Here is a 144179-nt window from a genome sequence, read left to right as displayed (position 1 = left end):
ACACGTCCCTAATGTACGTATAGTGTGTGTTTGTGTGTGTGTGTGTGTGTGTGTGTGTGTGTGTGTGTGTGTGTTTTGCTTACCATGTAGAACAAACATTGAAGAATAGGAATATGTGGGTTTTGTGGCAAAATAAATATGTTTGGGTGGTGAAAATAAGCCGAGAATACACTTTTTTGGAGTGTGCAACGGGCGGGTGGGAGGGGAGAAAAGCCGATGCGGCATGGCACAGAAAACTTATTAACTTATCTGCGCATAATAGGGTTAACATACTGATTTGTCCTAATTAACCCATTCTGCACAGATCTGATGTACGTCTTGGTAGTATTCATGCCAAGTTTGATTGTTACACAGCCTTAATCTCAGTTAATAATTATTGCCAAAAGGACCCTCCACAGCTTCTCATAGCTTAAGGCCTTGTCATATGTGAATCTGGATCTGGAAGTGACTACTCTGTGAGCCTGAGTCAAAGCCCGTAACTCACATACTGTAATATGTCACCGACTACCCCAGTTATATGGGCACATGACCCATTTTCCTGAGGCAGACCCTGCCCACAGGGTGATCTCTGAGAAAGTTAACGTGGAGTCAAGGAGACCAAGGGGAAGGCCACAGAACTCTTGGATGGAGCAGGTTAATTGCTCATGTCAAGAGATATTTTGAGGAAGAAGAGTCACTGCCTGGGGGGTTGCATGAGGGGACCCACCATGGGTGGAGTCAGAGGGCGTAAGGCAATGCGCCCCATGGCGTTCCCCCCCCCCTCCCAAGAAGATGATGATACGATAATATGGAAGGATGCACAAAACGACACAACTTGCAAAGATTAATATGGTCTAAAGAGTTCTGTCATAATCATTCCTATTGGATGAATCTCTGGTGAAAGATTTGGTGGAAACATAGGAGAAAGTTTACTGGCCTCTCATGGTTTAGTGCATAAGTAGCTCAGTACTGTGGGCCAAGGTAAGCCTCCTATAGTACCTAATCACTCTAACAGAAAAGAAAATCATACTGATGTTGCAGAAACATCAGCCAGACACAAAGAAATCATTTGCCTTTACCCTTTTCCCTCACTTCTGCTTCCTGGTGAGAAATGAAGAGGTCAACTTGCATGGGGCAATTAAATGGCTGTTTTTTTACAGCCATTGCTCAGTGTTTGCCTTGTGAAGACCTCCTTGTACTGGTTTTGCTTTTGTTGCTCAATTAAATGATCATAAAGGATATTGTGCCTGAAAAGTTATACTGTATATTCATACCATGACCAGACCATGACCTCTTATGTTCTTGTCACTCCAGTTGAGCCTAAACATGGTGAAGCAATACACCCTGGGTGGAGCAGCTACAGCATCCACCCAGGACCCAAGCCTCCTCATATTTCCCTGCTGAGGCACTGCCTAACACAGGGGAGTGCTGGGTCCCTACACATTGTACTCATATACTGTTCTGTGCCAGTAGGATGGTCTCACAGAAGCAATTGAGCTTAACTGTGCTTTTACAGTCTGCTTGACCAGACGGACTGGGGTTAAACAACAACAATAACAAATTGCACAAGAAGTCATCTCACAATGGGATGTCACTGCCTGCGTAGCCGGAAAGCTTCTCCATGGCACATAATTTTGCACCTCCATTTCTGATTTGTCACAAATTCAGGATGTAAAACACACACAAACAAAGCCAGCCAGCAACCTCTCAACTGAAAACAATACTATTCTGCTCGCTTCGCGATGCGGGTGGTAAGCGAGCTGAGTGGTAAGATTTTCAGTTGTTAGGTTGGCTGGCTGGCTTTATTTGTGTGTGGATAAACAGGATATCTCATGAATGGCTTGAGCTATCAACATGAAACTTTCAGAGTATCATGATATGGCCAAAATCTTGGATGTGTTCGAAAATGAGCACTCGGGGTCAAAGTCAAGGTCACCAAAGGTCAACTAGTTCACCTTTGACAGCCAGTTTGGTGACCTGGACCTTAACCCCGAGTGCCCTTATTCGAACTTATCCAAGGTTTTGGCCATATCTTGATACCCTGAAAGTTTCATGATGATAGCTCAAGCTGTTTGTGAGATATCTTGTTTACCCACACACAAACAAAGCCAGCCAGCCAACCTCACAACTGACAACCCTAGCACTCAGCTCGCTTCGCAGCACGGGCGGATATATATTATAATTAACGCCATTTCACAGCATCTACTGGGCATTCAAAATCCTCTTGGAGTAAACCTCCCCACTAGATAACACGTCCTTGTACATGAGACATCCATGTGCAACTTGCAAGCTATTTGTCTCTGATATTATTCTCCCCGAGTAACTTACTGCCTGCATATTCTTGAGGGATTTATGTTTACATTTATGTTTGGAGACTACTGATCATACTAGTAAGTGTATGTCCTTTCACCTGATGGCTGCTTTTTATGTGTTGCAATCCTGAGCCATTTCCTTGGTCAGTCCTATATCCCAGAGGTCTCCAGGCAGGACCTCATCCCATGTCTTCCTCGGTTTTTCTCTGGACGTTCTTCCCTCCACACTCACACCAGTGACTCTCCTCCTCCTTCCTCTCAAGACGTCACAACAATCTCTACAACCGTTTGTATCACTTTTACTATTTCTTGTGCCAAATTCTGCACATGTATTGCAGACTGTACCCTTGGTACAATGGCACAGCCCCTTTATGATCAGGGGAGGCAACATTTCCTTAAACTTCTTCCAGTCTCTCACCGTAGCAATGGAGTTCACCATCACACACCAAAATTCTCCTCAGGTACTGGTAGTACAGAAACTCCATATTTCAAAGGCAACGTGTTACAAATAGCAACATTTTATTGTTTCAGCTATGATCCTCACCCTGCGGTTTTGGTGTCCAATCCCAGTACCTGGTGCCGAAAGACTTAGTGCTGGAGAGGGATACCTTCACATAGTTGCACTGATTAACTGCAGCTCTTCTGCCAGTTTATACACACAACCTTCAATTCCCTCCCAATTCCCTGAAAGAGGGATGGTGGACAAGAGCAACTCCAGCTAGCAGTTTACTAGGTTCAAATCCAGATGAGCCAGGCGACACAACAACTGAAAGACTTCAGTAAGAGACATCAATTGCCTTAATGTCTGTAAATTTTACAAAGAGTCTAATCATCTCTTGTCACAGATCTTGAGACAGGTCATCCTCCAGGACTTGTACTTTTCAACCAGAACCCAGTATGAATAGTATTGGAAGGCTTTTGGTTTTTCATTGGCATCTGGTGGTCTAGTGGTTACATGGCCCGTATCTGAGTGATGGCCTTACACAAGTTCAATCCCCAAAATGTGACCGGAAGTTATCAGTCCTACATTGTTACCATGGGGGGTAGGCTGGGGATCTACCCTTAAATGTACTGAACTACAAGAGCTTAACATCATGCCCCTTTTTCTTTTCTTGGGTCTCAACATTTTCCAGGTCAGCTGGCACTACCAAAATGCCCCCTCCCACATTATGGGAGGGAAGAAAGGAAGGAATAATGCAGAACTAGCACCAAACCATAATATGGAGATATGGTACTCAGGCAGAAGGGAGCGGGGGAAATATTTAAATTAAATGTACGATGTGAAGAGCAAAAAGAAAAGTGATAATACTGGAAACAGAAACAGTGGGAGGACACCTAGGATATCTGTAAGCAATGGGGCCAACAAAGTGTGGAAAGGAAAGAGAAAGCTGAGAGATCGTGTCGGAGTGTAGACAAGCAATAAAAAAAAAAAAAAAGTAACGGATAGTCATGGGGCAGTTACAGTGTGAACAAAGTGACTGAGGGACATGTTTCACTAATTGACCATGATTGAGGTGGGTATAACCCAAGTGAATAGTCTCCCATCGACAATTGGGGTGAGTTGATGTGTAGCCTACCAGGGAAGAACTGAGAGTTTAATACTATTAAGTTTGTTAACCTGCAGGTGCCATGAGGACTATCGCCAATATTCACAAAAGAAATGGGTCAGAAGGGGAAAACAATTAAGAGCAGGAATGGAGGAGACAGAGGACCTAGAGGCTAGAGCAGCAGAACGAGCCATATGAGGATTACCAGTAATCCTCATGGCTAAGGACCCAGCAGAAGCAAATTGTAGTATCTTTTTTCTAAAAAGAAGGACAGAACAGCCACTCCTGATTTTGGGTGATCAGAGGATGAGGGGAAGACAAGGTGTGTAACGAAGTGAATGCACTGAGACAGAGAAGAAAACAAAGGTAATGGAAGAGAATCTGAGAAGAGACTTCACAGCAGAAAGAATAGCATTCAGTTCTGAAGTAAGAATAGAATACAGTAATCTCTCGATTATCTGGACGGCCATTACCCGGACAATCCATTACTAAGACCTGTGATCTGGCTGTTTGAAACCATTATTCATAAATTTTTTCACAATATCTAGACAAAATGCATGCTTCCATGTGGAAATAATGGTCACACGAACATTTTTGCCCACCCAGGTAGGAATAGCCTGGTGGTGCCGTGCTGTCTGGCTTGGTAGTTCACCCTGTTTCTGCTACAGATCCCCTCAGATGTTCCCAGTTCCCGCCCAGTGACAGTGTACAGTAGCGAACAGCTTCTCTCGGACAGTTGTTATGGCAGCACAGATGGTGGCTTCTGTAGTTTTTCCCTACCCTATCAGGGTAAGCCACTAGACCACACAGGATGTACTATATTGTCAGAAATTTTTATACACTCCTTCGTCTGACGAGTGTAAGTCTAACACGACCTTAAGTAAATTCATATAAGTCTCTTAGGAGGATTAGGTGTAATTGATATTCCAACTCACCTATTTATTATTATCCCATCTCCTTAGCTAATTCCCCATTGATTTGGCCAAATCAAATAGGTTATTTAGCTAGAAAGAGTCGGACAACATATGACGATGAGCCTGATGTTTAGGTCGGTTGCCTGGGGTTCCAAGCATCCTTGAGGTGCGTATTTACAGTTTGCAACTTGAACCAGATCTAGCGGCAGAGTGACTAACGTGGTGATCCTTTGATTCCTCACAAAATTGTAGAGGTGCCAACTATTAGTTAACTACAATGCAAAATACAGTTAGATTACATCATGATATATACAAGGTGAATCTAACTAAAATCAATCTTAGTTTTACTAAAACTAAAGCCAAACCAAATATTCCTTTAATCTATGTAAATATGTATTAAACCCTCATTCGTTTTTCACGTGACGCATTTCATAGTCATCATGCAAGCAACATGAGGTCAATGGAAATTTCCTAAGTAATTACATGTATTTACAATATAGTTGCCCAGAAGGGTTAAATGCAATAGCATTTAATTTATTACTAATAAGAATTATTAAAGAGAACATAATCTCTGGGTTATATGACCTCTTGAATAGTTATTAACGCTCTCCAGGTTTTCCTCTGCTTTTAACAAGGGATGATTATTTTAAAAAGTAAAGAGTACAGCTGTTCTGGGGGAAAATATTTCCCACATATGCAGACAACAGCTTTGCCAGCTGCAGTGCAACAGGCAGAGTGGAGCTAGCGGGATATTCAGCACACCGCCCTGCAAGGACAACGTGAGTGTTGACAATTTTATTCTAGTTTGCTGTACTGTACCATGATTTTATTATATTTTATGGAGATTTTATTACATTTTACTATTATGTTTTTTATGCCCACTGCATTTTTCTTGTGTAGCCATTTTTTTTTCATGCTTCTTTTCATGTCACTGTAGGTATGGTCCTGCAATGGTGATTGCTTGTCTGTGGTTGATGGGTCCGCATGATCATGGTACTTGGTTACCTGTGGTTTATGGGTCTGTTAGACCAGATAGTGTTAAACCACAGGAACAAGTGTTGTACAATGTACTGTTGTGGCCTTTTACAAAGGCTTTCAAAGTTAGGTTTTGTACAAAGGGGGGCCAGGGGAGAAGTCCATTATCCAGACAGATCCACTTTCCAGACATGCTTTTGGCTCTATTACGTCGAATAATCGAGGGATTACTGCACTAAGGACTCTGCCCTGGGGGACACTTTCACGTTGGGGAAAGGCATGGGAAAGGTGATCTCTCAGTCGGACATGAAAGGTTGGGAATGAAAGAATTAGAAGAAAAATGCTTACAGTATGTTGGTATGCTGACCAAGGGAAAAAAGATAACAAAGAATATGATACCTTCATTCACTTTCTGGGGAGAAGGAAGATGAAATGCAAATCTTTCGAAATTTCCTTGACCTCTGCAACACAGGGTTGGGAACCTTTTCTGTACAGTAATTCTTAGACTGCTGAGAAATTTTCCTGTTTGTGAACATCTTACTTCACTGACCATGAACTCCTTCCATCAAGAGGAGAACTCAGCTGTTCAGGAACTAAACCCTATGAAGCCAATAAATTGACAAGTTTTACAAGAATAAAACCCTCCTCTGCAAAGATAATGGATTTAATGCCTTTTGCAGTTCTCATTCCATTCACCTTCCCTCCATCACATCTACACTTTGTCTTTTTTTCAGGGAATTTGGGAACTGTTGTGGCCCCAAGATCATTTGGATGTGAACCTGGTGGATTTATTTTTTAATATGTCCGACTCTGGGCATTGGCTTGTCAGCATGTTCCCCGTGGCCAAGTAGTACTCCTGCATACTTCACCTCCGTGTCACCACTTCGGCACAAACACCCACCATCCATATTGAATACATGCTAGGGCTGTCTTGTATAGGACTGGTGTGTTGATGCTTGCAGGCAGCTACTATTTCTGCTGCAATCGACTATCCTCCTTTTGGAATATGGGGAATGAGTTCAAGGATGTTTGCATGTCAGTTTCATTTTGTGAAGGCATTTCACTCCAGCACCACATGGGAATAAAGCTGTGGTACAGTATGTGAGAGAAGAGGGTCAAAGTGGGGCCTAGCCTAGTTCTTAAAGTAGGGCGGTCAATAATGCACAATTTACACACATCCAGTACTGTAATTTAAATTGGGGTACACAGGCCCCCAGTAGCTACACCACTGGAAATGAGTCTGAAAAACAAAACACTGGCACATTGCATTATAAGTGCAGTGCTGTCTTTCAGGATGCGGAACGAACAAGAGAAGGTGCAACCCATACGGTTTCTAAGTACCTGGGTGATGCTTCTTGGATACTGATGAAATATGTAGCCAGCTTCATGCTGCCCTAATGGTTAGTCGCATTTTCTTTTCTTTCTTTCTCGCAATCTTTCTCTCTTGTTTAATTGTGGCAGGTACTTCTACCCTTCACAATTAACCGATTCTGACCAACTTGGACACAATGGGCAACCTATAACCTAGCTGTGTCCGCAAGATTTTGATTGCTAGGTAGCAAGTCGTTGCCTAGCAACGGCCAAAAACCCGTTTTTTTTCGTACTTTTCACGTTTTGAGCTGTAGACGCATTACTAATGGGTGTAGAAAGCTCTGACTTCTTTAGCCGTAATCTTAAGGTCATTCCCTATTGAAAGTGTACCATCCATTTTCCCCCTCTCTCCTCTAGTTTTCAAGTGGCAACCATGCGAAGCTTGACCTCAGCATCCCTAGCAACCAGTACCGGTTTTCAAAAATGACCCCCTGGTTCCCAGTGGCTCAATGGAATTGAATGAAAGATTGAATGCTTATAGACACTGACTAGTAATGCAACTTTCTACGTAAACCCATGTGCTACATTGGCCAGGACAGGGGTCAAAGATCATCAAATGCAAAAAACAGCTAAAATCACTACTATGCTTGCGTGAAATGCTAAGGCTCCAAAGTTTATTAAGCCAGGACCATGATTCTTGGGCGGAATGTTTCACTGGAGTACTTCCATACAAAACTGACAGTGTCGAAACTCACTTCCAGTCACTGGCAGCAGCACCTAGAAGTTGTACCTCCAGTGTGACAGTCTGCGAATTTCAATTTCCCTAGCTCCACAGTGGGAGGATGAAATCGAATGAAACTTTGCATGCTTACAGATGTTAATTAGTACTACAAGTGTGCTTTGTACATGCATGACCTACATTTGCCAAGTCATGGGTCAAAGGTCATCAAATGCAGAAAATATGGAAAATGCTAAAATTACGACTTTGCTCAAGAAAAATGCTAAGGCTCCAAAGATTATTAGACCAGGGCCATGATTCTTGGGTGGGATGTTGCACTGGAGTACCTCCATATAGAAATGACTTTCAGTGCTGAAACTCACTTCCAGTCGCTGACAAAGCTTGATCTGCTTAGAGGTGGCCATCGTTGCCTCGAGGCTTATCTTTCTGCCAAAAGGTAGTATAAAAGAAAGCACAACACCCACTAGGGAATACAGTAAGTGCTCAGTGTAAGTATATTCACCTTTTGTTGCTATTAAACCCTCAGTAAATGAAGGAAAAAATTGCCTATTGAAGTTCCACTGCTGTATTTGATGCTGATGTGACACTTCTTCCGATTTATAGAACCAGCCGTATGTAAAAAGCCGTTATATTTTAGAGCACATTCCCTTACACTGTATTAAAACTCCTTGTACTCCGTTACTCCAGCTTTAACCCACGATAGGCGAGTGAAATGAGGGACATAAGTGGTGTGGAAGAATATAAACATTCATACATGAGACAAGAAACATTTGGGATGGTGGAAAGGGTAAAACATGTAGTCTCATAAAAAAAAAAAAAAAGTGCCCAAAGACCTGGGTACAATGGAAGTGAAAATGTGCAGAACTTAGTGTTTCATCTCAGAATTGCTGTCATGCCTGACTTTGGAAGAACGTTATGAAAACATTCTGCTGGTGTATTGTGCAGCAGCCACTACTGACACAGATGTACACAAAGAGGGCTTTTTTCACATTCTTTGATCAAATATTTCAAAACACATGGTGCTTACAACATATAGATATTTTTTGGTGAGACTGCACACTAAAGACAAAGAGGGTAAAGAAAATTTTGTAATGGTAGTCTCCTGCTGTCTCGTTCTCTGGTGGGAGATGAAAATGACATAAATATGGTGGGGAAACTTCACAGGAATACTCTGATGTGATCTGATAATATCAAGTGGGTGGAAAGAATGGACAATGAGAGATTAGCTAGGAGTGTGTATGTGAGGACGAGGTGGAGGGATGGGGTGAAGAGCTATATGAATGAGGGTGGTGTGAGCTGATGGGATGGGAACTCGATAGCAGAGTAGAGGGTGACATGGAGGTGATTAAGTGAAGGCCCCTCTCAGATGAATTAGGCATCTAGAGAGAATGATGTGGAGAATGGCAGACTGTTTAATGGGGGTGGGCGTATCAATACCAAAATATCGATATTTCGATACCAGTTGTTACGCTAGGTGTTTTTAGGTCGACTTCTTGTCCTAAGGACACGAGCTACTGAGTTGGGGTTCTCTTTCGAGGTCGGAACTAGAATACACTGTGAGAGGAGTAGGACATAAAAACTCTGGTCAACCAACCTTACACGTGTATTATCTCAAATTCACACAGCACTGAATTCGATGCAAATATAATTTGGGCATAATACGCTATACAGGTTCAAAAGCCACTGTCTGGACTGGAGGACTCTGTCAAGGCTGCTGAAGTCTGGGGCTGCTTATAGGTGTCGGCAAGGTGTGGGAGAGGTCCCGTCAGGTGTGTCTTCCCTTAGAGGGCACGGCACTACTCTCGGGGGCCGCGTCTTCTGGAGTGGGCTGCTGGGCGACATGGAGAGGGCCCCGTTTCTAGTGGAGCCTTGGTGGGGAGTTCCGTCCTTATGGCTGGAACCGAATAGGGAGAGAAGGCGTGCTTGTCCGCCGCCCACTCTGAAGAGGTTGTCGTCGATTGTGACTGGGAAGGTCATGCCCCAGGTTCTGGGGGCACCTCGGGGAGTCCGGGGACTGTGGTCTCCCTCGGGTTGAGTCGCCGTCAGGGGTGGTCTACTGCGTCCTCTCCACTAGAAGTGGTCTCGCCTGGGTGCTGGCTGCACTGCTCGAACCCCCGGGGTCACGATGGGGCCTTGCCAGACGTCCTCCAGGCATAGCTCCTCCTGGGGGTTGCCTCTGTGGGGAGAATGGGAGGGGCATCCCACTCGCCTACAGGAGGGGTGGGCCAAGCAAGGGACGTCCTCCAGAGGGGAAGTCACAGGGGACGAGAAACGGGTGGTGTCTGTTCTCTCCCTGGTGTGACTAGTGGCCATCGCCGAGGTCCTGAGGGCAGCAGGGGTAGGGAGGCTAGTGGCCATCCCTCTCCTGTCGGTGTGGCTAATGGCCGTTACCGGGGCCCAACTTCCTGGCAGGACTGAGGGCGAGATGCAGCTAGTGGCTGTCACCTGTCCACTGGTGCAGCTAGTGGCTGTCACCGGAGCCCTATTGGACGAGGTGCGGCTAGTGGCCATCACCTGTCCTCCAGCGCAGCTAGTAGCCATTGCCAAGGCCTCGTTCCCCGAGTGGACTGTGGGCTGGGTGCAGCTAGTGGCCGTCACTCGCTCATGGGTGCAGCTAGTGGCTGTCACCAAGGTCCTGTGAGGGGAGGGGACGGCAGACAAAGTGCGGCTAGTGGCTGTCACCTGCCTGCTGGTGAGGTTTATGGCCATCACCAAGGTCCAACTCCGAGGCAGCTGCAGAAGGAGAGCGAGCGGTGGCTGTCTCTCCCGTAGTGCGGCTAATGGCCGTCACTGGTTTCTGCAGAAGGGGGGATGCAGCTTTAGAGCGGTTACTGACCGTCTCTTGCCTAGTGCAGCTAGTGGCCATCACTCAGGTGCTGTCTGAGACCGAGATATCAATCTTACCCCGAACCTGGTGAGGGCTGGTCCGGCTGGAGAGTAGTGCACCAACACTGTGTAGGTCTCGTTGGGTCCATTGAGGCAAAGAGGGGCACAAGGTAGTAAGGGACATAGGCCCGTCCTGCCTGGTCCTTATGCATGCCCTAAGTGCCTCTCCATGGTCTTCCCCTGGGGTGGGTGTCGCGACATCCCTTTCATGGTGTTTCATTATGGTGGGCATTTCACCACTGTCTTGGGGGGAAAGTCACGTCCCCGTGGCAGGAGACAGTAGGTGTCCATGGTGGTGGTACTGTGGGCTGGTGTGAGGTGATGGAGGAGGGTGGTCCAGTGAGGGGTGGTTATGTCTGGGTCTCAGTGATGTGCATAGATGATGTATAGGGTGGAGGTTTGGGATGTCTCCTGAAGGAGATGGAGGAGGTGGTGCATCCCACGGATGCGCCGTTTCTTCCCATAGGCTGGGGCCCAAGTGATACGCCATACCTTCATGACTGGTGGTGGTAAGTGGCCGGTGTCTCCTAGCTGAATACCGGAGACTGGTGAGGTGGTCGGGGTTTTATGAGGTTGCCGAAGGTATGTGCAGCTCTTCTCCCTGGGGAGTGGGTTTGGCAAAAGTTTCCATTGGGCCTGGTGTAGATGCAGTGTTATGGGGGATGTGTTGGGTGTGTGGGGGGCGGGGGTGGGCTGTCCTTGTGGTGTGGGTGATACTGGGGGACTAGGTGAGGGTGTGATTGAGTATCTGGCCGGTGGGTGTGAGAAGCGGCTGGATCTGATTGTGGTGGTGATGAGGTGGGTGTGGGTGGTAAGGGGGAAATCCGGCCTCGTGGTGCAGTGGCAGGGCGTGCTAGTGTGGTCCAGGTGTTTGATGGCGGAGCGGCGGGGATGGTGGTTTGGGGGTGGGCTGTGGGTGTGGAGCAAGGAGGGAGAGAAGGAGATGGTGCGAATGTAGAGGCGGTGACAGGTGGTGGTCGGTGCTGGAGATGTGGTGGGGTGGCCGGGGGTGGGCTGGGGGTCTCTGGGACAGGTGGCTGGACTTGCAGTGGTGGTGTGGTGGGTGTGGTGGCGGGAACTGAGGTGTGAGATGCGGCGGGGGAGTCGGCTGGAGAGGAGTAGGGGAGGATGGTAAGGAGGAGGAGGGTGAGAAGTAGCAGGTGTATGAGTCCAACGGGGAGTCTGGAGTGGTAAGTGGTGGTGATGTGTGGCGGGTGGGAATAGGGGTGTGGTGTCGTCGGGAGGTGTCAGTTGGGAATGGGTGTATGTGACAGTTACAATAAGTGCGTGGAGTGTTATGGTAGTCGATGGTGACTTGGTAGGGGTTGGGGATGTGGGTAATGGTGTAGGGTCCCACGAACCGTGGTGAGACTTTGTTGGGCGTTGGTAATTTGGTCACTGCTACTGAGTCACCTGGTTTGTAGGGGTTGGAGGGGGTGACGTCCAGTTGCAGGTCCCGATGTTTCTGCAAGTGGTGTAGCCGTCTCTTGAGGTGGTGAAGGGGGTCAGACATAGAGGACATGGAGGGGGGCTGGAGGTGCTGTCACAATGGTAGGAGGAAGGGGGTCTCCCCAAATACCCGTTCATGTGGGGATATGCCATCATCCGTTCCCAGGGCAGGAATTCATCCCCTACTGCACAATCTTGACATGAGCTGGCCAGTCCTCGTCTTTGGTCTCTTCTATTCGAGCCTGGACCTGGTTGAGGAGGGTGCAATGGCTCCTTTCACATATTCTGTTCCCTTGGGGCCAGCAGGGAGAGGAGTGCGAGATGCGGTTGCCAAAGATGGTGGCAAGTTCCTGATATATAGTGCTGGTGAACTCTAGGGCGTTGTCTAACTGCAGGGCTTGGGGAATACCAAAGTACGGGAAGATATAGCGGATGAAGGCGTCGGCCACGGCGACAGCATGGTGTTCCTTGGCCGGACAGGCGATGAGGAATTTCACATATGTATCCACAAAGGTGATGATATACTTGTAGCCAGCTTTAGGTGGTAGAGGGCCTACTATGTCCAAGGACAACAGTTGCCAAGGTCTGTGAGTGGTGATGCTTCCCGATGGGCCAGGTGTGCAGGTGATGTCCTTGCCTAGCGCGCAGGCCCAGCAGGGCTGGGTGGCTTGTTTGGCCAGGTTAGAGGGGCCGGGCGTCCAACAGGTATCGTTGAATACTTGCAAATGTTTCTTAGTGCCGAGATGAATCCCGTTGTCCGAGTGAAGGTGGGTCATTGCGTCGAGGGAGGTTTTGGGGTCGAGCACCATATGCCCCGACTGAGTGAACAGGTGATCACCCTGTTGGTGGAGCTTGGAGAATACTTGTGGCGGTATCCAGTGGGGGCGATCCTTGTTGCGCCACTGTTGCAAGAGATTTGGCTCAACGTGGACAGAGTTAATTGGTACTCTGGACAGGACGTCAGTGTTGGCGTGCAGTTTGCCGGGGAGGTAGAATATCTCGTAGTTAAACTCCTCGAGAGTTTCCCTCCACTTGATGAGTTGGGCACTGTGGGTGCTGGACTGGCGTAACCATTGGAGTGATTGATAGTTGGCGATAATGGTAACGTGTGTACACGAGAGGGAGGCTCAAAAGTACTCCACTGCCCATACGATGCCTAGGCATTCTCGTTTGGTGGCAGTGTTGTTTCTCTTGGCTTGGTTGAGGGTGCGGCTGGTGCAGGCAATGATGTGCTCCCGCCCTTCTTGCACGTGGGCGAGGACGGCGTCGATCGCTACTAGAGACACTTCTGTGTATAGGCGGAATGGCAGGGTGTAGTCAGAGAATGCGACAATTGGGGCAATGATGAGCCTGGCTTTTAGGGTGTGGAATGCTGCGCTCTGCTCGTCGGTCCAGGTGAAAGGCTCCCCCTTTTTGGTCATATCATCGAGGGGCTTGGTGATGTTGGTGAACCCTTTTATAAAGCATCGGTAGTAAGAGGTGAACCCAAGGAAGGCACGGACTTCATGGACATCTTGGGGTAGATCTGTGATGGCACACAGCTTGTCAGGATCAGGTGCTATTCCTATATTTGAAATAGTGTGCCCCAGGAAGGAGACGGTCCGTGCATACGCATTTCAACAGTCTGAGTTTGAGGCCAGCCTGGCGGATGCGCAGGAAGACCTTTTTAAGGTGTTAGAGGTGGTCTGTCCATGTCTGGCTGAAAATGATTATGTCATCCAGGTATGCCAGGCAGACTTCCCAGATGAAGCCACTGAGGACTGACTCCATTAATCTGGAAAACGCAGCGGGGGCGTTACAGAGTCCGACTGGGAGGACGTTGAATTCATAGTGTTTTCCATTAATGCTTGAGAAACCTGTTTTACCCCTATCCTCGGGGTGTATAGGGACTTGCCAGCAGCCTGATTGCAGGTCCAAGGTGGAGAACCAGGATGCTCTGTACAGGGAGTCAAGGGAGCCGTCTATCCTGGGTAGGGGGTGGCATCCTTGGTGGGCACATCGTTCAGTCATCTATAATCCACACAGAAACGCATGGTGCCATCTTTCTTCTTGACCAGAACGGTGTTCTGGTGTCAACATCTTTTTCCATAAAAAGTTGTAGTATCACACATTTTACATAATAATTTTCAAAGCTGTTTAGTCATAATTAACAGTGTGTAATGAAGTGTGAATGATGAACTACCAAATATCATTTCGCTGTTAGCTGTGGTATAGAAAGAAGGTGGATGGCAGACCACAAGTGCCACCCTGTTTCAATTATAAAATGAAGGTTAGGAGAAGTGAAAAGATATCTGAATTGTGCATACGTGTAAAGTCCTGGGGAACCATTTATTATGTTGGTATATGTGAATGTACTTAATACCATTCTATAGAGGTGTATAATGTGCTAGTAGAGTTGTCATTTATCTCTACTTTTTGCATAAGCCCAGAGTATATGTAAATGCTTGGCACCTCACTTTTAGCTGACCTCAGCACCGCGCCCAACTCAGCACGGTGAGCATACAGCATCAGAAGAAGTCATATAGTTATCAAGGGAGGTGGTATCGCTCTTACATATCTCTCGGGTCGCAGTTGTATTTATTCTGTGCCCAAAAAAGAGAGATTTAATCTCCTCATTTCTGTCACCTTACGCTACCACTTAATACAACAGACCAGCTTCCACCTTCTAATGGCAGAGGACCTTTGGCGGAAAGTGTCAGGAAGTGACGGCGAGTGGCTGACATGTACTACAGACAGTGTCGTCGATCTCCAACATGGTGGTCTAGTTATACTATAACAGCAGAACACATAATATGTAGTCAGCTGTGCTATTCCATATAACGGCTACACAAATTGGTGGATCCGGTGGAATTAGCAGCTAAACTGACACATAAATATGGTGCTAGTGGTGGCACGATACATAAATTGGTGGCAGCGGTGGGATACGATACAAGTGCTAAAGGGATTTATGCTGTGAACCAGTAACCCTTGCAATCGCTCGTTCCTGAAGGGTGAAACAGAAAATCTTACTCTACTGTTGTAAGGGGACTAATTACCAGTGAGTTAAGTGGAGCAGATAAACTGGAGTGGTGAATATTAATTCCTCCCATTATTCTGCCAGTGCAAGATTCCTATCTTAAGCACAAACTGGCAGTTATCTCGCCCTGTGATGTGCGAGATATCTCCATCTTCAAACACAAACTGGCAAGAATCTCGCTCTCGTGTGTGAGAGGCGAGATAAGGAGAGATCAAGCCAGTGCGGTGAGGAGTGGGTCAACCAGCGACTTCTAGCAACTCCAGAGGCGCGGACGGCCAAGGCAAGCTGAGGGGGAGCGAGAGTGGGCTGCGTGGGGCGTTGTGTTGCGTCACTGCCTGGCGTGTTGCGAGGCTAACCAGTCGCTTGCTAACTCCCACAGCGAGCGGGCTGCCGTGTATGGTTGGAGGAGTCTGGTGGAGTGTGGAACGTGGAATGTGGAACATCATCCTGGACTTTCATATCTAGGTAGTGTCCATGCATTAGTAATCCACACTTGAATCAACACACGTTAGTTAGTTAATGTGTGGAAATAAAAGTTTCTCAGAATTCCCTTGAAATAAATATACTTTCTGTGTATTTTACATGTGTTCTGTTCTCTGTCACTTACCATAACTATCCTTTTTTTATGTCAGTTTATCTTTCTGTAACTGGGAGGAGAATAATTACTGACAAGGTTGGATGGATACAGTGAAAAAGTGGGGACGTAGAATTAGGGGAAATAGAGATCAGCCAACCCCACTTGACTCAGAATTTTATGAGTGGGTTGAAACATCAAATAAAAGTGCTCAGACATATAAAATGAGTGAAGGACATATTGAGGATCAAGGTGATGAGGATATTTCTGAAAGACTGGATGAGGATTTGAACGCTTTGTATTTGCGTTCTGGTCATACTTATTCAACAGTCCCAGAGCAATCAGTTAGACCCAAAATGGCCACTAGTCGTGCTAATGAGGGTATTCCTAGTGAGGAGACTGTGGAAGTTGAGACTACAACAGTACCTTTGGTCACTCAGGATATGCAAAATCCAGTCATTACTGATAGTACTACAACCACTCACATACCTGTGTATACTTCTGATGTTTTCAGTACACCACAAGGTTTTGGACAGAATTTATTTTCTGTTCCTTATTAAAATGCATGGGGTATAAACACAGATGGTATTGGCATGCAAACCCAGAATCCTAATCAATGGGGCATGAATACTAATATTGGCATGCAAACCCAGGGTCCTTATCCAAATACCTGGGGCATGACTAACAATATGGACGTGCAAAGTCAGACTAACCCTCCTCCTTTGTGGCAGATACCTGTGCCATACATGGGCATTGTCCTCATGAAACGGACTATTGCCCCTTTGTCATTGAAAAGAAGAAGAAGCTAGGGAACCAAGCTAGTTCGGGGGAAGCTCAGGGCCGCACGCAAAAGTAATTAAAATAGTACAATCCACCGATGTGTGTGTGGCAGCTATTACTAAGGTGGACTTATTATCTATTCCTTGGATCACAGGGAAAAGCCAAGTGTCCCTGATCGTAGATACAGGGGCCTATACAGACATTATTTCTAGTAAAGCGCTGGAAAGACTTAAAGGTGAAATGCCTCTAACAAACTGGACATTATCAGCACCTGATGTAATGTTGACAGGTGTGACAGGGAGTAGAATGAAGATTGTAAGCCAGGTGCCGTTGACATTGAGGGCAGATAAACGATCTCCTGTGTTACGTGCTATATTTTATGTGGTTGAGGATTTTCCTCTGCCAGCTGATGGGCTGTTAGGCTTTGAAACCATGGAGGAGTATGACATAGTAAGACACCCTCAAAGACATCCATTTCCTTTAATGGGAAAGAGTTTGTAGGCCTTAATCCCTCAGCGACACGAACTGGAACTGGCATCCAATCAGGAGCCGTTCAACCAGTTGTGACCCCGACAAGTGAAGCATCAAGGGAGTCCCCGGATGCACACGAAGCGGAGGGTATGGTCTGGAAGAAAGTCAGGGCTATAGTGAGTGGTAATCACCACTTACCCAGTCGAACTGTCTGTAAAATTCCTGTCCGAGTACCCCCGTACCTGACGTGTCGGTATGAACTGATGTAGCATGCTTAACTGAGACTGTAAAACATAAGGCATTGTCACTGGAATCGACTCTGACTAGTGTTGGGCAAGACCAGAAGATGCCCCTCTTCATCGCAAATATGAGTGGTGGCGCAGTTAAGCTCAGAGATGGTTGTTATATAGGCGACTTGATGTGCTATGGTGCCCCCATAAAGGAAGTCGATGACGTGCCGGTGATCTCTCCTGTAGTTACATCTCAAGCAACGACTCAGTCGGAACCCGTACGTCTGGCTAAGGAAAAACAGCTGGAGCAATATGTGAAGGTCATGGATAATGTAGACCATAAAACGCGACTCCTAGCCCTCCTTAGAGAATTTTCCGACATAGTAGCACTTCCAGGAGAAGGGCTGGGTAGGACATATAGGGTGAAGCATCATATTGGTTTGTGCCCTGGTACAAATCCAGTTTATGTGCCCGCATACCGTCTACCGCACAGCCAAAGGGAAGCAGTGGATGAGGAAGTTGAAAGGATGCTTCATGATGAAGTTATCCAGCCTTCCTCCTCACCTTATGCACCACTCTTTCTGGTGCCTAAGAAGGACGGTGGTGTGAGAACTGTTGTGGATTTTCGGCATGTGAACAAGGTAACGTACCGGATCGTTACCCGATTCCCCATCTGCGAGACTTACTTCAATCATAGGTAAGTGAAATACTGTGTTTACTTGTCTGGATCTGCATCAGGATATTGGTAGGTGGAGCTGACCGAAGAGTCGCATCCCATTACTGCTTTTAGCACTCACCGTGGGCACTTTGAATTTCTCCAGATGCCTTTTGGACTGAGTAATGCTCCTTTAACATTTCAGCGGATGACAAACCAACTGTATGGCGAGATGTTAGGGCAAGACGTCTTAGCGTATCTAGATGACCTAATCATCGTGAGTAACAACGTTAACAGTCATTTTAACAAGTTAAAACGAGTGATGGAAACCTTGAGATCCGCAGGTCTGAAAATCAAGCTGTCAAAGTGTGACAAGTCCAGTATCAGATTTTAGGACACCTCGTTGATGGTAATGGCATCAAGACTGTGCCGGACAAGGTAAGGCCAATGTTAAATTTTCCTACATCACAGAACAAGGATCAGATAAGATCGTTCCTAGCCCTCACTGGCTTTTATAGGAGTTTTGTCCACAGATATGCCAACATAGCATCACCTTTAACGATGCTACTTAAGAAGGATGCTGCATGGAAATGGGGACCCTCGGAAGAGAAAAGCTTCAACGAGCTCAAACAAGCCATGTCAGAAGCACCCGTATTAGCGTTTCCTGATTATACTCATCCTTTCTATCTGTGCACGGACGCCTCAGGTTTGGGTCTGGGAGCGGTGTTACAGCAGAAGGATGAGCAAGGCAAGACACATACCATAGCGTATGCTAGTAGGGCACTAAGACCCCCAGAGAAGAACTATTCGACGACACATTTGGAGACATTAGCAGTCATGTGGGCGTTAGGACATTTCCGGGATATTATCTTTGGTTACCGGATAATTGTTTTAACTGACTATGCACCCATATGCGACTTATTTAAAGGAAAGAACTTGCATGGTAAGGTTGTGCATTGGTTTAGCAAGGTAATGGAGTTTGATCCAGAGGTCAGATATTTACCGGGCCGCCAAAATGTCGTAGCCGACACGCTGAGTAGAAACACTGCTGCTACCATAGTTGAGGATGTTGCTCTTGCTGAGTATTCCTCAGACACGGTAAATGCGGAACAACGTAAGGATGCGATGTGGTCTCAAGTCATCTACGCCTTGGAGTCTGGCGACGAGACTTGTTTTTTTTTTTTTTATGCGAGGAAGAAGGAACCAAAGGCCGTGAGCCCGCAGTAACAGTTCCCTCCAAGAGAAAAACACATTACAATAGAGAGCCAAATTCAAGATCCGATCATTTTGAGATGCCAGGACACACTGCGTCTGAAAGACTGGAGATCATAGGCAGCAGGAAATACAGACAGAGGGAGACAGTTCCAGAGTTGACCTGTTGCATAAATGAAGGACTGGGAGTAACGGTTAACTCTTGCATTAGAGAGTTGGACAGAAAAGGGATGAGAGTTTGCTGCCAGACGAGTGCTACGCGCCCGTCGTAGAGGTGGAGGAATGCAAGCAGACAGTTCAGAGGAGCAGTGACCATTAAAGTAGCGATAGGAAAGAGATAAAGATGCAACAGTGCGGCGAAGAGACAGAGGTTGAGTCAGTAAGAGGAGGAGAGTTAATGAGACGAAAAGCCTTTGACTCCACCCTATTGAGAAGAGCTGTATGTGGGGAGCCTCCCCACTCATGAGAGTTGTACTCCACACAGGGGCGGATAAAACTCCTGTATAGAGTCAACAATTGTGCAGGGGTAAAGAAAGAGTGGAGTCGGCTTAGCACACCCAATCTCTTGGAAGTAGATTTTACAAGAGATGTAATATGATCTTTCCAAGATAAGTCCCGAGTAAATGAAACCCCAAACATGTTCAAGGATGATGCAGGATTAAGCTGAATATTATTAAACATTAGTTGGTATACCTGTGGAAGATTTTGTCGGGTTGATAGGTGTAAGAACTGAGTCTTAGATGCATTAAAAACAACCATATTATTTTTACCCCAGTCAGAGATACGAGCCAAGTCAGACATTAGGTGTGCCATAGCCTCATCCCTTGTTTGTTGAAGTAACTGTTGAGATGGGCGTTGCGGGAACCGAATGGAAAGGTGAAGGGTGGAGTCATCAGCGTATGAGTGGATAGGGTTAGATGTACAGCTTAGAAGATCAATGATGAATGAAAGGAAGAGAGTTGGTGATAGGACAGAGCCCTGAGGAACACCACTGTTGATAGATCTAGGAGAAGAACGATGGCCGTCTACAACAGCGGCTATAGAACGACCAGAAAGGAAGCTAGCGATGAAGGCACAGATAGAAGGATAGAAACCGTAGGAGGGCAGTTTGGAAATTAAAGATTTATGCCAGACTCGATCGAAAGCCTTTGAGATGTCAAGTGCAGTGGCAAAGCTTTCGCCAAAGTCCCGCAAGGAGGATGACCAGGAGTCTGAAAGGTAGGTGAGAAGATCGCCAGTGGAGCATCCCTGACGGAACCCGTACTTATGATCGGAAAGAAGGTTGTGATAGGAAAGATGCCTTAAAATTTTTCTATTGAGAATTGACTCGAAAACTTTTGAAATACAGGACGTTAAAGCAACTGGACGATAGTTGGAGGGTTGGGAGTGGTCACCCTTCTTTGGGACTGGCTGAATGAGAGCAAACTTCCAGCAAGAAGGAAAGGTACAAGTTGACAGACAAAGGCGAAAGAGTTTGCCTAGGCAGGGTGTAAGCACAGAAGCACAGTTCTTGAGAACAACAGGAGGGACCCCATCAGGCCCATATGCCTTGTTAGTACTGAGGCCAGTGATGGCAGAAAATACATCAACTGAAGAAATTTTAATGTCAGCCATGAGGAAGTCAGAAGGGGGAAGTGATGGAGGAACAGCACCGGAATCGTCTAAGGTGGAACTGGAGGAGAAAGTGAATGCGAAGAGATCTGCTTTATCAGTAGAAGAAATAGCTACAGAACCATCAGAGCAGAAAAGAGGAGGGAAGGATGATGAGGTAAAGTTGTTAGAAAGATTTTTGGCAAGGTGCCAGAAGGAGCGGGAAGAATTCGAGTTGGCGAGTTGAGAGCATTTAGTATGGATGAAATTATTTTTAGTAGAGCAAAGAACAGACTTAGCACGATTCCGGGCAGAAACGTAAAGATGATGTGATTCAGGGGTGGGTTGGCTCCGGTACCTTTTGTAGGCCCTCTCCTTGTTGCGGACAGCATTAGAACAAGTGTGATTAAACCAAGGCTTTCTTGCGTTAGAACTCCCAGTACCGATGACTCACTTCCATCTTCAACAGGGTCTTTTGTATAAGCAACCCCCAAGGAAGGACACTGCATATCAGTTGGCTGTTCCTGCTGCCTTACAGCAAGCCGTGCTACAGTTAGTTCATGACGTACCTCAAGCGGGTCATCCCGGTCGTGATAGATGCATACGTGAGGCGAGAAAGAAATACTATTGGCTGACCATGAGGAAGGACATAGAAGCCCACATCAGTCAATGTGTCAAATGCGTGGAAATACGAGGAACGACGGGACTTCCGACTCCCATCTTAGAGTATCCTCTACAGGAAAAACCCTGGGATACAGTCTCCATTGATCTCTTAGCATTGCCGAGAAGTCGTCAAGGTTCGAGTTATGTACTGGTGGCAGTGGACCATTTCTCACAATTCACTGTTTTAGCACCTTTACAGACGAAAACTTCAGAGGAGGTGGCGCACGCTTTTGTGACTTCAGTGATTTGTCCATACTCTACACCTAAGGTATTGCTCAGCGATAATGGCAGTGAATTTCGTAACCAGGTGTTACAAGAAATCTGTCGTATGTATGGAGTAAAGCAAGTTTTTGTAACGCCTTACAGTCCTAAGAGCAATGGCCTGGTGGAGAGGACAAACAGGAAGATACTGGAAGTCTTGAGACCAGTAATAACCTCAAATCAAGAGGATAACTGGGAAGACTGGTTATCACATGTAGCGGTGACCATCAACTCCTCAGAAAATTCATCAACTGGGAAGTCTCCTTATATCCTTTATGGAGAAGAGAAAGTGTTACCCTACGATTTGTTGGCTGGACCTCCTACTCCAGTATACAATGAAGAAGACTACGCAAAGGTACAGTTGTTGAAATTTCAACGTATACACAGTGAAGTACGGAAAAGATTAAAAGCCCCACGAGCGGAGATGATGGCGAAACAACACAAAGGTAGTCAAGAAAAGACGTTACAGGCAGGCCAGAAGGTCATGATCCACAACCCTGAGAGAATTTCCAAGCTCAGACCTAAGTTCCGCAGACCATATACCGTTGTGGAACGAGTACGTGGAAATACTTATAGAATAAAGGATGAAGCTAATGGAACTCAGGAGGTAGTACATGCTGATAGGATCAAACTAGTAAGTCAAGAGCTAGGCCTAACTAACCATTCGTCTGATGTGTTGTCCCCTCTGTCTTCATCACAGTCTATGTCGTTGTCCGTACCTGTCCCTAACCAAGAGTATCGCAGCAAGCTACGATCCCACAACAAGAGTGATTAAGGGAGTATCTACTCTTGCAGAAAAAAATGTGGCTGTAGCTCATACTCCTCGTGCGTTGCTTGGGGTAGACCTATGGAACGATGTCGGACACGTACACGACTGCATTAATGCCAGGAGCACTGAAGAGCCCACTTGGAGAAGTCGTGGTAGTGGAAGATGCAGTATGCGTCTACTATCCAATGGAAGGCTATCTCCAAACGCCAGATATTGTCAAGGAGGTCTCCAAAGGCTTGTCGAATCTCAGACAGCAACTCTTGGAAGTGGGAAAGATGTTTAATCGAAACCCACGATTGACGAACTCTGACACTGAAGCTTTGGAACGAACCTTGCATGGAATTGTTGAGCTTCAGACTAGGCATTTAGACAGGCTCACCGACAGGCTCACTAACTTGCATGTAGCTTTACCTAACGTACACTCTGATCTTTCCAAGCATGTCCATGCACGTACTAAGAGAGGACTTGTGGATTTTCTAGGAATCCTGTCTCAATAACTCTTTGGTACGGCATTAGATAAGGACGTAGTGCAATTGGGTAGACAGATGCATGACTTGACACTGGCCGCTAAAGCCAATAACAGATTAATCATGCATGTGTATAAACAGTTAGATGAGTTCACTAACAAAGCTAACGAGATAATTAGGACTACCAACCACCTAGAAGAGGTTGCGAACAACATCCAAATTAACCTACCAGCCCTAGCTAACTTGGTGTTATTCTCTGAGTACTTACATGCTCTCAACGAGTCAACCACTGCCTTGGAGAAGCATGCAGCCAATATGGTGGACGGCTTAATCGATGCAAGTTTGAACAGGGTTAATGCTTTATTGCTTCCTACTAATATACTAACAAATGCACTTGATATAGCTATGTGGAAGCATGGACTTATGCCACTCTTTGATCTGAGTCAACTGGAATATTATTACCCATTGTTAGAAGCCCAGTTGACCCATGAAGGCATCCTGATATTGGTACCTATGAGGAATGCTGTAACGTACCAGGCATGGCGGTTCATTTCCTTTCCTTTTGCTACTGCTAATAATACACTTGTTGTTATTGAAGAGGGTCCAGAGGTGCTGGTTGTCTCAGATGACAAGAAATATGTAGCAGAAACGACTGTGGATGAATTTGAGAAGTGTAAGGCCTCATTTCTTGATCTCCATGTATGTCCTGCTTTCCATTTTGTCTTCGTACCATTAAAGGTAGAGGAGTGTAAGAGGGCCTTGTTGGACACAAATACTTCCTCTGCTCTGCAATGTTGCACCTTCCAACCCATTCAATTGAAGTCAGTTTTCCATGCTCATATTCATGCGAAACAGTACTTTTACTTTCCTGAGACAGAGGACGTAACTGTGACTTGTGCCTCACAGAATCAATTCCTTACAGTAAAGGGGTACTATGTTGCACCTGATTTTTGTGAGTTACACAGTAGAGATAGCAGTTCTGCCTAGCAAGCATCATCTAGCTTTGTCAGTGAACTTCTCATCCCAGTTACGACCCTTTTTACCTTCATTCAATGTTACTTCCTTGAATGTGAATAGGCTGTCTCATGTATTAAAGGAGCTTACCTTCCTCTCCCACCTGAACAGGACCGATTTAGAGCCTTATTTACTATCTTCCTTCATACCTTTCTCCTTCCTATTTTGGTCCTGGCATTGGTCTTCTACTTATTGTGGTCTTGTCCTGTGTTTGTGGTTTAGGCTACTATTTAAGGCTCCAATTAAGGAACCCACTGAGACCACGTGTCCATACTCGCGGATTGCAAGTGGATGTTCCTGAATAGTTAGCTACCCTACACTCTGGTTAGGCTACACGGTAGTTAGGACAACAATGTCGACGAGGACGTCAATGGTGTGGCCGAGCGATGTTCTGGTGTCAACATCTTTTTCCATAAAAAGTTGTAGTATCACACATTTTACATAATTTTCAAAGCTGTTTAGTCATAAATAACAGTGTGTAATGAAGTGTGAATGATGAACTACCAAATATCATTTCGCTGTTAGCTGTGGTATAGAAAGAAGGTGGATGGCAGACCACAAGTGCCACCCTGTTTCAATTATAAAATGAAGGATAGAAGTGAAAAGATATCTGAATTGTGCGTAAGTGTAAAGTCCTGGGGAACCATTTATTACGTTGGTATACGTGAATGTACTTAATACCATTCTATAGAGGTGTATAATGTGCTAGTAGAGTTGTCATTTATCTTTACTTTTTGCATAAGCCCAGAGTATATGTAAATGCTTGGCACCTCACTTTTAGCTGACCTCAGCACCGCGCCCAACTCAGCACGGTGAGCGTACAGCGTCAGAAGAAGTCATATAGTTATCAAGGGAGGTGGTATCGCTCTTACATATCTCTCGGGTCGCAGTTGTATTTATTCTGTGCCCAATAAAGAGAGATTTAATCTCCTCATTTCTGTCACCTTACGCTACCACTTAATATGACAGACCAGCTTCCACCTTCTAATGGCAGAGGACCTTTCGTGGAAAGTGTCAGGCAGTGACGGCGAGTGGCTGACGTGTACTACAGACAGTGTCGTCGATCTCCAACACGGTGGTCTAGTTATACTATAACAGCAGAACATAATATGTAGTCAGCTGTGCTATTCCATAACGGCTACACAAATTGGTGGATCCGGTGGAATTAGCAGCTAAACTGACACATAAATTTGGTGCTAGCGGTGGCACGATACGACAGGGGAGGACCACGGGCTGATGGAAGGTGATGTGATGCCGGCATCAAGCATTTCCTGGACCTGCCGGTCTTCCTCAGCTCGTTGTTTGGGGTTTTTCCAATGTGAAGGTTGGCGAACAGGTGGTCCAGTAGTGTGGATTTCATGCGTCAGGTAAGTGGTGTGGCCGACGTCTGTGGGTCCTGACGCGGTGGTCTTGGAAGTCCGGGAGGAAGCGGCAGAGGCTGTCCACTTGGTGAGGTGAGAGATGTACAGGTAAATGGGGTAGGGTGGCAGGGGGCTGTAGGGGGGGTGCACATGGCTAGGCCTTCTCCATTTCTCCCACCATTAATCCTTTGGGGAGGGTGAGGGGGTTGGTGGAGACATTTGCGATGTGTACTGCCCCGAGGTGGGGGAGGAAGGTGGGGGACAGTAGGCAGGATGAGAGGGTTCCGAGTGGTAGGTTGGGGGAGAACAGGACGGAGGCTCCGGTGGGCCTGTCCAGGTGGAGCCCGGCCTCGTGCTGAGGGGGGATTGTCAGGGTGGAGGTGGTGGTTGCTGGGAAGGTGGGGTGTGAAGGAGTGGTGGGGGGGTAGGGGGCAGGGTGGAGGACATGGGGGGAGGAGGGATAGGGTTAGGAGGGGTGGGACAGGGGTGTGCACATGCAGAGTGGCTGGGGGGATGGGTCTGGATGCTTCTAGAATTGGAGACGTCGCTTGTGACAGTTGATATTTGTATGCAGCTTCTGCATGAGGTCCAGCCCCAAATAACCATCATATGCACGGCAGGTCGAGTCAAAAACAATGAACTTGTGTTGGGCAGAGACTTGCTGGTGGGTGTCGGCATGCAGGGCCCGGGTTTCCCCACGTATGGGCAGGGGGCCATCCCCCCCATCTACGAGATGAGCTGAGGCAGGGAAAAGCAGGCTGAAAGCCGATTTGTGACGGGAGTAAAAGTGGCTGTAGAGGCAAGACCTAGCTGCTCCCATGTTGACCAGTAGCCTCACCTTCACCCCATTCAGTCTCATCTTACTGTAGACTGCGGGGCAGTATTTCTGTGAGGTGGCCCCCACCACCATGGAGAGGTGCGGGGGCAGGCCTAAAAATGCAGCTGCTACGGGATCTCGTCTTCCTCTGGCTCCATTTCCCCGGGGTCAGGCATTCGACCAATGAGGTGTCATCCTTGGCACCCTCATTATCCAGGGAAGAAACCTTTTGGCGCCCCTGGGTGGCTGCCGTGTGCCGGGCAGTTTTTAGCTGCTCTTGGATGTCGTGGAGGGGACATCTGTGCCAGCAGCAGAGAATTCCCACAGGTTGATGGAAATGAAGTTTGTATTTTCCTTGGGGGTGGGGCGTCTTTTGGTGGGATGTGCCCTTGGTAAGTTGGGCATTGGTGGAGGGCTTGTGTGGGCTGGGGGCATCCATGGATTGTGGTGTGGTGCCATCTTTTGAGTGGGGAATTTACTCATGGTGCCGATGTGCTGCGGGGTGGAGCAGGCAGCTAGGAGATGTCGTACCAGTTGGATATCACTATCTAGGTCTCCCGTCGGGTCATGTATTGTAGAATGTTCTCTGATGACACTGGGGAGGATCCTTAGGAGTATGTTAAACATGTGTTGTTCCTGGGTTGCTGCACTGGTTTCTGGGTACATGGTGGTGACGAGCCGCTTGACCTGAATGAGTGTATCATCCAGGTTGCCGTCATAAGTCAGAGTGTCAAGCTGTGATAATGTTACGACTTTCCCCAAGGATGGCGTGATGGCTTGGGTCACAATTTGAGTGAAATTCGCCCATGTCAGCTCCAGTACGATCTTGGGTGCAATACTTGCCATGCTTTGCCAAGGTGAGGCAGGGTAATTGCTGTCATCTGCCTGTTGTCTTCAAACCCTATGTCCAGGAGTGGTTTGACCATGGATAGGTATGTGTTAATATCACATTGCTCGGGGTCGAATTTGGGTAATTGCACGTGAGGTTTGGTTGCCATTTTGCTAAACTTCCCTGTTTTGCTCCTCCCTATATTCTGATCGGGTCAAGTACCATCGCTGGCCACCAGTGTTATGCTAGGTGTTTTTAGGCCGACTTCTTGTCCTAAGGACACGAGCTACTGACTCGGGGTTCTCATTCGAGACCGGAACTAGAATACACTGTGAGAGGAATAGGGCATAAAAACTCTGGTCAACCAACCTTACACATGTATTATCTCAAATGCACACAGCACTGAATACAATGCAAATATAATTTAGGCACAATACACTATACAGGTTCAAAAGTCACTGTCTGGACTGGAGGACTCTGTCAGGGCTGCTGAAGTCTGGGGCTGCCTATAGGTGTCGGTCAGGTGTGGGAGAGGTCCTGTCAGGTGTGTCTTCCCTTAGAGGGCACGGCACTACTCTCAGGGGCCACGTCATCTGGAATGGGCTGCTGGGCAGCATGGAGAGGGCCCCGTTCCTAGTGGGGCCTCGGTGGGGAGTTCAGTCCTTATGGCTGGGACCAAATAGGAAGAGTAGGCGTGCTTGTCTGCCATCCACTCTGAGGAGGAGGAGGTCGTCCAATGGGGCTGGGGAGGTCATGCCCCTGGGTCCTGGGGGTGCCTTGGGGAGTCTGAGGACTGTGGTCTCCCTCAGGTCGGGTCGCCGTCTGGGGTGGTCTGTGGCGTCCTCTCCTCTGGAAGTCCGACAGCGGGTGGTCTCGCCTGGGTGCTGGCTGCTCTGCTCGAACCCCCAGGGTCGTGATGGGGCTTTGCCAGACCTCCTCCAGGCATAGCTCCTCCTGGGGGTTGCCTCTGTGGGGAGAGCGGGAGGGATGTCCTGTTCGGCTGCAGGAGGGATGAGCCAAGCAAGGGATGTCCTCCAGAGGGGAAGTCACAGGGGGCGAGAAATGAGTGGTGTCTGTTCTCTCCCTGGTGCGGGTAGTGCCCATCGCTGAGGTCCTGAGGGCAGCAGGGGTAGGGAGGCTAGTGGCCATCCCTCTCCTGTCGGTGCGGCTAATGGCCGTTTCCGGGGCCCGACCTCCTGGCACGACTGAGGGCGAGATGCGGCTAGTGGCTGTCACCTGTCCACTGGTGCAGCTAGTGGCCGTCACCAGAGACCTATTGGACGAGGTGCTGCTAGTGGCCATCACCTGTCCTCCAGAGCAGCTAGTGGCCATTGCCGTGGCTTTGTTCCCCGAGTGGACTGTGGGCTGAGTACAGCTAGTGGCCATCACTCGCTCATGGGTGCAGCTAGTGGCCGTCACTGAGGTCCTGTGAGGGGAGGGGACGGCAGATGAAGTGCGGCTAGTGGCAGTCACCGAGGTCCAACTCCCAGAGGCAGCTGCAGAAGGAGAGCGAGCGGTGACTGTCTCTCCCTTAGTGCGGCTAATGGCCATCACCCGTTTCTGCAGAGGGGGGGATGCAGCTATACTGTAGAGCGGCTAGTGGCCGTCACTCGGGTGCTGTCTGGGACTATCAGCCCCACCCCAAACCTGGCGAGGGCTGGCCCGGCTGGAGAGTAGCACCAGCACTGTATAGTTCTCGTCGGGTCCGTTGAGGGGAAGAGGGGCGCAAGGTAGTAAGGGACATAGGTCCATCCTGCCTGGGCCTTATACGCGCCGTAAGTGCCTCTCCGTGGTCCCCCCTGGGGTTGGTGTCGCGACATCCCTCTTGTGGTGTTTCGTCGTGGTGGGCATTTCACCAGTTATTTAAGTTTAAGTATCGATACTGGTGTCTAGGTGTTGATATTTAGATTAATAAAAAAAAATGTTCCAATTTGGGAATTTTTAAGGAGAAATTTAGTAATTTCAATATACATATAAGTAATTATTTAGTACGCTGAAAGGCAGGGATATTTTTCTGTCTGGCACCCCAGTGTCTTTGTCTCCTGTCGTCCCACGTCACAGGTCGTGTGACCGTACTGTATAACAAACACTCAGTCATACCAGTGACCTTAACCGGTAATCATTGTCACAGCAGTGCTGGCATCCCTAGGCTATAGATATAAAAACAGCATTAAGCAAAGGTTGAGGTATCGGTATTGGTAATTGATACCGCAGACACTAGTAAAAAAAAGTAATCGGTATAGTATCGATATGAAATAGCTGGTATCACCCACCACTACTGCTTAACCCACCCCGTCCCGTCGACGTATGGGTATGTTGCAACATTTTACATTTGCCAGTCCCGACGACATACTGGTACATCGTGCAATTGCAAGGTCCCTAATCTGCGCAATTTTCAATTTTTGCGCGTGATTTTTCATACGTATACACGGGACACCTTCCTCTATTCCTCTACAAGATGCCAAGCAGGGACAATGCCTTACACCGCATAACCTCTCCCCCCCCCCCGCATGCCATTGTCTCGGCAATTCACCTGTTACCGGTGACCTGGCCAATAAAGACATTCAGGGCCAGAGTGATTCCCCAATCGATGACAGTGTGGAGGACAAACTTTACATAGCATTAGAGGAAGAAACAGTCAGAAATGATGATCAGGTAATGTGGCAAAAGAAGGTCAGGTATGGTGATGAGTTAGTGAATGAAACAATGCTTATAAAGCCTATATTACTGTTTGAAAACCAATATACTCTCGTACTACATATAAATTCATAACAAGTAGCATTTATGAGTGGTGTGAAATAGTTACCCTCCCATAGAACTCGTTTTCTTTGGTGCCAGCCTGTTAGAAAGCCCAGTCAGGTAAGGAGGTACTGCTACCTGGATCGAGTATTTTAAACCCCAGGTGAGCGATTTCTCTATGAAATTTCGATGTTTTTCACCAAAAGCGGAGGTTTTAGCCAAAAAAAAAATTTTCTGAAAATACCTCGGGATTGGGGGGTGTCGGAGGTGCAACATAGCTCGGGACGTGACAGCTTAAGAGAATGCAGGACTTGGGCGACTTAGAAAAGACAAAAGACAGAGGAGATGGAAAAACAAGGTGATGAAGTAAAAATTTCACTGGTAATCCCTAACATTGTGTCCTGCATTCCATACTTCCCTTTCCTCCCTCAACATCAAAGCGTATCCTTCCTCCTTCTCATATTTTTTTGCAGTGTGCTTCATACTGCTATGATGTAAAATATTTTGTGTTACACCTTCCACAGACACTGTCCTCACATTAATTCATCTCTCATGTGATATGGCAACTGGCAATACACATCAGACAACTATTTAATGGCTTATTCCTTGTAAACTAACTACAGTATTTGCATATTCAATAAAAAATGTCAACTATAGCACAATATAAAAGGGTAAGAACTTCTTTTAATTTGTACTACACATGCAAACATAGCAGGGTATATTAACCTGTAAAGTGCTACAGGCCTCTCAAGAGGCCTGTTCTGCAAGTGCTGCAGGGCTCTTGGGTGCCAGTGTAATAAATTTCTGAACCAAGTTTGACGTACTCTTTCATTCTATAAGGCAAAATATGTGATTGGAGCAAATCAATGTTTTGATGTGTTTTTGCGCCTGGGGAGGGGGTCATAAAATTCCGAAGGAGCACTTGTTAGATTAAGTAATACATAAAGAAAAATGCTTTATGTATGGTATATGTGAAAAAAAAATGTCATGCCTAACTGTAATATCATTTTTATCACCATTCAGATCTTATTTCCTACCTAACAATGGGTGAAGTAATTCATTTAATAAATACGGTAAAAAAAAAATGCGGTCACTATCTGATATAAAAACAAACAAACTGTTCAGAAAGGCTAGTCACCCCTGCTTTATATGTCGGGACTGAGTTACCTTGCCTCGGGTCCCTGTGCTGCTGTTTACATGGGGCAAAATGGGATTGGACAATAAATGAATGATGGAACAAAATGTTAATATATGTAATCCTATAATACTAAATGTAGATGTATTTTTCAAAACCAATATCCAACTGAACTGTAGCTCTAACTCAGTAAACACAGAAACAGGAACAACTACAGTAATATCCCGATATACGATACCCCTAGATGCGATACCCCGACTTAGGCGGTACAAATACCACCATGCCTCGATACCTGATGGGTGAGCCCTGGTTTAACCCGCCCCATCCCGACCACTTTTCCACCACTGACTCCCCCCAATCCCGACCATTTTTGGAAAAAAAAAATTTTTGGCTCAAACCTCCGCTTTTAGTGAGAAACATCGAAAATTCATAGAGAAATCGCTCACCTGAGGTTTAAAATACTCGATCTAGGTAGCAGTACCTCCTTACCTGACTGGGTTTTCCAACAGGCTGGCACCAAAGAAAACGAGTTCTATGGGAGGGTAACTATTTCACACCACTCATAAACGGTATTTATTTATTTACTTGGTATGAATTTATATGTAGTAAGAGAGTATATTGGTTTTCAAACAGTAATATAGGCATTATAAGCATTCATAGAGAAATCGCTCACCTGAGGTTTAAAATACTCGATCTAGGTAGCAGTACCTCCTTACCTGACTGGGTTTTCCAACAGGCTGGCACCAAAGAAAACGAGTTCTATGGGAGGGTAACTATTTCACACCACTCATAAACGGTATTTATTTATTTACTTGGTACGAATTTATATGTAGTAAGAGAGTATATTGGTTTTCAAACAGTAATATAGGCATTATAAGCATTGTTTCACTCACTAACTCATCGCCATACCTGACCTTTTTTTGCCACATTACCTGATCATCATTTCTGACTGTTTCTTCCTCTAATGCTATGTAAAGTTTGTCCTCCACATTGTCATTGATTGGGGAATCACTCTGGCCCTGAATTTCGTACCATGGCATGACATGGCTTTACTGGCCAGGTCACTGATAACAGGTGAATTGCTGAAACAATGGCATGCAGGGGGGAGGAGGAGGTCATGCTGGGTAAGGCATTGTCCCTGCCTGGCATCTTGTAGAGGAAGGTGTCCCGTGTATACGTACCAAAAATCACTCGCGAATATTGAAAATTGTGCAAATTAGGGACCTTACAATTGATTCGCGTTCATGTACGTCAATGGGATTGGCAGTGACAATACGTGTGGACGTTAATTCACGTTGACAGGACGCCGCGGGTTAATGATGGGCCTTCTGATGTTGTGCCCACAGACGACGGACTGAAATTTTGAATCGCGCACGTTCCTGCAGCCAGCTGAGCCTGCCCACCTACCAAGACGTACAGAAACACTCGCACAGGCCCCATAGCTATCGCTCACCCCACACTCACCCATATCTTTCTTCTCACACCGGTCATCTCAGAATGAGGATCTCCCTTTCGCTCACCCACCATGCATCGTGTTGCACCACCAACGTTGTGCAAGTTGCTATCGTAGTGCATCGTGACTGTGCTCGAGCAGTGCCGTGAGTAGAGAAGTGATACTAATCATGTGTGGAGTGCAATATTATATGATTTTGGGCCCCAAATAAATGTGATTATGTCTGGTAAGGGTGCTGCACATGGTGGGGCTAGCGATGATGCTAGTGGAGGCCCTAGTCATGGTGGCAAGCAGCCTGGTAGTGGTGGTGATGGTGATGTTCCCGCGAAGCACGTGTGTAAGGCTGTGTCACTAGAGGTGAAATTGGACATTCTTAAGTACTACGACAAAGGCAAAGGTCTGTGTGCTATCACCTTGGCTCTCCACCTGGCCAGTCAACTGTCTCCACCATCATAAAGAAGGCCATTAAGGCTGATGCTGGTGAGGTTGCAATCTTATCTGCCTCCTGTATCATCTGCCAGTGAAAGCCTGCAATGGAGGAGCTGGAGCAGATGCTCTGCACATGGGTGGAAGATCAGAACTGGCACAAGGCACCCATGAGCCAGGCAATAATATGCACTAAGGCTCTTTCTCTCTGGGACGAATTAAAGGTTACGCGTGATCTTGGTGAAAGAGAGGCCTTTAAGGCAAGCCATGGGTGGTTTGACCGGTTCAAGAGGCAGGCAAACCTCCACCATGTGAAGATGTATGGTGAGGTGGCGAGTGCATATACTGTGGCGGCGGCTGCGTTTCCTGACAAGCTGAAACGCATCTTTGCTGAGGGTGGCTATAATGTGAATCTGGTGTTAAATGTTGACAAGACTGGGCTGTTCTCCAAGACAAATCTTGCATTGGAGGAAAGGTCTACGCCAGGATTCAAGGCCTCCAAGGACTGGCTGACTCTGCTGCTTGGGGGCAATGACGAGGGCAACCTCAAGTTGAAGCCGCTCCTTGTCTACCACTCTAAAAACCCCTGGGCTCTGGTGGGGTATTGTCATGAATCAATTCGCGACATTTCCCTTTTGTGAGAAGCCACGAACTATTAGTGGAAAACTCACTGCGTATCGCTCAGCTAACCGTTTCTCCCTCCATTTCGGGGTACACTTTTCAAAACATTCGTCACTGTTTTCAGGAGTGACCGATTTAATGCACGTCACTAAGTGCTGTACTGAGCGATACTATAGTTTTCTTTATTGTTCGCCCCTGCTTGCACTTGACCGTTAAAAATACGGCTTAGTGCTCCGCTTTTCTTTCCCACGATTTGAACTCAGTCTTGTGTTTGCTGTGACGGAGAAAGGTTCTGTGCTCAGAAGTGGAGAGGTCAGCTAGCACCCCAAGCTCCACTAGTTCAGTAATCCCAGTACTCCCACCTTAGTGGTGATACATAGCATTCATCGACTGGTATTTCTTTTGTGTATTTTGTAGTTTTAAGAGCTTAGTTAAGGTGTTTTTCCCTAGGCGTAAGTATTTAGCTTCTGTGTGAGTGAGCGAGTGCGTCTCATTGATTTGATTTGAAATGTAATGTTAAATTTATTTTTGTAATCAATAAATTTAACAGTTCTATTTCTTGAGCTTAATGTAGAGTAAAATCTTGTTTCATTTCTCCATAATTAAGCTTATTTTCCATATAGCTCCTAGCTTGCATAAACGTTTGCTTTCATAACTGGTACTTAGACCAGTCTTGTTGTATTAACTTAAAATCCGTTGTGCCAGGAGTTAATGCATCAGCAAGAACCTGATGTTATTATTATTAGTTATTTATTGTCAGGGGTGATGTAACTTTCTCCAGAGGCTAACAGTACAGTAATTCAGCAATTGTGAGTAATTAGTCTCTGCTGTGTACTGTTGAGAAAGTTTATAAATTCTCGTTCTCAGAGAATCGTGCTAAGCCAGCGTAAAGTAATCGTTGCTTGATGTAGCAAGACAACCATTGTCTCTGCTCTTCAATATTATTGAATATTATTATCAAATTAAATAATATTTAACCATTCATTTCAAAATTACTGTGATATTATAAAAACCCCGTGACAGGTATGTTCAGGAGAACCATGGGGTTATCTGGAAGTCGAACAAGATGGCTTGGTTGACTTCAGATATCTGTTCATCCTATTTCCACTCATACCTCTCTTGTGCGCTACAGAGGTATCTGTCACGTGATAATTTGGCGAACAGATTTCTCACGGTGGTGGATAAAACGTCTAGTCGCCCGCCTGCAATGAAGGAATGGGCCAGCAATATTGAGGCAATGTTCCTGCCCCCCAATACCATGTCTTTGTTGCAGCTGAAGGACCAAGGGGTGATAGCAGTGTTTAAGGCTTACTACCTCTGCCACACAATGAAACAGTTGGTAAGGGCCTGCGACGGTGATGACAGGACAACAGTGCGGCATTTTGGAAGGGGTACAACATATGCCACGCCCTTGAGAATATAACTGCTGCATGGAACGAGGTTAGCCAGGCAACAATGAACGGTGTGTGGCAGAAGCTGTGGCCAGAGTGCGTCCACTCCTTCACTGGCTTTCCTGATGGGGTGCAAGCTCCGCCTGTCAAGCGTGTGCGGCAAGACATAGTTGAATTGTCGCATGAGGCGGGCTTCGGGGAGGTCGACGTGGATGACCTAGAGAAGGTTCTCAAGAGCCACAGGGAGGAGCTCAGCAATGAGGAGCTCCTCAACATGGAGATCCAGCGGGCACACCAGGAGGCAGAGGAGGAGGAGGTTGTGCCAGAGGTCCAAGCTCCGAACATCATAATCCTGAAGAAGATGCTACTGAAGCTGGACGAGATTATTGACCTAATGCGAACACACGACTCCCTCCCAGGACGATGCAGGGACACAGCTAATTGGCTCGAGGAGGGGATGAAAGGCTACAGGACGATGCTTGAGGAGAAGAGGGCGGCCAGGCAGACTATAATCACAGCCTTTTTCAAGCAGGCCCCCACCACGCCAGCAACCCAGAAAGGATCTCCCCAGTCCTTGACAAGCAGAGTATCTCCCCAGCCTTCAACCAGCAGAGCATCTCCCCAGCCTTCAACCAGCAGAGCATCTCCCCAGCTTTCAACCAGTAGAGTATCTCCCCAGCCTTCAACCAGCAGAGCATCTCCCCAACCTTCAACCAGCAGAGAAACATCGAGGGGCACCTCTCACCAAGGACATGCTTGGACCATCGTGCTGGACCTAACCTCCAGCCATTTGCCATCTCCCATGTCACCTGTCTCCATTAAGGCACTCTGCCACTCCATCGCTGCCTTCCTTGTCCCAGCCTCCATCTCCCACACCACCCCAGCCACTGTCTCTGTCTCCCTAGCCACGACGAGAGCCACCGCAACTGACTCCATTGCTACCTCATCATTCATCACAGCAGTCTCTCTCACCACCTCCTCTATCAACGCATTGCACTCCCAGACCCAGTGCATCGCACCTCATCACCACCGCCTGAGCCAGCCCATCACACCCCATCGCCTCCACCTAAGTCATCGCATTGCACTCCATCGCCTCCCCCCCTCTGACCCTCCCCTGGAGATGGGGTTTGAGGGCTTTGAGGAGGAGGATTGAGTGTTGGTGAGCACCATATGTCCTCTTGCCTCTGAGGGGATAGCAAGGATAATGACCAGGACCGGACATGACCTACAAGAAGTAAGTAATGAGAGGCGTCTGATATTTTCTAACCTATTCCTCATGATTTTCAGGCTTTATTTGTTATTTTTAGTGAGTTATTTACAGGTGTTAGGCTTAGGTTAGCCTCTTAACAGCTGTTAGGCCAATTAGACTGCCTTTAAACCTGTTTTTGGGCTCATATCGGTGGGTTTTGGACTTGGCTTTGGGGGGAAACCCAAGGCTGGTAAATGCTCCACATTAAAATACATGTTAAAAGTACCTTGACATATGATACCCCGTCTAAAGATGGGGTTTTACCTAACTAACCAATCAGGTCGTTAAACTGGGGTATGCCTGTAATTGCTTAGCTATGATTTATGGATTATTAAATTTTACTTAGGCACCCATCAGATAATTTTTATTCGTTTAGGGGCTGTAGTAGTGAAAGGATTAATAAATGTTGTTATCTAATCCCCCTGGTTTGGAAAAGCTTCCATAAGCTGAATAAAAACATCTGGAGCTAGCAAACAAAATACTGTACAAACATGTCCTCATAGTGAAGGGATGAAATATGACTAGAAATCTATTAAGCAAAAAATAATGTGCAGAGAAAAAAATTGTGGAAGTGAAAGGAACCTTCGCCACAGCAGGAGGAAATATATTTATCAACAAATATTTCAAGTGTGTTAAAAGTTGAAGATACTTTTTTTCTATTCAAATATCAAGTTTTTTTCATTAATCCCATCAAAATGGAGACATCCTTTACAGTATATTCTTGCTACCTACAGATTAAACTGGAGGAGTTAGACATACAGAAGCCTGCACTAACCCCTTTACTGCAAGCTGTCTCCCTACAGAATAATTAAACTGTCTGAATAGGCTTTTAAGATTGCAGGGATTATATCATGGAGGCAACCTTAGGAGAAGGGTTTGCCTTCATGCTCTAGTCATACACACTGGCCAGTGGAATCAGCGTCAACATCTGCATGTGATTTTGGTATTGAAATACTTGCAAAATCACAAATGTTGTTCCTGTGACTGCAGGCTCATCTGAATGTAAACCCAGTTGACTGCCCTTGTGCAGTTCATCACCCCTTCTGGGAGATAAGGAGAGAGTTGAGGGATGTTTGTATAATTGAGCTTCTATATCTGTGCCACTGCACATGGGCATTCTTCTCCAGCACCATCCACCCTTATAAAGACATAACGTACCACACTACAGATGCTCTGCTCCTCTCAGACATTCTCTATGTGCATTAAAGCCCACAAAATATCAACCAATGCACACTTCCTATAAATACTCCAACATATACAGTAACTACACATTCATACATTTTTTGCTCCTCTTTGATGCGCTCTATAAACATTCAGTGCTTTAACATCATTCTATACAAACCCCCCCCCCCACACACACAATGCAAACTCCAACATATATAACTATACTCTCACACATCCAACACTTCTTTCAGATGCACTGCAAATGTCCTCTTCATTCTAGAAATTACTTTGTGCATACTCTGGCATAAACATTCACACACTGCATGAGTCTCTCAGCCATTCCTGTGCTCTACTGTAGATATCAACCTACAGTATGCACACTCCACTACATAAAACAACACACACACACACACACACACATTTTCTCAGATTCTACAAAACATTCCATACACACACACACACACTATGCTCAATGCCACACTCCATGTTCTCGTACTCAGAGGACTGGTGGGACATCCACCAGAGAATAGTTTTTCAATCAATTCACTGCAGAATTGAAACTGAACTATAATACCAGTGCAAATTCTAGCAGAATCAGCCTACTGAACTGGAACCTGATCAAATGGCTACAATCAGATTTTTCCGGAGTCAGTATATTCACTTATCCTCCACTCTTTCCCCTTTTAATGCCAGAACATGGTAAATTTTGCAAGACTTAATCCGCGGCGTGTGACGCCCCACTAAGTCAACCCTGGGGGCATGTGACTTACCTCATATGAGGGAGGATTTTAACGCACTATAAAGTTTCCTGTAGGAGTTGTCACAGTTTGTATGGGATATTAGACTATCATCTTTCATCCCCACCCCTTAGGTTCAGCCCTGAAACAATGTAACAACAGCTTCTATGACGAAAATTTGTGCACTTCCTGCTCCACTTACCATGGTGTTAAAACCCTAGGAAGGCTCTAATTTGTCTTGAAAAAACGGCTTTTGATGATAAAATTGAATGCATGGCCAACAGTGGCTAAAGGTAATAAGTAATAAGGACTAGCACCAAGCCCAAGAGGACTATATGGCACTAAAACTGCTGAGTAAAAATGACGGGTATGTTATGGTGGAACAATGGTAGAGGGAAAGGAGGGGGAAGACACTAAATGTGGGGCAAGATAAGGGTTTGAGATAGGAAGTGCATGAGGCGTGTGATGGAAAACACAGGGGATTCACCAAGAAGATCGGCTAAGGTAGGGGGACATCCAAGGGAATAAAGGAACGGGAGAGTCCGTCCGCGCACGGCATGGAACCGAGGGCAGTCAAGCAAAAGATGGTGGACCGTGAGGGGGACCTGACTACAATGACAGATCGGAGTAGTGCCTCCTGACATTAGAATGCCATGTGTGATCCGCGTGTGACCGAGGCGCAGACGGGCTAGGGCTGTTTCCCAACGTCTGTTGCGATGGGAGGACGACTGCCAGGGGGTGATGGTATTTTTGATGGAGCGGAGTTTGTTATCAGTTGTAGACGTCCATTCTGCTTGCCACCACTGGCCAAGGAGACGGGTAAAAGTCGGGAGATAATCAGTTGCTGGGATAGGATGAGATGTGACAGAGTGAGAGGTGACAGCTGCACGTGCCAGGTAGTCAACCCTCTCATTACCCGGTATCCCAACATGGCTTGGGACCCAACAGATGGAGATAGACTTCAATCTGGTGTTAATACGGAACAACCATTCCTATATCTCCAACACTAGTGGGATGCTGGCCGGGACAGACTGAAAACCATGTAGTGCACTGAGTGAATCTGTGAAAATAACAAAGGTGTGTAACCTTGATCGGTATATAACACGAAATGCTAGTAAAATGGCCAGCAGTTCAGCAGTGATAATACTGGTGACTGGTGGAAGGCAGATCTGATAGGTATGGTCTGGGAAAAGAACAGCAAAACCCGAGCTCACAGAAGACTTAGAGCCGTCCATGTACACTGCGGTCGCTAAGGAATGACAACACATATGATCCAGAAAAAGACGGTAAAGTTCCTGTGGGGTGGAAGAGGACTTTGGACGAGAGAGCAGGGCATCACAGATAGTAGGGCGAGGAAGAAGCCAAGGCGGGAACATAGAATCTCGCAGAGGGAGAACTGAAATAGCAGAGAAAGAAATGGATGCAAGTAAATTGGAGACCCTACGAAAAAGATGAAGCTAACGAGTGTGGAAAAGGAGGCGAGAGGTGCGTAACAGAGGAGAGGAAACCTGCAGATGGTTGTTGAAGAAGGTAAATGTGATAACGGAGAGTTAGCTTGTCACGTCTGGAGGACAGAGGGGGCATACCAGACTCGACATACAGGCTCGTAACCGGGGTGAAGTGAAAAGCACCCAACGCCAGACATAAACAATGATCGTTAACAGAATCAGGGCGCTGAAGGGAGGAAGATGAGGCAGATGGATAAACCTGACAGCCATAATCAATCTTCGACAAAACTAAGACAGTATGGAGCCAGAGCAGAGTTGTACTGTCTGCACCCCAGAACATATGACTGAGAGTTTGTAATAGCCGATGTCTGAGGGAAGCAGAGGGCAGAGGTCTTAACGGAAGTGAGATGCGGGAACCAAGTCAGTCGAGAATCAAAGACAAGGCCAAGGAAAGGGGCTGATAATCAGTACGGCAGGGGGTTACCATATAGCGTAAGAGGGGGTTGAGGGATTGAATGACGGGTCATAAAAGTTATAGCACATGATTTCGTGGGGGAGTATTTAAAGCCATGATCCGTGGCCCACCCTGCGGCGGCATCTATAACTGATTGAAGTAGGGCTTGTAAGGCCAGGACATCCACTCCAGCTGCATATATAGCAAAATCATCTATGTACAATGAAGCACGAACACCATGCGGGGGAGATGAAACGATATCATTTATTGCAAGGATAAAAAGAGTAGTAATAAGCACACATCCCTGTGGGACACCCTCGTGCTGTACATAAGACCAGGATAAGACATTCTGAAGCCGTACACGGAAGGTCCGGTTACAAAGGAAGTTCTGTAAGAAGACCCCCATATTGCCATTAATTCCAGAGTGTTGTAGGACACGGAGAATATTATACCTCCAGACTGTATCATAAGCCTTTTCGAGATCAAAAAACACTGCTATGACCACCTTTGAGTTAGTGAAGGCTTGTCGGATGAAGGTTGCTAGCCTCATCAGGGGATCTAGGGTACTCTGCCCGTTGCGGTACCCATATTGAAAGGGCGAGATCGCACTGTGTGATTCTAAATACCACCTTAGGCGACTTTACCATACGTTCCATCAGTTTGCACAGACAGCTAACAAGAGCAATTGGGCAATAATCTCCAGGTGACGAGCCAGAATTGCCAGGTTTAAGGAATGGTAGGAGGTAGGCCTGTCTCCATTCATTAGGGAAGTTTCCATTGGACCATATATTATATATTCTAAGCAGAAAGTGAAGGGCTGTCTGGGACAGATGTTTTATCATGTTGCAGTGTACACCATCGGGTCCCTCACAGGTAGAACCGCAAGCAGTTAGAGCTGCTTTGAGTTCCAAGCTGGAGAAAGGGGCATTGTACGCAGCAACTGACAGTGAACTGTAAGGGCGTCCGTTCTGAACATCTTTTGGTTGTTAAAAAAGTAGGGGGAGATGGGACCCACTGCTAATCTGGCTAAAATGGTGACCCAGAATATTGGCGACCTGAAAAGCAACGCCTATGGCTCCATCACTGGTAGTGAGGACTGGAGTCGGGGTAGGTGACCATTTACCTGCTATTTTCCTGAAGCGGGACCATATACGTGGAATGGGTGTGTCCGAGACGATAGTAGAGACATAAGACATCCAGCTGTTCTTTTTTGCTCGACGGATTGTGAGGCAAAGGAGAGAATTAGCTTGCTGAAAAAGTATAAAAGCTTGGACCTCCAACGCAGTGCCCTTTTTTCTGTGGAAGCTCTTCCACCTGGCCCTCTTGACCCGGAGTGCTGAATTGCATTGATCATTCCACCATGGCATACAATTCGATGACACAGGTCGGGAGGTACGCGGAATAGAGGCTCGGGCAGCCGTAAGGAGAAAGGCTCGGAAGCAGGAAAGCAAAGCAGTTGGATCATGGGAGAGCAGAAGAGGAGTGGGAGGAACAGCCTGGGATGTAAAAATCATCCAGTCTGCCCTATTGAAGCCCCATCGAGGAGGGCCGGGGACCGGATAGTAAGACATGAGGGTTGGGAGGATTGGGAAATGATCTGTCGCACAATAATCATTCAGGACCATCCAAGTCAAGTCCAAGGAAATCGTTGGGGTGCAGATGGACAGGTCAATGGCAGAGAAAGTTCGAGTACAGCTGTCAAAATGGATTAGGGAATCAAGAGTTAAAAATGTAAAAATCATGGGCAAGGAGGAAATCCTCTAAGGAGCGCCCACGTGCAGTTAAAAAAAAGTCACCCCAGAGGGGGTTCCGACAGTTAAAATCACCTAAAAGCAGGACAGGAAGGGGAAGAGTAGATAAAAGTTGATCGAGATCATTATAATTGATAGGTACTGAAGGGGAGAGATACAGTGAAACCACTGTAACCCACCTGGACAGAAACACTCTGGCAAAGGTACATTTGATAGTAGTCATAACAAAAAGGGTTTGAAAAGGAATGTCAACATATATCAGGAGACAGGTATCATATTGGGAATGGGGTAGACATACTGTAGATATGAATAAGACGGAATGGGGGGACGGGGGGTGGTGAGGCGTGTCTCTTGTAGGCAAAGAATCGGTGGGTTATACTGAGATATTAAAAACCGGAGGTCTGGCTGATGTGTGGTAAAACCGCGGATATTCCACTGTATGATGGGAACCACGGATATTCCATTGTATGATGGGAGCCATGATGTAAAATAAAACTAATACCAATTAGGAAGATCGAGGTCTGGTTTGGGAAGTTTATGAATGGGCCGTAAAACTACATATGGTCCATTATAAGAAAGACATACTAAAACTTTAAATAAAAGCGAACTTATGGTGGACGGGTATCACATATTATCAAGTTGGTCCGATAGTTGGAATAGGGGCGGAGGGTGGAAGAGGCGAATGAGCAGGACGGTCACTATAGCCCGGTGACATTGGCAGGGATAAAGGAGAGGGATTAGGACAAGAAGAGCGGGGGGCAGAAGGGAAAGGAGGGATGGGAGTAGGAGGGAGATCAGGAGCCGAATGGATTTCTGCCGTATGGAGCATTTTTTGTGGACTCAATGGTTCCTGTAAAGGAGTCGCAAGAAACTCCATAATATCTGTGATGGTTTCACTCTCAGTGCCCGTTGGGAGTGTCACCTGTGGTGTCGACTGGGGAGTTGGAGCCTGTTGTGGAGTTGAGGTAGGGTTGGAACCAGATCACTGAGCCGAGACTGGAATCTTTGTTGGAGTAGGTGTCGCGGAGAGCAAGGGATGAGCTGTACGCAATTTACGAGTTGGGGGAGAATGTGTGGGTTTTGTGGTACCCTTGGCATCCGATGCTGTGGGAGGCAGCCCACGTTTGCCAGAGGGAAGTGGACGGCGGGCACCATGTTGTGGCAGAGGGAATAATTGTTGGCGGAGAGAAGAGGAAGAGCAAGGGGGAGCAGCAGAACCGGAAGGATGATGAGGAGAAGAGAGAGGAGTGGACAAGAAAGGCGACATGGAGGAGGTTGAAGTGGAAGAGTCTAGAACAGGGAAAGTGTTGGAAAGAGAAACTGGAGGGGCCTGACAGTAGGAAGTAAAACAAGAAGAGGGAGAAAGGGAGGTGGAAGAGGGAAGAGCAGAGACAGAGGTAGAGGAAACAACAGTGACAGTCGGAGGGGTAGGTGAGGAGGAGAAGGCAGTAGAGGAACCAGGGACTGGCGAGACCAAGGGGGCAGGTGTGTCAGATAGGGAGGTGATGGCAGAAAAGGAGTTAGAGGCTGTAGTGGCTGCCATGCGGTGGGACTGAGAAACGGCAGAGGTAGTGGGGACAGAGCGGGCCACTCGAGCACAAGTAGAACGGGAAGAAAATCCCATGTCACGGGCATGTTGACGGGCTGCACGGAGGGAGAGACCTTCTTTCCAGTGAATCCTGGAAACTTCGGATTCGAAAACATATACTGGACAATTCCGGGACGAAGCAGTATGAGAGCCTTGGCATGTCGGGCAGTCTTGGATCTTTGCTATGCAGGCTGAGGAGGTGTGGCCGGGTTGGGCGCAGGTAGGGCACACTGCCTCTGATCTACAGTATTTGGCTGGGTGGCCATAACGCCAACAAGAAGAGCATTGTCGAGGACGAGGCATGTACTTTTTAACCCGGAGTCGTGTGCCACCAATAATCACAGAGGTGGGAAGATCGCGGTCCTTAAAGATGATTTTGGCGATGTTAGCCGAGTATTTGCGACGCCCCTGAGGGGTAAGCGTGTAGCACTGGACAGAGAGTACTGGAAGGTGTTGGGCTGACAAGATTGCTTGTATGTCGGCAGAACATTCTGAAAAGTTGCGGTCTCCTATGGCTATATATGATGGGATCAGAACAGTTCCGGTGGTAGAGTTTAGGTGGATATCTGGAACTGCCGAGATAGGGAGACCAGAGGGATCAGTAAGTGATAACACCTTCTCTGCCTGCGCAGCAGTCTGTACGGTCAAGAGGCGGTCTCCATTATAGTAGCCGCAGCGAGAAATGAACGCTGTGGTGGGGCAGCCGGGATGACCGGGGATTCCCCCACTCTAGCCATATCTACATGTCACCGACCATCGGCCACCGCTGCAGCCCCGCTCCATGATCCTTACCCTGTGTCTCTGGCTTTCTCTTTCTCTCTCGGTTTCTATATAAACTGGTGTATTTCCGAAACTAATTATGAAATTATTATGACTTTTGTTCCACACCACCTTTGAGGTAAAAATCAAGGAGAGTTTTCTGTATAAAGGTTTCCCCCCCCTCCTAAATGTGGCATATGAGCGGGGGAGTGCGGCCTTGCCGATACCTCCGCCTGACCTATAATTATACACTCGCCAGAACTGACCTGCCCTCAGACAAGGGGGGGGAAACCTTTATACAGAAAACTCTCCTTGATTTTTACCTCAGTGGTGGTGTGGAACAAAAGTCATAATAATTTCATAATTAGTTTCGGAAATACAGCAGTTTATATAGAAACCGAGAGAGAGAAAGAGAAAGCCAGAGACACAGGGTAAGGATCATGGAGCGGGGCTGCAGCGGTGGCCGATGGTCGGTGACATCCTACCTCTATGGTCGGTGACATGTGGATATGGCTACAGTGGGGGAATCCCCGGATGACCGGCTGCCCCACCACAGCGTTCATTTCTCGCTGCGGCTACTATAGGACGTGATGTGAATGTGACATCGGGACCTATTTGTCGAAGGAGAGAGAGATGGAGAGTGAGGTGGTTTGTTGTTGGTTGGATGTTAAAATACTTGGGCCACATCTGGCGACCAAAAATTGATGTTAATGATGGGGGATTTGGAAAGAGGGGGGGAGGAAGGAGAAGGGGGGGAGGAGAAGAAACAGAAGAATAGGAAGAGGAGGAAAGAGGCAGAAAAGTGGGGGGGGGGTGGATCCGCCCGTTCGGGAGAAGGTTTTGGAGGAGCATCTCCCGTTGCTCCTTGAATGAGGGGTGAAGATTCATTACTGGCCATGATGAGCCTAACTGTATACAATGGGAATTAAACTGGTCCGCTCCTGAGAGCCCCAGTCAGGAGTAAGGGCAAAAAATATAAGGGCTACCGTACCCATGGTTCCCTGAGGCCATTTGCGACTGACACAAAACAGCCAGCCTTGCATCCCATCAGCATGGCTCTCACACCTTAGGAAGGTGAGAAGAAAAGAAGATAAAAGAAGAGAAGAGAAGAAAAATGACCATGCAAAATTAGTAGGGTCAAGGACTGGGACCCAAGGGCAGGTGAAGCAGGGCATAGCGACACCACCCCCACCGTCAGGCCCCAGCCCCAGACCCCTGAGCCCTCCCACGGCTACAACAGGCTTGGTATTAGGGGGGTGGATAAAGGGAGGAGAGGGAAAGATTATAAAAATTATCAGAAGCAGCATGTCTCACCCATGGCATGGCTTATTAGACTGACTGGTATCTCACTGAGGTTTTGACAGGACTGGGTCCTGCATGTATAGTTGCTGGCTTCCTGCCAAGTGGGAATTTCTGACCATAATAACTTCATTAATATGGTGAGTTTAGCAAAAATATTTCCTGGGTTGGTGTGCAATATCATTTCTAAGACAATGATGTACATCTGATGTCATATTGCAATGGTCAGTAAATTAGTCATTTTGCTGCAACCCCCTGTTGCAGCCCATGGGTTAACTTATTGGACTGAATAACCTTAATAAAATATGAGTATTACCAAAATTAGCCTACAAGATCAATAAAACCAGATTCAGACAGGACGACAGTGTTGCGGTGGAGCTTGGGTACTCACAGTATGATGTAATAGTGACAGCCAATCACTTATTATCTCTATGGGTCCCAGAAGGCCTGAGATATGAGAGGAAAGGCCTGAAATGCAAAAGGGCAGGCCTAGGATGCGAGAAGGCAGGCTTAGAATGTAAGAGGAAAGGTCTGGGACATTCGTGAGAGTACAGTCCTGGGAGGTGAGAGGAAAGGCCTGGGACAGGAGAGGAAAAGTTTGGAATGCTAGAGGGACCAAGGCTAAGCTACCATAATCTAGAACATTTAACCCATAGAATCCAATGACATCTTTCTTACTTTATTCTTACCATTTCTTAATGATTTACACAGCTCAGGACATACAGTAAACTCTCAATTATCCGTTGCTGCAGTATCTGGCCCAACGTAATATCCAGCGCTGTTGGCTCAGCTCTATTATGCAATATCCGGCAAAATTATGCAATATCCCATGCCAAAATAGGACAACCGGCGGTTCTATGCAATATCCGGCGCTGAAATGTACCAACCGGCTCATAAACGGTAGCCAACTGGTGCTGTATTACTGTACCGTATCATTACTTTACCATGCTTAATTTTCATCTTTTACTTATGGGAAAGCTTTTAGGATTGAGGTTTGAGATGGATAATAATGCAATATCGGGCTCAACACTGAATGACGAGCCGATGGGGGGTACTATGCAATATCCAGCGTTTTACTTTAACCAGCATTGAGCTTGGCTGAATTACACCAAATAACTGAGAATTTACTGTACTTTGCAAACCTGAGGGTTACAGCCTTTATGAACCCCTCCAATATGAGGCACTTCCTCCTATTTAACTAAACTCATCAGGTACCAGCAATAATAAACTAAACATGGTTGTCATTAAGAGTCCAGATGTTAAACACGGACAAAGCCATCACCTTGTTTGGACCCATCATCCAATCAAGGATGACACGGCATTTTCAAAAGTCAGAAAAGGGGGAACCAATAATTTGGATCCATGACCTTCATGGAAGCCTCCTGGCAGACTCATTCACCTCCAAGTATTTCCCAAGAGGAACAATAGACTTGATACAGCAAAGAGTTTTGCAATCTTCCGCTTGGTCTCCTCCACCACAGACTGACAGACATTAACCTGTGAGTAGGATTGCTCTTAGGGAAGGTACCATGGGTCCATATAACAAGCTGGCACCCACCTGTTCTGTAGGTAACATACTTTGTTTCTAGGAATAACTGCTTGTTATACACCCAGCTGTATAGCAAAGTCCTAGATGCAGCAAACCTGGGCAATAATAAGGGATTTTTTTTTTTTTCATTCTTGCTGCTTTCAAAAAATTTATTCACACTAGAAAAGCCATCTTTTTTTTTTTTTTTATGTGAGGAAGAAGGAACCAAAGGCAATGAGCCCGCAAAACTGTTCCTTGCAAGAGAAAAACAAAATACAAGAGAGAGCCAAATTCAAGATACATTCATTTCGAGATACCTGGACACACTGCGTTTGAAAGACTGGAGATCATAGGAAGCAGGAAATACAGACTGAGGGAGACAGTTCCAGAGATGACCTGTTGCATAGATGAAGAACTGGGAGTAACAGTTAACTCTTGCATTAGAGAGCTTGACAGAAAAGGGGTGAGAGTTTGCTGCTAGACAGGTGCTATGTGCCCATAGTAGAGGTGGAGGAATGAATGCAGAGAGTTCAGAGGAACAGTGACCATTGAAGTAGCGACAGAAAAGATATAAAGATGCAACAGTGCGGCAAAGAGACAGAGGTTGAAGGGACTCAGTAAGAGGGGGAGAGTTAATGAGACGAAAAGCCTTTGACTCCACCCTATTGAGAAGAGCTGTATGTGGGGAGCCTCCCCACACATGAGAGTTGTACTCCACGCAGGGGCGGATAAAACCCCTGTATAGAGTCAACAATTGTGCAGGGGTAAAGAAGGAACGGAGTCGGCTTAGCACACCCAATCTCTTGCAAGCAGATTTTACAAGAGATGTTATATGATCTTTCCAAGGTAAGTCCCGAGTAAATGAAACCCCAAGCATGTTCAAGGATGATGCAGGATTAAGCTGAATATTATTAAACATTAGTGGGTATACCTGTTGAAGATTTTGCTGGGTTGATAGGTGCAAAAACTAAGTCTTTGATGTATTAAAAACAACCAGATTATTTTTACCCCAGTCAGTGAAACGAGCCAAGTCAGACATTAGGTGTGCCATAGCCTCATCCCTTGTTTGCTGAAGTAACTGCTGGGATGGACGTTGTGGGAATCGAATGGAAAGGTGAAGGGTGGAGTCATCAGCGTATGAGTGGACTGGGTTAGATGTACAGCTTAGAAGGTCACTGAAGAATAAAAGGAAGAGAGTTGGTGATAGGACAGAGCTCTGAGGAACACAACTGTTGATAGATCTAGGAGGAGAATGATGGCCGTCTACAACAGCGGCTATAGAACGACCAGAAAGGAAACTACAGATGAAGGCACAGATAGAAGGATAGAAACCGTAGGAGGGCAGTTTGGAAATTAAAGATTTATGCCAGACTCGATCGAAAGCCTTTGAGATGTCAAGTGCAATGGCAAAGCTTTCGCCAAAGTCCCGAAAGAAGGATGACCAGGAGTCTGAAAGGTAGGTGAGAAGATCGCCAGTGGAGCGTCCCTGACGGAACCCATACTGACGATCAGAATGAAGGTTGTGATGGGAAAGATGCTTTAAAATTATTCTATTAAGAATACATTCGAAAACTTTTGAGATACAGGATGTTAAAGCAATTGGATGATAGTTAGAGGGTTGGGAATGGTCATCCTTCTTTGGGACTGGCTGAATGATAGCAAACTTCCAGCAAGAAGGAAAGGTACAAGTTGATAAACAAAGGCGAAAGAGTTTGCCTGGGCAGGGTGTAAGCACAGAAGCACAGTTCTTGAGAACAACAGGAGGGACTCCATCAGGCCCATATGCCTTATTAGTATTGAGGCCTGTGATGGCTGAAAATACATCAGCTGAAGAAATTTTAATGTTAGCCATGAGGATGTCAGAGGGGGGAAGTGATGGAGGAACAGCACCAGAATCGTCTAAGGTGGAATTGGAGGAGAAAGTCTGAGTGAAGAGATCTGCCTTATCAGTAGAAGAAATAGCTACAGAGCCATCACAGTAGAAAAGAAGAGGGAAGGATGATGAGGTAAAGTTGTTAGAAAGGTTTTTGGCAAGGTGCCAGAAGGAGCGGGAAGAGTTCGAGTTAGAGAGTTGAGAGCATTTTATATGGATGAAATTATTTTTAGCAGAGCGAAGAACAGACTTAGCACGATTCTGGGCAGAAATGTATAAAAGATGTGATTTAGTGGTGGGTTGGCTCCGGTACCTTTTATAGGCCCTCTCCTTGTTGCGGAAAGCATTAGAACAAGCGCGATTAAACCAAGGCTTTCGTGCATTAGTCAAAGGATATGAGAAAGGAATGTATGCTTCCATGCCCGAGAGAATAACCTCCATAATGCGCAAGGCACTCCCAGATGGCTCCTGGCCATGGAAGCAATAATCATTCCAGGGAAAATCAAAGAAGTACTGCCTGAGGGCCTCCCAATCTGCAGCTCCAAAGTGCCACAGACGACGTTTCTTTGAAGGGTCCGCAGGCCGTACCGGAGCGATAGGACAGGTCAAGGTGATAAGGTTGTGATTGGAGGAGCCAACGGAGAGAATAAATTAACAGTGTAAGCAGAAGGATTAGTTGTAAGGAAGAGGTCAAGTATGTTGGAGCTCTCTCCAAGGCAGCCAGGGATACGGGTAGGGTGCTGTACAAGCTGCTCCAGGTCATTAAGGATAGAAAAGATGTAGGCTTGTTCACCAGGTGGATCAGTGAAAGGAGAGGAGAGCCAAAGGTGGTGGTGAACATTGAAATCTCCAAGAATGGAGATTTCAGAGAAAGGAGAAATGGATAGAATGTGTTCCTTCATAGAAGTAAGATAGTCAAAGAATTTTTGATAGTCAGTAGAATTAGGAGATACATAAACAGCACAGATATATTTAGTCAGAGAATGACAGGAAAGCTGAAGCCAGAGTGTAAAGAATTCAGAAGAATCGAGTTCAGGAACATGAGAGCAAGATAAGTTGTTGCGTATATATATACACAACAGCCACCTTTGGCTTTGAAATGAGTATAGAGAAAGTAGGAGGATACAGAAAAGGGTCTGCTGTCAGTTGCCTCAGACAGCTGAGTCTCAGTTAGAAAAAGAAGGTGAGGTTTCGAGAAGGAGAGGTGGTGCTCAACAGAGCAAAAGTTAGAGGAAAGGCCACGAATGTTGCAGAAATGAAGAAGAGAGAGTCAGACAGTGGTTCCAGGCATCTTGAGTTGTCACCGGGTGAGGGGCAGAAGGTGGGGGCATTTATGGTCCTCCCCCCCTGGGACTCCGAGGATACGTTATTCGACGCCATTTTTTTAAAATTTTGAAAAGGAAATGTGGTGTGTATTGTGCATGTAGTTTGGTGTTGATAGTTAAACTTGTATTGGAGAGCATGCTGGCCTACTCTCTGTGTTACTGAGACACTGAAAAAGTTCAGCAAAGGGGGATGGTCGGGACCTAGTCCCAAAAGCTGATGAAACGGGAGCTCCAGCTCTCCCTGTCATCAGCTTTCCATCCACCTTGGGAGTACTGCCCTGCTCGACTGGTGCTACAGTCTACTCCCTCTGGTAGGGAAGGGGTAAATGAAGGATGAATCTGATCCCTCCAGTTTGAAGTATCTCCTGAGGTTGAATAACACTGCCTAAAAGCGACAAGAATAAAACAGTAAATGATGTCCTCATCCTGACAGGGTTTAACCACAGATGGCAACACTATACTCTTCGTGGTTTCAAGAAGGGGGGGGGGGGGACTTCATTCATCTCTTGGATTCAACTGCAGTGCATTAATGCATGGCATCCTCTAACCACAACTGTAGGTAAAATTCTTAGATTTTTATCATTAATATCTGGTCACCATCATCTAAATCTCTATCCTACCCAAGAATGGATGGGGCAGGATCTAAAATAAAAATGAGAGAAAAACATGACAGATGAACAACTAATCAACACCAGTACAATGAAATGGGCCACACTCATATACTCACCATTCAAGCCCCCTAGAATCCTGATTCCACCTCTCATACCTATCCTTAATTTTCTTTTAAAAATAACTATACTTGTACTATTTATTAACTATGTGTAAGATTTACTGAAGAATAATACTGACTCAAACTATGCAATTTTACAATCATCATCTTGACCTCTTTTTCCCAACCAAGGATGGGGTGCTGTGGAGTCACAGAGTAAGAAAAAACCTGAAAGAGGGACTCAATAAACAATCTCTAGTTAACACCATTTTGTTCCTAAAGATATTGCAAGATAACAAATAAATCATTATTCTGAGTGAAAATGAGTTATCTGAGAGTTAGTTGCATGTGATGTTATATAGAGAAGAATGTGACTGATATGAAGAGACACAGACCAACAGACAAATGAAACCTCAAGATGTTGTTGTGTAGATGTGGAAAAGCTGGAAACTGTTAGGAGTATCCTGAGATGGTTTAGCTATATGATGCAAGTGGAGAGTGACAAAATGAACAGGAGACCGTACAGCAGAGGAGGTGGTGGGAGAGAGGGAAGAGGGAGACCAAGCATGAGGTGGATGGAAGGGATGGAAAGGTATGAATGAGAGTGGTGTGAGATTGAGGGAGGTTCACCTGACTGTGAAGGACATGGCAACATAGACAATTTGTTTGTGGTCACCCCCTCCAGGATTATGCCATCTGACAGAAATTAGGAAGGATTAGTACTCATGAAGTTTTACTGTACATAGGACTGACAGCTTCTGAGTTTACTGAATGTTTATATATTTATAGTTTTAAAAATGACGCCTAAAGAAAGATATTAATATATGACACAGCCAACAATAAGTAAATTAATGTTCTGTTTGTTACTGCTACACTCTGACATGTCCGAAATGATTTGTTTAACCTTATGGTTGGTGGTGCTGTGGCCCCAAGTTCAACTAAATATGAACCTGGACTTCAGGCTGAAGTTACCCTGCTGAAGTGCACCATCCTCCTTTTGGGGGTTACAGGTGGAGTAGAAACACATTTGTAAAACCAGGCTGCATAGCCACCTGGTTATATAGGAGACACTACAGCACCTAATTTTATGGTGACTGAGTGTATAATTAAGTCCTGTACATTGGTAACGTAGCTATTGTGTTAATCATGACTTCTATTCCATATACAGTATTCATTACCATAGTCATATAAAATACTGGAACGTTAAAGTAGTTCATCTCTTATGAAATCCATCCATCCATCATCCAAGCCTATGTTGCCCCATGAGAAGCATAGGAGCCTGGGGCTAGGCAGCTGGTCCTGACATTTAAGATGAGAGTAACCAGCCTCACTCATCCCTGAGTGGCATTATGTGAGCAATAAACCCCAACCACCACCTGGATATAAACATTCACCTGCTCAGTCCAACTGGAGTGCAATAATTACTCACTATCATAAACAAAAACAATACAGACAAAAAAATAACAGTGTATGCTTCCACCATATATTACTTTTATAAAACATAACATCTGAGATCTTAACTCAGATACCGATATATAACTCTTCAATGGTGAAAACTAATTTAAAAAATAAAAAGATATGAAATGTCATACCGTGCATCAAAGTATTACATCAGCATTCTCATCTCATCCTGACCTTTTTTCCCAACTCTGGATGGGATGAGGCAGGATCCATACAACAATGAAAGTACAATAAACAACATCCACACATATGATGTCCTTCAATTTCCTGATAACTAAGAAAACATACTACACTACTCAACATTCACACATTCAATAAGACTCATCCTTTTCTTTCATGATAACTGAAAAATACTACATTAATCAACATTCATACTTATGACTCACCCTTCTCTTTCTTGAGAACTGAGAAAACATACTGAACTACTCAATTTTCACACACAAGACCATCCTCCTCTTTCCTGATAACTGCAAAAACATACTACAGTAATCTACAAAAAAAAAGCAAAGGTCACTGTTACAACATATTACACTCACAGTAGTCAGGCCACGAAAATAATTTGGATACTAGCCTATCGTCTTATCGTCTTAACAGAATTTACAATGAAAGACTTTTACTCAAATTTGGAAATGTCTGAGAAGGCTGAATAAAACTGACCCAATCTGAAGAGGTTTCAAGAGGGTTGAATGTGTTTTATCTTCTCAATCAATGACATTTCTATGTGTGTATAATTGTTTCTTTGAACAATAAACAGTATTTACAAGTGACTCTTGTAATAAGTCAGGGACGTGTCTGGCAAAACAGGGTTAAAGGGAACAATGGAAGTTTTTTACTGGACATGATGGTAAATAATCAGCATCATCATCATCCGGACCTCTTTTCCCACCTTAGGGCTGGGTGAGGAGTAGCAATGTCCAGACAGCCCAAACCAATGTGCCACACTTCCAATCATTCACCATTCATAACAATAATAATAATAATAATAATCTTCATCATCATCATCATCACCATCATCATCCGGACCTCTTTTCCCACCCAAGGTAAAAATAATAATAATAATAATAATAATAATAATAATAATAATAATAATAATAATAATACCGTAATAATAATAACAATAAAAGATTACTTTTTTGTAACACTCTTCTTTAGTGATTTACGCTGCACATTACACCTCAATATCCACTTGTATGCTACTAATGTCAACTAAGCTGATATAAAAACAATATGAATAACAGACAATGTTTATGTGTAATATGCAAAATAAATCGCTAGTGAAGAGATGATATGAAGTCTCCAATGCCACTGATGATACAAGCCTGTGAGTCAGCCCTGGTAATGTTCACAAACTCCTAAGAGGGTTACCGCTTACTCTTATCGGATTTACCGCCCCAGGTGAATGACTTCATGCTGCTTTTGCCCCTCCGACTCCTGGAGCCCTGTGGGAAGTGCACAAATGCATCATCATCATTATCTTCATCATCATCCCAACCCTTATTCCAGCCTTAAGAAAGGGTGAGGTTATTATTTGCTGTTGTTGCCCCAGGCTCATCTGAACGTGAGCCTAGTAGATTGGAGCTCAAAGTTACCCTTCTGTGGTCCATATGCTCTTTTTGATGGGAAGGGAAGGAGATGAAGAATGTTCATAACTGGGCATTACTGCCACCTGGTTATACTGTTTCCACATGAAGGTGTCCCTTTCCAGCACTAATGGGTGGGGAAGGATCCAGAAACAAGAAAAGAGAAAGCATTAAAGTAGGAGCACTAACAGCATCATGCACAGTGAAATGGGAAAGTAAAAACTGGAACACAAACTAAACGCAAACAGTATTGTATACAAAAATCAAGACGATGAAAAGGATCTTTAAAAACTAAGCTTGTTATCTGAAGACATTACAGATAAAAAAGCAAGAAATATGAAAACAGCGTTTAGTATTTAGATACATACCAATATATGAAGATACAGTAAGCAGTATAATTACTACACTCATTATGCCAACAACTGAATATTGTACAGTTGAACAGAACCTCCCTCCCCCACCCAAAAAAAAGATGGGTCCCTAACACGAGGGATTTAATTTGCAGAGACAGGCTGCAAAAGACTGAATTTGTGTTCAGTGGAGTTAGGAAGAAACAGTGGAGATACCACAATGTTGTACAAGTGTCTAAATGGAAGGACAGAAATTGACAAGAAACAGCACAGCACCTGCAAATAGGTCAAGTGGGCAACATTATCATTATCCTCACCTCTTTTCCCATCAAAGGAAAAGGTCAGAGAACACAGCCATAAACTGCATAAGAGAGATGATAAAGATGCAAGCATGTAGGTTTCCAGTGATAGGAATTGACTCTTGGGTCTGCACTCCACATAGCATCATATGAGGCTTTGTAGTAACTATTCCCTATAAATATATTTTCCATATTAAACTTAAACAAGGGCCTATATATCTTTTCTTAGGTTACTTTAATACTGACAGCGCATGCATTAATAACACACTGTACAAAAGGATACTGGAATGTAATAAGAAGAATAATCACACTTAGGAAAAGGTGCTATGAAATATCCAAAACCACTTAAAATACATTCACTCATCACCTAATCCACTGTTGCCCCATGAGCAGCATAGCAGCCCAGGACTAGGCAAGTTGGTCCTGACATTTAAGATGAGAGTGACCAGCCTCACTCATCCCTGAGAGACATTACGTGGCCATTAAACCCAACCACCTCTTGCATAAAAACCTGCACCAGCTCAATCCAATTGGAGTGCCTTAATTACCCACTAAACCACCAGGTGCCATAATTTGGTTATATGATTACCACCAAGCACAGTAAATGGTTTCCTGGTGTACAGGAAACCATTTAGCTTGTCACTCAGCGTAGAGTTACCCATAGATGGAAGGAAGAGGAAGGAATGGAGGAAAGAAGGAGAGGAAGGATGGAAAGAAGGAAGGAAGAGAGGAAAGGACAGGCACCTGAGAGCAGCACTACATCGAGTGAGTGGATGGTGAGCGCCCCCACCAATACAACCATAAAAATTAGTTACTAAATGAAACTGTGAGTGCAAAACGCGCTCATAAATTTAAACATGATCTGACATAAAAGTAACAGAAGATGAAATACAGTATTACATGTCCGAGTCATTCCTGCAATTATACACCTACTGTACAGTATATTCTGTTCAGTTTTAACTAGGTACAAAAATGTCATCCTTCCATCTTGAATGTGGAAGTATAACATGAAATTGACACTAGAAAATGGTGGCAGTCAAGAAGTGCTATGAAAAGGATACACAGCCACAGTAGTGTCTTGGTCTGCCACCGACTTGCGACATACATGCTGCAAAGGGACAAATATCGGTCAAGTTAAAGTGAAAGAACCATAGAAAAGAATTCACAACTCAAGTCCCTGGAATCCACGTTATTCTTACCTTTCCTTTAAAATTCTCCCTGATCTTTTGCCTACTGTCCTGGAGTTTTCTCTGTGCCTTCAGGAATATGGAGAAATCTGCTGCATTGTAATCGAAACCCTGGATACTAGTTCCCTCTGCATTCCCAGCTTCTTGTGTATCCTTAGTTTCTTCAGCATTATCACTGTCCTCTGCATTCTCGGCATCCTCTGTGTTCTCATTCTTGGTATCCTCTGCATTCTCATTCTCTTGTGCCTCTTCTTCTTTTGTTTCAGGCTGTTTGCCTTCCTCTTCTGCCCCTGTCTTTTGTGCTTTATGTGGATATTCACCTTCCTTTCCTTCCCCATCTGACTTTCTTTTCACTGACTTATTTCCTCTAGTCTTTTTAATCTGTGAAAAAAGAATGACAGTCATTATCATCACGACCACCATCACAATAATCATCATAACATGGCCTTCTTTTCTCATTAAGGATGACAAGAAAAGAGCTTTCATATTTTATTCCACCAACACCAGGCAATTTTACTCAGATAAGAGCCATATGAGGCTTAGGGTATTAATGATGGTATCATTAACCTTCTCGGGGTCATACAATCCTATTACAGCATTCTATTTCAGCTATTGCCATAAGATTTGATTCAGCTGACAATGAGTCACTGTAGCCTGAGTCTTAAAAATTCCATAGTTACCTATAAAGGTGATACGGCAGTTTCTCTAACTTAACAGTATGTTATACAAAAAAAAAAGTTGTGATATCTGAGGGTAGATGGCCTGCTGACTTTCCTTGATGGCATTACACGACTGAAAAACCTCCAATCACAGCTTAGGGGCTGAACCTACGCAAGGCCATCAGTATGACTGGGTGTTCAAACAACTAGATTATCAGGCACCACATTACAACATGGATTGCCTGTATATGTGGAAACTAACTGACCAACAATTCCTTTACCTAATCAATCAACCCAATGATGTCATATGTACTCCAATGGAATCCCCATACTGAGGTAAGCCATGGTAACTCTAGCTGATGTTTTCTATCAACTGCAAACTAAATTATGTAACAAAGCTAGCTACCATTTATTACTTCCCGACAGTTTCTGGAAACTTATGGGAAACAACTGCAAAAGTGCAAGATAGATGTGGTAGCCTCAAGGCCCTAATATAGGTCTTTACGAGTCCCTAAACTCTCTGGGTAAGAAGCAAAAGCTTCAGAGCCTTACCATGGAGCTTCACTAAAGTTACTCAAGTTTACAGAAGCAAAGCACCTCCACTGGCAAATGACACATGGACAATGCCACTCCTAGAGCTGCTCTCAAATCCTAAAAGAAATCTAAAATGCATAGTAAGATTGGAAACAATGTGAGAGTCTCAGCTTTAACTCTGATTTTATTTACTTATGGGTAGACTTCTGCCTTACAGTAATGATTGTGTTGCTTGTTACCTAGCTTGTAGTCACCCATCACTCTAATGCCAGTACCTCCCAGTCAATGGTGGCCCGGCCTCACCTGTTCGTTCATAACAAACTTCTGATGCCGTGCGTTCTGTTTCTTCTTCTTCTTAGTGTGTTCTGCAGCTTCATCCTGCCCTTGCTTTTCCTGTTCTTGGCGCTGTAAGTTTTCACCGTCAAACTGAAGCAAGGATCCTTCTGCTATCACTTGGGTTTCTGTTCCTAATTCGTGGTTTGTGGCCTCTCTTGAAATTTCTTTGTGTTCAACTGGTGTGTTGTTGGTCAGAGTGAGGAACATCTCTTTTACCTGTGGCATTAAGAGGTGTTATAATATGGAGTATCAATACTGTACAGTATCAGTATTTATATGAGAAAATTAATATGTTTTTGGTTGTTGCTTATGTTGTGGCTTCAGGATCATCTGAACATGAACCACGTGGAATGAAAGGCTGAAGATGCCCTTCTCCAGCAACTATGGATGGGATAGGGAGTTGAGGGATGTTTGTATAACAAGGCAGCACAGCCACTCAGTCATATCTGTGCCACCAAGTCCCTCTCCTGGATCATGTGCTTGGTGATTAACAGCAATACATTCCTGATGGGGCAATAACTGATGGTATGATAAATGGATAGCTGCCCCCCTCCCCCCCTTCAGCTCCCCCCCTCCCCCCCTTCAAAGTGCCATTTCTGACTGTGGAATTTTGCTGGTGCTCACAATCATGTTCAAAATTAGGGATGAAAGATATCTGCAACACATTGACATTAAATAAAGTGAAAACTAAACTAATGCATATAAAAAAAAACTAGAATATACAAAACATACATAAATGCATATTTGACAACATTATTTAACAGAAAAAAAAAAAAAAATCACCTAATTACAGAATCTATCTATCTATTGCCAGACGCCATAATCTCGTAAGGGGTGGCCATTTGACTTTGAGTTATTTGTTTTACGGGGAGGGGCACTAACCCTCCGCCAACCCACTTGCTGACACGTAGGGAGCACGTATGGTTTGGTTATATGGTTACCACCCAGCGCTGTAAATGGTTTCTTAGCTTACAGGAAACCATTTGGCTTGTCACTCAGTGTAAAGCCACCTGTAAAGGAAAGAAAAGCAATAAGAAGTGAAAGGAAACATGGGAGAAATAGGAAGAGAGGAAGCCAGGCACAGAAAAAGAGTGATAAAGGCTAAGGAAGAAGTAGGCAGCATTACATCAAAAGCTGCCCTAAAATCTCCAGTTTTCTTAGATGATTTTGTTTGTACTATTATATGCTAGGGTAAAGATGAATCATTACAAATGCCTTGTTATCACCATTATCATTATTATTTTTTTTATTACATCATCATCTCTTTTCTCCACCTAAGAATGGAATAAGGCAGGATCCAGAAACATGGCAAGAGAAAGCATTAAAGAGGGACAATTACAGTGGAATCTCCTAAATCACACACTTCTAAACAGCGGATTCATAATATGCAGCAACGTCACACAACAGTTTGCGTTATCAGTAATTAGCAGAAATTATGGCTAATTCGCAACTGCAAACTCGAAAGTGAAGGTTTTCCAATGCGTTTTTAAACATCTGTTATGCTATGTTTGCATAAATGGTGGTTTCTTAACCCCTAAGAGCTGGGGGACGGATATAGCTCCCGCAAAAATGGTGGCTGGAGAAAGCTGGGTGACAGGAAGAACCACAAGTACAATCCCGCCACAGTTTGAACTGGTTGCCATCTGATCTCGTCACCAAAGATTATGGAGAGACTCCCGCCACCTAACGCAAATGCACCTAGGTCTTCTCTGTGATTTAGCAAGGTGCTGAGCAATGTTTTCTGAAACCTCCACGCCCAATTCTGTTCTCGCTTCATGATGACCCCTTGCCTCATCCACCCCTGCCAAGCCTTTGCCCAAGGATACTAGGAAAGGGCTCAGTGATAGTGCCATAGGGCATGCCTCGGACGCGACTGTGTCTACTTTATCTAGCAGTGAAGAAGTTATCACGCTGAAAGCGAAGCCAAAGTCAGGGCCACACGCACATGCACAAACACATCCTGCTTTGAGCACCAGAAGTTACTCATCTTCTTCACGTCCTTACTCATCGACACGGCCACCTGCAGACCTGGGGATGCTTTCACTTGCAAGAAGAAGAGTTAGTGAGTAATATGGTCTTTAAACTGTTTCTCTAACTGCTATACTTTCCCAGATATGAAGGTTTGTAAAAAGGCTATTTTGGGAAATATCGCCACAGGGAGGAGGTGACTGGGCCCAAACCATTCCCAGTGTCTAGGAGTTAATAAGTAGTATAAAATGAGATTTTCCTCTTTGTATCAGGTAAGTCAGACGATGCTAAATCGACCTGCACCACCAGTGTTTACTTATTTTGTCTGTGGTTTTTAACTTTGATGGAGTTTTGGTTGAATTTAAAGATTGTTGTTCTGCTTGATATCCATACCAGTGGTAAAGTGGTGTCCACTGGGATATTATCTAGGCTTACCTCCCTATGTGGATGTGGGCCAAATAAAACTTGCCTTGCAAAGCCAACAACACTCACTCAAAAGGCCAGCTTGCTCTCATCACCTAATATCCCATAATTTCCTTCTTGGTGGATCGCAAGGGAGTTGGAAAACTTGCATAGAAGGTCCATCAGTGTTACTGCACTTAAATGCAGCACAATCAAACCATTAATAAAGACAAAAAAAGCACCAGTAAATGAACACACCACCTCCCATTTTGCAGCTACCAACAGTTTGCTTTGTCAGCAATATAATTCAGCAATTAACTTGGTGTTTACATGTGTAGAGATGAGAATCAAAATGGAAATCTTCAGTAGCTGAAATTGACAAAACATACTACAATTAAAGCATTATTTCATCCATTAACCAATCATGTATCAAGGCAGGTGACATTGTGTATTTTTAGACAAACATGCAGTCAGCCAGCACCCGGGCTATGAGGCATCTTCACCAAAATGCCAACACATCAGCCAACCAATCAGCAAGCAGCTGAAATGTTGGCTGTCCAGTCTCTCTTTCTATTACGTCTCTGTTACTTACTAAACCAATCATATTCAAGCATAGCACTTACTCTAAGCCAATCACAACGCTTTCCTCCCACATCAAGTATGAAGGGTGCACGTGCGAGAGCCCCACCGGCCGGCTCATGCTCAGTGTAACTAGGTGCGCACATTTCGAGCCAGTTTGGGTGACTTTGGAAGGTGATTTATGCTTAAATTTGAACAGCTATGCACTGTGCCTTTTTGGGCAATGGTGAAAATAATTAAGAGTGTATTGGTAATTTTGTGTTATGGATATGGTATTCATATAAAAAAGTAAAAAGACATGGTGTATGGCCCAGTATTCCTTACTCAACCATCCCTCCAGACACTGTGAAGCCTCAGCTAATTAGCACCTCCACCTGACCTGACCTTGATTGACCCGTGTGTGTGTGTGTGTGTGTGTGTGTGTGTGTGTGTGTGTGTGTGTGTGTGTGTGTGTGTGTGTGTGTGTGTGTGTGTGTGTGTGTGTGTGTGTGTGTGTGTGTGCATACGTGAGTGAGAGAGAGAGAGAGAGAGAGAGAGAGAGAGAGAGAGAGAGAAAGGATGGGGCATAGGGAGATAACTTTGCACTGTTAGTAATTATGGGATCAGGGTTGTGCTGGACCAATATGGTAAAGGGAGTGAGGGCTTCAGACGAAGTGATAGATACGGTGGGGGTAGGGAGGGTACAGTGTGGTCATTATAACTCTGGTGCTAATTGTATTACACATCAGTGATGGAGTGGTACGTGGGGGCACCCATCATCCACTCACTCAGTGTAGAGGTGCCATATGATCTCTACACTGAGTGACAAGCCAAATGGTTTCCTGTACCCCAGAAACCATTTACTATGCTGGGTGGTAACCATATAACCGGGGATTTTGGCAGGGTTAAGTGTCCCCCAGATTCCCCTATCCAAAATCACTTAATCATGGCAATCGTTTCAGACAGCCTCGGAGTGTCCAATATCTGCACAGGGCCCCAACCAAATGGGCAGACTCGTGTGGCCATGTGCAATGTGATTAGTGTGAATGCGGAAAGCAAGACGGTGGAAGTGGTGAATGTGTTCAAGAGTGTGAGATATGCCATGATGGCACTGTGTGAAATGAAGATGAAAGGGTGCGAAGTGGAGGAGTGGGAGGGTGTGAAATGTGTAAGATCGGGAATGAATGGGCGAGGAAGATGCAAGGAAGGAGTCGCATTGTTGATGAATGAGGTGTGGCAGAGTGGAATGAGAGACTATAAATGTGTTAGCTCGAGGTGTATGTATGTCAAGTTCAAGTCTGAGATGGTGAAAGTGGCAGTGATTGTAGCATATGCACCATGTGAGGACAGGAGTGAGAGAAAGACAGGTTTTGGGATGAATTGGGTTAAGTAGTGGGAGCAATGCCCAGGAGCTATAAAGTGATTGTGATGGGGGATATGAATGGAAGAGTAGGCACTGGTCCTGAGGATGACAATGGGTTGTTATGGAGTACCAGGAGAAAATGATAATGGGAAGAGACTAAAGGATATGTGTCAGGAGAGGAGGTTGTGTAATTGTAACTCATATTTCAAACACAGAGATGCACATAACTATACATAGTATAGAGGGAATGAGGATCGTGTTGAAAGAAGCCTGATTGATTACGTGCTCGCAGAGAGGTCGATGATGGGAATGGTTGCTCATACAAGGGCTGTGAGAGGACGATGTGGAGGTCTGTCAGATCATATGATGGTGGTATGCAGGATCAAGCTGAGAGGAGTGAGGTGGATCAGGAGAGAGAGGAGCAGTCAGGGAGAAAGACTGAAAGTTGAGAAGCTGAGGATCAAAGAGATGGCAGACGAATACAGGACCAAAGTAGAGGACGAGTTAGAATTACTGAATTGGAATGAAATGGATCTGGACAGACTGTGAAATGCATATAGAGATTGCTTAATTAGGAATGCTAAAGCGGTGTGTGGTGTGGCAAGAGTAAAAACAAAGAAGAAAGGTACAGCATGGTGGGATGAGGAGGTAAAGAGAGTGGTGGAGGAAAAGAGGAAGAAGTGGCTAAAGTGGTTACAGGATAGGGGTTCAGTTGAAATAAGAACTGAATATGTTGAGACCAAGAAGCACATAAAGACTAGTGATGAAGAAAAAGAAGGAGGTAAATGAGGATCTAGGAAGAAAAATGAATGAGAACTACTCTGAAAATAGAAAGTTATTCTGGAAAGAGGTGCAGAAATGTAGAAGTGAAAGCAGAAAGAAATGGGATGGTGTGAAGGATGCAGGTGGTAGATTATTAACCCATGGAGATGAAGTAAGGACCAGATGGAAAGAATATTTGGAAAGCCTGATGAATGGGAACAGAGAGAGCAGAGCAGCTGTAAACATGATTGGTTTTGGGGGGGTGCAGAGAAGGAATGCAGTGTCAGGAGACGTGACACTAGCACAGGTGACGAGTGCTGTGAAGCGGCTGAAAAATGGGAAAGCAGCTCGGGTTGATGAGGTGTATGCAGAGATGTTTAACCCCTTAAGACCGCAATTGTTTCAGGCGGGGTACCTCCCACAACCGCAATTCGGGGGTGTTTTGGCGACTTTTACCAAGGGCAAATTGACTGTGTTCTGGCTAAAGAGGAAGAATTTACATACCTGACAATGCAATCCATACCCCCGTAGGCCTAGTGGTTACCGCACAATCGCGCGTCAAATTAAAAAAAAGTTTATGATAGTTACCCCTCAAAAACAATCAAAAACATGAAAATTTTGATAACTATCTATTTTTCTTATTGAAAAGGTCATTTCAAATTGTTTTTTCACACCAACAACGAAAACTGGTGTATGTAGGTGTAGGAAGATTGCTAGACTGTGGGGAGATAAAGTGGGCTGTGGAGAGTAGGCCTATAGGTACGGGGGTTGGAAATAACCAGCTTTTCCCATGAAAAGAAAGCCCTTCAGTGTGTTCTGTAACATCTACCATGAAAACAGGTGTGTATGTAGGTGTGGGGAGATAACTAGTGTGGGGAGTAGGCCTACATGGCCTTGGTGGTACTTGAACACAAAAATTTTGGCAACAACCAAATTCTCTCGTGGAAACCCTCCATTTCAATGGGATTTGTCATACCAGCCATGAAAACAGGTGTGTTTGTAGGTGTGGGGAGATAAAACAGGTGTGGAGAATAGCCCTACAAGGCCTCAGAGTCATTCCAAAACTAACAGAGACATATATAAATGTTTATAACCATCAAGGACATCAAAATAAAGTTGAATAATGCTATAAATGCATGCATAAGAAAGGAAAAAAAGTAATAATTTGTTTCCAATTTCTCTTTTTACTCTTCCAACTTCTCGTTACACATTTATAACACCATTACAATTATCACATTATCATTACACTTTATCACACTTATCATTACAGTTTCGGCAACAACCAAATTCTCTTGTGGAAACTCTCCATTTCATTGGAATTTATCACACCAGCCATGAAAACAGGTGTGCTTGTTTGTGTGGGGAGATGAAACAGGTGCAGGGAGCAGCCCTACAAGGACACATAGTCTTTCGAAAACTAACACAGACGGACACTACTCAGAGGTGCTAATCTGGGCAGGTAGGGAGAATGAAAAAAAATGTAATAAGATGTGTTGTATGTAGTACAACATACAGCATTCTCCAACTACATATGTACAGAAAGTAGTAGGTACGATGTGAGAAATGAACAGAGTGAGGTGTAAAAATTTGGGAAGAAGTAGAAATAATATGAAACAGGTACGTTCATCAGGCCCTGACACTCGGGGGCCTGTTGGGGGCTGGAAGGGTAGTGAGGGACAAGGAGGGAGAGATGGAGTGGGGTTTGGGGGGGGGGGGCGAGGCTAGCAGAGAGGGAGGAGGGGCAAGGGAGGGTGGGAAGGGACGCAGGTTGCTGTGGGATGATAGATGCAGTTGCGTGGAGGAGTGGGAGAGTGATGGGGGACAAGGAGGGCGTGAGGGAGTGGAGTAGAGGGTGGCATGGAGGAGGCCGAATGGGGTGTGCCCCCCCACCCCCCAGGTTGGTCCGATCCCCCCTCACGCCACATCAGGGGTGAGTTCTCATTGGCCTGAAGCCATGTACGTCATAATCGGTGTGGAACAAGAGCTCCGCAGTTTTTTATAGGCCGCATTCAATTGATGTGATTAGGCATTTTGGCATAAAACTCAAATCGCATCAATTGATGCGATTAAGACTTAAGGGGTTAAGTGTAGTGGAGAGAATGGAATGAAGTGCTTGTTGGAGATATGTAAGAAGGCATGGATGAGTGAAACTGTGCCTGCAGAGTGGAAAAAGGCTGTGATTGTACCCCTGTACAAAAATAAAGGTAAGTGAATTGAGTGCAAGAATTATTGTGGCATAAGCTTCCTGAGTGTGGTACGGAAGGTATATGGAAGAATTATCATAGAGAAAGTAGATCAGAAGTCCTAGTAAGTGATGAACAGGGTGGCTTTAGGAGTGGTAGAGGATGTTTGGACCAAATATTTGCAGTGAGACAGATAGCAGAGAAAGCTTGTGAGAAGGACCATAAGGTGTTTATGGCATTCATGGATCTGGAAAAAGCATATGACAAAGTGGACAGAGAAGGACTGTGGAAAGTTTTGCGCATGTACGGTGTAGAGGGTAAGCTGCTAGGTGCTGTCAGGAGTTTTTATGATGGTAGTGATGCATGTGTAAGGGTTAATGGGCATCTAAGTGAATGGTTCAAGATCAGTGTGGGCGTGCGACAAGGTTGTGTGATGTCCCCATGGTTGTTCAATATGTATATGGATGGGGTGATGAGAGAAGTAAAAACACGAGTAATGGAGAGAAGGATGGCGCTGGTAATGAATGACCATGGACTGAATATCTCAAATTTGTTGTATGCTGATGATGCAGTACTGCTTGCAAGTACCGGACAAGAACTTGGTAGGCTAGTGCAGAGTTTTGCTGATGTCTGTAAGCGTCGTTCCTTGAGAGTAAATGTAGAAAAGAGTTAAATGATGGTTATTGAGACAGAAGGTGACTCCCAGCACAATGTAACAGTGAATGGAGAGAGACTGGAATTGGTGAGAGAGTTCAAATACCTGGGTACAGTGATCGAAAAGAGAGGAAAATATGCAAAAGAAGTTGAAAGCAGAGTGACACAAGGAAGAAAAGTAGCTGGTGCAATGAAGATCTTGATAAGAAACAGAGGCTTGAGTGTTGCAGCTGCACGAGGCTTACATGAAGGAGTGTTAGTACCAACTTTAACATATGGATGTGAGACTATGGTGTGGCATGAAAATGAAAAGTCAAGAGTAAGAGCAATGGAGATGGGACTGCTGAGGAATGTATGTGGAGTACAGAGGGTGGATAGGAAACGAAATAATGTAATTCGTGAAAGATGTGGAGTGAGGAAGTCGGTGGACACCAGAACTGAAGAGTGTACTGAGATGGTATGGTCATGTGGAGAGAATGGATAACAATAGAGTGGTGAAAAAGGTATATCTGAGTGAATTCGAAGGAGGGAGGAGGTGAGGTAGGCCAAGGAGAAGATGGAGAGATATGGTGGATGAATGTGGGAGGAAGAGAGGTTTGGAAGTCGGTGAGGCTAGGGAACTGACAGGAGATCGAGCTGGATGGATGAATTTTGTGAGGAGAAGTGCATGATCAGGGATTTTTGGCACCCCTTTTTAACATGGCAGCGTCTGGATTGACTCTGTCAGATACGATTATGTGAAGCAACAGAATGTGGTGAATGTTTTTGGCGTATCCGATAGAGCCAGGATTCCGGGGGCTTGAATGATGAATGAATGGAAGCGTGGTCCATTGGACTGGGCAAATTTGGGCCGTCTGGACACTGCTACTCCTCACCCTGCCCTAGGGTGGGAAAGGAGATCCGGATGATGATGATGACGATCAGTGATGGACATTAGCACTGTACTGGCAACCTAATTTTCTGGAATTCCCTAAGACTGTTGAATGGGAAGAAGGCTGTGACGATTAACAGTACTGCACTTAAAAGTCCAAATGCAGGATAAAATCACAATAAATAACAAATAGTATCAAGGAACCTTTAATCACAAATGCCTATCTATCTATCTATTGCCAGATGCCTCAATCCCGTTCGGGGTGGCCACAAACAAATCGCTTCCACGTCACCCTGCCCCCCGCCATTTCACTGCCCCGCTCCCAACTCACCCCCCCCTCTCATATACCTCTCCACCCTATCCCTCCATCTCATCCTTGGCCTCCCCCTCTCTCTTCCCCCCTCCACCTCACTCACATACACTCTCTTCATCAGTCTTTCACCCTCCATCCTCTCCACATGGCAAAACCACCTCAGTGTATTCCTCCTAACGCTTCCTATCACATCCACATCCACACCACAATGCTCCTTTATATCCTCATTTGTCACCCTCTCTCCATGTGACTCACAATAAATAACAAATAGTATCAAGGAACCTTTAATCACAAATGTACTTGAGTTAAATGACAGTTTGGGTGCTATTTGGGTGCCATTTCGGGATGGACTGGACACCAACAGCACCCACTGACCTGGCAACACTGATCATGCTCATGCATTGTCTCCTCTCTGTTGACTGAGGGTGGTTCCAGTGTGGCGTAAGAGAGGATCCCCCTCCCCCCATGTTTCCTCCACCTGCCCAGTGTTATCATGGCCAATCGTAACCCTCCTAAGCCTGCAACTTCTTTGAGAATGGGGAAGATGATGAAGAAGAAGCCAGTGTTAACTTACAGCCAGAAGTTAGATGTAATAAGGAGGAACCCCTCCCCCTCCTCTGTCCATTCAAGCAATGTCGTCAGTTAAAGTTGGGTAGGAATCTTACTATATTGTTCATTTCCATTAAATGTTTTATTAATTTCTTTTCCAGGTTGTTAGTGTTCGCTGGTGACTAGTTTGATGTAGTCTGGAGGTAAGGGGGGCAACTTTTCCAAAATGACAGACTCATATGTAATTTTCCCCCCAAGATTAGTTATTTCCAAATTGTGGCATGTGCCCAGTCTCGCAATACCACAATTTAGGAAATTCCACTGCAATAACACATGGCCAGTGAAATGGACCATGTACTCATTCACACACCATCCAAGTGACCATTGCTACACAGGCAGATTATTCATTTCCATTCATCCCATAGCAGAAGAAAGTCCAGGTTAGGTCAAAACTGCTGTACCCTCTGAATACAGTAGACAATTTTTCAATACATAGGAATGCTGTGGTCCTGGGCTCATCTGGATGTGATCACGTGAACTGCAGGGTGAAGCTGTCCTTCTTCTGCAGTCCACCATCCTCCTTTTGGAGGATAGGGAGCTGAAGGGTGTTTATGGTTTTATTGGTGGGACTATGTAAAGGTGTTCCTTTCTTGCAACAACTATACAACAGATCTATCACCAGATAACAGGAAAAAAAATTTGCAATGTCTGGTTCACTTACCCTGTTCACTCTCTCTAGGTCTTGGACGTTAACCTCCTTATTCTTCTCTTTGTCTCCTTCTAGATGCGGCTTCATTTCTTGATAGGCAACGTACCTCTCATAGGGACTCATGAACATCTGACTTGCATCCAGGGGTGAGACATATGATTTTTTAAGGTCTTTCTGAAATACAATGATATTTAAATAAGTAAAAAAAAATAAATAAATCATCACCATCATCCATACATCTCCTCCCATATAATAAGAATACTATTACAGGTGGTAATAAAGGAATGGTTATTACTATATTATCTGTTGTACAGTGCATCCCCAAGCAATGCAAATCACCTACGATGCGAGGTCAACCCGGAAAATGCTTGTTTTTATTGAATGTGAAAATCTGCAAATCAAACTTCCCAACATGCGAATCGGCTGCATGATTCCAAGGCAAAAATGGACTTCCGCCGTTACTATGAGTGTTGGGCTGGACAATGCGAGTCAGTCAAACGAAGGCAGGTGACTCGAAATGAGCCAAATTCAAAATGGCGGGTGGCTGGCCAGCTATCTGCATCCTGTGGTCCGTTTTAGCATCATAGCAGTACCCACCTGTTCATCATGGTCTCAGCTGTTGACTTTGAAAGCTTTAAATCACCTCTAGGAGACCTCAGCAGTACCAGTGAGAGTGACAGGGTGCACCACCCCGCAGGACAAGAGTAGAGCCTCGGATACCCATCCCCCTCCCTTCTTAACAAGCCCAGAAGTCACTTAAGTAAAGGTACAGGGTGTTCAATTTCTTGTTTTATTTGTTGGTCCAACTACAGTAGAAGTACTATTAGACAAAGTATTAGCAGAGTAGAGTAGGCTGGAAGGGGACCCGAAGACCAAGCTCTGGGTGGGCTGTCCACCATACCGGTAAACCATTTTCCCCTTAAGTTCTCTGGTTCACACATGCGAAATCATAGAAAGCGAGGGTTTCTGTCGCCCATAAACTCGCATTGTGTGAGGGTACACTACTTTTTTATTATATCCCTGCTAACATCATACAATTTTATTTAGACCAAGGAGAGAAACCAGATTGTGAGTGGGTTAAGTGATGTATCACCATCACTACAAACTAAAAAAAAAAAAAATACCAAAATCATCTGGGGGTAGCAAGAAGAATACCTGAAAAGACATTACGGGACTGAAAGGGTTATAGATTACCACAGTGAGACCTTGTTGTAACAGACTAATTAGGGGGAAAGGCGGATGGTATATTGTCCCATGCAGGACAGTTATAATCTATCTATAGCCAGATGTTTTAATCCCATAAGGGAGGGCCACAAACAAATCACCTTCATATCCCCCAGTCCCCCACTATTTCACTGCCCTCCCCCCAGCTCACATCCCCTCTCTCATATACCTCTCCACTCCATTTCATCCTCAGCCTCCCCCTCCCTCTCCCCCCCTCCACCTCACTCGCATACACTCTCCTCATTAGTCTCTCGCTCTCCATCCTCTACACATGGCCAAACCACCTCACTGTATTTCTCATAACACTTTCTGTTACATCCACATCCACACCACAACGTTCCTTCACTTCCTCATTTGTCAGTCTCTCTCCATGTAACTCCACATGCTCCTCTCAAATAACTTGTTTCCACTCTCTCACTCTTGACTTAACAACCAAGGTGACATTGCACATCCCTGCCGCTGCCCCACTCCCACAGGAAACCCATCACTCACAGCATTTCCCGTTGTTACACATGCTCTACTATTTACATAAAACCTTTTCACTCCTTTTAACAGCCTACAACCTAATCCATACTATCTTAAAACAGTCCACCGAGCTTCCCTATCACTGCTATCATACGCTTTCCCTAAATCCATGAATGCCCAGAACACATCCTTGCCTTTCAGCAAATACTTTTCACACACCTGTCTCACAGCAAACACCTGATCCATGCATCCCCTACCTCTCCTAAAACCACACTGCTCATCACCAATCATTCCCTCTGTACCCTCTCTACCTCTCTTAACCAACACTCTACCACTCTACAAAAAAAAAAAAATAATAATAATAATAATAATTATAATAATAAAATAAAATAAAATCTTCTTTATCAGCTCATTATAAAATAATACCAGTTATTCATTAAAATACATGAGAAACAGTACTGTAATGGGGACTGAAATACATTGGAAATAATACTTTTACAGACACACTAAACCCTTTTTACTCTCTATTGGCCTACAATTGCCACCTCTCCATCTTCAAAACTGAGCTGTAACAAGGGACTAACACTACTATATGATGCTAATCATGATGAAGTGCTATGGAGGGAATGTAGAGCTATAGTTTTGTATTATGCTGCCACTGTGCTGCATGAAGCAAGCCATGAAAGGATGAAAATCTGAGTCAAGTTAAGGTACAAGGACTATACCTGTGTCAATCCAAGTAATTTTGATGAGCGCATAACTGGCACACTGGGGTTGGATGAAGATGCAGAATTCTTGAACTGAGATGTCTTGGTGTTGAGGAGGCAGGGAAGGTCTGTGGGGTTCTCGTCACACTGAGAGAGGTCATGTTTGCACGTGAGACTCTGGTCTGACTCCGTATGCAACTCTTCAATGTTGGCTGGAAACTGCTGGACTAGATTCAGGGCCTTGATCTGTGTGAGAAAGCAGAGAAATTATTATGCACCTCAAAATTTATCAATGTTTATCACTGTAACTCTGGTGCTGGTGAAGGGTGCCTTCACAAAGTGGCACTGATATCACTGGGCAGTTGAGCTGCTTGCTTATACAAACACCCCTGCATCCTTAACCCCCCCCATCTCCCAAAAGGAGGAGGATGGTAGGCTGCAGTAGAAAGGCAACTTCATTCTGCAGTTCACCAGGTTCATGATTCAAATAAACTTCAAGCTACTATTACTACTACTGCTATTATAATTCTACAAAAAAACTGGCAACAACCAATCTCATATTACTCTTTCTAAGGTGTAGGGGGCCCCAAGGCTAGGCTACCATTGTCCAATACATTTAAGGAAAGGTGATCAGCTCACTTACCTTGATAGTATTATAAGACTGATAATCCCTCTGTCACATCTTATGGATTGATCACATGTGCACAGCTAGACTGTGACTCTGACTAGAGTGCTCTAACCACTAAGCCTCCTCTATAAGCATGTTTCAATAATTATTCATATGGGAGCTATGTCATTCTTCTAATTGTATGTGATTTGGAGTACAGTAGTCTAGCTTCAGGTCCCTTTACACCCTGAAAGTAGTAATAAAGGACGTACACAGTATTATGGGACTGACTTACACATCATCTACCCACTTAATGTAGAGCTGCCTACTTCTTCTTTCCCCTTTCACATTCTATCTGTGTCTGCCCTCCTTTCTTTCAATTTCCTTTCCTTCTGATCACATTTTCTTACTCTTCTTTCAACTTCAGGTGACTCTACTTTGACAAGATTAATGATTTCCCGTAACCCCAGAAACCATTTACAAGCTGGGTGGTAACCATACAACCAAATTACGAGATGATGTGGAGCCTGCTATGGCACCCTTGTCAACTGGGTGGAGAAACTCAAATGCAGCATCCATAGATGAACCAAACCTCCATACTATTCCTTGTGCTTCACTGTGGTGAGGCACTGAGTGTGGTGTCCATCCAGGAACCAAACCTTCAAACTATTCCTTGCGCCTCACTGTGGTGAGGTGCTGTCAGTCGCGAGGGAATACTGGTTCACTGAATGGGACAATCCTGTTAGGGGCGGTTGCCTGCAAACGGTTGATGGATCTGTTCACCCAGAGAGATTGAGGCTGATCAACAACAACTGTGCTGGGAATCAAACCTGGGTGTCTCGGATGAGAGCCAGCCAGCTTTCTTCTGTACCACAACCATGTACAAGTTGCTTCACCTTGTCACAGACTTGTAACTAAGGTATCCCCAACCTACCCTGTGGATTTCAAAGGGAAAAGACAGCCCCCTGGCACTCAGGGCTGTAGAAACTTTTAATCTTACCCACAGGATATCTGGTAAGTCAGTATGATGGGAGAAACCTGTACTAACACAGGAAAATCAACCAATATACTGTATTACCAATAATGTGCCAGGAATCAATCCCAGGTCTCTCAAATGAAAGCCAGCCAAGCACTGGCTATGTGTCAGTTGGTTTTTCCTGTGTTAATACAGATTTCTTCGGGTTCACCAAATGTGCTTTTGGGTACGATTAAAAGCTTTTACTTGCCCAAGTGCCAAGGGGTTGTCTTTTCCCTTTCAGGCCCACACTGGAGGTAGGGGTATCTTGGTAACAAGTAAGTGACAATGTGAGACAACTTTTACCTGTTCGTGATACAGTCGAAGAAAGCCTGGCTCTTATCTAAGAGGCCCACATTTGATTCCCAGCACAGCATTGATAATATGTTTGTTGAGTTTTCCTCTGTTAGTACGGGTTCCTTTCTTCATCACAGGACTGACTACTAATTTACACCACACAATTCTTTTTATGCAAGAAATTATTGTGTCATTTAACACACTTTTATTATCCTGTCAGTAATTAGAAAGTTTGAATATTAATGACCAAAACTGAATTCCTTTAATACTGCACAGTGATGAAAGAAAACCATAATTCTTTCATTCATTCATCATCCAATCCTACGCTGCCCCATGAGAAGCTTAGGAACCCAGGGCGAGGCAAGTTGGTCCTGACATTTAAGATGACAGTGACCAGCCTCAATCATCCCTGCGTGGCATTACTGTACATGAGAAATAAACCCCAACCACTCCTTGGATATAAAACTTCACCGGCTCAATCCAATTGGAGTGCCATAATTACCCACTAAACCACCAGGCGCCAAAATTTGGTTATATGGTTACCACCCAGCATAGTAAATGGTTTTGGTGTACAGGAAACCATTTGGTTTGTCACTCACTGTCGAGTCACTCACAGGCAGAAGGAAGAGGAAAGAATGAAGGAAAGAAAGACAGAAGAGGGAGTGTAAAGTCACCCATAGGCAGACGAATGAGGAAAGAATGAAGGAAAGAAAGACAGAAGTGGATAGAAGGAAAGAAGGATGGAGAGGAATGGGCAAACCATAATTCTACATACACTTTCATCCCACACTGCAAAAGGATCACTTCTCCAGTGACAACTAGTGTTTCTTGGACCAGCAGATCAGTTGCCCTTTAAATACAGCTTAAATGTGTGCGATGCTTCCCAAAAGTACCAATATTTCCCAATCTTTACATCTGGAAACCATAATCATCATCATCATCTTGTACTCCTACCCCCTCCTAAGGATGGGCAGAGGGCTGGGCCCAGAAAGTGAAAAAAGGGAAAACAATGAAGTGGGAAAACCAATCAACAGTCTGTCTAGTTATATGGCCCACACTCTGATTAACACATTTAAAAACAATGGATGAAATTCTGAAATAGTTTCCATTAACTCATTATTAATGTGTGTGCCTGCCATTTCCATGACATTCAAATTACAGAGCACATTCAGAAATATTTATCATGCACATGTTACACGGACTTTGTTTAACCAGTGATTTCATGAAATCCCTGGGGAATTTGTGAAATGAGTTTAAATTAGGATGGGTTACTTAAGGTTAGGTTAATTTAGACTGAAGTTAGGTTAGGCTGGGATAATCTAAGTGTAGGATAGGTTAGGTTAGGCTAGGTTAGTTAAGTTAGGTTAGGTTAGGCTAGGTTTAGTTAGGTTAATTTATATAATTGCTAAGTTATCTTATGCATTCATATAAATTCCCTGACCTAACCTAAACTTAACCAAGATTATTCCAGCCTAACCTAACCATCCATCCATCATCTAAACCTGTGTTGCCCCATGAGGAGCATAAAGGCCCAGGCCTAGGCAAGCTGGTCCTGAAAAAAGAGTGCCCAGCCTCACTCATCCCTGAGTGACATAACGTGAGCAATATTACCCCAACCATTCCTTGGATATAAACCTACACCACAGGCTAAATTAACCCAACCTTAATTAACCAATCCTAATTCAAACTCATTTCGCAAATTCCCTACGGATTTTATAAAATCACTGGTTATACAAATTCCCTGTGACATAATAATATTATGTTACAGGGAATTTGTGTATATATATACAGTAGAACCTCTCTAGTTCGGACAATACGGGGGGAAGGGTTGTCCGAATTAGCAGATTGTCCAGACCATCAGGGTAATCTCATTCAAGAGTTTTCCTGCAGGAACACCAGCCTCTAGTTTATCCAGTATTTTCACTTTACTTGCAATACTTAGTGTTACATGCTTCCTTTTAACACCTTTATTCATTGCAGAAGCTACACTTGCATTAGGGGGCACGGTAAGGAGGATTAACTTTTGAAATACGGCGTAAAAATATAAATGGTCGGTAAACTAGATGATGGAATGAATGCTAGCATGTGTTTAAACAGGCACCCATGTTACGACCTAGCATGATCTGAGACTAAACAAGTGACGATCGCTTTCCGCACTGATACTGAAAATGACTTTAGAATTATTTTCAACATATTTTTGGAATTAATTATTTTTAAATTTTGTCCGAATTAACAGAAATCCGGATTAACGGGGTCCGGACCAAAGAGGTTCTACTGTGTATATATATATATATATATATATATATATATATATCATCATCATCATCATCATCATCATCATCATCATCATCATCATCATCATCATCATCCGGACCTCCTTTCCCACCCAAGGGCAGGGTGAGGAGTAGCAATGTCCAGACAGCCCAAGTGTGCCCAATTCAATGGGCCATGTTTCCATTCACTCATCATTCAAGCCCATAGAATCCTGGCTCCATCAGATAGGCAAAAAAAATTTCAGCATGTTCTGCAGCTTCACATATACCTATCTGATAAGAGTCATTCTGAATGCTGTTATGTTAAAAAGGGATACCAAATTCCTGGTTATGCGATTCTCTGCACAAAATTCATCCAGCCAGCTCGGTCTCTTGTCAGTCCCTTAGCCTCACCAACTTCCATACCTCTCTTCCTCACAAATACATCCATCATATCCTTCCACCTTCTTCTTGATATACCTTGACTCCTCCCATCTTCAAATTCACTCAGATATACCTTTTTCACCACTCTATTTTCATCCAATCTCTCCACATGACCAAACCATCTCAGTACACTCTCTTCGATTCTGGTGTCCACAGACTTCCTCACTCCGCATCTTTTACGAATCATATTATTCCATATCCTATCCACTCTCTGTACTCCACAAACATTCCTCAACAGTCCCATCTCCACTGCTCTTATTCTTGACTTTTCATGTCACACTGTGCCTCACATCAGTATGTTAAGTTGCCCTTAAAACTCCATCATCTAAGCATCTGTACAACCATCAACCACCTAGTCAGGTAAGTACATTAGACACTTGATTTAACAAACTAAATCAGCCAACCCCCATTCCGTTATCTCAAATTTTCAGCTAAATCGGGTTCAGTAACCAAGGCTCAATATAGGGAAAAATTTTCTGGTATTTCAAGCTACTTTCCGCTAAATCCTTGAAACCAACCCAAAGCTAGCAAACTAAGCTAACTCTTAACGTTACACTCAGCAGTCTGAACCCAATACCCCCAGAAATGCATTATTGTGTATGGAATTTCCTTAACGGAATTATGCTCAATTTGACAGAAATTTTCCGTTAAATAGGGTAGAAATACCGGAAAAAAAAAATTCTGTCACCTTAGGCTTCTGTTACATTGGAATTTGTTAAATCATGCATCTATTGTATAATTTTTTGGCACATTATAAATTCTGTGTTGTGTTGGGAAGTGGCTTATTTTCTGTTTCTTTGTAGACGTAGTTCTTGCTATTCTTGATGACCAAGGCTCATCTGAACTGGTTAGGTTGTCCTTTCCCTTCAGTGCACCACTTTCCTTTACGGCAGTAGGGAGTGAGATGAGACATTTTTATAACTGGGCAGCAAAGCCACATGGATATGTCAATGCCACTCTGTGAAGTCATTCCTTTCCAAGGGGGTGGTGTAGAATAAAAGTGCATTTTTTCTCACCTCAAGAAGTGGCTGCTCCCTAGCCTCTCTGATGATGTTGTGTAGGGTGAGCAGCTCTATCTTCACCAATGGAGGGATGGGGTTACAGCACGCCAAGATTCCTTGCATCTCCTTTGGTAGAACTTCAGCTATCTGTAGCAGCATGTGTTTTGGCAAAACATATCTGCGAAGATGGGATCATCATCATCATCATCATCTGAATTTACTCAAGCTGTCATATTTATGGTGGGTCTGAGCAAGAAACAACAAAAAGCGTGCAAAATTAGTTATCTGGAGTAGCATGTGAGAACAGACATGACCATCATCATCATCATCACTGTCATCACCACTGGACTGGCACAGGATCCATATCTAAGATTATGATCTCTCTTGTGAGAGAGAGATAGAGGCAGGGGTAACATTCTCTCTCTCAGGCCCCAAGGATTTGGTTGCAAGGTGACCCACTCATGTATGCTGAATAGTTTCCTAATATGCACTGAAAACATATAGTTTTTACTCAGTACAGAGTCACCTACAGGCACTGTTATGTTAAATGAACAAATGGTGGACACCACCACCTACTAACTACTACTACTACTGCTACTGTTACTACTACTACTACTACCACCACCTACTAACTACTACTACTGCTACTGTTACTACTACTACTACTAACAGTTAATCCATAATCAACACTACATGACAGAGCCACAGACAGAGATCTAAAGTGGCATTACTGCATGTACCATCATGTCATGTTATTCTCATTTCCTATACTGTATCTGGTTGATAAAAGTAAAATGAGAACCTGTTAAAAATATTGTACAATATATGAGAAATAATTAGCGTCAGCCACAAGAAAGAGGTAATCTGGCAAAAAAAAAAAAAAAAAAAAAAAAGAGAGAGAGAGAGAGAGAGAGAGAGAGATTCAGAAAAAGAAGGAAAGAAAGAAAATGCAACTAATAATAAGGGCAACACGATGCTGGCCAACAAGAGCTAAAAATTATAAACGCTGACACTCTGCATACTACTTGTTTCAGGCTACAATGAATGCCTGGGAAAATATACAACCATGTACAGTACTTGAGGAATTGTCACAGTATCCTTGAAATGATGGGATACAATAAATGGTGAATTTAAGAAAAAATACTATAAGTTAAGAGATTCTGCAATAAACAAAAATGTGGTAACTTATGCCTAAAAAACAAAATGCAGTATATATGCACAAATTATTGGGAAAAAAATGCAATCTGAACTGATAATACACAAACTTTAAAATCAAATAAGAGACTTGGCAATGCTGTGCAACAATAAAAACAGAAAAGATACTTATTACAAATACGATGCACTACCTGGAAAAAGTTGTCATCTATTCATACATCATCTCACCTTGTGCTAAAGAAACAAAAAACATTAAAATATGACTGACAAAATTTTTCAGATAAAAATGTACATGCACAAGAACAAGGACATGGTCAATACACGTGCATTTTTTTACGTACAGTGCAGTAATGGACAATCTATGGTTACTATCCTTCCATTATACTCAAAATGGGCTTTCATCCTCCTCACGTGCGACTCTGTCCCACCAGGGATGGGGAAACTGAAGATATCGTAGAGGAATGGGGTGGAGATGTAATGTGGGTGATATGAATTATGGGGGTAAGCAGCGGGACTGAAGAGGATGGTGCAAAACGGACGTGATTTGCTTGTGGCCACCCTCACCAAGATTAAGGTGTCTGGTTACAGACAGACAGATACTGAAGACGGATATATAAAGATATTGTAGGTAGACAGAGACAATAAGATAAACTATTTTCCAGTTATACTCACTCTTGGCTTTCATCCTGCTCACGTGCAACTTTGTCCCGCCAGAGGTAAAGTGCTCGCAGTGCAAACATCTGGCGTGAGTTGAAGGTCTTCCGTGAGTGACGGTACAGATTCATGTGGCTCTCACGATCCACCACCGGCTTTTCATATCTCTGTAGGGAAGAACAGGGATGGTTTAAAGAGGGAAGAGTTGCATATGGAGACAGGTGTTGGCATTTTATTTCACCTCTTCCACTTCTCACTTTCCATGCTAGCTATACTTACAGAAGCCCATATGATCACCATCATTCACACCTCTTTTTCCACCCTCGGATGGCATGAGGCAGGGTTCACAGAACCAATATAAGACCGGACAGGAGAAGCTAACCAAAGGCTGTTCAACTGAAAAGATCACACATTCATTCACCTGCCAATCAAGCTCTCAGAATCCTGGCTCCAGCTTTACATCACAACACAATATCTAATCTCTGAATAATGTGAAGAGTTGTGCACTGGGAGGGGTGAAAGTTAGGGCCATATTATAGGTGGCATATAAAAATTCTTAGCATCTTTTTCTAAGTGCTTTATTCAACAAATTATACATCAATATTCATTTTTATGCTACTTAACTTTTTCCGGTACTGACACTGTTTGCCTTAGTAAAATACATGAAGATAAAAAGGTGTTATATGCAGATTAAATTGCTGTGGTACATGCACTATAAAATTTCCTCTGTCACCTAGAATATGACCATTAATAATAATAATAATAATCTGGCCTTTTGTTTCTCAAAAGAGCCACTTCTTCCTTTGGGAATTCACTAGCGCTCAACACACATACATTATTTTTACAATTACAAGAATTGTGACATTTCTTGTATATACAGTAATACAAGCTACATCATATATACATGAAAGTGGCAATAATTAAACCCTATAATCATCCGTCATAGTATCTCTCTCCAGGTCATAGCATATTAAAAAAAGAAAGGCTTTCAGCTGTCTCTTAAAGGATTCAACAGTAGAGAGCTGTCTTATGGACAATGGCAATCTGTTATATAATCTAGGGGCTCTATACGCAAAAGAACGATCAGAGAAAGATAACTGGTTAATGGCTCCTGGCTCATCAAGACACAAGGAATCATCTTCACTGCGTAACATCACACCCAGGCGTGCCGAAGGGAGTTTTAACAATTCAGCAAGATACTTCAGTTCATCAAACTTAAGAACCTTGAATGTAATAAGACACAGTTTAAATTTAATTCTGGCCTTTACTGGTAACCAATGAAACTCAATCAGAAACGGGGTAGTTGAGGTTCTAGGGGGGAGACCGAAGATAAGCCGTGCTGCCCTGTTCAACACAGACTGAACTTTTGTTAGTATATTATTTGGAAGACCAACCCACAGTGAATTTCAATAATCAACACAAGACAAGACCACTGCACGGACCAATGTTACGAGGCACCGTCTATTCAGGAATTTTCTCACAGAGTACAGACTTCTAATATGCAAGTTACACCTTCTTACAACCTAATTAATATGTTCTTTTTAATTTAACTCAGAATTAAAATAAACACCCAGATTTTGAACACAACTGACTGGATGAAGCTGTGACATGCCAATGTTCAAAGCCAGGGCACTGTCAGTGTCATCACCCCTTCTGTTTCCTCTGATGATGATGATCTCAGTTTTACCATCATTCAGCTTAAGTTTCCTCTTAGCCATCCAAATCTTAATATCAGACATTAGAGATTCAAACTTTGTCTTAGTATCGTTGGTATCTGACATCTTAACATACAGCTGAGTGTCATCAGCATAAAAATGATAGGACACATCAAGAGCATCAAGTAGAGACGATAAACTACTTGAGTAGATAGTAAATAGAATTGGACCCAAAACTGATCCTTGAGGGACTCCAAATAGAAGTGGAGCAGAATCAGAGCTGGCGTAATCAACAACCACTCTCTGAGATCTGTCCAACAGATACGACTTAAGGAGCAAAGGGGCACTATCACGAACGCCATAAAAATACAGAACATCCAACAATAGTTTATGATCTACAGTATCAAAAGCTGCAGACAGATCCAACAGAACTAGGAGAGAGGACATCCCACTACAAGTGTTTGCCACCAAGTCACTCTGAATCCTTATTAGTGCAGTTTCAGTTGAATGATATTTTCTGTATGCTGACTGAACAACAGGAACAACTCTGTTGTGTTCCAGTAGTGGTACGAGTTGATCGAATATGGCCCGCTCAATAATATTGGATAAAAAAAGACAGGTTAGAGATGGGACGATAATTTGTCATGCTCTCGACATCAAAGCCTGGTTTCTTAATTAGGGGCCTAAGCAAAGCACATTTCTCAGACTGCACAAAATTACTTTCTATGAAGCATCTATTTATTATATTGCAGATAAAGTCTGCGGTGTGCTCATACACATCAGGCAGTTGTGACATGTTACACGGATCGAGTGAGCAAAATGTTTTATTAAGTTCTCTGATGTAACATTTGACTTTGTTTACATCCAGCAGATGAAATGTTGAAAGCAAATGATCATCGGTGCACCGTGGCTGGAAGTCAACTGAGTACACTTCACTGGGAGAACTGCTGTCTAAATCACTTCTTATGCGAGAATTTTTTACTTGTGAAAAATGAAGCAAAATCAGAAGCCAACTGGGCATCAGATACAGAAGTTGGTTTAACAATTACATTCCTCCGACCAACCAAATTGTTCACAACTGCAGACAGTTTTTTTTTATCACCACCACATGAATCAACCTTACTTTGATAATACCTAGCCTTTTGGGCTTTTACCATGTGAACGACTGCTCTTCTCGCAAAAACATAACACAAACGAGTTACTTTGGTCCGCTGCAGGCGCCACTCACGTTCTGCCCTTCTACGCTGTCTACGCAAAGAATTAATGGATGGACCATACCACGGAGAATTATCACGTACAGTGATTGTTTTTACTACCTCAGGACAATAATGGTCAGAAATTAACCTAAACATATGGTTGTAAATATCAACCAAATCATCAGAAGAAAGATTGGAAGAATCAATGGAGTTTAAACGCTGATCAATTTCAAGACACATCAACTGGTGGTCAACATTCCTGTAATTTCTGAACCTGATGACCTTTTTATATGAAGGGGATTTCAGGACATCAAAACTAAGTGGTCAGAGCATGATCAGAGATGAGGGGGTCAAATGAGTCAACCTCCACATCTGATACGCACCTGCAACCAACAGGCGACAAGATCAAGTCAAGGACATGTCCTGAGACATGAGTTGGATTACTCACATGATTGAAAAAATTGTTCTGGGTGATCAATTCAAGGAATTCTAAGGAAAATGGTTTTGACTTTGGACTGTCCATCCAATAATTGAAATCACCACAAACAAGAAGTCCTCCAGGCTTAAGAGAAAACCCTTCAAGAAACTACCCAAACTCCTCCATAAAACTTCGATCTCTGCCCGGATGACCTGGTCGATAGACGATTGCAATTTTAATGGTATTCTGATGGAAATTTATTAATACTTCCATAAATTCAAATGAAGATGGGGTCAGGTCTGAGTCAATGAGAGAAACGTTTGCAAGTGCTGCTGAGTAGATAAGTGCTACGCCTCCTCCTGGACAGTCAGCAGCAGGCCTGGGAATACTAATAATAGAATGTGTCTTAGGCAAAGCATTATGGATAATATCGATATCAGACTCATACAACCAGGTTGCAGTCAAGCACAAAATGTCAAGCTCGTGCTGATTTAGAGTTTCATTAACCCTTAAACCGCGGGCTTGTTTTGCTTTGACTTACGGCTCCCGCAGGCATATTCGCGCTCCGACAGACTCTCTACAAATATTTGCCAAAAATCAGTTATTAGTCCTAGAATATTAAAATCACATATACTTTTGGCACATACCTTCAGCTTTCTCCCTGGGTGTTTTTTGAGCCTTCGGCGAGTACCGTAGGACTTGTGGAGACCTCTGAAGTTGGGTAACGAAGTCTCCACTTTACACTTCCCAACAACTCGTAATATGATTACCACAGCCTGATATTATCACTAGAAACACTATTCTATGATTCTCAAATAGTTTGGAATCCATACTCCAAAAAAAAAAAAAACACTGTGAAAGCAATGAAAATTACGAGGGTGTATGACCATCCCACTTCCGATCATTCGCCGCTAGTGTTGTCAATTATTCATAAAAACACTCACAGTTTATATTTCTGTTATTATATAACACATATATATCTACAGTCTTTATCCATAAGTTTCCTTCAGTAATAGTAGTTTATTCACTGTAGGGATTCAATTTCTTTCAGTAAAATACGTAGCATTCACTTTCTCGTAGCATTGAGAGTGAATGTCACTTTCACCTTCACTCTCATAACTCATAGTATTCATACATGCTAGTGAAACTTTCACTTTCATTATTCCTAGTATATATACTCGTATTCTTATAATACTACTCATTTACATTTCTATTTACGTTCTCTATTTTATTTACATTATTTACATTTCTATTTTATTTACACTGTGTTATGCACTGTCACTTGAAGTAACTTATAAAACTATTTTCCACTGTTCACTTATATTTACATTCATTACTTTCACTTGCTGTTTACACATTATTTACACATTATTTACAATTCCACTTGCACTGTTTTACTCAATAAGAAGAACGTAGTCACTCTCTATCAATATTATTGTCAGACCTTTACCTCTTTCCACACGAGGTTTAGTAGGGGGTAAAGGTCACAGGGCCCTTTGCATGGGGATAAAAAGCAGCGGAAGTTAGCAGGAGCTAATCAGACATACTCCCACTTTCAAAGACGACAGTGAACTGATAGTAGTGGCCTCCTGCTGCCTGGCCAGGGAAGGTGCAATACTACCAACTTCAGCCCTGTGAGACCTGATAATATATAGCAATGAAATGATTGGTTGGAAACCAAGACAATACATAATAAATCAGGTAGTTCCAGGTGAATTTAAATATCACTTAGGCTTCTCCCTTCCCTCCTTATGTGTATATTTATTACGAAAATAGATTATACGGCATATTTCAAGGGGAAATAAACAGCGAAAATTAGCGAACGAGTGCACGTGAGGTGTTGTCAGGTGATAATTAGCCAATTCCAGGTGTATGGCACTATCACTTACCTTATTTCTTTTTTGTATATATTATTTGGTATAAGAATAGGGCATAGGGCTTATTTCAATGGATGAAATCAGTGGAAAATTCCAGGGAAGATTTACTTAGCATCAAATACAGTGTGGTGGCCTGCAATAATTAGGTAGTTCCAGGTGAATGTAAATATCACTTAGGCTTCTCCCTTCCTTTCTTATATATATTTTTATTACGAAAATAGATTATACGGCATGTTTCAAGGGGAAATAAACAGCGAAAATTAGCTAACGAGTGCATGTGAGGTGTTGTCAGGTGATAATTAGCCAATTCTAGGTGTATGGCACTCTCACTTACCTTATTTCTTTCTTGTATATTATTTGGTATAAGAATAGGGCATAGGGCTTATTTCAATGGATGAAATCAGTGAAAAATTCCAGGGAAGATTTACTTAGCATAGCACGGCCGGGCAGGCGAGAGGATAGGGTAATGGAGGGGAGGTAGGGAGGGGAGTCAAGAACGGGGAGAAATGCCTAAACTGTCAACAATGGATGGGAGTACAGATGAGATTAGGAGTGCTGACTAGTGTTGGACATTAGCAGTACTGATAGATGATACAAGCCACCGCTTGAAAGGCCGGGCGAATTCAAAATAACAAAGAATCACAAAAGTGTCGCCCCGCGGTATGATCCCTTGCTCCCAAGCGTCACGAAAGTGACACCCCGCGGTTAAGGGGTTAATATAGTCTATCTTATTAGGGATTGAATGAATATTTAACACGTTAACTGCTCTATACAGCCTGGGATGTTCCAAGTGCGACTGCTCAATACAGCCCTGGCTGCGCAGGTGAATTTTGAATATAGTGCCATGGTGACCAAGGCGGACCCATGCAAGCATTTTTAAGCCTTCAAAACCAAAACCGAAACCGAAAAAGAAAATGAAAACCAAACATTCCAATAGGGAATCAGACACTTCGATGTTCATCCATGGCTTTACCAAGGTAAATATTGAGCTAATATTTCGTTACTATATACTATGGCATGTGTTCTCTCAATTCCTAAGACAAAATTTGGCCTTTGGGAAATTTAATTTTTACCCCTATGTCTGCGCACCATGGACACCTCCAAAAAAACGCCATGCGCAATTAACGGGTTAAAAGACCCATCCTTAACTGGTTCAAGAGGGACGTACTCAGTTTTTTGAATGGTCAAAATTGGTGTTTTCAATCAATCTATTCCTATGAGAAATCATAATTGGACAGTCTCTACTTGATGCAAAATGGGCAACCGACTGTGAATTTGAATTAGCATCTTGATGTTGGAAGGACACAAGTCAAGAGTGAGAGCAGTGGAAATGAGTTATTTAAGAGAAGCCTGTGGAGTCACATGGAGAGACAGGCTGACGAATGAGGATATAAAGGAAAATTGTGGTGTGGATGTGGATGTGATAGGAAGCGTTATGAGGAACACACTGAGGTGGTTTGGCCATGTGGAGAGGATGGAGGGTGAGAGACTGACGAAAAGAGTGTATGTGAGTGAGGTGGAGGGGGGAAGAGGGAGGGGGAGGCCGAGGATGAGATGGAGGGATGGGGTGGAGAAGTATATGAGAGAGGGGGATGTGAGTTGGGAGCAGGGCAGTGAAATGGCGGGGGACAGGGCGACGTGGAGGCGATTTGTTTGTGGCCACCCCAAACGGGATTGAGGCGTCTGGCAATAGATAGATAGAAAAATCTTGATGTCTTAAAGAAGAGCAGTTGATGCATTTGGGAGAATTTCTGTTACTACAATCCTTAGATCTATGGGCTCCAGCACAAAAGACGCATTTAGGTTCATCATTTTTCCTAGAACATCTCTCAAATATATGATCAAAGCCTTGACAGTGATGACACTGTGTAACCCAGAATCTATTGAAGGCGCAGCATCTTGTAAGATCTACATAGATGTAATTGTCCTGTTCTACTATGGAGGATCTCACCTCAGGCGACATCTCCAAGACAGCAGTTTTGGTGTCATTCCTTGCTCTTGTGAAGAGAAGGTTGAGGGTACAACCTCGATCAACGAGCATCTCAATTTTATTGTTTTTTCTCAGAATGTTTGGGATGAAGTCAGAGTCACCCAAGGAAGAGGAAAGGCCTGTCACGGTCATTTTAGGCAACATTTTCTTTGGTTCTGATATGCAAAAAGTGCCCTCAGAGCCAAAATGATCAGTCAGCACCCCAGTTCCCTCACCTTTGGCCTCAGCTGATGGAAACTTCATTACCAGCCTACCAGCCTTGGTCTTAAGGCAGCTATCAACCGATACCGAGTAAAGTACACCTCTGATGTCTTCTGGTCCCATCTGATTTGTCAGGGTATCAGCGCCGCTCTTTGGTTTCACAATCAGTACATGCTGACTATGAATAGCTTTTTCTGGCCATGAGCACTGATCTCAATCACGCCCTCAGGCAGATCCTTCCCTTCCCCCACAAGAGACAACCGAACAGCATCCACAAACGACTGGCCTGGTCTTGCGTGACTGCCATGGGTGATGAGACCTTGGTCTCTAGTGCCTCCAGTCTCTTTGAAACGTTTCTAATTGCCTGAAAGATCGGCCCAATAACTTTATCTTCAAACTCCTTCTTGGTACTATTTCCTCCACCAGCCAAGACCTCGTCCGCTGGTGCAACACATTGGCTACACAGCCAGCGAAAGCCCAGCTGGTGGCTCTTCTTCATAAATGGATAGTCACCTGCGTCCAAATTTTCACAAGCTGTATGAACCCACTCACTGCAGTGGGTGCACTTCAGTGTTTGTGCACTTTTTCCTACAGACCTAATGCAGCGAGGGCACTGGTGTTGTTTGCTCATGGTTAAAGAACAAAAACAAAACAAAATGACAACAACAGCAGCAAAAAGTATATACAATACTACCCAGGATAAACCCGGGTAGCGCCACCCCCGTTTGTGTCACCCTAATTTAGGAGAAAAAAAAGAAAACTGAAAAAAAAAACAAAGAACAGAAATGGAAAAAAACAGGGTGTCTGTGAGGTCACCACAAGCAGGTAAGGTACGACTTGACTACCCTTCTAGGAAAGGTAACCCAAACCGAGCTGCTACAATGACATGGTATTGACAACTTTTCCCAATTCGACCTTTATACAAGCAGCAAATACATCACTTAGGCAAGACCTCATTGGTTATGATACTGCCACTGCGCAAAGCATTTTTTTGCTTCTAATTCTCACTCTCCTCTGCTGGCTTCTGGTATATAATATCAACATAACACTACATGATGGGATAGGGCTTAATGTTTGAGCCCACCCAAGACCCACTGGCTGCCATTAGGAAGTGTATCTGGTCTCAATGTGCTAGAAGCTCAATTTAAAAAAGTCCTCTTCAAATGGATGATGCCACTGCCCCTCAGGAAGCGCATGGGGTAAAGTCTCTCTCTCTCTTTCTCTCTCTCACATGCATGCACATACTCACGCATTCACATACACACTAATAAAGGACAAGATGTCAGGGTGAAGGGAAGTAACAAGTGGAGTCCTGCAGGGCTCGGTGCTGACACCCGTAATGTTCCTGATTTACGTAAACGATATGGTGGATGGAATGAACAGTTATGCAAGTCTGTTTGCAGATGATGTAAAGATCATAAGGAGAGAAGTTTAAGACAACTGTAAAATGATGCAGGAAGACCTGGACAGGATTTATGAGCGGAGCCAGGTATGGAAAATGAAATTCATTGCAAAAAAAGGCAAAATATTGGAAATGGGAAAAAGTATTAAGAGGCAATCACTGAATTACTCGATGGGAAAGGAACCAACCACAAAGTGAGAGAAGAGAAGGGCTTGGGAGTGTTGGTCCTGGATAATTTGTCAACCGAAAAACACATTAACAAGACTGTTGGAGAGACATATAAGCTCTTGACAAACATAAGAGTGGCTTTTCAATACATGGATGAGGAGATGATGAAGAAATTGAGAGTGACTATGATCTGTCCCAGGTTAGAATATGCAGCAGTGGTGTGGTCCCCACATAAAAAGAAAGATATAAACAAGATCTACAGAATACAAAGGACAGCAACCAAGATGGTCTGAGCCTGGCAGATCTATTGTCCAAGGAAAGACTAGAAAAGCTGAGTCTGCTTTCCTTAGAAGAAAGAAGAGAGAGGGGTGACATGATTGCAAGGTTCAGGGCCATAATGGGAGTAGACAAAATTGACAGAGAAGATCTGTTTGTATGGGATGGGGGAGCAACAAGAGGACATGGAAAGAAATTGAAAGAGTTGCTTGAAGGATATCAAGAAATACATTTTTTCATACACAGTAGATGCACTGACCTGTGGAATAGCCTGAACAAAGTGATCGTCCAGTCCAAAAACTTTATTGAGTTTAGAGCAAACTTTGACTGGTTGGGACAAGGGGAAGGGACCCCACAAGTAGCTCATTTCCAGTATATAACAACTAGGTAAACACACACACACACACACACACACACACACACACACACAGCTAACTACATAATGTGTCTAAACTGTAAATTACTCTGATCACAGCACAGGTAAGATCAGGGCCACATTCTCAGTGGCTTTGGAGATTTCAAAACATCTTTCTTAGCCATTTATTTTGCACATTCCTCTTAATGGCTTCTTTTACATTACTGATGCAAACTACGTCAATAATAAAATTTTATTCATAACATACAAGAGAATGTTAAGGTGTAATAAACAAAATAAACTGCTAAGGACAATATGCTATGAAGCCTCCTATGCCACTTTATAATACAATTCAGAAACACCACACTAGCAATGAAAGAGTTACAATAATAAATAAATCAATAACTTGCCACTGACTAACAACTTATGGACTGGGGTATAATACACCAAAATCACATTATGAATTGGACTGAATGCAAGAGATACCAGACTCTGCATAACATTAAAGAGTAGGGGTCTGAGGTAAGGCCACATTAATCCAGTAAATCTGATGACCAGTATACTTCCCTTGATTATATTAAACAACTAAAAAGGTAACAGCTACCTATTAGGGCTTAAACCTAGGGAAGGCCATCACTCCGACTGGAGCGTTATGACCACAGGGCCTTGACTTGTTGTGGTCCCAGGCTCATCTGGCTGTGAATCTGATGGACTGCAGGCTGAAGCAACCTTTTTCCTGTAGTTCATCCTCCTCCTTTCAGGGGTCAGTGAGGGGGCCGAGGGACATCTGTATAACCACTGCTCACCTATTTTGGTGCCACCATATGAAGGCTTCCCTCTCCAATATTTATTAACACCTTCTCATTTTTTTGAACACACTCTGCATCCAAAATATAACCATTCACTGGACATATGCTTGCATCAAAATGCAAAATAACATTACTCTTGCTGTGCATTGTTCCTAATAAAATTTGCATGGTGAGGGCAACTGGAAACCTAAGCCATCCAAAACAGTTAACAAAGGAAAGGGAAATTAAGAAATGTAAATAATTATACACTGCACTGCACCATGTGATGCATTACATTTAACTTACCTTAAGACACAACTCTCTGGATCTGTCATAAACAGCAGTGATCAAGTTCTTCAGATGGTTTCCTTTCTCCAGTAGTTCATTTCTTAAACAGTCATATATGTACAGCAAGTAATGTGTATCTTCTCTTGCATATTCAATGAACTCTTCTGGTAGAGGTCTGGAAAAAACAAAAAAAAATATTTTAAAAAATTTCATATATGCATGCATCCACGTCCTATGCCACCCTCCCTTCTCCCACCCCACACACAAGCACACACACACACACACACAAATGCCTGTCTATTATTAAAAAATAAATAAATAAATAAAAATAACATCACCTTTTGGATACAGGGCTCGGAGCATTTCAGCCAGGGGCAAGCAGCCTTTTCAGAGCGAGAGCCAGATGAGACTTTTGGGAGCAGCCCGCAGGCCGCCATGAAAAATGAGAACACAAAAGTTACTATATACAAGAGTTTTACTGGAAAACATGCAAATCAGTGAGATGGCTGGTGCTGCTGGCCATGAAGAAATGATTCAATGTCTGGCTTGATGGATGAAGTCGAAAACAGAAGAATGTCATCGAGGTGATGGTCAGAAAGCTGGGAGCGTACGTGAGACTTCATGTACTTCATTTTGGCAAAGAGCTGTTCGCAACAGTAGGTGGTACCAAACATGGCCACAATGCGCTGAACATGCACAATGTATTTCGGAAAATTGCTAAAAGAGAGAACGAGATCACGGAAGAAGGACAGCAGAGAAGAGGTGCAGAACTTCACCTTCAGTTCATCGTTGCACTACAGCTCCACCAACTACATCTGCAGGGAGACCGGGGCGTCATCCACTGAGTAGTCAAAAGGGGTGGTGAACAGCATGAAATCCGCAGCCAGAGGTCTGAGTCCTGCGAAACGGGAGGCAAATTCCTCCCACAGAGATGCAACGACACGGACGCAAGTATCCAGATCCATGTCTTCAGAGGCACAAGCAGCAAAGGTGAGGAAAATGCATAAATTGACCAGCAGTCAACTTAGCCTCCCACAAACGCAGTTTAACCTCAAAGGAGGAGATGTGTACGTGTATGTCTGTCACGAGGAAGTCTTTGCTTTGTCAGAATTAAATTTGTTTTGGCTGAGGTTTCGCAGGCTGCATTGCTACGCTTATGCCAGGCAGGTTGGCGGGCTGGAGTTTACCCGCCCTTGATTTAAGGGCTGGAGACAAACCTATAGTACAGTTGGTTTTAGCCACACTTTTCATGGAAATGACCTAAATTGATATGAAATATAGTGAACGGGTAAAATGCACAGCATATCATTAACAGCACGTAACATGACAGAAAAGCCTCCAGTCACCCTCTATGGGGGATTAAACTGCTGCACACAAGGCAAATTTTTCACTGTAAACTTAACCGTCGTACCACTACACCACCATATATATCCTCCTCCTCCACATCATCATCATCATCCTAAAGTAGAATCCAGAAAAAAAAAAAAAAAAAAAGGACCAAAATAAGATAATTAATATACATCAATCATTTTCATTCATTCATTCATTGCCAGACGCCATGTATCCCAAACGGGGTGGCCAAAGGCTTAGAGTTAATTGTTTTACAGGGAGGGGCACTAATCCTCCACCAACCCCACTTGACACGTAGGGACAACGTTATGCCAACAGCATCTGGTGTTCCCAGGCGGTCACCCATCCAAGTACTAACCAGACCCAACGTTACTTAACTTCGCTGAATAGACCACACAATCCTGCATGCATCATTAATGCCTTGCCTTTAACTCCTTCATTCCCATGACAACTCTTTATTGTTTATTCTTTCAATCTCAGATGATTTTGTTCAGCTTAAAGGAGACTTCCCGAAATGGTGATGGAAAAAAATATATATATACTTAAAAACTCATCTCATCCTCCTCTCAGCAACCTGATACTCTTTATTACTCCGGGTGCCATATAAAAAGACACAGAAAAAGCAACTTCCCTCATACAAAACCCTCTTACTACAGCTGATGTTTTCTATGGACTGGAAGCTAAATTATATGCCAAAACCAGCTAATTACTTTTTAACAGTTGAGAGGGGTGAAGTCAGTGAATATACAGTGAGGTTGGATGGTGAGGGAATGGAAAATGTGAGTTACATTTAAGTACTTGGGTAGTGTGATGAGTAAGGATGGAAGTTTGGAGAGTGAAGTGCTTGAAAGGGTACAACAAGGAAGAAAAGTAGCTGGTTCCTTGAAAGCAGTGATAAGAAACAGGGAAGTGAGCATGGAAGTGAAGCTTGGACGTTGTTGGAAGGACACAAGTCAAGAGTAAGAGCAGTGGAAATAAGTTATTTAAGAGGAGCCTGTGGAGTCATATGGAGAGACAGGCTGACGAATGAGGATATAAGAGAGTGCTGTGGTGTGGATGTGGATGTGATAGGAAGCGTTAGGAGGAACACACTGAGGTGGTTTGGCCATGTGGAGAGGATGGAGGGTGAGAGACTGATGAGGAGAGTGTATGTGAGTGAGGTGGAGGAGGGGAGAGGGAGGGGGGAAGCCAAGGATGAGATGGAGGGATGGAGTGGAGAGGTATATGAGAGAGGGGGGTATGAGTTGGGAGCAGGGCAGTGAAATGGCGAGGGACAGGGCGACGTGGAGGCGATTTGTTTGCAGCCACCCTGTACGGGATTGAGGCATCTGGCAATAGATGGATAGGTAGATAGTTGCAGGAAGCTGTTGGAAAAAAAAACTGAGATGTATACATGTAATAAGATTTGAAACAATGTGAAAGTCTCAGCTTGGACTTGACTATGTTATGTAGAGTACGCAGAAGAAGGGTCACTGGGTGACTGTCCTTGTGGCTGAATGTGTTCTGCCTAAGCGTGATGATTGTGTGGCTAGCTATCAAGCATGCAGCCACATTTAATTCACATGGTAATACAGTACCTTTCAGGGTCAATGGTAGCCATTCATCGTTTCGTTTTCGTTTATGTTTTAAAGGCTCCAACATGCTTGCATGCATCAGCCTTGGTCACCTAATGGTGGCTTTCCATGCTGCTCGATCTCTGGCAGCTTCCCTGTTCAGTCCCTTATCCCTGAGGTCACACTCAGTGATCTCATCCCAGGTATTTGTCAGTCAGCCTCTCACAACTCTTCCCTTAACGTTAACACTACTCACTTTCTGCACCCAATTATCATCTCCCATCCTCTCCACACGTCCAGATCACCTCAATCTACCTCTCCTCATCACAACACCAATACACTCCAGTCTCATCCTACCTCTCAACTTTTTCATAGTAAACCTAGCATCCCCAGGCCTTGCACTCAAAGATGTACTGCACATCCACCTAATCATTGTCATTTCTGTACATTTGAGCCTGCAAAAATCCTCTTCCTTTACTACCCAGGTCTCACTACCATACAGCATTACACTCCTAACACATGCTGCATACAAAGATCCCTTAGCACAGAGGGAGAGCCCTCTCAGTGTCAGGAGAGGCAACAGCTCCTTGAACTTCTTCCAACCACTCCTCACTCTATCCACAAATTCCATCCCCACGGGCAGCACATAACATGTCTCCCAAATACCAAAACTCTTCGACACACTTAAGAGACTCACCAGCAAGATCAATTCTTTCACGTTTGACAATCTCCACATACTCTCCCTAACACACCGAGCAAATGAAGTCAGCATTATCTCGCAGTCTACCTCTAATACCACTATACTGTATTTCTTATGCACCCACTGAACACAAACACTGCACAAGATGGAATTACTTCCCACACCTTTGTGGCAAATTGCATATGGCCACTCTCCTTCTTCTTTGACAGTACCACCACCAGCCCTAGATACCTTCCCTTTTGTTTTATCCACATTTACTCTTATGCCCTTGTGCCCCAAACCATCTTTCCACTTCCTAAATCTTTCCTCTGCATCCCTTTCATTATCTGCAATCAACGCCAAATCATCGGAATACATCTCCCATGGGAGTCCATTTCTGAAGTTACGTGACAGGGGTTCAAGTCTCATAATACACAACAAGTGGCTCAAGACTGATCCCTCATGCACACCAACATTCATGGAAAACTCATCACTCAAATCTCCATTCACCCTTACCTAGGTGCGAGCACCCAAAGACAGCAATAATGGTGTGAGCACCCACATACATAGCCATAACCACCCTCACCAGCCACTTCTTGATCCCAAGCTTTCTCACTGCCCACTTCACCACCTGCCTACGGAATCTGTCAAAGACCTCCAAATCAACAAAAACAAAGTATAGATTTAATTTCTTTCCTATATATTTTTCCTGACGCTGTCAAATAATGAATATGCCCCAGGCATAAAGCCAAACTGCATCTCATCAATATCCACTCTTTCTCTAGTCATACCTTCTAGAATTCTCTCCATTACCTTCATTATCCGGTCCAAAAGCTGTATGCCTCTGTAATTCCCTCTATCCAGGCATCACGCTTCCCCTTGTACACATTTACAATTACGCTCTTCAACCAATCATCTGGGACAACACACTCATATAAAATCGTATTTATCAAGTCAGTAACTAACCCCACTCCTATATCTCCTGAGGCTTTCAGCATTTCAGCAGTCAATCCAGACACACCTGCTGCCTTCCCCACCTGAATCCTACTTATTGCCCTGTTCATAGTGGCAGCATCAATCAAAGGCCATGGGCCAAACACTGGATCTGCTGGCTCCAAACCTTCCCTATTCCAGTAACACTCCTCATTCAACAACTGGTTGTAATGCTTTCTCCAGATGTCTTTAACTCTTTCACATTCCTAAGACGGCTTTGCCCATCATAGGCTTCTGAGGCTCAGACATTCTGAACGTGTTCCTGTTAATTTTCATTTTTCTGTGGTATTATTGCTACAAATACAATAAATTTTCCATCATTGGAAAGGAAATTTATTCAGCTATGTTATGGAGCAAAAAGCACTATTCTATCTTAATCTTTTTTTTTCCAATTTTTTTATTAATGTGTAAAATTTTTTAATGTTGGCTAAATTCTATTAGCTTTTTTTGCATTATATCTCGTGTATATTGCTTTTCTGAACATAGCATGATAAAGTACAATTACTAGGCTTCAAAATGAGACCAAACTGAACTCTCTACATTGAATAGCACCTTTGCTATGGGCGGTAATAGTAACACATCTCTAGGCGACTGCATGTTGGCAAAATTCTACACTTTTTTTTTTTTTTTGCATTTATTTTGCGAATGTTGTTTTTTTTAACATACTGAGATAAAGTACAATTACTATGCTTTAAAATGCGACCAAATTGAGCTCTCTACAATGAATAGTAACTTTGCTACAAGCGGTAGTAGTAAAACATCTCTACGGAACTGACTGAACAGCGCTCCAGCTAAAGTCACATGTCACAGCAATTTTTTTAAGCACCCCTGAAGGGAAAAGGTTGATATCCCCACTGTTCACTACTTCCTTTCCTTCATTATTCTTCCCACACTGGTCATCTATGATATCCTTGTTTTCCCTCTTCATCTGATTTGCCACCTTAAATATCATATTCTTCCTTTCCATAATATTTAGGTTATCAAGTAAAAGTCTCAGAGACTCAGATTTTGCCCTGTAACCCACTTTCCAGCCCTATGCTCAGAAACCAAGTATTTGCCTTTGTTACCAAGCGTTTTCCATTCCCAGAAAAGCCTTCTTTTCTTCTTAACAGCAGTTCTACACCCTCACCCCACCACCAAGTTACTTTGTCTTAGGACACCCCTTGTCCATCCACGCACTGAATCAGTATCAGTAACTCAGGTGATTGTTCTTGAGAGTTCTGCACTGTCCATTAACACTTTTGTCAACAGCCCCCTGTTCAGCCACCACTACTCATCTCACTATAGAAGGGATTCCTTATTGCTTGATATTTCAACTTCACATTTTCCTCCTAGGGTCATAGGTCATCTTTTTCATCACCCACTCCTCAAGCACCATGTCAAATATTAATAACTTGTGTTGCTGCACACACTCCTTACTCCCTATAACTTTAACATCCCCCACCAACCTCCTATCTGCCCTCCTGACCAGGAAATAGTCTATCTGGTTACTGTTTCCCCCAGACTCGTATGTAATCAAACTACTGTACTCTATCTTTTAGTAAAATGTATGTTGCAAACAATCATGTTCACTGCCTCCCCAAACTCAAGCACCCTTCCCACTTCCTCATTCCTTGTAGCCTACCATATGCACATCCCATATATACCCTTCATATCCTTGAGCTGCTTCACCTACATGACCATTTAAGTCCTCTCCCAAAACTACAATTCTCTCATCTCCCATACCACTTACTGCATGTATTAAGTCATCTCAGAATCTATCTTTTTCTAAATCATCCAATCCATCCTGTTGAGTATATGCCAACATGTAGAAGTGTATGGTATGCAGGAGGATTACTGAGCCTTGGGAACAGGTTGTGAAGCCTATGCCCAGAGTCAGGGGAGGAATGACAATGTGACCTCAGCGAACAAAATTATCACTACTACTGTATTATCCTCTTACCCACTCTCAATACATTCATGACATATTCCACCCATTTCTCCTTAGCCAACAAACCCACACCACCATATCCATCTGCCCTGCCCTGCCAAAATATCTTGTACAGTACTGACAATCCCTCCCGGCAATCATTCTGGCTGATCCTCCCCTGTGTCTAACTTCCTGCACACATCCAACGTCCACCTACCTCCTACTAAATGCCTCAAACACTTCCCCCGCTCTGCCTCTCAAACTTCCATATCTGATCCTCTTGAATGATTTAGTTTCCCCGGGCCTGATTTGATTTTCAGCATTTTGTCATAATCGGTAATACAATAATTGGGAAAGACAGACCACAGGCGCCACCCACCCGCACAGTCCCCAGTCCAGACACGGAACCTGGGACCCATAGCCAACCAGCCATGACTGGTGACTATGGCAGTGGCCTTGCGGCACCCTGCCAGGACAGCTAAAGGGACACCCTCCAAGCGCACCTTGGCACTGTAACTGCCCTGCTATTATAAACCCACTGATAGGGTAGCCTCCTGGGGTGCTACTCCCCGGTTAAGGCCTCTCTCTGTTGGACGGAAGTGGCAGCCTGGGAACTGCAATGCTCTGTACCCTCTAAAACAGATCTGAGCCCCATCCCATCCCGGCCCCCAAAACTATGCTGGTGGAGCCCATGTCACATCCCCCCTAAATAGGTCCAGCACCAGGTAGTGAGGTCAAATTTTCTGGCCGCATGCCCTTGCTGGCGTCAACCCCTGTAATGCAGTGGGGTACTTTGTGTGATATGTAAAGCGCATGTAGGGTAGTGCATGAGATAGTTAGAGGAAAGAGTTTGGGAGAGTATGCTGGTCTACTCTCCATGTTAGTGTCACACTGAAATGGTCAGCAAAAGAGCATGGTCAGATATTTCGGTAGCTAGTGAAACAGAAGCTCCAGCTCTCCCTATCACCAGCATTCCCATTCTCCTTGGAAGTACCACCCTGACTGGCTGGTGCTACAGCCCTCAACTAAAACCCACAAATACCCACTTCATCGTCTAGTCAGCCCTCCGGTATACCTTACTGGCATGAATGGCACAGAGGTGTAGAAGTAGTAATCAAGCTGCCTTCTCTTCAACTCACATTATCCTCATTCATACTATGTATTTCTCCACCCCATACCTCCAACTTATCTCAGTCTCCCCTTTCCACATTACTCATATACTCTCTCCTAATTAATCTTTCACTTTCCATTTGCTCCACAATAAATAAACTCCATAATAACCATACCGTATCATCCATTCAGCACACTGGTTGGCTTTACTGACCTGGATGACACAGAAGCATCATAGAAGTGCAGCCAACAATCAGTGTGAGTAAGCTAATGCTGAAGTTGCATGGTGTGTGTGTGTACTTTACTAGCTTGGATACCACAATTAATAATGTTAAAACCCACCTAATCCTCCAGTCAGCTCTCTGGTACACCTTATTGGCCTGGACATCACAGAAGCGTTGTAGCAGTGCAGCCAATGAACGGTGTGGGTAGTCTAATGTTACAGCTGCCTGGTGTGTGTCAAACATGTTCACCAGGTATACACCACAGTCTCGCTGCAGCCACAACACATCATAATCACTGCCGTGTATAACCTGAAAAAGGTAGCAATGTACAATGTGCAGGATAAATTGCAAAGAAAGATAAGCTACCATACAAAACCTCAAAGGGCATTTAAAATATGACCCTAATTGTTGCTACAGTTTTGGAGTAAACTACTGACATAATGATATACTTCTACACCTTCAATTCACTGATATATTTAACATTTAACTCAAGTTATCCCCAAACAATTCTACTTAACGTCCGAGGAAAGGAGGGCTACATTTGACCCCTCCACAATCTTAAAAGTTTCTCCTAACCAGAAACTGCCTAGTAACAGCAAGATAATGAAAAATATGTCACTGGACTGAAGGGTAGAAGTACTGAATCTCTATGCAAGAACTTCATATTAGACACAGTGAGGCTCAAGGCTCACCATTCATGTAACAGCCAAATTACATTAGACTCTCAGTTTAGGAGGGACCAATCTGCACTAAACACATCTGGTGCAGACAGATAAACCTTGACCCAGCCCAGTAAATGGGTGGGGGGGGGGACGTGCACAAAAATCTGAGACGTCAGCCCCTATCCATAACAACAGTCAAAGGTCCTACGCAGTGATGTATGCCAACATGGCTAGCAATCATGGCTGCTGCGCATGTGCACTCTTTGTCATCTTCCCTTTCCCCACTGTCTCTGCCAACCAACCCTGAACCCTGCATTCCCTGTTTGCATTAAAATCCCACACAATCCCTGTGCCATGTAACAATCTTAAAGCTCTTTGGTGTGTTACAGCTTCCCAGTCTTTTGCCTTGCCTGCCAGTGGTGCTAGTGAGAAGCCTCATCATGTGCCTTTGTCTCTTGAGAGAAAAAGAGATTCTCTGTTGACTCAACACCATTGAGCACATGGCCGAGATTGCAAAGAACATAAACAAGTCAACAATATACACAGTGCAAAAGTGCCATGAAAATATTGAGTGCACAGTCCAACTAGGAGGTGACAATGATGCAAGAAGGCGTTCTTTTACGTGAAATAATGTGTTAATGGTAACAAAGAAATAGCTTTATAAGTTCATCCATGTTCTGAAGGAAGTGAATATGGCAGTGAACAGTAATATCATTCACCAAAAGGGTGCTGAAATTTATGGAAAAATTGCTCAAACGATGTGAGCTGAAAATCCTCCACCCATCTCTTCTAACAAATGCTTGTTTGCAAGATTCTGTGAATGGAAATGGGAGGATGGGTGTGAGCTGAGGCAAGGATTGTGGACATGCTGGCAAGTGAGGTTTTTCCTGCCTCCTTTAGGAGCGCGGTTACAAATTAGATCATGTGTTCAGTATGGATGAAACTGGTCGTTTTTGGAAACACTCTCCCTCTTCCACCTTCCTGATGAAGGAAGAAAACTTGGTGCACAAGTACAAGGCATGGGAGGAGGATGAAACGTCTTTTTTGGAAACACCCTCCCACTTCCACCTTCCTGACGAAGGAGGGAAGCTTGGTGCATAACTACAAGGCACAGGAGTAGACCACTATGAAGGAGAGATACTCCCCCCCCCCCCATTTCTACTTATGCACCGAGCTTTCCTCCTTCATCGGGAAGGTGGAAGAAAGAAAAGTTCCCCAAAATGACCAGTTTCATCCATACTGAACGTATGATCTAATTTGTGACCGCCTTCCTAGAGGACACAGGCAAAACCTTGGTTGCTGGTACGTCCACAGTCCCTGCCTCGCCTCACACCCATCTTCTCATTCACAGAATCTTTCAAAGAAGCCTTTGCTGGCAGAGAAGGGTGGAGGATATTCAACTCATCACTTGAGCAACTTCTCCATAAATTTTCAGCAGCCTACACTTTTGGTAAATGATATTACTATCCACTGCTATATTCACTTCCTTCAGAGCACAGACAAAATATAAAGCTTTTTCTTTGTTTATATTAACACACCATTTCACACACAGGAATGCCTTCCGGCATCGTCGTAACCTCCTAGTTGGACTGCACACTCGATCATTTCATGGTACTTTTGCACTACATGTACTGTTGATTCATTTATGATAAAGTTCTTTGCAATCTTGACAATGTGCTCTCTATCGTTGAGCCAACAGAGAATCTCTTTTCCTAAGTCTCTCTCCTTCAAAGTGGTCTTACTTAAAGACAACTGTCTGGGCCATCCGCAATATCTTGATGGCTGTCACCCATGTACTTTTTTCCTGCCACCCAATATCTCTGGTGCTATTCAGCCTTTTGACCAGGCTGACCAGGAAGTTCTCATGACCTGCACCTGATCAAGGGACTGAGGTGGCAGCAATGGTATCTGAGAAGTCAACAAGCTTTGAGGTTGACTTACTAGCATCTCTGGCAGCAAACCCTCTAGCAATGGGGAAGGGGGGGGGGGAATCAGTCACCTGGGGACAATGATAGCAAGGAGGCTATTCAGCATGGGTAAAGGAAGCTGCATCTTTACCCTGTTGTGTTGGCAACACCAAATGTAGATGTGCCGCACCAGGCAGCAGAGGTAGCCCAGCAAGTGCCGGGGAAGGATTCTGGCACCATCACTTGTGACAACATCTTCGCTTTATCGACACTGCTCCCAAAATGATGATCGACCACCTCAACAAAGAGGTTGAAGAGAAAGAACATCTGACACATAAGGCAAGAGAGCAGGAGCGAGCAGCAGTCGAGACACAGCACGCTGAGGGACCCACTCACCAGCAGCTGAGCCGATCAGCTCAAGAACACCCTAACAATTATGGTGCGCAACACAGATAAGCTGAAGTCCCTCCAGAATGAAATTACCTGCATATTATGGGTGCAGAGGGAGCAGCTTGTGAAGAAAAGTAATGAGCCATCCCAAATCCTCATCACTACCTACCTTGCCCTAGTTCCAGTGAATGCCCTGCCATCTCAGTCTCCCCAGCCTAGCTCCTTTGCAGTCCCCAACTACCCACAACATACCAGTGACAAATATTGGGGGACTGACTTTGAGGGGTTCCAGGCCTAGGCTCAGCCCTAGAGGGGTTAGAGGCACTGCTCATTCCCCCTCCTGTAGTCCCTCAGGCTCAGATACCTCCTTTCCTGACAAACATTGTTCTGTCACTTGTCATAGTAGGTGACCACCACTTATTAACCACTCTGTACACTTTAATCAACTCTTTTTATGGCCAGTGATGTTCCTTGAGGTTGTATGTGAATGGTACTAAAATGAATTTTATGTATGATCAGGAGGGGGTAAAAATATTTCAAGAGGGTCAAAGGAGGGACTTTGGGCAGTACTCCCGATGTGGATGGCAAGCTGGTGACAGGGAGAGCTGGAGCTCCCATTTCATCAGTCCTCAAGACCTGATCCTGACCATCTCCCTTTGCTGAACGTTTTCAATGCTTTCATTTACACATAGAGTAGGCCAGTATACTCCCTTAATACCTCTACATACAACTGTCTACACTACACTACATACATTCAAGATATCACACCTATTTCCATTCCCTCTTTGCAATGGCCGCTTCATTAATATCACCAAACGAGGTGGTATATCAGACTGCCACCAACGGCAGGGTAGGGCTGGTGGCGCAGGGTCCTCCTGGTTACAATCAAGCGACTGTGCTGGAAGAACTGTTGCAAATTCCATTCATGCTCATCAGCGGAGAAGTACAGGTGTGCCCTTATTGTTCACCAATATCCATGGTCTCAGTACCAATTTGAATTCAGTTCATTTTTTCCTACAATCCATATCCCCTCTAGCTCTGTTCCTCAAAGAACCCCAACTCTCTAACTGTACCAAAATATCCCCTTTTTGTGTTCATGGTTACCATCTCCTCACAAACTTCCATAACAAGGGTTGCACCTGTTGTTACATCAAATATGAATTTGCAGTTGACACTGTTTTAAACTTCACTTGAACTAATTTTGATTACTCACTGTATAAATTATCTAAATATTATCAAAATATCTGCGCAGTAACCAGTCTATGGGAAGAAGTGGCTAGAGTGGTTATTGGACAGGGGTTCCATTGAAATAAGAACTGAATATATTGAGGGCAAGAAGCAGGTAAAGGGACTAGTGATGAGGAAAAAGAAGGAGGTAAATGATGATCCAGGAATAAAAATTAATGCAAATTACCCTGAATGATAGTATTGTGATCCCTACCCTGACGTCTGGAAGCGAGGCATGGACCTTGCAAGAGGAGAACAAGTCAGGAGTGAGAGCAGTGGAAATGAGTTACTTGAGAGGAGCATGTGGAGTGACGTGGAGGGACAGGTTGACGAATGAAGAAGTGAAGGAATGCTGTGGGGTGGATGTGGATGTGGTTGAGAAGATTAGGAAAAATACACTGAGGTGGTTTGGACATGTGAAGAGAATGGAGAATGAAAGACTGACTAAGAGGGTGTATGTAGGTGAGGTGGAGGAAGGGAGAGGGAGAGGTAGACCGAGGATGAGGTGGAGGGATGGAGTTGAGAGGTATATGAGGGAGGGGGGGGTGAGTTGGGGGGAGGGTATTCAAATGGTGGGTGACAGAGCGACTTGGAGGCGTTTTGTCTGCGGCCACCCTTTGTGGGATTAGGGCGTCAGGCTATAGATAGATAGACTCTGAAAATAAGAAGTTATTCTGGAAAGTGGTGAGGAAATGTAGATGTGACAGCGGAAAGAAATGTGAAAGGCTGAAAGATGTAAGTGGTAGATTAATAACCCATGGGGATGAAGTAAGGATCAGATGGAAAGAATATTTTGAAAGCCTGGGAATAGAAAGAGCAGAGCCACTGTAAACATGACTGATTTTGGGGGTGTGCAGAGAAGGAATGCAGTGCCATGAAACATGACACTCACACAGGTGAAGAACGCTGTGAAGCAGCTGAAAAATGGGAAAGCAGCTGGGGCTGATAAGGTGTATGCAGAGATGCTTAAGTGTAGTGGAGAGAGTGGAGTGAAGTGCTTGCTGGAGATATGTAGGAAGGCATGGATGAGTGAAACTGCCAGCAGAGTGGCAAAAGGCTGTGATTGTACCCCTGTATGAAAATAAAGGTGAGCAAAGTGAGTGCAAGAATTATTGTGGCATAAGTTTACTGAGTGTGGTAGGGAAGGTATATGGAAGAATTATTACAAAGAAAGTAAGAGGGATATCAGAAGTCCTAGTGAGTGATGAAAATGGTGGTTTTAGGAGTGGCAGAGGATGTGTGGGTTCCTGTGCACCAGGAAACCATTCACTATGCTGGGTGGTAACCATATGACCAAATTATGGCGTCTGGTGGTTTAGTGTGCTCCAATCAGACTGAACATGTGTAGGTTTATATCCAAGGGGTGGTTGGGCTTTACTGTTCATGATGAAATGCCACTCAGGGATGGGCGAGACTGGTCATTCTCATCTTAAATGTCAGGACCAACTTGCTTAGCCCCAGGCTCCTATGCTCCTCATGGGGCAACATAGGATTGGATGATGATGATGATGACGATGATGATGAGGATGAGGATGAAAAGAACTATCAAAAGCATGCCCTGTGACAAAGGCAAAACACTCATTCACAAACTGTTCATGCCCCTGGAATCCTGGTTACATCTCACAAGCTTAATGATGATCCATCCTTCCATCCATCATTCAATCCTATGTTGCCCCATGAGGAGCATAGGAACCGGGGCTAGGCAAGTTGGTCCTGATATTTAACCCGTTAATTGCGCATGGCGGTTTCTTGGAGGTGTCCGTGGTGCACAGACATAGGGGTAAAAATGAAATTTCCCAAAGGCCAAATTTTGTCTTAGGAATTGAGAGAACACATGTCAAAGTATATCCATCCATCCATCCATCATCCAATCCTACATTGCCCCATGAGGAGCGTAGGTGCCCGGGCCTAGGCAGTTGGTCCCAACATTTAAGATAAGAGTGATCAGCCTCACTCATCCCTGAGTGGCATTACATGAGCAATCAACCCCAACCACCCCTTGGATATAAACCTTCACCGGCTCAATCCGACTGGAACGCAATAATTACCCACTAAACCACCAGGAGCCAGAATATGGTTATATGGTTACCACCCAGTGTAGCAAATGGTTTCCTGGTGTACAGGAAACCATTTGGCTTGTCACTCAAGTGTAGAAGTACCCACAGGCAGAAGGAAGATGAAAGAATGAAGGAAAGAAAGAATAGAGGGATTGTAAAGTCACCCACAGGCAGAAGAAAATGGAAAGGGTGAAGGAAAGAAAGAGAGAAGAGGAAGAATGGAAGAGAGGAAAGGGCAGACACCCAAAGCAGTGCTACATCAAGTGAGTGGATGGTGAGTGCCCCCACCTACCACATATCAAATATAAAAACATTTAAGGTTGAGGAAAAGAATCTGGTGATAATTATAAATAAATACAGACTAAGCTCCTTATTTCATTCACCTCACCTTTGTAATCTTCGGATTGGTAAAGACTTCGTTGAGAGCAGTGAGTCTGCCTCTGAGAGCAATGGTGTCCACAATGTAGTCTGTTGTTCTTGTTGATATCTGCATCAGGCAGGTCAGTCCAAGATATGACCTGAATGAGTGGTGCTGAAGTCAAGACCAAGATATTAATCCTTTTCAGTCTGACAGAAAGGTACATATGTAGGCATAATATATTATGACACAATACTATATGTAATTATGGTATGTAACTATATAGCTATAGGTAACTGGTAGTTATGTCTGAAGTTCTCTAAGAAGAGACAACTACTCATTCCCTAGCCTAGACTAGCAAGAATGCCAAACATCTCTGATAACAATACTTTTTAAACTAAAGAGATTAGCATCTGGCATTACAGATTATGCAACAACACCATTCAGTCTGATGACACCAGTTTCAATTTGTCAGTCCTTAACTTTCAACTTAAAAGAGGCTTTTCAAACTAATGTGATTAGATGTAACTTTCATTAACCCTTCATGCTAGAGGTTTTTCCTAAATTTTGCAAATACTGTCTGTGGGAAGCAAAAATGGAATACAAAGTGTCACCAGATTCAAGGGGTTAATTCTTTAATTAAACCTGATGTACTTGGGTATTTTTTTCATGCTAACATCCAGAGATTTTGTTCAGCTGACAGACATTCTACCAGTGACAGACTTGAAAACTAGGGATAACATAAGGTGAGAAAGAAATTCTAGTAAGTACAAAGATTCAGAAATTGAGATCAATACATCACAACCATCATAATTATTCCACCTCTTTCTCCCATCTGCATGTGGGATGAGGTAGGATAACAAAGCCAGGAAAAGGAAAGAATAAAACAGTTGTAGAACTGACCTACAGAATGCCCAATGAAATATGGCACAGAAACATTCATTCACCATCCAAGCCCCTGGAATCCTTGCTCTACCTGATATGTATAACTGTCCACATGTGGTTTCATACTTCTTAACAAACAGAGTCACTCCAATTACTGTCAAGTTAAAGGAGCACCAAACCCTTGTCATACAACTACAAAATTTACTTAAGCTAACAAGAGATACTATATCCCAGCAGTCAGAGGACTAAATGTTGTAATTCTGCAACTCAGTATGAGAATCTAACAAAAGCATTACATTCCAACCTATACCAATTATGTACAATATTTATACACTCGTCAGGCAAAAACTGAAATGAATTACCTGTAAATGTACAAGCTGCATAACTTCAAAAAACAAATTACAGTAAACTTTCAACTGTTTGTTGAAATTCAGCCAAGCCCTATGTCAGTTGAAGCAAAATGCCAGATATTGCATGGTACCCCACACCCCTCAAACTGGCTCAACATTCAGCACTGAGCAGGATACTGTGTTAGTATCTGTCTCGACCCTCTATCCTAAAAACTTTCCCGTAAGTAAATGACGAAAGCTAAGCATAAAATACAACACAGTACAGTCACTACTCGTTATACGTTGATCTGGTATATGATAATTCGCTACAACAATAACAGAAAAGTTCCACCCCAAAATCCAATTTACGATGAATTTCCCGCTATAACGATATTGCCCTCTGAAAATTTTGTACGAAGTGCCAGTCACACACAAGGCAACCGTCGCTTGTCTCAGGCGAGATGGCGGCCCCAGTGTGCATTGTTTTGGTTCAGCTGCGGTCCCGCCACCCCTTCAAAGCTCTGTCTTTTCCACTCATTCACGTGTGCCCCCCTGCTATCATCACCTCTCAGCCATGCATCATGCTACAGTTGGTTTATACATCATGTAGCACCAGGCCAACATTACGAAAGTGTGAATGCTGTGTTGTTGCAACGATTTGCTGCACATGAGTAATGCTGCCTGTATTGGTGTGACAGTGTTTGTTTTGATCTTGGAGATGACTTGGACCAACACAGGAAGTAATTAAGGTGGGTTGTCATTTTTGTTTCAACCTTGGGTAGGTGACTTTGGGAAGATGAGTTAAAATAACCCCCTTTTTATAATGTACTGTACAGTATTTCAATCTCCCGATTAACAATGAACTCGTTATACGTTAAGGTATGACCTGACGTAACCCCATCGTATAACGAGTAGTGACTGTATTGATACAGTACAGTAATGCTGTACAGTACAATCCCAGTTAATCAGGAAGCTTGGAGAATTTACCTTCCCAGTTACTTAGTTTTCCCAGACATCTGATGAAAACTCTTATACACAGGCTATATCGCTGCGGTATATACAATACCACTCATACCCAGGGCCACACAAACAATGCCATTTGAAACATAACCTCCACTTAAACACACCCCATAGACATAACACACATGACTGCAGTGTCTTGTGAGAGTGCACAGTGCACACAGTAAGTTCATTTTGTTAAATATTATTTGTTATTTTATTCATAAAACTAAGGAAAAAAAAAATTAAGAAATAAATCTTGTACATTTATTGATGACCTTAAAATTAGGAAAGAAGGGATGTGCAGCAGAATTTTCACGACTCCCTTGCTCAGTTTACAACCGTAGCCCGCCAATTTATTCCCCAATTTCACTCTAAGATGACTTCATACATCATCTTAGAATGCATTTCCACTGGCAGAGAAGATAATATCTAGCTGACAGAAATGAAGGTTTCATCTGTTGGATAAAATTACTGTGCCTGCAATTCATACATATTTTTTATCTGTAAACCAGCTGAGTGGCATGTGAGGGGGTGGAGTACGGCAGTCAGGCAAGGTATAAATTTGTAGGCCATGGCCTATACTGTGAGCAAGGGAGTTGTGATAAATCTACTGTACAACACTTCTTTCCTGATCACCAGTTCACCAATAAATGCTCAAGATTTATTTCTTCAGTTTGTTTTTTCAAGCAATTCATAAGTATTTACTGTATTATCTGCAAAATACTTGAATGACGAGTAAGGGATGGAGTGACAGCGGTCAGGTATGGAATAAACTGGTGGGCCACGTTTGTTTGCATAACTCTGAGCAAGGGAGTCGTGATACTTCTACTGTACAACACTACCGTACTTTCCAAATCATCAGTTCACTAATAAATGCTCAAACTTTATTTCTTTACTTTCTTTTTCCATGTTTTGATGGATAACATTTAACAGAATGGACTTGCCAAGATACTGTAAGATATCGCAAGCCTGTAAGTAGTTAGAGTCGGTTCATTAGGTAGAAAACCATAAGGGTACCACACATTTTTCGCCAATGGAAAGCATACATTTTTAAAAATGATTTTATTTGTCTTCCTCACCCTGCTCTAGGGTGGGAAAGGAGGTCTGGGTGATGATGGTAGTGATATTTGTCTTGTTTTTCTCGACATTCTATCCTAAAAACTTTCCCATGAGTAAAAGATGGAAATTAAACAAAATACGGTACTGATACAATTGAGCAATATAGTAAATAATGTACTATCCACTCACCTAGTGTTCATATCAGTGAAGTGTACTGTACACCATAGAGTGCAGCTCAGTGCATTTAAACCCAAGAGGTCTAGTGGATCAATTACGTGTACGATAATTTCAGAATCACAACAGAGCACTTCAACACAAAGCACTAACAGGCCACAAGCTTTGCAATAACAAGCAAGACCACAGAGCAAGTCTTAGCACTGGGGTTTTGCCACCACATGGTCACAAGAGCTGAGTGCATAGATACGTCTTCTCCAAACAAGATCCATGAGAGACAGTGTAGGCTCAGCACGCTGGGAACCGCTCCTGCAACAAATTCTGATTGGCTGGCGTGTTTCAGGTGTTCTCATTGGCTGGGAGGTTTTCCCAGGGGCCAGCTGGCTACCGCATGAGCGGTTGATACGTCTCGCATCTCGATATTACATAGAAATGTTGGTTACTTCCTGTTTTGTAGCCAGATGTTGCATAATTCTGCTGGATATTGCTTTAATAGAGCCAAGCTAACAGTGCCTGATATTGTGTTGGGCCACATGTTGTGACAATGGATAATTGAGAGCTTACTGTATTAACCCTTTCACTGCATTTTATGACTATAGTCGTTCTATGAATTATTCCCTTTCTCCGCGGAATACGACTGTAGTCAACGGGCCTCAGAAAACAGTTTGAACTGGCCGCAAGGTACTCCAGGCTCTCGCCAACATTGCTATGGCAACGGCATCCCAGAACATGCTGCCACCATGCGGAAGCAAGTCAAAACATCACATCAACAAACATGCCCGCCCAGCTGATCAGGCGCTTGGCCAAGTGTAACCATTTCTCGGAGACTTACCATTATTTATGTGAGTTATATGCAATGTAATGTGATTAGATGTTTTTTAAGAAGGAGCTTGACATGTAAGTGTACAGAAAACACTTGATAATGAATGTAATATTACGGTAAACACCAGATCTTTACGTATCAGCTGCCCAGCATCTCAGTGTCCTTTTAATTAAATCCCCAGCAAATATCTGATGTATTCATCATTCTGCTGATAATACTGTATATGTAGCTATTAAGGAATTTTAGTACTGAAAATGGAAATGTAAGTATTAGGCAATCACAAAAGTGTTGCAGACAATTACCTAATACCATTTGGTTTTTTGCTGGAGAATTGACGCTTTTTGAGAATCAAGCTGAAAATAAATTCTGCAGCGAAAGGGTTAAGTCTACTACCAAATACTTTTATTCAACTTAGGATGGATCTCGAGCACTGAATCGATATTTTAACTCGTGGATTGCGAGCCACAGCTCAGGCTGGGTAGCATTGCATTGTGAGGCACAGCTCAGGCTGTGCTGGCCGTACATCACTGCTAACTACTCCTCCCTTACATAAACTTACGCATGGCACTACGCAAAAAGGGAGAGAGATAATTTTTTTCTCTTCACCAGATGATGCCCTAGATGTTTATCTTGAAGTTAACAAAAACAAGTTTTTTTTTTTAATTCATTTTTTCACTGCTCACCTACGTAAACTTACACATGGCCCTAAGGAAAGACGGAGAGAGATTATTGTTTTTTTTATTCACCAGATGATGCCCTGGTTGTTTATCTCCAATTTTACAATAAGCAAAACCAAAAAAAAAAAATTTTCTTCCATTTTTTGCACACCATTGAGTGGGATAAAAAAAGGTTTTTGCACAATCCACGGGTTAAAGCTGTAACTATAAACATAAATTAAGTCTTCCGACTGAAGAGGTTAACAAAGTTGCACAGTCAGGGTAGTTGTCAGTTCTCACTAGTGAATGGAATACACCCAAACTTATATAAATTTTCAAATTTACTTGCTATTCTTGATCTGATCAATCTCAAATGACTTACCAATTAATACAGAAGTTATGTAGCTGGAAAAAAAATTTTAATCATGACCATCATCAACTTTCCCACCAAAGGATAAGGTGAGGTATGGTAAAAAATAAACAAGGTAACAAAAAGTACAAAAGTGGGAGAACTATTATCGTAATAATCATCATGAACTTTATTCCCACTCAACTCTTTCACACTGGGTGGCATGTGTACGTGTCACTAAAAAAAAATGCCCGTCGCCATCAGGTGGCACGTAGACGTGTTATGGATTTTTTACATTTGCACACCAGTACTGGGGGCCAAATAATGGGTCATGTATCAGGAGGTGGCAATACTGAAGTGTTGCCATCATGGGAGCAAATCTGAATGTGTGAATGTAACAAAACTCAAGAAGTTGCGAGAACTCAGGAATTATTTTTTCATGTGTTTGCACTATTTTGTTTTTAAAGAGAATATTTCATCAGGTTTGTGTATATGTCAAAAATTTCTGTTTTGCTTATGTTGTGTAAAAGTGCAAGCTGCGGAGAAAAAAAAAAAAAAAAAAAAAAAAGTTTATCATTATACCAAACAGCATACGTCTGGCAGTGGAGGAGCTCCAACATCACAGTTTTTAACAGCTTAAAAAAAAAAAAAAAAGTAATTATTTTCTTTTTTACATTATGTTAGACATCATTTTAATCAGAAAATTTTGGTCTATTGTTTGGTGTGGAATATTCTATAAAAAAAAAAAAAAAAAAAAAAAAATGAAAACCCCCATGTATTAGGAATCTAGAGAGAAAAAAAAAAACGTGGAATGGTTAAGGATGGGGTAAGGTAGGACCTAGGAGAGAGAGAGAGAGAGACTCTCATAATTTTTTTTCCCAACTACAGATCGGGTGAGGTAAGATCCAGAAAATAAGAGGACAAGGAGAGAGAAAGCACAACTGAGGGAGAACTATCAACAGCAAGCCCCAGTAAAAGACGTATACAGTAAACTCTCAATTATCTGTCATCGCAATATCTGGCCCAAGGCAATATCTGGTGCTGCAGGGTATGCTCTGTTAAAGCAATATCCGGCAAAATTATGCAACATCTGGCACCAAAACGGGATGTAACCGGTAGCTCTATGCAATATCCGGTAGTGAGCTGTATCAATCAGCTTGTAGTCGGTAGCTAACTGACACTGTATTACTGTACCGTATCATTATTTTATTATATTTTAAGCTTAGTTTTCATCTTTTACTCATGGAAAAGATTTTAGGACGGAGGGTTGAGACGGACAGTAATACAGTACAGTATCCAGCTCAACGCTGAATGCTGGGCCGATGGGGGAGGTACTATGCAATATCTAGTATATCATGTTATTCGGCACTGGGCTTGGCTAATTACAATGGATTTGAGAGGTTATTGTAAAAAAATAAAAATAAAAAAAATAATTAAAAAAAAAAATCTGATGGTACATATAAAAAGGTACAGAAGTGGGAGAGCTATCATCATCATCCTGAAATTTTTTCCACTTATGGATAGGGTAAGACAGGCAGAGAAAAAAAATAAATAAATATAAAGTATAAAAGTAAGATGCACGACTGAACTGAAAAAACTGCATGAACCTACCTCCACATCAACTGCAAACTCCTTGCACTTGCCGAGTTCTTTGACCATGTTGCACAGGTCGTGCTGGGTATCAATTATAACTAAGGGTGTGTCTGCGATGTCCTGCGGTGGGACTGGATCAACAGGCTGCAACTGTGAAGCGTGTGGGCTCCAGTGATTCAGTTCATACTCATATGGATGTGAGTAACTGTTTGGGAGATACAGTAATTACAGATGTAAGTGGTGGATATACAGACTGTTGAAGGACACAAACCGAGAGTGAGAGATGTGGAAATGTGATACCTGAGAGGAGGATGTGCAGTTATGTACAGAAACAGGCAAATAAGGAAGCTGAGGGGCACTGTGGTGTTCATATGAATGTGCTGGAAAGTGCTAGATGTACTTAGGGATGGTTTGGCCATGTGGAGAAAGAGAGATTAACTAGGAGAGAAGATCTGAGTGAGGTTGAGGAAGAGATAAAGAGGGGTGAAGGGAAAAAAACAAGAATAAGGTGGAGGAATGAAGTGGAGAGGTATGAGGGTAGTGTGATTTAACTGTGGTTATCATCTTCAAGCTTAAGACATCTGGCTATTGGCAGAGAAAAATAAAGCAATCATTAATATGTGGGACTCAAGTTGTCTGCATGGGTATCAATAACATGGGTTGTAAAGCCTCCAAAGCCACTTAGAACACAACTATAAGGAGAGAGAGAGAGAGAGAGAGAGAGAGAGACAGACAGACAGACAGACAGACAGACAGAGACAGAAAGAAAGTAATAAAAAGAGTTGCTTACTATTCCTTGCCATGGCTATCAAGGCAGATAAGGACAGAAAATGGCTTCATGGAATTTGGTTTCTCCTTGATGATGGGTATAAAAGGCTCCTTCGCCGAGTTGTTGATCTTCTCTTCAAAAAATAACTGAGGCTTTTGCACATTCCGGGCAGCCAAGAGGACGACGCTTTTTGCTTTGGTATTTGTGGCAGGTGCCTGGAAGAAGTATAAGGGTGAATATTAAGGTTTGGCCTATGAGATGCAGTCAGGTTTCTTGAATGGTGCGTTGTATGTGGCCTCTTTCACTGGGTATGTTGGCTGAAGAGTCACACTATCGTGACCATGAAATAGGATACAAAAACCCACACTGGCAGACGAAAAAAGATGTATTCCAAACAGTTTCGGCGACAGCTGTCATCCTCTTCAGTGGATCTACAGACCAAGAGTCTTGGTCTGTAGATCCACTGAAGAGGACGACAGCTGTCACCGAAACTGTTTGGAATACATCTTTTTTCGTCTGCCAGTGTGGGTTTTTGTATCCTATACTGGGTATGTTGTTTATTTCCACCCTGTACTTTTTTTTCCCTCTCTTATTTCAAGCTTTATGGACCCAACCTTACACCATCCATGAGTGTGAAAAGAGAGAGTCTGATGATGATGACGATGATGATGATGATGATGATGATTAAGAAAACACCATTTTATCATCCTGCAATGTATGGACTAAACCTCCAAAAAAATACCACAAAAAAAAAAAAAAATCTTGTAACTCATCTTCATCACCATGATCTTGACTCTTTCTGCACATAAAGATGGGGTAAAACAGGATCCAGATATAAACAGAGAGATATTACTTAGGTGGGAGAATTATCAATAAAGCATCCACGTGAAATGGTCCATACAATCATTTACATCATTCAACTCCCCAGAAATCTGAAAACATTATTTGTGATAGAAGATATTATCTTCTATCACAAACTGGAGTAATCCATATGGTGCAAATATGAAGACAAGAGAAAACCTATCATATCTATTCTATTCTATTCTATAGCCAGAAGCCCTAATGCCGCAAAGGGTGGCCGCAGACAAAAAGCATCCAAGTCGCTCTGTCACCCACCATTTGACTACCCTCTCCCCAACTCATTCCCCCTTGGGGGTAGGGGGGTTTCAAGAATACTCCCCCAGTATCCCTGCTTGTCGTATGAGGCGACTAAAAGGGTTGGTGGAGGGTTAGTGCCCCACCATGTAAAAAGAACTACCTAAACAAGCGAACTATCCTCAGTCACAAACTATAATTCATACTATGTAATTCAAGGTAAACAGAAAACACTATCATCTACCAAAAACAGGAACAATTCATATGGTATAAATAATGTACCATGGCAATAGAAAACACCATCCTCTATCACATTCTACTAACTGTAGAGTGTAAATATCAATATACTGCACAGAGAAATCATTATCCATAAGAGCAGCACAAACTGTTAAAATTCATATGATGTAGATGTCAACATAAATAAGAAACACTACCTTATCTTCTATTACAAACTCGTATTATTGTTCTCACTGTTGTTTTGCACCAGGTTCATCTAAAAATGAACCTGCGGACAGCAGACTGAAGTATAAATAAGAAAACACTCCATTCCATATAAAAAATGGAACTCAGTATTAACAATGAAGAAAGTAAGATGACACACTAGGCTATCCCTCGTCATAAGCAGGAATTGCCATCAATGTAAATAATATAGTAAACCTATCCTGTTTCTACCCATCATCCAATGCTTACTGCTCCCTTAAGGGTGGAGGGACTTGGGGCTAGACTACTCAGTCCCAACATTGAAGACAAATGACCAGTTTCTTCCCATGAGTTGCTTTATGTGACTTTTAAACCCAGCCCCGTGTTGCATTACGTAAGCAATAAACCTCAACCATCTCTTGAATGTAAACCCATACTGGCCACATTCAACTGCTGTGTTATGCTTACTTGAACTTTTTTGATGACTGGAGACAACATTTCAGCATCCTGATTCTTTTTCACCCCTGCGGCCTCATCAACATCGGAGTTCTGGAAAACACAACCTGATATTAACACTCTTAGGGTCCAGATTTACATACTTTCTTGAGGTTAAGTTAAGCACAATGCCTGTTTATACTCTGGTCAACACTCATATGACTAGTAGTAGCAGATGCAATCCAAACTCATTTGAACTTGAACCTGATGAACTGCAGGCTGAAGTTACCCTTCTCCTTCAGTCCATCATCCTCTCTTTGGAGACAGGGAGGGGACTGAGGGATATCTGTATGACCAGGTGGCTTCACCACCCAGTCATACAAATGCCACCTCATGAAGTCATCCCTCTCCAGCACCACTCATATGACTACCATACTATCTATCTATCTATCTATTGCCAGACGCATCAATCCTGTTTGGGGTGGCCACAAACAAATCGCCTCCAAGTCGCCCTGTCCCCCGCCATCTCACTGCCCGGCTCCAAACTCACACCCCCCTCTCTCATATACCTCTCCACCCCATCCCTCCATCTCATCCTCGGCCTCCCCCTCCCTCTTCCCTCCTCCACCTCACTCACATACACTCTCTTCATCAGTCTTTCACCCTCCATCCTCTCCACATGGCCAAACCACCTCAGTGTGTTCCTCATAACGCTTCCTATCACATCCACATCCACACCACAACGCTCCTTTATATCCTCATTCGTCACCCTGTCTCTCTATGTAACTCCACAGGCTCCTCTTAAATAACTCATTTCCACTGCTCTCACTCTTGACTTGTGTCCTTCCAACAACGTCCAAGCTTAACTTCCGTACATTAGAGTTGGTATCACAATACTGTCATGTAGTAACTTTTTCACTTCCATGCTCACTTCCCTGTTTCTTATCACTGCTTTCAAAGAACCAGCAACCTTTCTTCCCTGCTGTACCCTTTCAAGCACTTCACCCTCCAAACCTCCATCTTTACTCATCACACTACCCAAGTACTTAAACGTACTCACATTTTCCAATTCCTCACCATCCAACATCACTGTACATTCACTGACTTCACCTCTCTCAAAGACCATCACTTTACTCTTCCCTACATTCACCTTTAGATTCCGTTTCTTACACACTCTCCCAAACTCATCCACCAAACCTTGCAGCTCCCCTTCGTCTTCACTCAACAACACAGTATCATCTGCAAACAACAGTACAGGGAGTTTCCAAACACTATCCTCTCTCACCAGGGCCACTCCAACATCCACTACCCTACCTTGTACCTCTTTTATTACCCCATCCATGTACAGATTGAACAACCATGGAGACATGACACATCCCTGCTTCAACCCAACTTTCAAAGAGAAAAATTCACTTAGTTCACCATCCACACGCACTGCAGCCTTCACACCATCGTACATACTCTTCACAGCATTCAACAACTTCCCATCTACTCCATATATTCTTAACACTTTCCACAATCCTTGTCTATCCACCCTGTCATATGCTTTCTCCAAATCCATGAAAGCCGCATACAACGTCTTTCCCTTCTCTAGAAACTTTTCCACTAAAGATCTAAGAATGAATATCTGATCAACACAACCTCTTCCCTTCCTAAAGCCTCCCTGTTCTTCTCCAACTAATTTCTCTGTTCTTTCTCTAACTCTGTCAATAAGTATCCTACCATACACTTTTCCTATTATACTAAGAAGACAAATGCCCCTATGATTTCCACACACTTCTTTTTCCCCTTTTCCTTTGTACAAGGGAATAATTATACCTGACTTCCAATCCTCCGGGACTCTACCTTCCTCCCAGGCCAATCTGCACATCTTCCACATCCATTCTACTACTATCTCTCCCCCATGCTTCAGCATTTCACCACACACTCCATCAATTCCTGGGGCTTAGTCAAACTAAAGTGAATAATAAAGTGAAAAATAGGAAAACTAAAATCTATCTGTCATCTAATCCTTTATTGCCCATCAAGAAGAGCATAGGGGCCTGGGGACAGGCTAATAACTTCTGACATTTAAAGCAAGGGTGGCCAGCCTCGCTTGCACCTGTGTAACAGCGTGTGTGAAATGAACCACAAGCACCCCTCAAATGAAAACCCCTACCCAACCCACCTAGTTGGAATGCCTTTACACACTACAGTATACCACCAAACTTCTGACAATACTAAACGAGTATGGACACATGTTCATCCTGCAAACTGGTTCACAGCCCTCATAAATACAAACCCAGGTTCTTATGATTTACTTTATGAATACAATTTCTGGGTGTTGGCTGTATTAAAGTATTATATAACCATTAGAGGGTTAACACTCTCATGCTCCTATAACTCAATCTTAGGTTAAAAACAAGCACCTAGAAGTAGCTGCAGTAGAGCAGTAGATATTGTATGTCCTGACCATAAGATCGGTCAATGGTACCAGTATTACCACTCTCAGGTTCCTATGAATCAAGCACAGCTTAATAAAATTGTAAGGCATTAGCTGAAGTAAAAGAGAAGAGATGTTCTGACTTTAGAATGGCAAATGGTACCAGGATTAACACTCTCAGGCTCCTATAAAGCTGTCTGACATTACCCTGGATATGAGCACTAGAGAACAAACAATCGTGATGGCTTAAAAGCGTCAGATAGTGAAACTGGATCTCTATGGTCTTTCATGAAGGGTACCATAAATCTAACCCCTATTGAGCTGCAAGAAGTACAATGAAAAAGACGTACAAGGGGATCATTGTGTGATCCTGGGGATAAGAGACTGAACAGAAAGGCTGCTAAAATAATAAGCAGTGCAGATAGCTGCCGATGAGTGACCAAGGCTGATGCAAGCAGGCATGTTTCTCTTTACAAATGTCTATCTATCTATTGCCAGACGCCTCAATCCCGTTTGGAGTGGCCACAAACAAATCGCCTCCAAGTTGCCCTGTCCCCCGCCATTTCACTGCCCTGCTCCCAACTCACACCCCTCTCTCTCATATACCTCTCCACCCCATCCCTCCATCTCATCCTCGGCCTCCCCCTCCCTCTTCCCCCCTCCACCTCACTCACATACACTCTCTTCGTCAGTCTTTCTCCCTCCATCCTCTCCACATGGCCAAACCACCTCAGTGTGTTCCTCATAACGCTTCCTATCACATACACATCCACACCACAACGTTTCTTTATATCCTCATTCATCAGCCTGTCTCTCCATATGACTCCACAGGCTCCTCTTAAATAACTCATTTCCACTGCTCTCACTTACAAATGGACATGATAATAATGATTGATGACCCTAAACAGAATAAAATTGTCCTGAAGCAGCAAGAATAAAACTGTTTCAATAAGTAACAGTAATGGTGACTGCCAATCCCTCACTGCCCTGTTCTGATTGTACAGTAGGGGTACAAGGCTAGGCTTCCATAAACCAGAACATTTAACCTCTTCAGTCCAAGAAGACTCATTTTCATTTTACAGTACACCCTTGATATAACAAACTAATTGGTACCAGACCCTTGATGTTAAAGCCAATCACCACGCTGTGTGGAAATTTCCCAGGCATCGTGCCTTTTACTGAACAAAAGTCGTTAAATATAGAATGTTGTTCAGCTATACAGCCGAGCACAATAACATACAGCTAGGTCAAAATGGTTCTTTTACTCAATAATACTGTGTGTGTGTGTGTGTGTGTGTGTGTGTGTGTGTGTGTGTGTGTGTGTGTGTGTGTGTGTGTGTGTGTGTGTGTGTGTGTGTGTATTTACATATTTGTAGCATACAGGAACTGAGCAATGCTCATGTTGTCCTGTTTCCATATCCACATTTATCGTCTACTTTTACACACATGAATGTTTTTTGCCTGCACCACCTCTTCATCTAAGTCGTTCCAAATATTTATGTATTTACCTAATATACCTAACTGTGATATACACGAGATGTGCTATGCTTGTGGGTTCCCGTAGCTGTTTCTTAGTAAGTCAAATTTAGCTTTAAACTCGTTTAAGTTTTTAGACTGGACGATCTCTTTGTCCAGGCTATTTCACAGGTCTATACTTCTATAAGGAAACCTGTATTTCTTTATATCCTTCAAGCAGCTTGACTTCTTCAATTTCATTCCGTGTCCTCTTGTTGCTCTCTTATCCCATACAAACAGATCTTCTTTGTCAATTTTATCTACTCCTATCATGGTCCTGAACACTGCAATCATGTCTCTCCTCTTTCTCCTTTCCTCTAAGGAAGGCAAATCCAGCTCTTCCAGACTCTCTCTCTATGACAGATCTGCCAGACTGGGGACCATCTTGGTTGCTGTTCTTTGTATTCTCTCATTCTTGTTTATATCTTTCTTTTCGTGTGGGGACCACACTACCACTTCATATTCTAACCTGGGGCAGATCATGGCCACTATCAATATTTTCTCTATCTTGTTAATATGTTTTTCAGGTGACAAACTATCTTGGACCAACACTCCCAAATCTTTCTCTTCTCTTATTTTTGTGATTAAATCATTACCCAACCCATTTCCAATATTTTACATTTCTTTACGTCAGGTGCGGGTAAGGGGATGAGTCTGTTATGATGTGGCAGGGGTAAACCAGCTCTGCTGTCGGGCCCTGCTGCGGATGTCACTGATTGCATTGCACAGTTGACCCTTGTGCGGTGTGATGCGGTGAGGATCTGTCCGTTCTCCCCTTTGGGGCTAAGATGCGAATGAATGTGTTTGAATGGATGAGTAAATGGGGAGTGTGTCGTCCTGTCTCGGCTACCTCCCTTTCCTTGGGGGAAGCAGCCTAGGTATATAGATAGACAGATTACGTTAAATTTCATTTCCCAAATCCGACTCCAATCATGTATACAATCCAGATCCTCCTGAAGCATTTTACAATTCTCCTCAACCTCTACCTTCCTCAAGATCTTTACTTCATCAGCAAATAGACTTGCATAACTGTTCACTCCATCTACCATATCATTTATGTAAATCAGGAACATTACTGGCGCCAACACCGAGCCTTGAGGGACTCCACTTGTTACTTCCCTCCATCCAGACATCCTATCCTTTATCACTGTCCTCATTTGTCTGTCTCTCTAAAAGTCTCTCATCCATTCCAGGAGTTACCCCTTCAGTCCTCCTAGATACTCTAGTTTCTACATTAGTCTCCCATGAGGTACCTTGTTGAAGGCCTTCTCTAAGTCTAAGTACACACAATCCACCCAACCATCTCTCTCCTGTACCACGTCAATCACTCTTGAGTAAAAGCTCAACAAGTTGGAAACACATGACCCACCACTTCTGAATCCAAACTGACATTCAGCCAAAATATTCATCTCTTTTAGATATTTTATCCAACTGTCTTTCACGATTCTCTCGTACAATTTTGCGACCATGCTGGTTAAAGACACTGGTCTATAATTCAGGGGTTCTTCCCTGTTTCCTCCCTTATAAATTGGTACCACATTTGCCCTCTTCCATTCTTGTGGCACTTTCCCTTCTTCCAGAGAACACACACTTAACCTGTGAATTTAATCCACCAGTTGTTCTCTGCATTCCTTTAGTACCCAATTAGAAATTCCAACAGGTCCTGGGGCTTTCCTAACATCTTCAGTTTCCAGTAATTTATACACTTCCTGTACCTCCACTTTTATATCTTTTATCACCGGTACATTTCTAATCACTCTCTCCCCTTCCACAAACTCCTTTTCATTAGTGAAAACCGATTGGAAACATTTGTTCATTATTTCAGCTTGCACTGCTGCATCTTTATTGACCTCTTCTTTTACTTTCAGTTTGGGTTCATCCTTACATTTGTCTATTCTACCTCTTTCAAAATTCCTTTCTTCTTCTCTACGTATTCTTGTGTATTCATTTCTAGTTCTTTTATATACTTCCTTTGTTCTGTTGTTACCTCTCTTTCTCCAGTTGTTCCACGCCTTATTTCTCTTTTTTTGCCACCATACACCATCTATTAAACCACTCCTTTTTCCTGTTTTCTTTCCCCCTTACTCTTGGTACACATTTTTCCACTCCCAAATTATAGGGGTCTAGAAATATATCCCACTTCCTCTGTATCTCTCTTGTTTCTCTGAATTTTCTCCAATCCACATTTTCACAAAATTTTCTCACTCCTGCAAAATTTGCTTTCCCAAAGTTGTATCTTCCCTGCCTATAAAGCTCGTCTCTTGGCTCGACGTTCCCTATTATCATCTGGAACTCAATGACCACATGGTCACTTTTTCCTACAGGACAGAAATATTTCAATGATTCTATTACATTGGGTTCTTTGGTAAACAGCAAGTCTAACCTTGCTGGTGTGTCCTCACCTCGGAACTGTGTCTCTTCTTTGACCCATTGCGTCCTCACATTATTCATTATTATATTAAATAATATAGTGCCCCATGAATCTTCGCTGCCTCCCAAGTCCCATTCCTCCCAGTTCACCTCTTTACAGTTAAAGTCACCCACCAAAATTATATTGTTGCTTTTCTCAATTATTTTTTGAAAATAACTAGTCATATCTGACAACATCTCCTGGTATTCGTCATCATTCCATGCTCTCGACTTAGAGGGAACGTACACTACCGCCGTATCTCTCTTGCCATTCTCTCCAGTTTCTAATTTCATATATATCACTTCAGCCCTGCCTTCTCCTATTTTCACAGTATCTACATTTATGTTGTTCTTCACTATCATCACTCCTCCTCCCGTTTTTTTTTTTTCTGTCTCTTCTCCACAGTTTGTATTTACCATCTCCCAAATGAACATCAATATCTTCTCTTAACTTGGTCTCTAAAAAGCACATGACATCAAGTTCATGTTCCCTCAAGAAATTGTTAATTTCAAGCCTTGCCAATATTAAACCAACAATAGTATATACCACCTTCAAATTATTTTTTAAGTTTTTTTTCTTCTCTCCTTCTCTCCATCGGTACCACTTCCTCAATTTCTGATCTTTCATAGCCATCCCCCTTAGTTTCCTTCACTTCTATTTCCTCACATACCACTTCTTTACTTTCATATCCATCACTCTCCAAAAAAAAGTTTTACATTCTTCCTCCGTCCTCTTATCATTTTTTTCTTTTACTTGTTCCTTCAATGATTTTAAAACTTTCATCTTCATTCAGCTCTTTTCTTATTACAATATTTTCCATCCCTGCCCCTTTGCTTAGTTTCCAGGTCACTTTAAGTATATCATTTACTACACTTTCTGATGTCAACTTGACTCTCATTGGTCTTGTTTCCCCTTTCTTATAAGGCCCTATCCTCCTTACTTTCCCAATTTCTTTTACTCACTTGTCTCCTTCGGGCTCAATCTTGCCTAATATTCTTCTCACCAGGTTCGTGTCTCTCTCGAGTCTCATGGATCTAACCTTTTCTTCCTCCTCCCTGTTTCCAAATATTACCACACATCTGTTCATTTCTACAGTTTCTCTCACGATTTTCTCTTTGTGTGTGTGTGTGTGTGTGTGTGTGTGTGTGTGTGTGTGTGTGTGTGTGTGTGTGTGTGTGTGTGTGTGTGTGTGTGTGTGTGTGTGTGTGTGTGTGTGTGTGTGTGTGTGTGTGTGTGTGTGTGTGTGTGTGTGTGTGTGTGTGTGTGTGTGTGTGTGTGTGTGTGTGTGTGTGTGTGTGTGTGTGTGTGTGTGTGTGTGTGTGTGTGTGTGTGTGTGTGTGTGTGTGTGTGTGTGTGTGTGTGTGTGTGTGTGTGTGTGTGTGTGTGTGTGTGTGTGTGTGTGTGTGTGTGTGTGTGTGTGTGTGTGTGTGTGTGTGTGTGTGTGTGTGTGTGTGTGTGTGTGTGTGTGTGTGTGTGTGTGTGTGTGTGTGTGTGTGTGTGTGTGTGTGTGTGTGTGTGTGTGTGTGTGTGTGTGTGTGTGTGTGTGTGTGTGTGTAGGGATGCCAAGGTGGTCAGTGTTTCCCATGCATCCATCCTTTTCATCCATCCATCCATCCATCATCTAATCCTATCTTGACCCATGAGAGACATATGAGCCCAGAGCTGGGCAAGTTGGTCCTGACATTTAAGATGATAGTGACCAGCCTCACTCATTCCTGAGTGGCATTACATGAGTCATAAACCTGAACCACCCCTTGGATATAAACCTGCACCAGCTCAATCCAACTAGAGCACCTTAGTTACTCACTACAACACCAGGCGCCATAATGTGGTTGTATGGTTACCACTCAGTGCAGTAAATGGTTTCCTGGCATACAGGAAGCCATTTGGCTTGTCACTCAGTGTAGGGCCACCCACAGGTAGAGGGAAGAGGAAAGAATGAAGGAATGAAAGACAGAAGAGGAAGGAAGGAAGAGAGGAAAGGGCAGACACCCAAAGCAGCACTACATCGAGTGAGTGGATGGTGAGTGTCCCACCTACTGAACAAAATTCATTAAACGAACAGAATATCTGGCCAACAATCTATCTACCTATCTATTGCCAGACGCCTCAATCCCGTTTGGGGTGGCCACAAACAAATCGCCTCTACGTTGCCCTGTCCCTCGCCATTTCACTGCCCCACTCCCAACTCACACCCCCCTCTCTCATACACCTCTCCACCCCATCCCTCCATCTCATCCTCGGCCTCCCCCTCCCTCTTCCCCCCTCCACCTCACTCACATACACTCTCTTCGTCAGTCTTTCACCCTCCATCCTCTCCACATGGCCAAACCACCTCAGTGTACTCCTCCTAACGCTTCCTATCACATCCACATCCACACCACAACGCTCCTTTATATCCTCATTTGTCAGCCTGTCTCTCCATGTGACTCCACAGGCTCCTCTTAAATAACTCATTTCCACTGCTCTCACTCTTGACTTGTGTCCTTCCAGCAACGTCCAAGCTTCACTTCCATACGTTAGAGTTGGTAGCACAATACTGTCATGTAGTAATTTTTTCACTTCCATGCTCACTTCCCTGCTTCTTATCACTGCTTCCAATGAACCAGCAACCTTTCTTCCCTGCTGTACCCTTTCAGGCACTTTACCCTCCAAACCTCCATCCTTGCTCACCACACTACTCAAGTACTTAAACGTACTCACATTTTCCAATTCCTCACCATCCAACCTCGCTGTACATTCACTGACTTCACCTCTCTCAAAGACCATCACTTTACTCTTCCCTAAATTCATCTTCAGACTCCGTTTCTAACACACTCTCCCAAACTAATCCACCAAGCTTTGCAGCTCTCCTACGTCTTCACTCAACAACACAGTATCATCTGCAAACAACAGTACAGGGAGTTTCCAAACACTACCCTCTCTCACCATGACCACTCCAACATCCACTACCCTACCTTGTACCTCTTTTATTAGGTGTACAGATTGAACAATCATGGAGCCATGACACATCCCTGTTTCAACCCAACCTTCAAAGAGAAAAATTCACTCAGTTCACCATCCACACGCACTGCAGCCTTAGCACCATCATACATACTCTTCACAGCATTCAACAACTTCCATCTACTCCATACATTATTAATACTTTCCACAATCCTTGTCTATCCACCCTGTCATATGCTTTCTCCAAATCCATGAAAGCTGCATACAGCTCCTTTCCCTTCTCTAGAAACTTTTCCACTAAAGATCTAAGAATGAATATCTGATCTACACAACCTCTTCCTTTCCTAAAGCCTCCCTGTTCTTCTCCAACTAATTCTCTGTTCTTTCTCTAACTCTGTCAATACGTATCCTACCATACACTCTTCCTATTATACTAAGAAGACAGATGCCCATATGATTAACACACACTTCTTTTTCCCATTTTCTTTTGTACAAGGGAATAATAATACCTGACTACCAATCCTCCAGGACTCTACCTTCCTCCCAGGCCAATCTGCACATTTTCCACAACCATTCTACAACTATCTCTCCCCCATACTTCAGCATTTCACCACACACTCCATCAATTCCTGGGGCTTTCCCCAGTTTAACTTTCTTCATTGCTTCCACAACTTCTATCCTACTGATTTCTTCCTGTCTTCTCACCTCCCCCCTTCTCCCAGCCACTTATACTCGCATTACTTCAATCCTCTATGATCAACAATTCCTTAAAGTGTTCTCTCCATCAGCTCACTTTTTCTCCCTTCTCCACTAATAATCTACCATTTTTATCTTTCACTCCCCTGCTAACTTCACTTCCACCCTGTCTTACTCTTTTCACCTCTTTCCAGAACATTTTCTTACAGTCCCTCCACTTTACACTCAAGTTCCTTCCAAATTCCTCATCCGCTCTCTTCTTACTCTCTCTTACTAATCTTTTCACCTCTTTCTTTCTACATATAACTCTCTTCCGCCTCTCAACTTCTTCCACGCCCCTATTTCTCATCCATTCATTGTATGCTTTCTTCTTTTGTGCCACAGCCTGTCTCACCTAAGTCCACCACACTGTTCCTTGCACACCCCTCCGTCTTCTCTTCATCCCACACACCACATCACATGCTGCACATATTTCTTCTGTAAATATCCTGCACACACCTTCCATTTCCCCCATCTGCTCCAATTCATATTTGCCCAATCGTTCCTCCACTTCTCTCTTATACTCTGCCTTTTTCTCATCCTAGTGTGATCTTTTCACTCTCCTTACAAATACTCCTTCTTCCCATCCTTCCCTTCTTCTATTTCTCCATCCTAATTGGACCTTGATTCTGGCCACCACCAAGTAGTGGTCAGAAAGTCCACTCCCCAACCTCTATAAGCTCTTGCATCCATTATACATTTTCACATCCTTTCATCCACACACACATAATCAATCATTGCCTTCCTTTCATTCAGTTCACCACCCACCCTTCTCATCACTTGCCATGTATACCTGTGGATCATTTTGTGCCTGAAGAGGGTATTGGCTATCACCAACCCCCTCCCAGCACAAATGTCCACTAACGCACTCCCATTCTCATCTATCTCAGCAGGCACACCCCACACACCAACTATTCCATCCACCTTCACATTCCCCACTTTACCATTCATATCACTGATCAAAAACACTCCCTCATTCCTTCCAAACTTTTCCATGCACACTTCCACTCAAACTCAAAGTGGTAATTAAAACTGAAATTCATTGAAAGAGGGTTCAGTATATTGAGGGTTTACTCTATTTTTGCTTTCTCCATATGACCTGATTCTGTATAGGAGAAACTTTTTGAACTGTAGAGGTTAAAGATACAGCCTTCACTTACCCTTCAATTATAAGAGGCCTCCCCAAACGAGAAGAAAATTGCCTTGAAGCAGCTAGAAGACAATATAAAATAAATCATCCAACTGAAGGGGTTATGGGCATGTGACCGACCTATACCCCTGCTGGCATTTTACATGACAGAAAAGCCCCAGGTTACATCTAGTGAAATGAACAGGTCATCTTTAGGGCATGAATTGTAGTGCAAATGCCACAATCCTTTCCTACCCAAGAGCTCTACCACTAAACCACCAAGCCTCTACCAAGTATAGCTACCAGCATAATCAGGAATAAAAGAACAGGGATTTACCATAGAGGTATGGCTTGTATTCTTGGTAGCATAGGTTTCATTGCATCTCATGCTTAGAGATTATTCTGCATATGACTCACGAACACTCTCTTGTATGTTACTTGAACTGTTTTAATATTGACATAACAGCATCAGTAACATACTAGAGGATACTGAAGTGTAATGTGCACATAAATCACTAAAGAAAAGGTGTTACAAATCTCAAAAGCCCCTTAGAATACAACCCATGTACAGTACTGTACTTTATCTTGTATGTTATCTGATTTTATACTGTCATAGCTCGCATCAGTGACATACATGAGGATACTGAGGAGTAATATGTAGAAGAAAGTGCTAAGGACAAAGTGTTACAAAATCTCCAAAGCCACTTAGAAAATGACCTTTATACTTTAACAAGCTCTTGCACATTATACACCATATATACTGGTATACTGTTATACTGAAATAGTTTGTATTAATAACATACACAAAAGGATATGGGGAAGTAAGATGTAGAACAAACTGTTATGGATGAGGGGTTACAAAATCTCCAAAGCCAATTAAAAATGACCATACCTGCAGTAATAAAACCAAGACTGCGAATGTGTGGGCAAACTCCTAATATATTAAAATTCTGGAACACCTATGATTAACAGACATGATGTATCCCTCATTACAGAGAACAGTTAGCAAGAATACAGAAAGGTCAGACCTTTCATATCACCATTATACTTACTGAACACCTGTAATTATTAAGGTACATGTGATCACCTCCACCCAACAATACTGAGAGTAGTCAACAAGAACACAGAAAGGTCAGATGTATTCTATCATCATTACATTTATAAAACATCTGCAACTGATAGGTGTCATCAGCCTGCATCTCACATTACAGAGCATAGCCAGCAATGACAGAGAATGGTCAGGTATGTTCTATCACCACCAAAGGCTTCAGAAAGCACCATAAAGAACTGGGGTCTTGGCCACACCTTTGCACTCAGTTTTAATAATCCTGTCCTAAAAGTAATGAAAGAACAGTACTGCAGAGGAGTGACATAATCTTACAATTTGTTGCAAAAGTGCATCACTCCCCTGCAGAATGATAAGGAATAAAACAACAGGGACTTACTGTATATACAAACATGTCGGAAAAAATAACAAATACTGTACAAGAAGGACATAAACTCACAATTCGTTCAAGCAGAGCATCATTCCCTTCCCTGATCATTTCAAGCTTATCAGACAGTTTGTGATCTGACAGTTCCAGCTTTATGTCTTGATGCTTGAAGATGCCACCAATTCTGGCAAAGTAAACAAATTAGTCAGCTATTGGGTTTAACTTATGTGATTACAAGTGTGCTGAAGCATGCATGAAATGTATTTGGCTTGATTTATTTGTCTGTCTGTCTGTGTTAGTGACATTATGTAAAAATTACAGGATGGACCTACACCATTTAATAGTAATGATTTTGGACTATCAGAGGAAAAAGTTATTAGGTTTTGGGCAAAAAAATGGGTTAGGTCTATGTTACAGTTATGGAAAAATGGAAAGCTCTTGGCATGGAACTGCAGCAAATTAGGATTAGTGATTGAGGGCCATCAAAGAAACAACATTTTGGGCAACAAAAAGTTGAAGGTTCGTTCCTTTGATCAACTGTTTCTGTTATCAAACATACTGGGTGTGGGTGTTGCACTGAGTACTCCTCATTCAAAGCTACGGATGTTTCCAATTCCGGCAAAGGAAAACAAATCAATTCCTGGGCTTTGCATGGGCAACTTATTGCTAATCATAAAGGTCAAACAAGAAATAAAATTAAAACCTTGAATGAAATAAGACATGCTTGTTTGTCCACAGCTACCTAATAATACAGTGCACATTCTAACACCTTTTTCAAACTCATAGTTCTGGTCATCCTAAGTCTGGGAATATCAATTAAATTTGTACTAGCTACATTTCCAGTGTGAAATTAGCATAACTACTACTACAAGTGTTTTTTGGGATGCAAAAACTTCAGCCCAACTTGGACCTGAAGAGGGTCCAAGTTGGGCTGAAAGTACTGTATCTCCCCAGTAAGAAAATTGTGCAAATATGGGTATAATTCTTCAATTCTTTTATGTATAGCAAAATATTTTTCCTTTACAAAGTAGTTGTACTAGAGACTCGGAGAGATGATATAACATTTGACCTAGTCTACTGTGCAATTTATTCTGCACATTACATCTCAATATCCTACTGTATGATACTGATGCAAAGTAGGTCAATATTATAATGGCATAAACAAAGCACAAAGAGAATGTTAAAGCGTAACATGCAATATAAATTGCTAACAGTGAGGCTGTATAAAGTCTCCTACAGTATCCCATCTGGACTACACCCTTACACTCCAAGATTACCAGGACTGGTACAACTTTCCCATTACACAACAGTATTGACATCAACTTACAGTGACGATATAACAGAATTGACCTGGTCCATTGTTCGCTGAACACCAGGATAATCTCTGTAGTGTTGCCATCCTTGTAGTTCCATTGCCAGCTTCTGACTGCCTTTCACATTTGTTGTGACAGCCTGAAGCACAATAAGGAGCAGTAGTAATTTCTCATTACAAATCATTATATTACACAATCTTTTCTCCTATTAAGTCCATGATAATCATAAAATATTTGCCTGTTAATGATCAACTGCTGCCTATAAAGTTTATTGTTTACTGGTATACCTCCAGTGTTGGAGGGGGATGCCTTCACATTGTGACCCTGATATAACAAGGCAGCTCCACTGCCTAGTTATTGAAACATCCTTCAACTCCCTCCCTATCCTCTGAAAGGATGGTTGTGACCTGCAGGAGGGCAACTTCAGCCTACAGTCCACCAGGTTCACATTCGTATAAGTCTGGGGTCACAACAACTACAGCACCAGTAATTTCTCTCAGTTTCCAGCACCACTTGCATGAAAAACAAAGAGCTGTGACATCTTGGAATGCATTCCTGACATACCAGTATAGCAAAGTTTTACTGACTCTAATGCTTTCAATCTGATCACATACTTTTCTATTTCATTTTTGCTACCACATGACCATTGCATTAGTGAAGGTTAAATCATGCTTCTCCAGTTCAAAATGTACCTCCTAAACTAAATCATGTCAAACACCCACATGACTTAAAAAAATATATATATATATATATCCCAAAATTGAGGGCCTGTCTACATGAAATTGGAATACCCCTAGACTATATCCAAAAATATTGGGCTTGTCCATAGGAAACTAATACACAAATACTGAAGAGATTTCAACATGAAATAAGAATATCCCCAAATGCCCTAAATCTAGGCTTGTCTACATGAAAATGGATTTATACACATTCATTATAGGGTCCCACGTTTTCCGATCAGTTGCTTAAACAATCAATACCAGTAAATACGAATTTCTTACCCTTTTTCTAATGATTTTTTTTTTCAATGATCACTGTGATGCCCATCTTTCATTATAGGATAATTTTCTTGTTTATACTAATGTCAAGTGCTAAATCTGTTACACAATCCATTGTTATATAACTGGTTCTCAAAAATGCAGCCCAGTTGTATAATGAGGGTGTGTACAGTACTTCAAAACTAAGGGCCTGTCTAAACGAACCGGAACACAAGAAATCTTTCATTTTTATGGATGGGATGCATGCATGGAAAACTCATCAGTTAATGAATGCGCATAAATCGCCTGGCTAATAACATGGGTTCATGTGGATATACGGTATGTTCCTGGACCCTCCACATCCAAGGATTCTGTATCATATTGCTGGAACTGTTTATAATAGCTGCAACATGCTTGTATGCACTGGCCCTGGTCACCTAATGGCAGATCTCTATGCTGCTCAATCTCTGGCAGCCTCCCTATTCAGTCCCTTATCCCCGAGGTCACATTCTATGACCTCATCCCACATCTTTTTGGTCTGCCTCTTGCAACCCTACCACCAATGTTCACACTTCTCATCTTCTGCACCCAACTGACATCCTCCATCCTCTCAACATGCCCAAACCAACTCAATCTACATCTCATTCCAATACCAATACAGAAATAATTTTCTCACTTCCCACAAGCTACTTTAATGTGACAAAGTCCCATTTGTGTTTCTAAACACTTTCTGAGGTTTTCACCAAACTTTACCCCTTGAATCCAGTGATGACTCTTTTTATTTACTCTTGCTGATTCTGCATTGATTTTGCAGTACAGTACATGCAGGAGAGCCCCCCTGTAGTCAAGGTGTTAATGAAGGCCTCAGTACTGTACCCAGTAACTCAACAGTCTGTCAGAATCAGCCGTAAACTTCAACTGGGTTATAACTTTTGAAAAATGGCTGGATAAAGTATGGGCCTATCAGGACCAAAAATATAACTTTAAGGCAAGTATACAACAAAATTATAGTAATCCTGACCAACATCAGGCAGTGCACAGGGGATACACAGTAGTATAATACCAGTATACATCTGGAGTCAAAGGCTCAAGAATCTCTTCCAAATGACATCTGCATATATCTATAACTACAGAGTGAAGATCCCTCATGTCCACTGTCTCTTTGCAGTCTGACACAGCAATGTGAACATAAAACTTGGATTTACCAATGGCTTTTGGAGTGACCTATTTAAACTGATATCAATTTCCATCATAAATCATGCACTTTTGAGATATGATCCCCCCTCCTCTGCTGTAAACAAGTGACTTATCTGGAATGGATGACAATTACAGTAAACCCTCACTATAGTGAACTAACTCTGGGAAAGCCAAGTCCATTGTATCCAAGGGTCCCTCCCTGAGGAGGGATTTCAAGCAAATGTTTGAAAATAAATGAGTTCAGTAGCATATTCTAGTACTAAATATTTAAACTATAACCATGTTACACAAATTTGGTACATACTTTCAACCTTTTACAGCTTATTTCACATCCATATCACAGCATTTCTTCATGACTAGTACTGTACAGCATTACTAGGCTATAGCCTACAGTAGTTATTACAACACAGCCATCACAATGGGGAGATGGAAATTTCAGGCCAGGCTGGATTAAAATGGGTAGGAAACACATGTACTGTGACCTGTTGCACTCCATTTAACAGACACTGTTAATTATAGCTGACAAATGTTTGGTGGGCTTTGTGGCATCCGTTTAATTCAATAGCTGTTATAGCAAGGATCTACTGTGAATTAATTAGACCAAACAATATCAGAAAAACCCTTGTTTTGATATTAAATGAACCTATCCTTACACCATATTCTAACTGGAAATGGCAGCCTTCAAGTAGGAAGATGCCAAGCCTAATGCAAACAACAATTATTATAAGGGAATTAGTTTTTTTGGGGGAAATAATTGACAGGAATATAATTTTTTTTAGATTAGTACATCTGCACACCAGTACATACACTGTACACTCCTATGTACACTTGGACTTAATAGTTCAAGTACAGGATATATGGTATAACATAAGATTATAGTCTTCATTTTGCATGCACAAGATTTTTGATTTTTCAAGGAAAAAAATTAAATAATCCATAAGAATTCTTTGGTAATCAATGGCTATAGCCTTGATGATCAATAATAAGTACTGTACTTGTTCATTTACAGGGGTAAATATAGGTAAAAAAATACAAAAATCCATTGCACACTAGTCGTTCTTTGACTAAAAAAATAAAAAAAATAAAAACTTTTTCATCCCTCTCCCACACACTTCCTAGTGCTGCCCCAAGGCTGTGGGTATGTTAACAGAGGCTCCCACTACCAAGGTGTTTGTGTACCCTCAGTCATCTCCGTATAGCATTGGTTTTCAGCATAGTCATTAGTTCATCTCAGTATTTTTACACTTTCTTTTTAGTTATCCACCTTAGTGTTATGATTCAGTTTCAAATCATTGGTTTTTCATTCAGATTGAAGTACAAAGGCCATATTTTCTGTGTATGCCATGGAATTGAATAAATTCAAATTCTATTTTTTTCATTTTTTGAAAAAGGGGTTCAGTCAACCCCATGTTAGTGTTGTCGGGGGTTAGTGTTCCAGGATTAACGTTGATTTGCAACAGTAAATCCATTAGAAAAAATTATTGCAAACACCGAAATATTTAGTACTTGGATGGGTGACCGCCTGGGAACACCAGATGCTGTTGGCATCCCTACGTGTCAAGTGGGGTTGGTGGAGGATTAGTGACCCTCCCTGTAAAACAATTAACTCTAAGCCCTTGGCCACCCCGTCTGGGATACATGGCGTCTGGCAATGAATGAATGAATGAATCTCCTAAAGTTGATGTGTGGCTGAAACTGCAATTACATCAAACTGTCAAAACACAGTACAATATGGGGGGAAAAAAAACATTAAAAAATTGATCCCAGGTGTTGTTTCAGATTTATGCTCCACTAGCGGAGATTGAATAAATGTTTCGTATTTAACTTATGCAATTTCAAGCAATTTCTCTTTCACATACATCCACTACAAATGCATTTTACAGATGGTCCCCTACCTACAACTGCATTACATTCCAAGAAACTGATTGTAAACTGAATTTTTTGTAAGTTGAAAATGCATTTAATACACCTAACCAACCAAACATCATAGCATAACCAAGTCTACCAAGGCTTTTAAATGTGCTTAGAACACTTACATTAGCCTACAGTTGGGCAAAATCATTAACATTAAGTCTATTTAATAATAAAGTACAGTGGGGCACCAACTTTCGCTACAGCAGGATTCGCGGAATCCACTTTCGCGGCATGCACCAAATATTCCCTAACTTCCACTTTCGCTTGAAAAAAATCGATTTTCGCGCACAAATTTTGGGTTTGGGACAATATTTTGAACTTTGAATTTCCTGCACCGCCCGCCCGCAACCCACCGCCATCTTGAATGACGTCATGTCAACACTCCGTCCACCCATTCCCGCCATTGTGTACGAGCGTGCTAGCTCCATTGTGTTGGATTCTCACGGTTCAATGGCCTCTACTATACCTGGTAGTGTGGGGAAAATTATTGCTTGCTTTCAATCAGCACTAAGTCTGATTGGTGAAGTGTTCAATAAACGCATCCATGAAGGGCAGCAGGCTCTTATCACACGCTACCTGCAGAAGACTAAGGAAATAACGGAGGTGGAAGTACCATTGGAAGCCGAGGGGGCAGCCGACCATGGTGCTATCCCTACTGACAGTGCCATAGAGGAGCTTAACCTGGATGAAGATTTCGATGGATTTGTTCAAGAGAACCTAGCACAAAGGGAAATTCAGCACAGAGTGGAAGTGTTGCATCAAGTTGCATCTGAGGAGGCAGAGAGAGAGAGTGGTAGCGAGGCAGCAAGAGGTGGCGCCAATACATCTGGCGTGGCTAAATAAGCCCGCCACGCGCCTCGGATACCTACCCCCAACATCCATTAAACACCTCAACCTGGTCTCTGTGGTATGTTTCTCCTCATATGTGTACTGTACAGTTTTTATTGTTTGTATCTCACAATGCAATGTACAATAGTGATTTGATGTACTGTATTGCTAGTGAAAATGAAAATCTGATGTTACTTTAGGATAACCGGGAACCAATTAGCCTTTTTGTCATAAAGACAATGCCCCAACTTTCGCTCATTCCACTTTCGCGCATTATTTTTGGACCCAATTAGGCGCGAAAATTGGTGCCCCACTGTACTGAATACTTCACGTACTTTACCGAATACAGTACTGTAATGAAAGGACAAGATCGTAAAGTTGAGAATTTGTAAGTCAACCATTCATAAATAGGGGACCACCTGTAGAGTAATCTGTGAATAAGGAGTTGGGGGGGGGAGGGGCCTGTCCAGCTCTTAGCTCTGACTGTTATCTCATCTTCATTAACTCGTGGATTGTGCAATTACCTTTTTTTATCCCCCCCGTGCTGTGCAAAAAATGATGGGAAATTTTTTTTTTTTTAGTTTTTGTTTATTATAAACTTGAAGATAAACATGCAGGGCATCATCTGGTGAAAAAAAAATTCTCTCTCTCTCCATTTTTGTGTAGGGCCACACATAAGTTTACATACTGTAGGGGAGTAGTGAAAAATTTAAAACAAAAAAACAAATTTTTTGTTTTTATTATAAACTTGAAGATAAACATCCAGGGCATCATCTGGTGAAAAAAAAAAATCTCTCTCTCTCTCTGTCTTTGTGTAGCGCCATGCGTAAGTTTGCGTGGGGGTCGAGTTGTTTACGGTGATGCACAACCAGCATAGCCTGAGCTGTGGCTCGCAATCTATGGGTTAAAATTACAGTACCGGTAGCTAATACCCCAATATATGATACCCCTAGATGTGATACCCCGGCTTAACAATGGGGGTAGAAATAACACCATACCCCGCCTAAAAAATGGCAAAACCCCGGTTTATTGATGGGTTTGATTTTTTTAATGATTTTGATGATAATTTAGGCTAAAACTGTATGTTTAGGTTTATTTATAAACAAATTTTAGACTCAGATTAATATGTTTTAGCCATAGGTGGGGTGAACATTGTCATTTTGAGGTACGGTACAATTTACTTAGTTATTTTTCCAGACTTATATTTGATGATTTTCAGATTTTATTCGTTGGTTTTAGTGAGTGATTTACAGGTGTTAGGCTTAGTTTAGATTCTTGCACAACTGTTAGACCATTTAGATTGGCTTTAAACTTGTTTTTGGGCTCATTTGGGTGGGTTTTGGACTTGGCTGGGGGGGAAACCCAAGGCTGGAAAACACATCCCATTACCTTACCTTAAAACTACCCCAATATACGATACCCCGCCTAATTATGGGTTTTCACCTAACCAATTGCATTGTTAAACTGGGGTATACCTGTATTATGTTGGGTTAGGCTGGTTCATGTTAATGCAGATGCGATAAATGACTGAGATAGGAATTGGAGAAGCTTCCCCCCCCCCACCTCAATTCCCTGAGTATGGTAGCAATGTAAAAAAAAAAAAAATGTTTGCAATGGATGCTCGTGGTAGCAGATGTGCAGAGAATTGCTTAAATTCAGTAACAAGCATAATCATTTCAGTATCTGTTAGGCGAGTGTAATTCTGAAAATTTACACTCCTATCTATCTATCTACTGTACTGTCAGATGCCTTTATACCATATGGGGTGCCCACAAAAAAATCGTCTCCATGTCGTCCTGTCCCCCGCTATTTCACTGCCCTGCTCCCAGCTCACACCCCCCTTCCCATATACCTCTCCACTCCATCCCTCCACCTAATCCTTGGCCTCCCTCTCCCTCCACCTCATTCACATACACTCTCCTCATTAGCCTCTTGCTCTCCATCTTCTCCCCATGGCCAATCACCTCAATGTATTTCTCCCAACATGTTCTATCATATCCACATCCACAACACGACTCTCCTTCACATCCTTATTTGTCAGTCTGTCTCTCCATGTAACTCCACATGCTCCTCTCAAAACTACTCTCACTCTTGACTTTAGTCCTTCCAACAAGACTCAAGCATCGCTTCCATACGTTAGAGTTTGTATCACAATACTGTGCTACCATGCAGCGGCTTTTTACTTCCAAGCTCACTTCCCTATTTCTTATAACCTTTCTTCCATGTTGTACTCTTTCAAGCAATTCACTCTTCAAATTTACATTCTTACTCATCACACTACCCAAGTACTTAAATGTACTAACATTTTCCATTTCCTCATCATCCAACTTCACTGTACATCCAGTGACTTCATTTCTCTTGAAGACCACAACTCTGTTCTTCTCTACATTCGCCTTTAGATTCCATTTCTCACACAATCTCCCTAATTCATTCACCAAGCCTTGCAGTTCCCCTTTGTCATCATTTGACAACACAGTACCATCTGCAAACAACAGTACAGGGAGTTTCCAAATGCTGCCCTCTCTCATTAGGGCTGCTCCAACATCCACTGCCCTACTTTGTATCTCCTTTATAACCCCATCCATATATAGACTGAACAACCATAAGGACATGACACATCCCTGTTTCAATCCAACATTCAAATAGAAAAATGCACTCAATTCACTGTTCACATGCACTGCAGCCTTAGCATCCTAATAAAGTACATACTCTTCACGGCATTCAACAACTTCCCATTTAGTTACTCCATATATTCTTAATATTTGCCACATTCCTTGTCTATTCACCCTGTCATATGCTTTCTCCAAATCCATGAAGGCCATATACTACTTCTTTCCCTTCTCTTGAAATTTTTCCACAAAACATTTAACAATGAATACCTGATCTACACAACCTCTTCTCTTCCTAAAACCTCCCTGTTCTTCTCCAACAAATTCCTTTTTTTTTTGTTGCAGCCCTTGTGATTACTACACACTTCTTTTTCCCCTTTTCCTTTGTGCAGGAACTAATTGTACCGGACTTTCAATCCTCTGGAACTCTACCTTCCTCCCAGGCCAATCTGCACATCTTCCACATCCATTCTACTTCTATCTCTCCCCCATGCTTCAGCATTTCACCACACACTCCATCAGTTCTTGAGGCTTTCCCCATTTTAACTTTCTTCATTGTTTCCACTACTTCCATCCTACTAATTTCTTCCTCTCCTCTCCTCCCTCCTTCACCCACCCACTTATACTCGCAATACTTTCATTTTCTAAGCTTCCTTAGCCCTTATGTGCCGGTTGACGTGTATAACTGTCACGATTTTGAGCGTGGAGCAACGCCGGTTGACTTGTAGAGTATAGCCGCAAGAGTCTTCCCGCCACCCTTTGAACTTTAACTTATCCTTACTCACCAATGGGACCACATGGAGACGTGAGGATACTTTTATTTGAAAGAGGAAGAGTTGGTCTTATGTATCTTAAATTTTTTTCTCTAGCTGTTATAGTTTGGTAGATACAGTATTAGGGTTTGAAGTAAAATGGGTATATTTTCCATCACGGATATCCCCTGTGGGGAGAAGAAGGCGACATTGGAAAATCCCTGGTGTGTAGGGGTTAAAGCGTTCTCTCCTTCTGCTCACCTTTTCTCCCTGCTCCTCTGGCAATCTACTATTTTTATCTTTCACTTCCCGACTAACTTTTTTATCACCCTGTCTAACTTTCTTTACCTCTTTCCAGAACATTTTCTTACATTCCCTCCACTTTACACTTAAATTCCTCATCCACTCTCTTCTTACTCTCTGTTACTGATCTTTGCACCTCTGTTTTCCTCTCTACATATAACTCTCTCTTCCGTCTCTCAACTTCCTCCATGTCCCTGTTTCCCATCCACTCACTATATGCTTTCTTCTTTTGAATCACAGCAGAGGGGATAAAATCTACACTACAATCCTGTACATTTCCTTTATAACACATAAATTGATTATCAAAGCTGAAGAAATGCATAGTACTGAAAATATAAATTACAGAACCATATATTGCATTTAACACGTAAAGCAAGTCTAACAGGACCTAACCTAACCATGAACAAATTAACTTTGTCATTTCTGTGAAATCTGGGTATCATAAATGAATTACACTAGGCAATTTAATTCTTGAAAAAAATTTTCAACAACCATGGACAACAGCTCTCCTGAACTTTGTCCATGGTCAGATTAAACTGAAAAATGTGTCAAAGGATTGAAGGGGCAAAGAATAATGTTCAACAAGCTTTCCTACTGTAAATTTTATTAATTCTTTGCCAAACAGGCATGGCCTTTCCTTACTTTCTACTGAAATTAGTACAGTATATACTGTATTTCACATGTTACTTGTTATGCTAAGATTCCCACTGATACAGGGCATTTTAAAATTTTACCAGTGAAATATGTAGACTTGCTTTCATCATTAACTGTCACCTCAATGAAGTTACCACCAAGAGCAGAACTTGCTGCTAAACTCCAAATACATGTCTTAATTTTGGCATAATTTAAATTTCTCTACTGATGTGCTGAAGGGTTTTCAACATCAGCTGGTGTGTTAGGTTTTCTATTGATTTGAAAGTCTAATGCACTGACGCATCCCATCAGCGAGATAGTAGGTAACCAACGCATCCAGTAGGTTACAGGTTGCCACAGGTGAACTGGTGCCATCCTCAATCCCCAAATGGCCATGGGTTCAGAAATTTGTCTGCACCCGAGGCTGGCCCCAAGACCATTTTTTCAAAGTTTTAAAACTGATTTCTTTTTCTTACAGATGTGAAAAGAATCATCTGGTGCACCTGGCAATGTGACTGTTAGCTTCCCAAACCCATCATGTGATTTGCTATGATTTGTGGAAGAATTATAAAATTACAGGGCATGTGCCATTAACATGTAAACATATGAGCAAAACCATCCAAGATGAAATGACCGCCTGAGTGCTTAGGATGGTAGAGTAGGGTCATGTAAACATACCAGTGACCTTCATTCCTTATCATAACTGATCGCAGTTTTTCTATGGCTCATGCTAATTCAACGTCACCAGCACTGGTATGGTAAAGCGTCGTTCAGCGCCGGTGTCTAGAGGGGTTAAATACCCAAAACTCGCTCATTTTGTTTTCTCCAATCACTTCCTGGAGCAAAAAATCAACATTTACCTATCTGCGTTGCATATGTACCAATAGTACTTTCCTTCATGTGTTTGTGTGGTATGTACTTGGATTCATTGTGCTCCAGTGGAAGAGAGTTACCTAAATTTGGTCAAACTATAGTATTGGTCCCATAGAAAACTCAAACTTATTCTACCCATCAGCCTATGCACCTCATTTTGTTGTACTCACCAGGATATGTTGTTGCTCTTGGAAATGAACGGTTTACGAGATTACTGATTTTTTCCTTCAGTACAGCAAGAGCCTGAACCGTGCCGCCGTGCAGCCATATTTACCAACAGTAGCAGCAGCAGAAAGTCTTACATTGTTGTCAGTTTTTTATATACATTTTAAACTGTTATATGCATTTTATGATGTTTTACACCGACTTGACAGCATTGGAATCATGTGACTTATGAAAGCCAATCACAGCTACCCCTCCCTTTTCATCAACCAATCACATTTAATTTCATTCCGCCAATGAGCAAAATTTCCCACACTCTCCACCTGATTTAAAAGTCAGTCCTGCCATGTCTCTCCTGAGTACTGGGTGTGCTCTGAAGCCTTGGGAGATTTTCAAGGCTTTTTACCAAGAACCTGAGGATTCTGTCAACTTTCTGCGTAGACACGGCATCCTTCCAAGTCAGGTGGAGTGTCCTCACTGTCACGTAAGACTTCAGTTGCGACAAGAAAAGCATCTCTGGGTATTCCGCCAATGGAGTCTGACCCACCATCTCCAGAGTAAGGTAAGTTAGACCTTGTTAGGGGAAGTTTAGGTCAGGTTAGGTTGGTTAGATTAGGGTAGATTAAGTTTAGTTGGTTAGGTTAGGTTGGTTAGAAAGGTTAGGTTAGGATTATTTTACTTCAAGCTCTCCCTCTTTCCAGGGCTTCAGTATTGAAACGACATCCAACATGGGTGTTTCCAATGGATTTTGGTGTGATTATTAATGATTTTGACTTAAATTTCTGTCACAAACCGGTAGTTTCTGTGATAACAAAAAATGGGTCACATCTCAGAATCTATTGATTTCCAATTGAAATGAAGGTCAATTCAAACAAATCACACCAAAACCATTGGAAAGACCCAGCTTGGATGAAAAAATTGTGAGACCGATACTATAAACTGACCCTAAATTTTTAACAGACTTTCCCTCAGGAATCAAGTGGCCTCTTACTTGCTTTAGTATTGCTATTATGTTATCATTGTACAGTTCAGGAAACACCCTCAGGCTAATATATGCTGCTCACTCCAGTTTGATGTCTCTTAACCTGAACAAAATTATCAGGACAAGGGCTAAGACAGCAAGGATGAAAATGCCCTCTGGCTGAAGTGCGTAAAACAGATTTCTAAAGTAATTCCCTACACTTTACCTCTATGTAATAATATAACTTACCCGGTACATGCAAGTCCGCGTGCTCCTGACATTTCAAATAATTCACATACACATTTTTTCACAGTAAACCAGGCATATGACCCATGTTACTTAACCTTACCTTCAAAAAGTCATCAATGGACTTTCCCCCTGTGAAGGAAGATGATCCACTTGCCATTTTTTAAGCCAAATAAATAAATCCACGCGTCCTATTCAAGCCAGTCTCCCACGTCTGTTTGTTTACGTTGGTTACGCCTCTATGAAGCGAAAGATGGCAGCACAAGATGGACTGGAGATTTGGCGGGTTCTTTGAATTTTCCTCTACCATACACCCTATCTTCTACGTCACCCTCCTCCTCTACTTCAGTACCCCAGTCTTGTTCTACACTCCATTCTTATCCCCTACTCTTGTTCTCCATTATTGTTCCCCACTCCAGGCATCGCTATGTGGGCGAAACTTGAATCTTTTTTTTTTTTTTTTTCATTCAATTTTACTTGGAAAGACCGATTTCTGAAGGCTCTGAGCCTTGTGTTCTTTTTTCTTTTTCTCCATAAAGACGTCACCCTTAACTTACGCTCCGCTCTTATCCTATGTCACCCTTCTCCATTCCATCACTGTCCTCCATACTTAAAATAAAAAACATCTGAATCTCTTATTCAACTTAAAATTGATAGAAACCATGCAAAAGCAGTAATAAATGTTGCTAAATCAAACTTTCCTCACAACCAAGCATCTAAATTATTAAACAGTCCTACTGATTAGAATGTTCTGGTCAACTCTATTCTTTCAATAATAATTCTAACAAATCATCAACCATTCCCCCACTAAAATCTTCAGATGGTAACACAACAAAATGACCCACTTGGTAAAGCGAACATCCTTGCCAATACATATGCCAGTAATTCTCCTTTAGAAGAAGTCAGCTGAAACTTCCCTGTACTAAAACATGACTCTCCAGAAATTGCTCTACTGATACAGATTGGATATTTAAAATTCATCCTAGACAGTTTACCAACCAACAAAGCTCTCTAGCTAAATTATTCAGACTATATATATGTACTTCTTTAATCCCTGATTCTTAGAAAGAAGCCAATGTCCTTCTAGTTTTGAAGAAAAGAAGTTCCTCTGGCCTTTCTGATTACAGACCAATAGCTCTCACGTCTTGGTAAAATATGGGAGATTGAAATTGATGAGCACACAGATAAACATCTTGAATACAAGAACTAAATTAAGGCAGGGGTGACCAGCCTTTCCCAACAGTGTGTTAGCTTTTATATCTGATGGTGATCGCATTTTTTGACCCTGTTTCTTAAATGAACTACTTCACCCCACTGTTAGGTAGGAAATAAGGTCAGAATGATGAAAATTATATTACAATTAGGCATGACATTTTTTTTCACATATACCATACATACTGCATTTTTCTTTATATTTTACAGTATCTATTATAACGAGTACTCCTTTTGAATTTTATGACCCCCTCACCAGGTGCAAAAACACATCAAAACATTGATTTGCTCCTATCACATTTTTTGTCTTACAGAATGAAAGAGTACATCAAACTAGGTTCAGAAATTTATGACACTGGAACCCGAGAGCCCTGTAGCACTTGCAGGACGGGCCTCTTGAGAGGCCTGTAGCACTTTACAGGTTAATAAATCCAGGTATGTTTGCATGTGTAGTACAAATTAAAAGAAGTTCTTACCCATTTATATCATGCTATACTGTAGCTGACATTTTTTATTGAATATGCAAATACTGTACTGTACTGGTAATATGTTAAGATGTAGTTTTTAAGGAATAAGCCATTAAATAGTTGTCTGATGTGTATTAATTGCCTGTTGCCATATCACATCAGATATGAATCAGTGTGACGACAGCTGCTAAAGAAGGTGTAACACAAAATATTTTACCTGATAGGAGTATGAAGCACACTGCAAAAGAATTTTAGATGGAAGGATACTCTTTGATGTTGAAGGAGGAAAGGGAAATATGGAATGCAGCATACAATGTCAATAGAGGGTTACCAGCGAAATTTTTGCTTCATCACCTTGCCTTTCCACCTCCTTCTTTGTCTTTTGTCTTTTCTAAGTCTCCCAAGTCCTGCATTTTCTTAAACATTCTGTCATTCTCCACACCATTCTCTCCAGATGCCTTAATTCATGTCAGAGGGGCCTTCACTTAACCACCTCCATGTCACCCTGTCCTCTTCTGAGTTGCCCACCCATCATTTCACACGACCCTCATTCATATAGCTCTTCACCCCATCCCACCACCTTGTTCTAGACCTCCCTCTCCCCTTCCAGGTCACTCATTTACACACTCCTGTAAAAATAGCCAATCTCTCACTGTCTTTCTTTCCACTCACTTGATATCATCAGATCACCTAAGAGTATTCCTGTGAAGTTTCCCCACCATATTTATGTTATTTTCATCTCCCTCCAGAAAATGAGACAGCAGGAGATTACCATTACAAAATTTTCTTTACCTTCTTGTCTTTAGTGTACAGTCTCACCAAAAAATATCTAAATGTTGTAAGCACTATGTGTTCTGAAATATTTGATCCAAGAATCTGAAAACAGCCCTCTTTGTGTACATCTGTCAATAGTGGCTGCTGCACTATACACCAGCAGAATGTTTTCAGAATGTCCTTCCAAAATCAGGCATGACAGCAATTCTAAGATGAAACACTAAGTTCTGCACATTTGCACATCCATTGTACCCAGGTCTTTGGGTACTCTTTTTTTATGAGACTACATGCTTTACTCTTTCCGCTACCCCAAATATTTCCACCACCCCAAAATGTTTCTTGTCTCATGCATGCATGTTTATATTCTTCCACACCACTTATGTCCCTCAGTTCACTGGCCTATCATGGGTTAATGCAGGAGTAGCTGAGTACAAGGAGATTTAATACAGTGTCTGGGAATGTGCTCTACAATATAACGGGTTTTTACATACAGCTGGTTCTATAAATCAGAAGTCTCACACCAGCTTCAAATACAGCAATGGATCTTCAATAGGCAAGTTTTCCTTCATTTACTGAGGGTTTAATAGCAACAATAGGTGAAAATACTTACACTGAGTACTTACTGTTTTCCTACTGGATCACTTTGGCAGAAAGATAAGCCTGGAGGCAATGATGGCCAGCTCTAAACAGGTCAAGCTTTGTCAGTGACTGGAAGTGAGTTTCAACACCAAAAGTCATTTCTATATGGAGATACCCCAGTGCAACATCCCACCCAAGAATCATGGCCCTGATCTAATAATCTTCGGAGCCTTGGCGTTTTGCGCTAGAAGGTCGTAATTTTATCGCTTTTCATATTTTCAGCTCTTGATGACCTTTGACCCCTGACCTGGTAGATTTAGGTCATGCATGTATGAAGCACACTTGTAGTACTAATTAACATCTATAAGCATGCAAAGTTTCATTCAATTTCATTCTCCCACTGCGGAGCTAGGGAACTTGAAAGTTGCTGAATGGCCCACTGGAGGTACAGTACAACTTCTAGGTGAAGCTGCCAGTGACTGGAAGTGAGTTTCGACATTAAATGTCATTTTTGTATGGAGGTACTCCAGTGAAACATTCCACCCAAGAATCATGGTCCTAGCTTATTAAGCTTCGGAACCTTAGCATTTCACGCGAGCATAGTCGTGATTTTAGTTGTTTTTGCATTTGATGATCTTTGACCCCTGACCTGGCCAGTGTAGCACATAGGTGTAGAGTAGAAAGATGCAGTACTAGTTAGTGTCTACAAGCATGCAAACTTTCATTCAAGTCCATTGAGCTGCTGGGGAACAAGAAGGGCATTTTTGAAACCCAGTACTGGTTTCTAGGGACACAGAGGTCAGTCTTTGCAGGGTTGCCACTTGAAAACTAGAGGAGAGAGGGAAAAAATGGATGGGACACTTCCAATAGGGAATGACCTTAAGATAACCCCTAAAGAAGTCAGAGCTTTCCACACCCATTGGTAATGCTTCTACAGCTCAAAACATGAAAAGTACGGGGAAAAAACGGGTTTTTGGTCATTGCTAGGCAACAGGTAGCTGCCTAGCAACCTAAACCTTGTGGACACAGCTAGGTTATAGGTTAGTCATTGTGTCCAAGTCTGGGCACAACTGGTTAGTTTTAAAGGGTAGAAGTGCCTGCCACAATTAAACAAGAAAGAAAAAAAAAAGAAAATGCGACTAACAATAAGGGCTGCATGGAGCTGACTAAAAATACCATAATGTCCATGAAGCATCACCCAGGTCCTTACAAATCATATGGGTTTGCACCTTCTCTTGTTCATTCCACATCCTGAAAGACAGCACTGCACTCAAAATGTAATGTGCCAGTGTTTTGTGTTTCAGACTCATTTGCAGTGGTGTAGCTACTGAGAGTCTAGGCAACCCCAATCTGAAATACAGTATTGGATATTTAATGTATGCAAATTGTGCATCAGTGACTGCCCCACCTCAAGAATTGAACTTGGCCCCACTTTGACTCCCCCCCCCCCAGTACCACACCATTATTCCTAGGTGGTGCTGGACTGAAATGCCTTCTTAAAATGAAACTGACATACAAACATCCCTCAGATCATTCCCTACATCCCAAACGAAGGATAGTGGATTGCAGCAGAAATAGTAGCTGCCTGCAAGTGCCAGTACACAAGTCCTATACAAGACAGCCCTAACATGTATTCAATATGGATGGTCAGTGTTTGTGCTGAAGTGGCGACGTGGAGGTGAGGTACGCAGGAGGACTACTGGGCCACAGGGAACAGGCTGACAAGCCTATGCCCAGAGTTGGACGTATTTAAAAAAATCCACCAGGTTCATATCCAAATGATCTTGAGGCACAACAGTTCCCAAATTCCCCAACAGAAAGGGAGAGTGTGATGTGATGGAGGGAAGATGAATGGAATGCGAGCTGCAAAAGGAACTAAATCCATCATCGTGGCAGTGGAAGGTTTTGTTCTTGTAAAACTTGTCAGGTTATTGGTTTCATAAGGTTTAGTTCCTGAATAGCTGAGTTTTCCTTGATGGAAGGAGTTTGTGGTCGATGAAGTAAGATGTTCCCAAAAAGGAAAATTTCTCTGCAGTCTAAGAAGTACTGTACAGAACCCTGTGTAGCAGAGATCAAGAAAATTTCCAAAGATTTGAAGTTCATCTTCCTTCTCCCCAGAGTGTGAATGAAGATATCATATTCTTTATTATCTTTGTTCTCTTTGTCAGCATACTGACATAAGCATTTTTCTTCCAAATTTTCTTTCATTCCGAACCTTTCATGTCTGTCTAAGAGATCACCTTTCCCATGCCTTTCCCCAACATGAAAGTGTCCCCCAGGGCTGAGTCCTTAGTACAGTAATCCCTTGATTATTTGACATAATACAGTCAGAAGCATGTCTGGATGATGGATCTGTCTGGATAATGGACTTCCTCCCTGGCCCCCCTTCATACAAAACCTAACTTTGAAAGCCTTTGTAAAAGGCCACTGCAGTACACTGTACAACACTTGTTCCTGTGGTTTAACACTGTCTGGTTTAACAGACCTATAAACCACAGGCAAGCAATTACCACGGTCATGCAGACCCATCAACCACAGACAAGCAATGACCACTGCAGGGCCACACCTACAGCAACATGAAAAAGGCATGAAAAAAATGGCTACACAAGAAAAATGCAGTGGGAACATAAAACTTAATGGTAAAATGGATAAAATCATGGCAAAATAGAATAAAATCATGGAACAGTACAGTGAGCTAGAACAAAATCAATGCCAACACTCACGATTCCTCGCAGGCCGTCGTGCTGAATAACCAGCTAGCTCCACTTCGCCTGTTGCACTGTAGCTGGCAAAGCTTTTGACTGCATAGTACAGTAAATCCCATGTGATTTAGTACATGGCTTACCCTGAGTGGGTAGGGAAAAACCACAAAAGCCACCATGTGTACTGCCATAACAACTGTCCGAGAGGAGCTGTTCACTACTGTTTGCTGTTGCTGGGTGAGAACTGGGAACATCCGAGGGGGTCTTTTGCGGAAACAGGGTGAACTACCCAGCCAGCCAGCATGGTGACACAAGGCTACTCCTATCGGGGTGGGCGAAAATGTTCGTGTGGCCATAATTTCCACCTGGACACATGCATTTTGTCAGGATATTGTGAAAAAATGTATGAATAATGGTTTCAAACAGCCAGATCACAGCATTTGGGTAATGGATTGTCTGGGTAATGGCCGTCCGGATAATTGAGAGATTACTAGTAGCCTACTCTATTCTCACTGCAGAACTGAATGCTGTTCTTTCTGCTATGAAGTCTCCTCTCGGATTCTTTCATTACCTTTGTTTTCTTCTCTAACTGTCTTAGTGCACACACTTCCTTACACGCCTTGTCTTCCCCTCATCCTCTGATCACTCAAATTCAGGAGTGGCTGTTCTGTCTTTCTGTTTAGAAAAAAGATATCATACAGTAATTTGTTTCTGCTGGGTCCTTAGCCATATGACGATTACTGGTAATGAACAAGCTGACTCACTGGCTCGATCTGCTACTCTAGCCTCTAGGTCCTCTCTCTCTCCTTCATTCCTGCCCTTAATTGTTTCCCCTTCTGACTCATTTCTTTTGTTCACATTGGTGATAATCCTCATGGGACCTGCAAGTTAACATACTTCTTAGTATTAAACATCCAGTTCTTCCCTGGCACACATCAACTCACCCCAGTTGGCGATGGGAGAATATTCTTGCTCATTTTCACTTGGGCCATACCCAACTCAGTCATGGTCAATTAATGAACCATGTCCCTCAGTCACTTTGTTCACACTGTAACTGCCCCATGACCATCCGTTGCCTTTTTCTTGATTGCTCCTCTGCACTCCAACACGATCTCTCAGCTTTCCCCTTCCTTTCCACACTTTGTTGGCCCCATTGCTTACAGATATCCTAGGTGTCCTCACACTGTTTCTGTTTCCAATATTATCACTTTTCTTCTTGCTCTTCACATTGTACACTTAATTTAAATATTTCTCCTGCTCCCTTCTACGTGGGTACTGTACCATATTGCCATATTAAGGTTTGGTGCTAGTTCTGCATTATTCCTTCCTTTCATCCCTCTCATAATGTGGGAGGGGACATTTTGGTAGTGCCAGCTGACATGGAAAATGTAGAAACCCAAGAAAAGAAAAAGGGTCGAGATGTTAAGCTCTTGTAGTTC

The 144179-nt window shown here is 43.2% G+C and overlaps 1 protein-coding gene across 2 annotated transcripts; it reads right to left on the bottom strand.

The window, feature by feature from the left end:
• Window positions 1-53049: 53049 nt before the first annotated feature.
• On the bottom strand, window positions 53050-125677 carry Rrp6 (exosome component Rrp6). Of its 2 annotated transcripts, XM_080286912.1 has the most exons (15): window positions 125566-125677; window positions 124311-124422; window positions 111685-111765; window positions 109723-109916; window positions 108951-109137; window positions 102093-102236; window positions 95580-95770; window positions 87662-87818; window positions 77048-77196; window positions 75236-75398; window positions 69623-69850; window positions 67221-67382; window positions 56844-57092; window positions 55360-55728; window positions 53050-53370 (listed from the first exon to the last, which is right to left on the bottom strand). In XM_080286912.1, the coding sequence occupies exons 1-15, from the start codon at window positions 125649-125651 to the stop codon at window positions 53293-53295; spliced, it is 2550 nt and encodes an 849-aa protein (XP_080143038.1). In that variant the 5' UTR covers window positions 125652-125677; the 3' UTR covers window positions 53050-53292. The 2 variants fall into 2 exon arrangements, with proteins under 2 accessions (XP_080143038.1, XP_080143039.1); XM_080286913.1 differs by lacking the exon at window positions 55360-55728.
• Window positions 125678-144179: the final 18502 nt, after the last annotated feature.

The sequence above is a fragment of the Coenobita brevimanus genome, chromosome 115 (genome assembly GCF_032717465.1).
Source record: "Coenobita brevimanus isolate Jiangsu-jjx chromosome 115, ASM3271746v2, whole genome shotgun sequence".
NCBI lineage: Eukaryota > Metazoa > Arthropoda > Malacostraca > Decapoda > Coenobitidae > Coenobita > Coenobita brevimanus.
Note: the sequence above shows the minus strand (reverse complement) of the source record. Positions and strands in the feature narration are given on the sequence as shown.

What these genes read in the sequence shown, in the direction of transcription:
- Rrp6 (XM_080286912.1), bottom strand. Translation starts at nt 125,651, where the DNA reads ATGGAACTACAAGGATGGCAACACTACAGAGATTATCCTGGTGTTCAG. An exon ending in CAGTCATCAAAAAAGTTCAA is followed by an intron (nt 109,917 to 111,684) that starts GTAAGCATAACA and finishes TACTTCTTCCAG; the next exon opens with GCACCTGCCACAAATACCAA. An exon ending in GGGAGCAGCCACTTCTTGAG is followed by an intron (nt 69,851 to 75,235) that starts GTGAGAAAAAAT and finishes TTTCTCACACAG; the next exon opens with ATCAAGGCCCTGAATCTAGT.